General features: G+C 45.3%; 3 protein-coding genes across 4 annotated transcripts in view; 1 reads left to right on the top strand and 2 right to left on the bottom strand.

Moving 5' to 3' along the window:
- The window catches only part of TOB2 (transducer of ERBB2, 2), an 11595-nt gene extending 9965 nt beyond the window's left edge, over positions 1 to 1630 (top strand). The window contains exon 2 of the mRNA XM_048500552.1: positions 1 to 1630. This exon is cut by the window's left edge and continues 2758 nt beyond it. The gene's annotated coding sequence lies outside the window, so the exon portion shown is untranslated.
- A 33982-nt stretch (positions 1631 to 35612) lies between these two features.
- TEF (TEF transcription factor, PAR bZIP family member) lies at positions 35613 to 70206 on the bottom strand. 2 transcript variants are annotated; one of them, XM_048499363.1, is made up of 5 exons: positions 69910 to 70206; positions 43411 to 43734; positions 40951 to 41171; positions 39646 to 39857; positions 35613 to 37693 (listed from the first exon to the last, which is right to left on the bottom strand). In XM_048499363.1, exons 1-5 carry the CDS (start codon positions 70010 to 70012, stop codon positions 37672 to 37674), a joined length of 882 nt encoding a protein of 293 aa, XP_048355320.1. In that variant the 5' UTR covers positions 70013 to 70206; the 3' UTR covers positions 35613 to 37671. The 2 variants fall into 2 exon arrangements, with proteins under 2 accessions (XP_048355320.1, XP_048355319.1); XM_048499362.1 differs by lacking the exon at positions 69910 to 70206 and adding an exon at positions 51269 to 51617.
- On the bottom strand, positions 70166 to 143470 carry ZC3H7B (zinc finger CCCH-type containing 7B). Its single transcript, XM_048501537.1, has 24 exons — positions 143214 to 143470; positions 139282 to 139342; positions 138399 to 138432; positions 136817 to 137014; positions 135335 to 135493; positions 133028 to 133108; positions 129554 to 129613; positions 126679 to 126721; positions 125862 to 126121; positions 124453 to 124801; positions 123679 to 123737; positions 122836 to 122998; positions 122597 to 122758; positions 119773 to 119978; positions 118874 to 118974; positions 116825 to 117006; positions 115699 to 115784; positions 106024 to 106157; positions 104702 to 104807; positions 99797 to 99905; positions 98282 to 98412; positions 96481 to 96687; positions 85254 to 85397; positions 70166 to 70390 (listed from the first exon to the last, which is right to left on the bottom strand). Exons 2-24 carry the CDS (start codon positions 139332 to 139334, stop codon positions 70166 to 70168), a joined length of 3252 nt encoding a protein of 1083 aa, XP_048357494.1. The 5' UTR covers positions 139335 to 139342; positions 143214 to 143470.
- Between the last annotated feature and the right edge of the window lie 709 nt (positions 143471 to 144179).

The raw sequence follows: 144179 nt of genomic DNA, 5'->3' as shown, positions 1-144179 counted from the left end.
TTACATAAGCTACAATTTGTTCTTCTAGAGGATCTTCATTTATTCGGGCAGAGACTGACTTCCGAATCTCTCCAAAAGCTAAATTGAAGATGCCCTACAGGACTGTATAAGCCTTAAGCATCTCTCTTCCTGTGAAGGATGCTCTAGCCTTGAAGCACTAAAGACGGTGGGCATATGATTCATGGAGAAGGTCTGCTGCTAAAGCCCTGTTGATGTGAATAGAAATGGTAAAGACTGGGGCTTGTGCAGCAGATGTTCTCAAGGTGCCTCCAACCTGATTCCCTTTGTTTCCCTGGACCCCTTTTTACTTCTCACCCATCCTCTGCTGGGCTGAGGAAAAGGACACTAAGAATGGTCATCTGTTTTTCTGTTACCCACTGAGTGGTTGAAGAGGGAATACACTGTCAGCCAGTAGTGTGATGGGGAAGTTTCCAGGAGCTTAAGGTCCAAACCCTGAACAAGACGCTTGAGACCTGTTCAGCAAAAAGCAATTGTTGTCTGCCTTTCCCCTTAACATTACCACTGCCGCCCACTTCTCCCTCTGGAATGTACTGTAGACTGCCAAGCTATTACACTGGACTTGAACTCCATCTCCCTTACTAGGAGAGCTGCTGGCTTCCTATCCCCCCTGGTATAATCTCCTTTGGTAACTTCTGCAGCAAAGAGCTGCAACGAGCCACTGCCTGGGTGGGATCCTGTGCTCTTCTAAGGCTTTAACGCATTGAAGGGGGAGGGGGAACCTCACTAGCACCCGCAACGTGTGATGTTTGACCTTGCTTTATCCTGCTAACTGCTTGTGGAAAAGAAGTCTGCATACACAAGGAGGGAAAGGGGAGGGACCAACATCCATCTCCTAACGGAAATCCCGATGTGCTTCAGAAGTATTTCCAGTGCTGGCGGCAATGAAGGTCACGGCCTCTTTTTTGGTCTTCTTGTCTCAAGAGTTAGATGTTCAGCTTCGATTTTATTTTTAAAACCTGCACTAATTTACCTGGTTTCTTAGGAAGAAAAAAAAAGAGATTTTTTTTAACTTTTATTTTTATGGGTTTGTGTTAATTTTTTTTGTTGTCCGTTTATATTGAATAATTTGCTACATTTGTAAAATGTAAGAGGTATATATAATATATGTATATTTCTAACGTAAAAAAATTGAAAATTTTTCTTTTCAAGATTTTTTCTTAGAGGAGAGTAAAAATATTTTTTCAGGAAAATTTTAAAAAAGAAGCAGTGAAAGCTCCTTTCTCCCCTCGCCTCCCTCCTTCCTGACCCTTTTTGAAGAGTGAATCAACAACATGTGATCTTAGAGAATGGATGAGCGCAAAGAAGACAGAATTATGTGTGTTTTTTAATGCAGAGGTCCATGCTGTTTCTCTTGTTTGTTTTTCTTTTCTTTTTTTTAACAGTCAGGGGGCCATTGAGTAGGGATCCAGAGGGGGTGTTTTCTTTTTTCTTTTCTCTAGCGAAGGAGGAATACAATCAGAGTTTTGTATTCAGAAAGTTGTGCAATATTTTGGAACAGGACATTGGCGTGTCTAGAGATTTAGTTAAAAACAACAAAGGTTGATCAAATCTGTACAGTTTCTATTGTTCCAGATTTTTTAAGTTTGTATTAAAAGCATGATATATAATAGCCTCTTGTCCCCGTGATTTGTAAGAGGGCATCATATCTATTTCCTGTCTTCTGCTGGCTGTGGCTTATGTACCTGGAAGGTGCTCTAGCGTGCACTGGGAGAAAGGGCTTTCTAGAGGCACAGCCCATGGAGAGCACAGGATGTAGTTGTGGAAATGGCATGACCGTACTTTGTGTACAAGCCAGACAATACTGCTGGGGATTGCAACATCAAATTGGCTGCCATGACAGCTGCACTTCTAACAGCCTGATTATATACCTGTTCACACGGAAACAGGTCCCACTGAATTCATAGAACTGTCTCCCCACAGGATTATAGCCTTAGTCAGTTAACTATATTTCCACAAAGCATAGAATATACAAACATTTAGTAGATTGGCAGTACAGTTCTGTGCAGAGTTACTCTAACTGGTTGAAAGAAATAGACTTTGATTGGAGTAGCTGCATAGGATTACACTGTGTAATGCAATGTTTTGGGAGAATAAGTCCCATTTAATTCAGTGAGACTTCCTCCCAAAGACCGAAATCAGGGCCTTGCTTCATTAGAATCTACTTCCTACTTGGTCTGAAAACCATATAGGCGCCATTGATTTTTGTGTGTGTTCAGTCTTCCAGTTCCCTAAAGCAGCATGAGGTTCACACCACCCTACACTATTTACTTGTGGAATGTTTTTGTGGTTCATCTGTAATACATGTTTCAGGTACATCTACCATTAGCTGAGCAAGTTTGTTCAGTTAAACATTGAGTGCCTAGTCATATTTTTTGGTACAAGAACTTGTATAAACTTTTGCTGGCGAGGGCCATCTGAAGAGGCATTCCCTCTAAATGTGAAAGAGAATGGCAAAGGCCTGGAAGATAATGTCAGCTGAGTAATGTGTGCATTTCATTTATAATCTGCCTTTCTCCCCAAAATGGCTAACCTTGTGGATGTGTCATTTGAAGAGTAGTCTTTTTCTTTAATCCTATTTTCTTTTTGCAAGTTTGATCATGAGTGCAGGAACAAACTGCAGCTACAGGAATACCAGATAAACAGTAATTAGCACAAAATCATGTAAGTTCATGGTACAGACAAAATCCAAATAAAAGAAGCATCAGAATACTTGATGCAAAAGTAAGTACAACATTGTGACACGGGGTTGGGTGTGTGACTTCCAAAAATTAGGTATGGTAAAAATCATGCTTTCAAGTATACCTAAAAAAGGTAAAAAATTGTTTTACAAGGGCTGGAAACTTTGCAGCCCATTTATACACTAAATGTGAAATAAGAGCAACATGCGTATGCAGCCATGACCTCAGTGAAAAGGGTTTCAGTTCATGAGAATTTGTTATAACAGGTAGTAGCCATGCTGTTCTTTAGCATGCGTTCAGCGCAGTCACAGAACTAAAAAGCTAGTTTTCAATGTCCTTTCCTTTGGAAAGATGTCTTAAAACGTGGCAGGGTGGTAATGGTCAATGATAGTCCAAGCAGTCCCAAGTTAATTCAGCTAGATAAAAGTGCTATGACAATATTGCAGCCCTTGTTTGTATGACTAAGAAAAATGTTCTTTTCCATACTGGAAGGGCTGGACTCTGGAAGCGTAAAAGGCTCAAGAGTGTTAACTGCTATATAGTGCAGGGGCAGGCACACATCGACACGTGTGCCAAGGGATGGCAGACAAGCCTCTGTTGCTATGCCCCAGAAGGGCTGTAGTCAGCTGGGAAAGGCTCAGCCAGGAGGCAAAATGACAGGCTCAATGCCAGCAGTATCCAGAGGAAGGACTGCCTTTCTTCAGAGCAGCAACAATTTGAAATTAAAATTTGAAGCCAATGATGCCCTTGTGCCGCACGAGGAACCCTAGTTCACAAAACATCTTTTTCAGATCAGACATTTTCACCCATTGAATCACATTCCCAAGTGTGTGCATCACAAACAAAACAATGGTATTTCATACTGACCTTTATAATGGTAACCTTATTTAAGATCCTTACCGGTGTGTAAGGAGGGACCACGTAGATTTATGTGGGTGTGGCCAACTACAACCCTAATTTTTTTCCTTCCCTCTTCCCCAACACACAGTCATTGCCTCTTGTTCTTGGGCCACAATGATTGTCTAGCCTTGATACTGTACAAGCTAGACTGCTATCTCACAGTCTACTAGGCATTGCATTCTCTTGACTAGAAATCTCCCTTTCTCACCCTCCTCTTGCTCAGGGTGGTGCAAGAATGTTCCAGAAGTACCTATTCTTGCAACATATTTCTGTGTTCCATTGGCCCATACAACTTGGGTGGATTTAGGGAACCACGGCCATCCTGACTGTAGAGGTCCCTGCTCCCATGCTGCAACGCAATCTTTTGGCTCATGTGCATGGACAAAACTTATTCAATCTAGAATTTTAAATGGTGATAAGTTTGCTAGTTAATAGTGTATAAAATAAAGAATCAAACTAGAAAAACAATGGTGCAGCGGAACTATTTAGTGAACAATAAGAAAACCAACTACTCTAAAGCTAAGGCAAAAAATGCAAAAAATAAATATTTCATGTGGAAACAGAAAAAGCAAAAGAATGTCAAAGCATATCAACTAGTATAACACAAACACATAGCAAACCATGGCAAAGTGTACGAGCAAAATGCAGAAACGTCTCTTAAATGAGAGGACAATCTGGATCCTAATGAGTGTCCCAAAAATCGGGTATTTGAAGGTGACCAGTGAGTCACATGCGGTAGAAAAAGATCCTCTTCGTATCAGTCACAAAATCATAAGAATATGGGGAATTCTGGATAAGCCACCCATTTCATCCTAGAAATGACAGGCTTGTTCACTTGCACAGAGACTACTGCGTGTCGAATCTTGGGAGACGATAAATCGGCTTAGTAAACGTTACAGCCTTTCTATGTTCCCATTCATATCATTTGACTGTGCATTAAGAATACTATTTATGCTATGCATTAAGAACACAATCTAGCAATTTATATTTTCTATTCTTAATGCATAGTTGGATATGAATTTTGATATGAATGGGAACACAGAAAGGCTATAATATTTAGCCTTGGTGTGGTAATTTTTATTGTTCCCTAGAATACAGAATCAATACATTCTGTTGTCCCTTTTATTACTAGTGATATTCTGTTCCTGTTAGAAGTCCTGCACTTAGGCAAAAGATTTACACAGCTGTTTATAATTCAGAGAAAAATCAACATCCTATTCCTGTTTTTGAAATAGGTAGGGAAGGCCACAAATTTGTAGTAATCAGCATCAAACTCTGCAGGGCATGGAAACTGGCCCCTTAAGGTCAACATTGTGCCGAAAATAATGTAAAAACAAGGCTGATCAAAGTATACAGTGCTCTCAGAACCCAGCAAGACAAGTTCTAACATGTCTTCAGAAACTATCTATCTTTATCCAAGAGATTTTGTGTGGGTGAGGGTGTGGTGGGGGGCATAATCTTGAGACATTTATCCCGGAAGACTTGGCTACTAAAGGGAATTGGAGCCTGAGTCATTGGATCCCACCTCAACAGCCTCAATAGTAGATGCAAGTAGTTTTTGGTGCAGCCTTTTCCTCTTTCAGGGCAGTGTAATTTCTGGCATGAGTCAGCTGTGAAGGGAGGAGAATCCCTGCGCACTCTTGTGAAAAGGAGACTGATGTTGCCGTGCTTGGAATGTTGTGGAGACGGCCAGCAGGCTGAGAGACAGTGCATTGAAAGCTATGACTGTGCTGAAACCTTTCAATTATTGAGATAACTGGATTCAAAGGGCAGGAGTAGAAAGCTGTAGACAGCCCACATACAACTCAAGGTGAACAGTCTTAACTTAAGAAGAAAGAGTTTAAATGAGCTGGCACAAGCCTAGACTTTGTTAAATAATCTAATGTAGCAATTCTATATTTCTGACAAGCAGTCTGATTGGTTTTGTTTTTGTGCTTGGAACCTGGGCAGCTAATTCAGCAGGGCTGGACGTAGTTATCAGTGAGTCCTGGAAGTTTCTTAAAATTTGAGCAGTTCCCAAAGGCTCAGGGTACTTTATGTAATTTAATAACTAAAAAATTACTAGGTCTCTCCATTAGTTTTCAATGAGCTGCCTTTAACTCACAGTTTCAATTAAATAATTTGAATAATACCAGTAATTTCAATAGAAGGGCTTTTTAGAGAAGATTATTGAAAGAAAAGCAGAGGTGGTCCAGAGTCCAAAATGACAGCAGCATTTTCCCAGTCAGCAGAAGGCAGCTCAAGTGAAAAGAATTAATTTCATAAATTAATTACATTTCTATGTTGCTATTTCACCAAGGAGATTCCGGCAGTGTATGTACCCCTCCTTGTTTTTAGCCTCACAACCACATTGTGAGATAAATTGGGATGTGAGTAACTGACCCAAGGTCACCAGATAGGGTTCATGATGGAGTGATTTGATTCTGAGTCTCCCTGGACCTACTGAAAGAGGTTTTGATGGGTTTCTAGAATTGTAGACACCTACCGAGAATGCCTTCTTAGCTTGACCTATTTCAGACATACAATTTGTGAAATAATAGTGAAGGAAAGACAAGGCATCTAAACTTGTGTGGAGAGCCTTCACCTTACTGCTGGACGGCAGTAGCCAGGCCTTATGTATCTGTGGTTGTGGCTTTTAAGTAAGAGTTAATGATGGCCTCTATCTGGTTAGAAATGTTCCTTCTCCAGTTTTTTTTTACTAGCCTTTGTGGAGGTGGAGGAGGGAGCTGAACAAAACACAGGGAAGAAGTAAGGATGCCAGCCTCCAGGTGACTTGGGGATCCCTCAGAATTACACTTCATCTCCAGATGACAGAGATGAATTCCCCTGGAGAAAATGGATGCTTTGAAGGGTGAACTGTGTGGTATTCTACCCCAATGAGGTTGCTGTCCTTTCCTGGCTCCATCCCCAAATCTCCAGGACTTTCCCAACCTGAATCTGGTAACCTTACCCTGTCATCCCTATCCAGTGGCCAGGGGATGGGGGAAACCTGGCAACTCAAGGAAGAAGATGGTTTCCTAAGTACATCAGGCCCAAACACTTCAGCCAATATGCTAGAGCATTGAGGTGATATTCCTGCCTGTCCCGTGTGACCAGTCCTACTTGGTGGTTGGCTTTGGCTTGCTTCTGAATGCTGTCACCTTCCACAGGTGGGATGTAGGATGACTGGCACAACTAAGATCCTCCAGGGGCAGAAGATAAGAGATGCATTAATCTCTCTCTTTTCCTAGTCCCACTACTGCTCATGGAAATAGTGCTGGGACTCTCTGCTAGGTTTGTGTGCATACACATATAGAGATGGCATTTTCATATACTAAATATTTTGCAACACACATATACCGGTAATGAAATACTCTTCCCCTATTCTTCTTTTGCTGCCTTTCTGGATATTCCTCCACTCCTCCTTCCACTCGTTTTTCAGATTCATGCTGTTAACCATTGTTTCCTCATCTGCAAGTTCATTTGTTCCTATTTCTGCTCACAAACACATGAAGCAGTGAAATAGTGGCCAAGAATAATCGGGTATAAAATCTTGCACAATGCCCGAGTTTGCTGCTGTACCTCAGCCTTCTTGGCTGACTTCCAGCTTAAACAGCAAACGGAACACATTCACCCTGACCCCTTCGTCAGCACACTGTGAGAGGGTCACACCCCTCAGGCCTCCCCTTCTCCCTGCCCCTGCTGTGATGACTGTGGCACATTCACCTCACAAAACCTTTTGTGCTTTGAAGACCAATGCCCTCCGTTAAGATAAAGGAGAAAACTAATTTGCTCTTCTAATGAATGGCTAGGATTATTTAATATTTCATTTCTTACCAGTAGAAACAAAATGGGGGTTGTTTATCAGACAGAAATAGCTGTTTCTACAGGAAAGGGACACATTTGAATGTGCGTTAGGGTAGGGTTGTTTTTTTAATGCTGATTTCCATTTTCAAAGGTGCCAAATCACCTGCAGGGCTCACTGACTCTGAAAAGATGGGGAGAGTTCAGCATTTTTTAAAATCAGGCCAAAGTGTTCCTTTGCTGGGAGGGTCCAATGGATTTCAGCTTTACATTCCAAGAAAACTGAAAGCAACACAAGGAATGTGTAACAGTATCATTACTGTAAGAAGTTAAAGTATCCTGTCCTAAACAAGTACTGAACAATGTATAGTCGAAGGCTTTCATGGACGGATTCAACTGGTTGTGGTGGGTTTTCTGGGCTATGTGGCCGTGGTCTGGTGGATCTTGTTCCTAACGTTTCGCCTGCATCTGTGGCTGGCATCTTCAGAGGTATATCACAGAGGGAAGTCTGTTACACATCTTTAATATTACAGAAATGTACAACACTCCTCAAAAATTACCAGCCAAATTGCTAAACTTTTCACAGCATTGTAAGCCCCACTGCACAAGTGTAACCTGGGGGAAGCTCAGCTAGCATTTTTATTAAATCTATCTTTAGCCCACGCAATAGCACTGTCTAAGTTAGCAACACTGGATTCAGGCAAATGCTGTGGATAGTATTGCATTTAGCACAGTACCCTCAGGACCAGTGACTGAAAATATATTTGTGTTATTGGGAGCATCTGCAAACTGGTATGTAGTATAGGAGGGAAGTTGAGCAAGAATAGGCTTGGGATTGGTTTGCTTCTGGAGGGGGGGTAGTTTTGGATTGGGGAAGGTAATGATGATGAGAGTGGAAAGCAAGTGCATTTTCTCCAAACAGTGACCCTACTCCCTTCGTACTTCTTTCCTGCTGCTATTTCATAGGGAAGAGCCATAGTTCAGTATTAGAGCATTTGCTGGGCATGCAAGAGATCCCAGGTTTAATCCCTGGCATCTCCATTTAAAAGGCTCATGTAACATGTGATGTGAAAGATCTCTGCCTAAGACCCTGGAGAGCTTCTGCCAGTCAGAGGAGAAATACTGACCTTGGTAGACCAGTGGTCTGAGTTAGCATAAGGCAGCTTCCATGTGTTCATGTACAGAAGACATTTTTTCCCAGTGACCTGCCAAGGACAGAAAGCCTTCCCTCCAAAGTACAAATGCTGTGAAAAGTTTAGCAATAACAAGCTAGTCAGGGTTCAGCAACTTGAGTTTCACAAACAGTGGCACAAGGACTACATCCTGAAGAAAGAGACATTCACTAACAAATAAGGGCAATTTACACAAACTCAGATTCCACTCACGGCTGAATTGCATGTTATAAAGAACAGGACATCATTCCCCAAAGGGTCAGCCCCATGCTGAGTTGCCTCATTACATTCAATTTATCCATGATGTGATGTTGTTACAGGGTATGTTTCTTGCCCCCAGTCATGAAGTGCAGAGCCAGGGGAAACTCGTACAATGACAGTTGGATGAAAGAAGCTGAACTGTATGTTAGGAGAGGGGGAATTCCACAGCTTTGGGTGTCAGCCCTGAATTCTGTCACATGCCATTCAACTTTGATCATGCACTGCAGAGGGGGCAGCTGCCAATCATGGGTCTCAGATAAGATACCCATATGATTTATCCACTTGCACACGTTTGTTGCATTCATACAGTATATTTCTGGATGTCCCCCCAAGTTGGTGTTACAAATCTCTGCAGAGATGATGACCTTCCAGTAATGAATGTGAGCAAGGACAGCAAATGCTCCTTTCCTGTCAAATGCTGTTATTCTCTCTTAGTGGAAATGGAGAATACCAAACATCTCTGTGCTTTATATATAGAAAGAGTAGACAATGACTACAGCAGAGAAGAGATGCCTTTGTCCTGCTGCCCAAAAGAATGGAAGAACCATGCTTCTCAATTGTTATACACATTCCAGTAGCCAAAAGAATAGACAATGTAGCTGAAAGCAGAAACAAAAGCCATCTAATACCTTTTATTAAACAACACAAAACACCATGCCACAAAGCAGCATGCAAGCTTTTGAATTCTCCACAACTCTTCGTTAGGCTGTATATAACGGGGAGGGGGAGGAAAATCTCTCAGGCCACAGATTTAAAGCCTCTTTGTTATATACCACAGGATGCTTGTAAGATGCTTAACTGTCCTCGGTAGCTGTCATCAGATGCTAGGTTTGCCAACCTGAGGTTGGGAAATTCCTAGAGATTTGTAAAGGGGGGATGGTTGAGAGATCTCAGTGGAGTATAATGCCAAAGAGTCCACCTTCCAAAGCAGACTTTTTCAGGGGAACCAACCACTGTAGTCTGGGGATCAGTTATAATTCTGGGGGATCTCCAGGACAGGTTCCAGGTTCTGGGAGATCTCCAGGACAGGGTTGGTAACCCAATATTGCAGTCTGGTATGCCAGGAAGAAGCTTAAAAACAGAAATATCTCATTGCGCAAACAAAACCAGCAGCTGGTCACCATAGCTGAGTAACCCATTCCTAACACTGACTATACCAGTAAACTAATCCTTTCAGCCAGGTGGACCAATTGCTTTGCCAACATGACTTCACAAAAATGCCATTATTATTAGCTTTGCACAGTTGTCAGTACCTATGTTTAAACCTTAGAAAGGCAGAGGTGTTTCTTGGGTACTCAGTCAACTGAGTTTGGCTTTTGCGCAAATCCCATAACTGTCAATTTGGGGCAGAAAGTATTCCTGATGGATTTTGCCCCATTTTTAAGTTGAACTGACAGTGATTTGTTGGAGCTATGAGGCTAACATGCCAAAGGCCTGTAGGTCTCACCCAAAGGATGTTTTTCCAAAGCCCTGGGATGGAAAAATGCCTCTGTGCCTATGCAGACTACATACTACATGACTGCAAGCTCCATCACATTTGAGATCAGAGACAAAGGCTTTCAGATCAAGTAATGTCATTTCCAGACCGTACCAAGCCCAGGTCCTGTTCACAGAAATTAAGCATGGAAAACCTGAGAAAGGTAAAAATAAAACCAACAGTTCAACCACACCTGATGATAGGGAAGCTCCAGGCTTCAGAAGTACACAACTTGTTTTAAAAACAAAAGGGAAACAGACTCATTAGTCAGCATTGCTATTATTAAAGTATTGTGGATTTTAGCCTGGTTTTAAAATATCAACTCAGAAGGTTCTTTAATATAGTCTCTCTCAACAAAATTGCAATAGAAAGCTCTAAATTAAAAGAAAGTGCTAAATACTAAGAGATAAAACTACAAAGGGTAGGAGAAATTTAAAACTTATCTTTAAAAGGTGGAGGAGCTCAACGAAGAGCGACCGCTCGGCCACCTGAGAAAGGTGATAGTATCTACCATGTACAGGAATAATAAATAGCCCAGAAAAGGGCATGAGAATATGAAAACCATCAAGGGGAAAAGGGTCATATGATGATGGGCAATCAAGGGCTGAATACATGCAAGCATAGCCCATGGAAATGATTCTCCACTCTCTCTCTCTCTCTCTCTCTCTCTTCCCCTTCACGTAAGCCACAGTGTTACTAGTGGGGCAGTTGCCTACACTGTAAAAAAGAGAAACAACCCTGCAAGTACAAGCAAACAAAAAATCCTCTCTGTCTGTGCTTCTCCCATTCCTTCTGGAACAAGCCTATAAATAGAGTCTTCTATTCTGGCCTTCTTGACGTCAGACTCCCAGCTCCTTAACTCTCTGCTGGCCTCCAGGAGCCATGAGGCATACAGAGAGAGAGAGAGAGGGAGAGAGAGAGAGAGAGACCCGTCTGCTGCGCAGTTAAGAATTTCATTTGTCCTCTGCTCACCAGAGTTATGCCTTCTAGTCACATGGCTTAAAGCTCTGGATACATCTGCTCAGTGGTTTTGATTTGACTTTAGCCATTTTACCCAAAAATTGATTAGTTTTTTTCCTTTCATTTGGCACACTGTGACAGCACTGATGGAAACAATAAGACAGAAGAAGGTAGAAACCCTAAGAGCCAGCATAGTATAGTGGTTAAGAGCAGTGGACTGTAATCTGGGGAACTCAGTTTGATTCCCTGCTCCTCCTGAGTGGCAAACTCTTATCTAGTGAACAGGAGTATTTCCTCGCTCTTCCACATTAAGTCTGCTGGGTGACCGTGGGCTAGTCACAGTTCTCTCAGACCTCTCTCAGTTCCACCTACCTCAGAAGGTGTCTGTGGTGGGGAAAGGAAGGGAAGGAGTTTGTAAACTGCTTTGAAACTCCTTAAGGTTGAGAGAAGGGGGGTATAAATCCAAACTCTTCTAGTTTGAGTGTGGGACTAGGATGTGAGAAGCCAAAGTTCAAGTCACCACTCTGCCATGGAACCCGAGGCCAGTCACACACTCTTGCTCTAACCTACTTCACAGAGTGAAATAGAATAAAACAGAGGAGAACAGTGGAAGTCATTCTGGGTCTTCACTCGGGAGAAAGTAAAATAATAAATAAATAGTGCTGCTTCTGTATCCATCCCCTCAAAAGTTCTTTCAATGTGATTGTGAATTGTGTGCTGACACTTTCTCAACAGAAGTGTGTCAAGTAACAGAAATAGAACCACGCTTCCAAAATACTGGGCATCTGCCCTTGAATTTTTCAACCCAAAAAACTTTTGCGGCACACAATAAATACTTGTGTCCTGCTTGAAGTGGCAGCAAGCAACAATGCCCAGTTGTTGCAGATTTTAACTTTAAATTGCTATTTAGGATGTTTTCATCAGTACGCTTGAGAGCATGCTGTGTAAATCTGCAAACATGCTAACTCACAGCTTGTAGCCTTGAAGGATAGCTGATGAAGGCATGATGTGGTATAAAGCATAAATCCATGAACAAACTGAAACAGAGTTTGTGTTTATATATATATCCGTTTGGTTACATATATATATTGGTTACATCTTGGTATCTATCTGCTGTCTCGTGCTCAAGGGGATGGTGGTGCTGGTATCATGTCTGCTCAAACAAAGAAACAGAGTTAAGTTTGTAATGTTGTGGGGTTTCTGGGCTGTATGGCCGTGTTCCAGTAGCACTTTCTCCTGACGTTTCACCTGCATCTGTGGCTGGCATCTTCAGAGGATCTAATGGTAATAAAGCAAGTAGAATATATATACCTGTAGGATGTCCAGGGTGGGAGAAAGAACCATTTCTCCCACCCTGGACATTCTACAGGTATATATATTCTACTTGCTTTATTACCATCAGATCCTCTGAAGATGCCAGCCACAGATGCAGGTGAAACGTCAGGAGAAAGTGCTACTGGAACATGGCCATACAGCCCAGAAACCCCACAACACTCCAGTGATTCCGGCTGTGAAAGCCTTTGACAATACAGAGTTAACTTTATAACTTCAGATGTATGTGCTCATTAACATATAAGCAATGGCTATCTGACTGACCAATAGCTAATCAATAGATCAGGTCATAAACATAAACAGTGACTTCAGCAACTTGTTTACATACAAACAGTTAACCCTTTTATAACTGAGTTGTGACAAAAACTTGCAAAATCCCAGCAGTTTGCAACAATTGTTATTTGGCATGCTCAGAGATGTATTACATCATGCCTTTAGATATCATGGATCAGAAGCTTTAATAAAGTCATATGTTAGCCTATATAATAGCATCTAGAATTGGCCATGCTGGTAGGGGCTGATGGGAATTGTAGTTCCTGAACATCTGGAGAGCTGCAGGTTCCCTACCCCTGATCTAGAATAACTGGTCCCACCCTATAACCTCTGAATCTCTCAGATTTGGAATTCTGTGAAATCTCCTATCCCCATTTTCAACAAAGCTCTGAGTAAGATGCTTTCAAAGTTAACCTTTTTTCAACTAAGGCAGACTGGGAATTACATGTATGTTTATATAGGATTTATTTCAGTGGAGTGTGCCAGTGTCCTGTGTATCCATTTAATGTTTTGTTTAATCGGATCTAGAATTATCAGATTGTTTGAAATAAAAGTGTCTATTAATACTTGGACTGTTTATTGGCTGGGAAACTCAGGATTTCACTTAGAACTTGGAACTCACAAATAAACAAACCTTAGAGAATATGGGTTATACCCTTAAATTGTTTTAAGGGAGCATTCAGTTATCAAGCACTAGCAGTGATGTGATTTAGTGGTTAATGCTTTGCTTTGATTCAGTTAAAGAAGTTTTACTCTCCATGTGAATGTTTAAAATTCTGCCCCCCTCAGAGGCAACTGCAACACTATAACCCGCTCCTAAGTGCGGTACAGCAAGGTGTCAAACTAGGCTTTGGTGGGAAATAGTTGCTCAGAGTAGTGATTAAATCAGCACTTGAGGTGACATAATAGGCTCTAACTAGGGCTTTGAAGCCTGGGCACACCTTTTGGCCAGGGGGAAATGTCAGCTGTGAACCCTTTTCCTTCCCAGGCTTTTGAAAACAAAGCAGAAACCACAAATTTATTTGAAGGGCTTCCATTTTGCCAGATCTCAGAATCTAAGCAAGGCTGGTCCTGGCTGGTCCTTGGATGGGAGACCACAAAAGAATACCAAAATTGCTATGCAGAGGAAGGCAATGGCAAACCACACCTGTTAGTCTCTTGACTTGAAAACCCTACTGGGTTGTCATAAATCAGCTGTGACTTGATGACACTTTACACAAACACCTCAAAGTGAGTCATCTGGACACCCTAAATGAGGCACGTGCTTTTTATATGTGTGGGGGAATCCTCCTGGAATGCTAAACAGTGACAGCTCACCAGATGTGTGCTAGATTCTTGTTCATTTATACTAGATCACATGAAAAACTGATGATACACACCTAAAGTATGGGCTTGTGGGGATGTGTTGTGCATACTTGCAAGAACTCATTCCTGGCTTCTGTCATCTGCTTTGTAATTCTGCCATTACCTGGTTATCCCTGCCCAGAGGCAGCTCAGCATACTTGGAAAACTGGATAGACTCGTCCAACTGGGGGAACTGAAGATCACAGCACCGCACCAGCAAGCAAAGACACATGTCTAGAAGTACGGCCTGTGCTAACCACAGCTCTACTTTTTCCTTGTCCTTCCTTTGTCCCTTATTGTTTTGCAAGTAGATGGCATGCCCAGAGCACCTTGCAGCCATCTGCCTGTGGCAGGTTACATAGTCTGTCTCATGTACTTCATTTTGCATAGCAGTGATTGACAGAAGTCTTACAGCTAATTCACTGGATCATGTGAAGGTTGATATTTGTCAAGTACAGCTCCTGTGCCTTTACGACTAGCATAACAGCCAGAGAGAGAGAGAGAGAGAGAGAGAGAGAGTACTATTAGACTCCGACTTCTGCTCATGTCAGCTGAAAGCTAGCCAGAGGGTCTACTGCTGACCTTCCTGACCATTCAAAGGAGGTGTCTTGAGGCCAAGTTACATGGAACTCTCAAATTGTATTTTTAAAATAAATCAGAATAATGATTACCACATTTAGTAGCGAATGGCAATATTTTGGCAAATGACTGCAGCATGCTCCTTACCTCCAGCTAAATGGGAAAATCATCTCTTCCAGCCCTGGTTCAGGAGCAGGTTGGAGAGGAACAAACCACTCTGGGGAAGGGTCCCGCCCCCCGCCTGTCCTCCCTGCGCCACCAAAAGGAGGGAGGGAGACCGTGCCTGGAAAAGTTGCTGGGCCAGCCAGACATCGGTCTTGCTGTGGTGAGGCCAGTGTCAACCTTTCAGGGGTAGGGCGGTCTATTAAATTGAATAAACAAACAAAAAACAAACAAATAAATAAATAAATAAATGACAACAACAACAACAACAACCTTGCACAGGACAGCGCGAGTCCAAGCTGGGCACCTCCTTTTCTGCAGCTCTGGGGTGGCCCCAGTGGGGGGTAGTGCCCAGACTGGACTGCCTATGGCAAATTCCATCACAGTTTCCTTTGTTATGTAGTGACCAGGGACTAAATATATAGGATAGAACTGTTCACAAATTTGACACTGTTTTTTTCTCCATGTTATGTATTCACTAAACCATGGATATTAAAATAATTTCCTTACATTTAATAGGAAAAATGGAGATGCTTTTCTAAACACTGAACCTTCTCATTGCTGAGAAAAGGTTCAGACGTTGAATTTCTAGCTGTAATGTAGCTGATCACAGTACCCTTGCTGCCCAAAGGAAAAGAAAGGAGTGGGCAATTTTATATCATGAGGAGCTGAAAAGAAACATTCAGGTAGATTATTGGGCCTGACATACCAGTGGAAGATTTATTAACCTCTGCTCTGGAGTCATTCTGGTGACTGCATTGTGGGTGTATCCACCTGCCGCACCACTCCTGTGTGATCCAAGGCTTGACTACATCTCATGCCATATCCTGGAATTCTCTTTGGATTAAATCAAGGGTCACCCCTCATTTTGTCAGCTCTGTGACTACCTGCATGCGCGTGTGAAGTGCTGTCAAGTGACACTCAACTTATGGCGATCCCAGCATGTGGCTTTCATGGCAAGTGGGAAGCAGAGGTGGTTTGCCAGTGCCTTCCTCTGCAGAGTCTCACCTTGCTTAGATCAGGTGCTCAGATCTGACGAGCAGTGGCATAACTAGGCAAACTGGAGCCCTGGGCAAAACCTGAGTTTGATGCCCCCCCAATGCGCACCCCCCTTCCCCCTTGTAGCTACGCCCAGTGGCGTATCTAGGCAAACTGGAGTTTGCCCCCCCCCCCCAATGGGCAGCCGCCCTCCCCCACCGTGACCATGCAGTGATTTTTCTACACCAGGTCATTTCAAAGTCACCATCACATTATAGAACATGCCCCAACTCACAAATCTGAACACAGCAATAGGCCATGCCACACAGCAGAAATAATTTTTTGAAAACATTCTCAAAATGCTTTCAAAATGTTTTATTACTGCTATGAAAACATTTTATGGTGTTTATCCAGTTCCCACCAATTGGGGGAAACAGCATCACTTTCAATGTTATTTAAACTGGGAACCCCAGATTCCCCCTTTAAGGTGGATTTAAAAGGAGAATCTGGGCTCCCTAGTTTGGAACCCACCCCCAAACAGCATCATTTCAATGGTGTTTAAACTAGGGAACCCTGATTCTCCTTTTAAATCCACCTTAAAGGGAGAATCTGGGGTTTAAACAACACTGAAAGTGATGCTATTTTGGGGTTGATTCTCCCCCACCCTGAAACAGCATCACATCCAATGTTTAAACTGGGGACCTCAGATTCTCCCTTTAAATCCATGCCAAAGGGGAGGGGGTTTAAAAGGAAAATCTGGGGAAATTTGGGGGGTGCCCGCTGTCAGGGGTGCAATTGTTAAGCTAGCAGCACCAAACTTTCAGGGTATCTTTAGGAGACTCTCATAATGATACCACCCAGGTTTGGTGAAGTTTGATTCAGGGGGTCCAAAGTTGTGGACCCTCAAAGGTGTAGCCCCCATCTTCTATTAGCTCCCATTGGAAATAATGGGGGATGGGGCCTCCCCTTTGGGAGTCCATAGCTTTGGACTCCCTGGACTAACCTTCACAAAACTTGGGTGGTATCAGTAAGAGACTCTCCTGATGATACCTCCCAGGTTTGGTGAAGTTTGGTTCAGGGGGTCCAAAGTTATGGGCCCTCAAAAGTATAGCCCCCATCTCCTATTAGCTCCCATTGGAAATAATGGGGGATGGGGCACCCCTTTTGGGAGTCCATAACTTTGGACCCCCTGAACCAAACCTCACCAAAACTGGGTGATAGCATCAGGAGAGTCTCCTGAAACATCCCGGAAATTTTGGTGCCGCTAGCCTAAAAACTGCGCCCCCTGCAGGCCAAAAACGGAAAACACACTAAAATACCAAAAAAACCCCACAAACGAACCCTGCATTTTTGGCGCCCACCACAAGGGGGCGCCCTGGGCAACTGCCTACTGCTGACAAGCGACTATAACATGACATCTTCCCTCCCTTCTATGTCCATATGTTCTAAGCTAAAATCAGAAAATGAGAGAGAGATCCTGAAATTTCAAAATAGATGGGAAAGAATTAAACAAAAGAATAGAGAAGGAATGTCTGCAGAGGCAGAAGAAACCTTCAAGAACAAACTCCCCCCAGCCACAATGTTGCTTCATGGAAATCTTTGTTTTTCTTGGCAGTGCTGAACAAACAATTAACACCAATCCTATTGAGCATATTATTTTAAAATTCAGTGAGGCAATGATATTCCAGAGGGACGAGCAATTCCATATCACCCACCTTCTTCCTCTTGGGCCTCATCAATGCCTTCTCTGAGGTGATAGTTACTTTAAAGCAAGCAGTTGCCTGCAATTTAACCTGTTGAGGAAAAATAAGTTTCTATAGACCATGTGACCACTCTCGGATTCCTCTCCACTTCTGGTGGTCAGTAGGAATGGGGCTGAAGAAAAAGGGACCGTAAAATAGACGACCAAAGGGTTATTTGACTGCCTCAACACAGTCGGGACATGAAAGGGGGGCAGGGCCTTACTGAATCATGCCATTTCAGAAGTTTTATAAAGGCTATGTTTGCCATTCTAATCCAGTTATTTTTAATTATTCCCATTTATGTCAGTGGAAATACTCTAGATTATGTTTATAAATGTGAATGTATTGTTTGCCACTCTGAGCCTAACTTGGCTGGGAAAGAGTGGGTTATAAATAAAACAAACAGATAAATAAATCAACATACACTTTCCCCAGTGCAGTCTTTCAGTATATCTTTTCTGATCGGTATCTTGTTTTCAAACTTTATGATAAACTCATTGAAACAAGATGGTCAAAACTATTTGGAACTATAGGGCTTTGTTTTCTGTCCTTCTCTATCTACCATCCAAAATGAAACCGATCGCAACCTAAGAAAGGGACTTCTCAGACATGGCACCAACCTATGGAGTTCCCTGCCCAGGGAGATTCATCTGTCCCTCTCGATCATCATCTTCCCCACTCCCTGTTTATGTTTTTTTTTTAATTTCATTGTGTGCTTTTTAATTTATATGTATGTATGTGTGGTGTATTTGTGTATATTTGGTTTTAACATTTTTTTTATTGCTCTCTCCCCTGGGGCCCTAAGTTGGGTGGCAACGGTGAAAATGCTTTAAATGCCTAATAAAACCTTTGGAAGACCTTCATAAATTCCTTGCTTTTCAGTGCCACTAATATGTTGACGACACCTGGCTCACTCTCTCCACTAGGGTTACCAACTCTGGCCTGGGAAATTTCTGGAGATTTTGGGGTGGTGACTTGGGAGGGAGGAGTTTGAAGAATTTGGGATTTGATGCCATAAAGTCTGCCCTCCAAGCAGCCATTTCCTCTTGGGGAACTGATTTCTTGTAGTATGGAAATCAGTGGCAATGCCAGCAGAACTCCAGGCCCCACTTGAAGGTTGGTAACCTTACTTTAGGACTGTCAGCCTCCAGGTGTGGGCTGGAATTTAATCTCCCAGAATTACAACTGATCTCCACACTACAGTTATCAGTTCCCTATTAAGGCAATGGCTGCTTTGGAGGGTGGATTCTATGGCATACTGTCCTGCTGAGATCACTCCCCTCCCAAACCCTGTCATCCCTAGGCTCCACCTCCAAATCTCCAGGAATGTACCAATCCAGATTTGGCAATCCCTATCTCCACCCCCAGAACTTTCTTCTGCCATTCAAACTCATGTCTTCATTTGCAGAGTTGCTACCCTTCAGGTGATGCTTGGAGATCTCCTGGGATTACTACTGATCCCCAGATGACAAAGATCAGGTTTGGAAGGTGGACTCTATGACATTATACCCCATTGAAGTGCCTCCCCTCCTGCCCTAAACTCTGCCCTCCCTCAGGCCCCACCCCCAGATATTTCTCCAGATATTTCCTAACCCAGAGATGGCAATCCTATTCATCTGCCTGTCTAGTATTTCCTTTGGGGGCATTCTGTCACTGTCTCAAATGCTGTACATCTAAGATGGAATTTCACATGTTTCCTATGTCTACCCTTTTCATATTTGGACCACATAATTATACCCATTTATCCAGTGGTGGGATCCAAAAATTTTAATAACAGGTTCCGATGGTGGTGAGATTCAAACAGTGGCGCTGCCGCACACACGCACCTCCAGTCCCTATTGGGCAGGGAGGTTGCTTTAGTAGCCTCTTCTCGGCACTCAGAAAAATTAGTAACCACTTCTAGAGAAGTGGTGAGAACTGGTTGGATCCCACCTCTGCATTTATCCTTACCTACAATATCCTCTGCTGCCTTCAGCACGGAAATTAACTATGTTTTCTGGTGATGGAACATACTCTCAGTAAGAGGAAGGGGGATTTTCACCAGTTTCCCTCTACCATGGCAAATCCCCATTTTACTTCCCAAGCTGTCACTAGGAGTCTTGAAACTCCGGGGGCACTATTTCAGGAGAGTAGCAAGTGGGAGTGGATATCACCTGTGTGAATACCGATTTGCTCATGACAACTAAAAGCCAAGCCTCCTATATCAAATTTTAGTTAGATTTAGAAAGCTACTGTAGTATAGTGATTAGAGTTTCTAGGAGACTCAGGTTCAGATCACCACAGTGCCATGGGAACTGATTGTATGACCCTGGGCCAGACACACCTTAGCCCAATCTACCTGACAGGGCTGTTGTGAGGATGAAATGGAGGAGGGGAGGATGATTAAAGCTACTTTGGGTCCAGTTGGGGAGAAAAGCATGAGATAAACAAACATACAAACAAACAAACAGTATTGCTCCCATCTTCCTACTCTCATAATGCCATTCACTGTATGTGAGACATACACTGGCACTTTCCCACCTAAAGTGTTTCAAGTAACATAAGGGAGACATTTACAAATGTTGGATTTCTGCCCTTGGATTTCTCAGTTCAAAGACACACACAAAAATTATTGTTTCCCACTTGAAATGCCAGCCAGCTAAAATGCCCAATAACATAACTCAAAGGAACTGAAGACATCTTTAATGTGATGAAAACCCAGAGCTCATAGCACTGTAGTGAACAGGCCAAATGCTGTTTCTGTGGCAGGTCACTACTGAGCCTGTTCAACACCTGTGTAACCCAAGCAAATGCTTGGGTCTCCAAACAAAACAAAATGAGATGAACTGTAAGCTTCCTAGAAAAGGGGCATCTCCTTTTTGTCACTCTAAAACATTTTGTTAATGAATAACACTATTTAAGTAAAGTAATAATAATAAATGGACTCATCCGATAGCCAGGGATTTGTTGCCCTTATTAAGGCCTGCTCCCAGTGGAACAAGGACATCTGCAGTCAAGTTAAGTTTGCCTGGAGAAAATACTCAGCATCTGGCCTTTTGGTTGTCTTCCCCAAGGCCCTACTGTTTTTTTCCCCCTGAGCCACTTGTATTGATCTGATTCCACAGATATTGCTTAAACACAAGCTTGTTAAATAAAAATAATAGTGATATAATGAGTCATCACTGAAACAAAGACTGGCTGCTAGCAAAAGCAAGAGGAATGATGCTGAAAGAAATGACCTTCAGTTGGGAGCAGGCACTGAACAGGGCATGAATTAGTTCAATGCAAAGATCTCCAGATAGTCATAAGAAGCTGCCCTACATCTAATTAGACCAGAGGTGCATCAAGGTCGGTACTGTTTATTTGTACTGGCAGTGGCTTTCCAGGGTCTCCAGGTGAGGTTTTTCATATCACCTTCTACCTCATAAAGAATAAACCAGGGGCTTTCTACATGCCAAGCAGATGCTGTGCCACTCAGCTGTGGCCCTGTGCAATTATATGGCAGGGTGTTTTAGGCCCTTAACTCACATCTACCCCTTTCCTGCTTCTCAGCATTCCTTTAGATAATTTGGTCCCTGTTTGATTGAGTCCAGAATATTCTTCATAGGATCTGGCTCAAGGCAGTTTTCTAGCAAAGCAGCATGGTAGAAGGAACCTTTTAGTGAATAACCCTGGTCCCTGATAGCAACTTTGGCTGAGTTGGCACTCGGAGCCAGCAGCCGTCAAAATCTAACTGAATTGTAGAACCTTTTCTTCTAGCGAAAATAGCTATTGGAGTCTGCCGCTGAAGAAGTGTGCCAGTGGAAAAGTATATGTGAGAAGATATATACTACTGGGCCTGTCAGAGTTGGGATGTCTCTATGAATGTACCTAGCTTGGTGTGCAAACACAAATGCTTGGTGTGATCCACCATCTTACTTAAATCTTGCCTAGTGGATTCTCAACTTGGACAAGGCTTCCCATCTCTACTGATTTATTTACTGGCTTCACTTATAGCCCACCGTTCTCACTAAGACTCAATCAGAATTACAAAATATAAAAAGCAACTCTATTAGACAGCAGAAGGTACCCAATAAACAATGCAACAAGACTACAATGCAATACAGAACTACCAAACTGTGCAAACCAAAAGCAGTCTAAGGTATAACATACCATAACGCAGAAAGAGGACTATAAAGGCAGGTGATGATGCAATATACGGAAGGTGGTACCCATAATCCTTTTTTTTCCTTATGAAAGCATCCTCCTGAGCTGTTTGTAGTACAGTTCTAATCTGTTTATAGAAATGCCTTCCTGAACATTTCTGTTTGGTACATGCTATAAAATGATATAATTGTGGATATCTTCCTGATGTCCCTGGGTAAGTGTGAAGCTACCACAGAGAATATGTGTGTACCACCACTGTCAGTCTTTCCCATTTGCAGGTGACAGCCTCAGAACGTTTTGCCCACATGAGCAAAGCTGTTGCAGTTAGGGTTGCCAGCTCCAGGTTGGATATTCCTGGAGATTTTGGGGTGGAGCCTGGGGAGGAAAAGGACCTCAGCAGAGTATAATGACGTAAAGTCCACCCTCCAAAGCAGCCATTTATCCAGGCAAACTGATCTCTGTCTTTTGGAAATCAGTTGTAACAGCATGAGATCTCCTGGAAGATGACAACCCTAGTTTCAGTAGTATGGAGTAGGAGAGCTAGTCCCACGGTTATGTGAGTCTGAGGCTGTGAAGGGCATTGTATGTCATAGCCAGTTCCTTGAACCTGGAAATTGACTGGTAACCAATGGAGTGACAACAGAGCGGCTGTGCCTCGCATGCTCCACTTAGCTCCCAATAGTTTTCTCTTGTCCTCCAGTTTACAATATCAGTAGTATTTTGTGAAGCCTTCCTACAAGAGCAAATACCTCTGCTTTGGCCCCCCTTCAGACTCTAGAACTTTTCTGAAGCCTGCAGCTGTTAGTTCCCCATAACAGCTAGAAAACTACTTGTTCATGTAAAGCAACCTCATGCTGATCCCTTCATCGAGGCCTACCCTTTTCACCACAGCCATTCCTAAAGGAGCCTTGCCCTGCAGTTCCTTTTCATCCCATCCATTCTTCTTCAGGGCTTTGCTCAGTGTTCACCCATCCCTAGAAGCAGGAAGGAAACTGCTTATTTCCGCTATTAATGCCACTCCGGGTGTCAGCTCAACTCAGCATTTGCAGGGTTTGGAGAGGAGCCCAGCTAGAGAAACAGACTGGAAACTCAAGCCGTGTAAATGTCATGTCACTCTTTTTCTTGTCTGAGGCCAAAGTGATGCTGGAGTGTCTCCCATTACGTAACTCACAGAGTACATGGGAACCCGGATGCCATCGGAGGATCACAGGGACTGAGTGGAACAGCCATAGAAATCAGACAAAAGCTATTTTTATAGTTCACCTCCTCCTTCTTGCTGCCTCTAGCTGTTTATTTCCCCCCTCTGTGCTCTTTGTCGCTTGTGCTGAGCAGAGACATAAGGTATTGCAAGCTTTTGTCAAATCTGGGACAAGAAGGATTTCTTTACTTTTCAGCTGCAGCTCTTCACGCTGCCTTCAAGGCATTCAGGAAATTTGAAATAATGTTTTTCAGACATGGAAATTCTGATCTCCAGATTGAATGCAAGGAGCCTGTGGGATAGTACCCGGACAAGAGGACACACTGGGGGAAATTCAATTGCATATGCCTAATCATTGTAGTAGTAAGCACGACAAACAAGCAGAAAAGTATGCTGGTGGAAAACATGTTTTTGTTTATCCTAACCCTCACCACCCCTTCAGTTGTGCATCTTCCCATTTTCACAACCTTCCCCCCATCCTTCCCTGCTATCTTTTCTTAATCCCTATCCATGCCCCCTGCAGTACTGGCAATCCCATCTCATTCGCTGTAATATTAGAAAGGTCACTCCTGTCATTTCCCATCCAGAAGCAGAGCAGGAAAGGCTGCAAGGAGGAAAAGCTGCACTATCATTTGGGAACCTGACACTCGAGAACTGCACCATCAGCTAAACTAAGATGGAGAAACAGATGGCCTAAAGCACAAGAACTCTTTGCTTAACATGGTGACGTGACCAACTGTCTCTTGAAAACCTTGCACAGATGCCACTTCAGAGACAAGCTTTGTGGAATCCACCAACATCAAGGCAGATGATGAGAGGATCTGCCACTGTCTGCAGAGGATGGATAGGGTCTTTGCAGGGTACAATTTTGGGGTGATAACTGCATAAACCAATGGAGGGCATTTAATTTCCCCAGTGCTCAAGTGCAATAGTACAAGTGCAAAAAAGGAAAAAAAGAACAATTAAAATGCCAAAAATGGAACAGTCTATGCATTAAAAGAAGAATTTTCCACATACAGGCAATGTGAAATGACTGCCACAATCACACTACCATGGGAAGTACATCCAGAGGCCAGGAAAAGACACCATAATAAACAATAATCTGGACCAGATTTCTTGCATATGTTTTTAAATCTTTTTAGCATTTATTGTTTTACTGTATTCCCTTTTTTATTTATAATCTTACCAATCAAAATTTGATTTGGAAAAAAAAGAAAAAGTCAAATTATGATTTTCATCTCTATTCTGGAAATTCAGCTTTTGTGTGATTTTGGTCTTTTTGTATTTGTATAAGCAACTCTGAACATTCTTCCAGGCCCTTTCTTGCTCCTTCTCAGCCATCTCTACTACCAAGTTCTTTCCCACCCAGGGGGAAGATTGTTTAGAATGTGGGTTAGGTCAGGGTCTTTGGAGTTGTGGCCCCTTTACCTGGTTATGTGCAAACAATAAAAATGCCAGATGAAGATTCATGTTGAATTCTGAAAAGTGGTCTTAACTAACGTAAGAGTTCCACGGAAGATGGCTGGGAATGAGGAATTCAATGGTCACTAGGTCTGCTTTGGGCAAATTATATCTTTCCTAAACCAAAGGGTTTTTCTGTTCATATTTTCATATATGCCCCATTCTGTCTTTCTTCCCCCAAAAATATACAGCATTCTATTCTCAAGAATATTAAGCCCATGTTTTATTTAAAATAAGGGCTATCACTTTGGTCTCTGTGATCTGGGTATGGCAGGGTCCTCTATAAATAGCTGTGAAGAAAGAAAAAATGGCCAGGAAGAAAGTTTCTGTAGCAGAGGAAGGGGCATCTTTGAGCCAATTTTAAAACAAGGGTTATAAGAACATTACTGGAGTTCACTGGTTGAAACTTAGATAAACATGGCCATGCCTGAGGAGGAGCAGAAGAGCACTTACATTTCTGTCCCTGTGTGTTGTCTGTGCAAGTTCTAACACTTATTAGACAGAGTAAATGAAACCAGGCAAAAGAAACTGCTTACAGGAAGGAATTTTTTTCCTGAAGATCTTATCTTGCCCCCTACAACAGACTTTATACTCCCTGATCCAACCTGGCAACTCCCAGATTTTCAGGGCTTTTCATTTTCAAAGTGCTTTTCAAAGTCTTTTTTGGTCATTTTTCAGTTGTTAATCCTTCAAGCTGTGGTCCAGATACAACTAATTCTAGAAGAAACAGACAAGAAGTATAGAACTTGGACCTCAGCCTGACCATTCATCATGTTGGTTCAGTGGTTGAGTAGGAAAAGTAAACACGATGACGGGCTAATGGGAGCAAACATCCTGTGCCCTTAACCACCACAGTCGCGGCTGAGTTTAGACTGGATTAATGTCAGCAAATGCAATTTGCTTTTTCCTCTTCAGTTCCATCCCAACAACCTTTCATTTCAGGTTTCCATTTAAAGAGACAAGGTCACAGCATTTGCTGTGCTGCAACAGAGCCATCTGGTGGTCAGATGGTTGGGAAATGGGCCTGGATCTTCCTTAACCAAAGTAGAAAACTGGACTAGTAAGACTGAGCTAGATGTGTTTGGAGCAGGTATGTGTTTGTATCCATGTATCTGTCCCATTTATACGTCAAATGGAGCGGTAGAGTATTTAGATGAAAAAAAGCACATGGAGGAGACGACCTGACCCCTCCCCATTACCACTTTCCTCTCACCCCAACTGTCCTCTGCTTTTGGTACTTAGCAGGGAGAATGGGGAGATAGATGGGGGGGGGGTTAGTTCTTCCCCAGGTGCACTCCCCCTTTCAGATAAAAGTTAGACCACACTTCTTTATACATGAATGAGGCAGATAGTTGACCATGGCTGCCTTCATTGTGTCCTGTTTGGTCTGAAGGAGGTTAAAAGGACAGACCACTTGCTACAAAGCGAAGTGAGTGAACTGTGCATGTTCATGGAGAAAGAACAGGGTGACAGTTGTTTGTTGTGCGGTGGCAACCTCTTTACCATGACCACCACAGTGCTAAGATAGAAACAGGCACTTTGGATGTCAGCAATAAATTATTAAAGAATTAGGGCCATTATCAAAATAGGACAAAGTCCATAGATGTCTGCTTAGCAAAAAGAGTAATCTAGTACCATACAAAAGAAAAATCCACTTATAATCTATTGGAATGCTACATGATCAGCTACAATCCAGTGACTTTAAGCTGCTGAAACAATGGCAGATATTCTGCCATTCACCCCACAACATTTGAAGGCAGAGGAAGAATCCTGAAGCGTGAGGAAAATTTCTGAGACTGGAGGAGGGTTTCAAACTTTGCTGAGTGGAGTGGTAGGATACAGGTCACTATACTCTGTCTTGGCATGAAAAGCTGCTGCCAGTAAAAAAATAAACAAACCCTACATTTAAATAATGAATAGCAATTTCAGAAGAGAATTACTGAATTGGATCTGAAATGGCAGATGAGTGTGAAAATTTTCACACATCAGTTTTTTGGGAAGTGTAAGGTTTGTACAAGATATTTAGATACCATGGAAACAAAGAGGGCTACAGCAGGCCATCATGTCCAACTCCCTCACAAAAAAAACAAAGGAGAAAAGCAAAGTTGTTCATTCACCCTGAACTTTGCTCATTCTATGGGAGTGGGAAGGTGTTCGGGGGACTAACAGCTAAGACTGTTTGCTATGCTCTCCTTCCCTGAGGCAAAGTTCAAAGCCAGAAAATCACAGAACCAAGTCAGACAAGTTCATTCCATGTAAATCATATATAAAGGCCACCTATTGCTATACCTGGAGTACTGCCAATATCTCTCCACCTTTACCCTGAAGCTGATAAGTCCTAGTTGCCCACTACATTCAACCAATCTTAGCTCTTTCTGTGTCACTCCCCCTTTATAGTAGGTAATCGTTTTACTGCATGTAGTTCTTTCATTCAACTAAACGCTCTCTATGACATCCTCTTTTCTGAAGAAGAGGCTTCCAAATCTGGCCCTGCTGTAGTACAGTAATGCAACCAAGCTCACCTGGGTGTGTAACTACTTGAGTAACACACACACTAAAGCAAAAATAAAGCTTTATTAAAGAAAGAAGGTATTTTTTAAAAGGCCATACAGTTCAATGGCAGTGAATTGCAAGAATTAATAAAGCTGCTTAGCTATCTTACTTACTGGATACTCCTAACACAGTGCAGTTGGTTCTTAAGGCAAATAGTTCCCACAGCATAAGTCTCTTCCTGATAGAAAGGAGAGGCGAGGGGGGTGGAAGTAAAGGATTGGTGAATTCTTCTTACTAGATACATTTACAGGACAAAAAAACTGACCACAGCCTCCTAATCTCTTTAACCAACCATGAGGTTGTACTTATGGAACCTTCCGTGTGAGAGTGACCCCCCCTCCCTGCCCCCAGCAGATGCACAGCTGAAGTGCACGAGCAAATTTAGCTGGCCTGGGAACCTGTCCTTGGAAAGAGGCTGTTGTGTGGAAGGGCACCTAGCACCTGCAAAGAACTAGGGGAAAAAAACTTTAAGCTATAAAATTTCTCCAAGTTGGTTTCCTTCTTGATAGAGGCAAAAAAGTATCAGAATTCTAAAGGCTTATCGTTGCATCAACATGCCTCTTAGCCAAACACCAGAAGAACGAAAGGACAGAAATCAATTACCCCAAGGCCTGAGGCAGATAATAATGTGTTATCAAGTCAAAAGTAGTTGGAAGTACTGCTTGCCATGACATATGTAAGATTTGTTTTGTCCCCTTTCTTCTATTTTTGAAAACAGCGAACTTTTAAAATTACATTCAGCTCTCCAAAAATAAGCACTCCGTCTCCAGTCCAAGTCAGTCTTGTTTCTCTGAGGCCCTTTCTGCACGGGCCTCTATGCGCCCTCACACCGGCAAGAATTCTGCCGGCGTGGGGGTGGAGGCCGTTCGCACACAAGCGTGCAAGCGGCCCCAGCAGAGGCCGGCGCAGGAGAGGCGGCTCCGCACGGAACCGCCTCTTCCCCGTCCCTCTCCCACTTACCTCGTTGCTGTCGTCGCCCTGCTGGCCTCATAAGCACCGCCCACGCTGCCCTCCGACCTCCAGGGGTCGGAGGACAGCGAGGGAGGGTCTTAGGAGGACAGCAGGGCGACAACAGCGACGAAGTAAGTGGGAGAGGGACGGGGAAACAGCGTGTTCCCAGTGGTGCTGTTCGCACTGCGCTGCCGGGCACACGCTGTTTGCTCAAAAACTACCCTTTAAACGGGTGTTTTTGAGGGCGGCCTGATGCCGCCCTGAGGGAGGGGAAGGGGAGCCAGGTCAGCGCTGCTGCGTTTCAGCAGCGCCGCCTGTGCGAACGGCGGCCTGGGGACGGCGTTTTTGGCCCGTGCGGAAAGGGCCTAAATTTCCTTTGTAACATATAGATGACTCTGGCTACTATGAAGGCAATTACCGGTATGTGATTTTTCTTTTTGAAAGAAAAAAGGGGCACATATTCCAGCAGCTAGTCTTTAATTCAATAACGAAACAGTTGGCATATATGATAAGTGGACTCAGCCCGAAATGTTGGCATTGTGGGGATAAAAATGCAATTTACACCCATATGTGATTAGAATGTCCAGAGGTAAAACACCTGTGGGAAAATGCTACAATGTATATGGAAAAATATGTGAATGTAAAAATAAAGATAAACATAGATCTATTATTTATAGGCATACTGGATTATGCAATAATAGAATAAAGAATGAGAATGCTATTTAAACTTATGATCAGAGCGGCCCATGCAGTAATAGCATTGGGTGGAAGGACAAAAGAATCTGGACAATACAGAAATGGTTGGAATATATATGGGAACAAATACAATTAGAAATTTTTGACATAATGTCAAGAAACCAAATATGGCAAGAATAACAAAAAGATATGAAGTGGATCTGGACTGAATTCAAAGACTGGTTAAACGAAATTGGAATCACAGAAGAAAACTGGAAAAGATTAGAAAGAATGGACCTGCTGCTGCACATTTAAAGAAGAAAAGAAGGGAGGAGGGTGGGGAAAGGATATGGAGGTTGAAACATAAAGATGTTTAACATAAATCTGTAACAATCCAAAATATCAATTAAAAATTTATTTTAAAAAATGATTTCACAACTTTTGTACGGTGCCCCATATTGATTTCTGCTGTAAACAACCCTATAGAGTGCAGTCCTTCGAGCAATTGGATCCCCAGGTGCATTTAATCATCAGCCCTTGGTTATGAGTTTGGACTTTGCTCAATAGAAGCTTGTGTCTGGGTAGACACCTGTAAATTCTAGGTTTGTCTATTCTTTGAGGTCCTGGAGGGAAGCGTGGCAAGTTTAACCCTCATGGATTCTTATAAGGCTTCCTGGCTCCAGCTTTTTGAGCACAAGTTATCACTTGTAAATTTAAACACAAGTTATCACTTGTAAGCCTTTTTCCTTTTTCTACAGTTCAGTGTAAAAACATGTAGCCAGGTTGATCTATGCTAGAGACAAGTTGCACTCACTTTGATCCTAGGAGGACATGCTCTTCACTTGCCTTGGGCCTTCTATCTAAGGGTAATCTTCCTTCCTATTTGGATTCTCTGATTAGTTATGTAGAACCTTTACGCACTCAAGACTTAATTGCACTTTTCCAGTGGTTTTGCTGGGTTGCCTGCTAAGGATCCCTTTTTTAGACAGGCTACGTCCTTGCCCCCTTCTATCAGTGGACTCCTGGGTACATATTCTTTTGCAATGCCCTTACATGTCCCAGCCAAGGCTAAAATGGATTGTACAATGTTTTAATAAATGGTCCATTTTCTTGAGTAACATTACAGCAAAAGGTTTAGTTCCTCTTGGAGGAACATTTTAATGGTTTTATTATTCAAGACATTGATCTAAGAACAGGGGGTTTGAAAGAAAGACGAAATTGATGACATTGCCAAAGAAGTGGTAAGAAGATCCAGTTGAACTCTGGAATTCTATGGATTCAGTTAGACCTTTAGCCTTTTCTCTTTGCATATGTGGATTTCACTAAATTACATGACTGGCATTTAATCTCAGACTTTACCCTCTAGAAGAAAATTTCACCTATCTTTTCAGCAACATTTCTGGTGCTTACGATTATTCTACCAGGGATTAAAGGCAAGTTTGAGACAGTCAGTACCAGTGGCAGCAATGCAGTTTAATTCTTAAAAGATTCTGGTATGTTCTTTTTTAATGTGGCTCTGAATACTACTTGTGATAAGCCTGTATATGCACAAGCCTGAGGAGAACGTTACGATTCCTCAAAAAAAAAATCTCAAAAATGTGGTCTTTTACTTTTATATTGTTCATACATGTTTAAGTTGAGAAGTATGTACTCGAGTTCAGATAAGTTATGACAGCCTAAGAACATAATATCCTTGAGCAACATTTCTGAGAATTTGTTTCAGTAGATCTTTACAATATAACCAAGAGAAAAGGAGTATGTGTGTTCACATTTATGTGCCAGAACCAAAGAACAGCAGGCAATGTAGAGTCAAAATCCATTTCTGAATATACTTGGCTCCAGAAAACTCCTACTGAAAGACATCTATGAGAGCTGAAGACTCCATTCCATAATTCTGCAGTCAAAGTATGTATGCACAGTGTCTAGGTAATCACTACATCTTTAGCAGAATGTACACTTTATTTTTAAAGGAAAAATACTAACATAATTCAATACAATCAAAACTTTACAATTTTTAAAAACAACAGCATTTTTTAAAAGAATGTTTACGAGAAGAGAGGTTTTAATATATCCAGAAAATCCAGTTTTCACAACCAGATAGTTTATATCTACTATTTTGTCATTTGAAAGAATAGTGTAAGAAGGGGAAACACAAAATGAATACCAGGTAGACATTTGAGAATGGAAACACCATTTCCCTGCCAGGACCACCATATAAACCTTTTCACCAACCACGTGCCAAGCATTTGTACATTAAAATAAGAACAGGGGTGTGGCAAGATATTTTCACAAACATAATTACATAATTAATTATCCTACTTCACTATAATGCTTTTTATTGCAGGACACAAAAGCATTTACAAACTGATCTACAAAACTTATATACAGGAATAACTTTGCCCACCATGGATTCAGCACATCTAAGAGGTGAAATGCAGCAAATCTTAATATCATACAGCAAACACAAAGTTTCATTTTTATAAAAATGGATGTTTTGTAGTACAGTCAATTTTTATCTGCATTGACAAACAGAACTTAAAACTTTACTTTGTTACTCAAAATTAAAAGGGCAGACACATTAATTCAAATTGAATGGACCAAAGATAAACACCTTATGGGATTCTTAAGTTGAGAGGTCTAAAAAGTGAACAGCTGCACTGGATGTCTTTCATATAGTTATATACTGCTGGTATGTGTCTATTTAGGAACATAAATTTTAAGAAGTATTCGCACATTCATCTACTTAACAATGGAAAAACTGGTTTGCTTTTAATTTTGACACCATGCTAATGATGACAAGTTGCATCAGCAGCAAATAACATCACTAAACCAGAACTATATCAAGGAATGTTTACTGCATGAAATATAGTTATATAGTTGATAGGAAAATGAAAATTATTTCTTAATTCATGCAGCATAATTTCTGCCAGTTCTATAAAACATCTAATTGGCCAATGATGATTCACTTTAGACCGACAAAGGTAGCACAAATGCTGTACTTAAGACAAAACACAGAGCATTTAGTGGCTCTGGAATAACCATGCACTTTTTTGTCACATGAAAGTCATGTGTGAGATCCCAAAAACTAGCAGACTGGCTATCTGCAAATAAAATGGTTGAGTACTGTTGTTCATAAACTCAGTGATCACGGAAATATCTTCAATGCGGACTCCAATTTTCTTTGCTGTTGTCGTTTAATAAACATTTTGTAAACAAAAAGCATCACAACTGGAACTCTACAACACCAACTTAATTATCTGATTTCTATAGTTTTCTAAGTTAAATTCTCAAGCCATGCACAAGTTACAATGGAAGCACTTATTACTCCCTACGGACTGAGATTAATATTAAAGTGTATTTACATATTCTTTGTTATACAAAATACAGTATTCCAATAATAATTTTAATCACCATATTTTTAACACACAAATGTAAAACAAAGTATTTTTGCAGCCCTGGACTGTCTCAGTTGATGCTTCAAAGCACATTAATTTGTTATCCAAGACAATTTAATAAAAGCATATATTCATAATAACAGTGAAATTATACTTTTGTTCAACAAAAAAAAATTATGCGTAGTCGTGCGTGCTCTGGCGGAAGTCGGAGCAGCATGCACCCGCACTGTAAAGTAGTCCGATTCTTTGAGAGAATTAAAAAACCTTACTGAAGTACCTCCTCCATTGAAGCAATTATTATCTGTATCGGGAAACAAAGCACTTTGATAAAATAGCATTTATATAGCTCTGGACACCTGTTATTGAGACTTCCTTTTTTGTAAAGTTGTGCCCATCATTTTCTGTTCCTGCCACAGGAAAGAAAATGGTGGGTGCAACTTTACAAGCAGGAAAGTCTCGATAACAGGCATCTGGAGCTATATAAATGCTATTTTATCAAAGTGCTTTGTTTCCCAATACAAATAACTATAATAGTTTCTATGGAAGAGGTCCTTCGTTAAGGTTTTAAAATACTCCCAGAGAATCAGAAGGGGGGGGGGGCAGACACCAGGACCCAGTGGAGCATTCAACATAAAGAAGATCCAGGAAGATGTGATGAATTCATTTATATATCTTCTGAGTTCTTTATGTTGAAAAGGGTATAATATATTCCGCCCATATAATACTTTTGTATTATATTATTAAGAGTTCAAAAATATATAATTTTTCTCCTGAGACTTAGATTCTTCTTGCAGCCATTTTATATCATGGGGTCATCAAAACATGCCCAAGATATTAAGGTTTCACATCAAAATAATGTGCATTATAAATGAGCCCTGCTAATTGAGGTCTGTGGAGAAGAATTCACAATGAGAGAATTTAGAATCATTGGGAAAGTCAGGGCAGTGTCTTGTCATAGTTTTTCCATTGATTTCATTCTACTCTTTAACCTCTTCGTGGTGCTCCATTTAGCTGTGACATTACTAATGTCTGTAAATTGCAGAAGAAAACAGTACTGCAAAATGGAGTGGGGAAATATGCTTGATGTACCTTTATTACCAGGCATACAATCATGTTCACACAAGCATTCTCTGACAAATGTTACCAGAAGTGGTAGCTTAACAAAAACTGTAGATCAAGAAACTGGTAACACAGTAAGCACTTATAACACCTTTCTCAGCCACAGAGCGAGCCTCATCTCTTGCTTTGCAACCTAAATGATGGACTTAACTGGTAAATAATTTAATTCTGGCACATCAGTCAATCTTGTTTCTTCTTTGATAAACTTCAGGGTATCTATCTGCCCTTAAACGAAAGTATCATCATCTTGTTTTTTAAAAATAACATTGTACATGTTTTGCTTCAGAGACAGGTCATCTTGCAGATATAACAGGTGATGCCAATCAATGCCACACACAGCTGACTTTGGTTGCAAATCTATAAAACTAAGGTGAGGGGTTTTCTTTCTATTTTTTTTTTTGAGAACTCAACTGTGGAACAAAACAGATCTGCTGAAAAGTAGTTACTTTTTTAAGTTATCTGTGTTACAACTGCAAGTACATAAACCAGAAATGTTATACATTTAGCAGAGATAAAGCTGGGTTTGTAAAAGAGAGCAAGCGAGACCACTGGTAGCACGAATTTAATTTTGGGCCTATATGAGGTTTGTGAACACTTATAAGTGAAGCTAAGCTGATGTGGATCTGATGAATCCCTTGGATGGGAGACCCCACCTATGAGAAGGACATAGGTATAATAGACATTTGTTTAAAAGTGCATTGCACAGATATGTGTATAGTAAATATTTGTTTGTCACATTCACACATTAAGATTTTCACCTAAAAATGTGCAAGATCATCCTGTAACTAAAGAGTTGTAGAAGTTTAACAAATTAGGTCTAAATGTTTATCTGGGAAATTAGAGGTGCCTACAGAATAAGCACAACAATGCATTTGGGTGTCCCAGAGGGCCACAGTGGCTGCCCACCAGTGTTTTTGCCCCTTCGCCTGGGTAAGTGCCTTGGGGAGGGCGAACCCGCTGACATGGACCTGCACCACCCGCACAAGGCGATTCCCCCTACATATGGATTGGGCCAAAACTCAGTTAAAATACAGAATAAAATATCCAATTGGTCATGAGATAACTTTCAAAAGTTAAACCACACTAATTTTCTACTATAAGACTACTGACTTAATGTGAAATTTTATTGGTCTAATATTTAGAACAAATTATTTTAAAGTTGTTACTGTCTATGTCTTGACTGCTCACAACTTACAGTTGCTCACAAACTGTTCCTAAAAACAGTAGTCATGCAGACTGCACAGTAGTTTTCCATTAGAAGTCATATAACTATACAATGAAATACTAAACAAAGCCTACACAATTAATGTATTGTACATGGCTTTCACGGCTGGAATCAAACTGGCTGTTGTAGGTTTTCCAGGCTGTGTGGCTGTGGTCTAGTTGCTCCTAATATTTCGCCCATATCTATAGATAGCATCTTCAGAGCCATGTCACAGTAAGATATGATTCTCTCTGTAGCCATGGACAGAAACTCAGCATAAAATGACATGTTTCTGAAGATGCCAACCCTAGATGCAGATGAATTATTAGGAGCAAAACCAACCATTCCACAGCCACATGGGCTGGAAATCCCACAATAGGCAGTTTACACAATTACTTCCTGAATTTGCACTACTGCGTTGGGCAATGGGTTTAGATACTAGTCCAGGGGTAGGGAACCTGCGGCTCTCCAGATGTTCAGGAACTACAATTCCCATCAGCCTTTGTCAGCATGGCCAATTGGCCATGCTGGTAGGGGCTGATGGGAATTGTAGTTCCTGAACATCTGGAGAGCCGCAGGTTCCCTACCCCTGTACTAGTCCAAACATCATGAGCTGGATAGCCCAAGCTAGCCTGATTTCATCAGATCTCAGAAGCTAAGAAGGGTTGGCCCTGGTCAGTATTTGGAAGGGAGACCACCAAGGAATACCAAGCTCATGATGTCAAGGCAGGCAATGTGAAACCACCTCTGAATGTCTCTTGCCTTGAAAACCCCACTGGGGTCATCCTAAGTCAGCTGTGACTTGATGGCAAAAAATTAAAGAACACTGATGTCCTGCTGTCCTCAGCAAAAACTGGTTACCAAAATCAATAGGTGGCAAAAGGAAAACAGCAGACCTAATTATGCTACTACATAATTTGTATCCTGCAGCAAAAGTAGAGAACAGATACAAAGTTCATAAAGATAATGAAGAGTTCAGACTTTTCCATCAGAAAGGAGTGAAGCTGCTTTTCTACACAAAGATGCAGGTACACTCATACATGTTACCTTTTTTAGCCAAGTCTAACTTGCGCTTTGAATGCAAATCCTCCCAGCATCTAATTTATGTGAATAAGTGTGGGAACTTCTTTTTAAGAGTGTATTGCTTGAGATTTTACACATGGAGGTCACCAGGAACACTTCCACTATTACAGCTTTTTCAATGAGCAAAAGTTATAGAACAAAGCAAAAATGCTCAGATGCTTTTGCTAACACAGAATAACATGAAAATTAATGAAACACAGACTTTATTACATTACTGTTCATTTATACCATGTTCCCAAAACTATGGCAGAAGAACATTAAGCAGTTACACATCACTGAAAGCTACATGTGCAATACAGAAACAATCAGCTACTGAAATTTTACATCTGCACGCATGATATAGAAGTTGCATCATTTTTCTTCCTAATTATGTCATATATTTAAGACTTTTATTAACAGTCCAGAGTTAAAAACATTTTATACAATATGCATATTATCTTATAAATTTTTAAAAAATTAAATTTGTGATTTCTCAAGATTTTGTTGGAATAGAACATTGAATACAGCTGGCAAGATCAGGATTATACAAAATAAGATCGAGTAGAATAGCTCTGTTAAAACTTGCCTGCCAGTTCCAACTCCTGAATCCAGCAACCCCTTAAGCCCCTTGTGCTCCACTGTCCCCAGCATCCAGTGATGGAAATTTATTGATCCAGCTGTAAGGCTCCTATAATCTGGGAACCACCTGGCTAAGTATCTGGAAAAACATATATCCACTCAAAAGATTATTTGTCCCAACTGATATTAATAAATATATCCATATATTTGTTATCCCCTTTTCTGCTAGTTTTACTGCAGTGAATAAAATTTTGTCCATAAATATTTTACTAGAAATATTTCATATATTTTGACACTATAAAATTTTATGCAGATCATGCTCAGGATGTAACTTCTACAGGACTGGTAAGATACACTACATAGGAAATCCTTTCACACCGCCTACTTCTCTCTCTCCAGGCCACTCTCTGGGGGATGTGTATATCTGAAAGGGGTTTCACTGTGCCCTGTGCCACGGCCCACCACAACAATGTTTATCATACTTAGTTAGGCACTCAGTGAACTTTAAAACACGCTTCGAAGGGAATCACTGGGGTGTGTGTGTGTGTTAAAGTTGAGGTGTTGTGTGATTTCTGGGCTGTATGGTTGTGTTCTAGTAGCATTTGCTACCATACAGCCTGGAAACTACAAAACACCCCAGTGATTCCGGCTGTGAAATCCTTCGACAATACAACATAAAAGTTACTACCGCTGCTCCTGAACAGAGCCAGATAGAGGTGGAAATCACCATTACATATTGTATGCAGTTGACACAATTAGAAGGAGCCTCTCTCATTCTGACAAGATTCAATACAATTTGTTTCAATAAGAAAGGATGGATAACACATGCCCCCCTTCCCAAAGGTAGGTGACAGCAGGAAGAATGAAACTGAACGATGGAGGTTTTTTTCCTTTTCTTTTGCAGTGTATGAAAATAAAGAAATATATATTTTTAATTATAGTGAAAAGAAAACTGAAAACATATCTTCTTACTATCACAGTTCTTTTAGTATATTATTGTCAGAAGTCAGCAAGCATTAGAGAATACTAACTTTAGCAAACTTATGTCAGTTTTTACCAACTGAAAAACTAAGATCCATTTTACTTTTTTATGTTAAGATACAAACTATCTTGGGGGTGCTTGTTATTTCCATTATTTCAATTTCAATCACTACATGGGCTGTACTTTGATTATATTAAAACATAGTCTACTTTCTGTATATGCTGTTTTTGCTGCAAGACAGAAAGATATAGCAGTTTAACAGAATCTAGTGGCAATATTAATATTCATTCTAAAGTACAGAAATGAGAATACATAAAATTATTGAAGAATTATTGTTGTTTAGGCTTTTTTTGTCAATTAAGACTTGCCATTTTCACCCATCACCTCCCTAAACGCCACTTATTTGCTATCAAGCTGAACTCAAGGACATGAGCACCAAGTGTGACTGAAAAGAGTTAATTAACTGTACTGCAGGTTGTGGGTCCAAAGAAAAACAGCAGTACAAAAATAAGTGTAGTATTAGAGAGCTTAGCCTTTTCATCATGCTCAGTCCTTAGGTAGTTCAGATGAGGTACTTGCAGGGAAGCAGGGTCATCATCAGTTGTTTGTGTAGATACCTCACATCTGTTACTGTTCATTCTGACGACAGGTGGTTTCATGTGTAGTTTTAATTTCTTTGTGATTTTAAAAGTCTTTAAAGTTGCATCACTCGGAATCGGATAAGTCACTTTAAACAAAGCAAAGCAAGAATATGACTATATTTTTTTAATAGCAGCATTTTATTACATTGCACTCTCTGGGATGTCACCAATTCCTCATTAAAAAAGGAAAGCTATTTGGGGAACAGTAAACTAGCACTGACAATAAAGCCAGTTTAAATGAGACAAATGTAATCATGAAAGGCAACAATAATCTTAGTGGATGTGTGCTAATTACACAGGATTAGAGGAGACGGCTTCCTGTTCCCATAAAAAGCTACTGTTTTAATTGATAATCCATCCTCAGTCCTGGTGACTTTTATGAAACTGATTTGACCTCCCTATAGAGAAGAAAAGACTAAACCCTGTAAGAAAGGCTCTTGGTATTGCTAAGCGATCCTGTCCTAGAATAACAGTAGTGTCTCCGCTGCCACTTATTTAGGGACAGAAACATAATCTTCACAATGAAATCATATGTTGGAATAAATGTTGTTGATCTTAAGGAGTCACTGAACACTTGCATTATTTTCCATTTTCAACAGCCAATTCAAACATTCAGACGATTTCCTCTCCTTGATGGATTAAGTTTTTCACATGCAGAGAGATTGTGACATAGCAGGTGCTTCAGAATAGGTAATTCTGATTATCACATGCATTCTAATTCATGAATCTGAACATACTAATTGGTTCCAAGACTAAATTTAGGCATCCGTTTATTTCTCTCTTAGGCCCTTTCCGCACGGGCGGAATATGGCGGCTTGGGGACAGCAAAAAAGCCGTCCCCAGGCCGCCATTCGCACAGGGGGCGCAGCTGCAGCGCCGGCACGAAGCCGGCGTTCCCAAACCACGCTTCCCCAGCGTGGTTTTTTGGGAACGCCGGCTTGGAGCCGCTGCCGTGCGAACGGCAGTGCCTTCCAAGCGCCTCCCCCCCCCCGGGCGACTTACCAGTCCCACGGCCCTCCGGCGCGTCGCCGAGGCCTGGGGACACGCCCCCTTTGCCCTGCAACCCTGGAGCGGCCGCGCAGGGCAGGGGGGCGTGTCCCCTGGCCTCGGCAACGTGCCGGAGGGCCGCGGGCCTGGTGAGTCGCCTGGACGACGGCGCAGCTCTGCACCGTCATCTCAGCTGGTTCCGGGACCGTCCATGCGGACGGTCCCAGAGTCGTCGGGTCGGTGTGCGGAAGGGGCCTCTGTGAAGTTTTTGTTCATCCTTCCAGTTGATGCACTTCTTATGCAGGGTGAAGTTCAGTAACATAAATCAAACTGGCCTAGTAATTTGACTGAATCACATGTTCATTATTCACACAAATTCTTCTGTTCAACACAAATGGTTCAGAGGAAGATGTGATAATCTGTAGGTCAATCAGTTAAAAGAGAAGTCTTTGTGTTTACGATAAGTAAAGATATTTAATTTTGTGAAGAGACATAGTCCCAGAGTATAGTTTACATGAATGCATATTTGCTTCTCGTATTGCTGTCCCCACAGAATCAGAATTCCCAGGACTGAAAAAGGATGCTTACCTACTGTCAATGTAACAATTTGCAATAATTCTATTTTTTAAGCAATTTCACTCAAGGAATTATTTTATGATTACTCCCAGTGCCATTTCTTCCACACTATACCACTAGTTTGAATACAAAAGGGAATGTTTGGACATCATTTTCCTTCTGTTCTAAACAAAGATCAGAACAGCAAAAGCTCTTCCAGTCCTTCACCCTAGACAAATTAAACAGTATTTCTCCAGTAACCAAAGAAGTTGTTTTTAAGTTAGCAATGCCAAATGCTGTCAATGTGCTACACTGTACAAAATTCTGGCATGTATTAAGACAAATATTAGAAAATATTCTGAGCAAGTAGCATCAGCCGAGGTAAACTCTGTTAGGGAAACACAATACCAAACGCTCCACTAACATTATTTCTGGAAGCCACTACAAAAAGCAGAGAGATCCAAAGGGACAAAATAAGGGAAGATGGTTTGCTTACAAGGATCCATATCTGCTCTCATATTTAGAGACAATGTTCTTGCACTTTCCCACTTCTTTCCGCAGCTCTGCCACCTCTGTCCTCAGAGCAGTATTCTCTTTCTCCAGAAAGGCAGCTCGGATTGTGATCTGGTTCTCTTTAAGTCGCCGAGCATCACGGGATCGTTTGGCTGCCACATTATTCTTCTTCCGCCTCGACCAATACTTTTCATCCTAGAGAGAAGATATCAGTTTGATAGTTATCTAAAATCCACAAAATAATTATCATCTTCCTCCTAAAACATTTTTACACAAACTTGAAACAGACATAAGTTCAATCTTCAAAAACTAAACAATGCAAAATTTTTATCATCCTGAGAAGCTTATCAGGCTATTTTCAACAACAAATCAAAGCATAATCTACCTCCTTTTAGACATGGTTTCTTAATAGCGGAATTTACAGAGATAAAAGATTTTTTCCCAATTATTTCAAACTATGATAGACTAATTGATAACTGATGTGTTAAGACGGTAAACTGTCAGTGCTGGGAGCCAGAACCAGGGATGAATTAAATATAATAAAAGATGCTTACATTGCTACTGGCTATGTACCAACAAAAATGGGCCAGGCAGCCCCATCCAAAGCCTTTGGCAGCAGGATGTGGCACTGCCCTGCTGCCTTCAAGAGGGCCTTCTGGGCTATCAAAAGGTGGTGTGAGTCTGAGGACCACATCAGCTCCGCCCCTGGGAATGCTCAGCCCCCCCCCCCCCCCACTAGCATCTGATCGAGATGCCAGTGCAGCCCCAACGTGACCCAAACTTCCGGTTTTGCTGCAGTGGAGCTGGGGGTGGGTGGCCGCTGAGGGAGTGGCCTCATCCACTGGGTTAAGTGCCCCTGAGAGGGCAAACACGCAACCTCCCACTAGATGGGGCTGCAAAAAGTTAAAAATCTAACTATGGAAAACTCTAGTACTGTAAACAAAAGCAACATAGCTTAATGCATCAAACTGCCTTGGTCTGTTAGGGTTACTCTGACTGGTAGCAGCTCCTAGGAGCTTAGGCAGATATTCTTTACTTTCACATTTTACATAAATATTTTAATTGGGGATTTTGGGGACTGAACTTGGGACCTTCTGAATGCAAAGTGAATATTCAACCACTGAGTGGTGGCTCCTCCACATTGAACAGTTACTTTTGTAGTGAGGAAATCAGCTTTGAAAACATATTTTGAACATTACCTTCCAATAAATAACATTTTAAAGACAAATGGAAGAAGAATTTAAGCCAGCACACACATCTTACCACTATGATAAGGTAAGCCTATTACCTTTTGATTGTCTGGGACAAAGACTTTTTTGGCTTTTTTAATCATGGGCTGTGGTTTCAGGTCCTCTTCAGCAAATTTGTGCTTTCTAGGGTTGAAGAGTTCACCTCCAGGTACACTAGAGAGCACTAAATCAGCAGGATCAGGGTTGAAATTCACATCAACTTCAACACAGTCTGGATCAATGGGGCTTGGAGTCAATCTCTCATCATCTGGCAAGGATTCTGGCAAAGGCAGGAGACAATGCAACAGCTCGTCAGTATGAGTATAAAAGCAACAGAGAAATAAGAGGTCACAATGGGGCCAATTGTGGGAAAGATTATCTTACTATTGACTTTAAAACATACTCTGTCTTTAGGCTAATTTAAGTCCCCAAAGCACCTAATAAAAAGGGGCAGGGACTTTAAGACAGTAAAAGTTAAAATACAATTATCAAACAATGCTTTTTTAATGGCTGCAAGTAACTTAACAGACACATTAAATCCAGAAGAGATGAGCAGGATTGAATAAAAAAATTATGCCATTTTTGTAAGGAGATCAAATGTCTTCTAAAAAACCCGTTTTTATCTAATGACAAAATATCCTAACAGAAGACTCAATGCAAGTTTTGCTGGGTAAGGCATTCCATAATTTTGGGTCACTGTTCAAACCTTCCACTGAAAAGTGGCAGGGGTAAGATCAAGATAGGCTCATATTGAAGCAGCGTGCACTTTAAAATTACATAGGCATTCAACATTTCATACCTTATTCTGGGAAGCTGGCTTGAATTAATACCTCATACAAGCAGCATACTTCTGTTCTTCAGATAACCCCTCTGAGCAACCATTTATAGCACATGAAGCACACATCAAGATGTAGGGTTTTGCCACAGCATATATATTCAAAGGCATAATCTGGTTTGGCAGGAGACTAACAGTTCAAATCTAAGCAGTTAAATCCTCCAAAACTCATTGATTTCAGCAGACTTAAAAGTGCAGCCTTCACAGTGCAATCCTAAGTAAAGTTATACCTTTCCATTGGAATGCTGGGCATTTTCTATAGACTCCTGAAGCATAATTACTGCAATTATAGGGTAATTTCCAGCATTTCCCCTTACAGGATGCCAGAAAACACTCCCATTATAAGATTTAGCTATTGAAAAGACTTGTGGCTATATATTTAAATCAGACACCAACTGATTCATAGTAGACTCAGAAGCAACTCTGTGAGGCAAACTGTGAAAACCAGATTTTGGATTGATACTACTGGCATGTTAAGGGGCTCCAGAGAAGATCCAAAGGATAATCAAACAATAGCTCTTACGGTAGCTATGGTTTACCACCGCTGCTTTGGAAAGCACATTATTATGTGCCACAGGAGAATTATCAACTGTAGGCATCTTATAAATGATAAAGGATAAGCATTCTTTGGAGTTTAGCCATTGTCAGAAAAAATAACCCTTCAGAAGAAATTCTTCAAGACAGAAGGAAAGGAAGACAAGCTAAAATGAGTCCAACATTAGGGAGCAGACTTCACTGATATGGAGGAAAATCCTGAGCCGAAAAAGAGAAAAAAAAAATCTAATATTATTTGATCAGACACCAATTTATGGCAACAGAAAGCTATGAGGGCAGCTTTAAACACTGGAAAAAATACGTCCTCCAGACACCTGGGTTTGTTAATCATAATAGTTGAGGCTGGCTGTCTAGATATTTGGGGGAAATATCTATTGCTTTTGGACTCTTTGATCATTTAATTGTTATTTATCTCAAAAACTGAACAATTAAGAACCAATTTTTCACTCTGGATCTGAAATTCAAAGGCTAATGACTATACTCTGTAGTAGAGATTACAAAACTTGGAGCAAAGCTTTTGCACAGAAGACAAGGATTTTCAAGTAGAATTCCAAAGTCTTAGGGCCATGTCATAGACCAGTGGTTCTCAACCTGGAGTCACAACCCCTTTGGGGGTCGAACAACCCTTTCACAGGGGTTGCCTAAGACTCTCTGCATCAGTGTTCTCCATCTGTAAAATGGATAAATGTTAGGGTTGGGGGTCACCACAACATGAGGAACTGTATTAAAGGGTTGCGGCATTAGGAAGGTTGAGAACCACTGTCATAGACCCAGGGAGGGGGCAGGGGACAACAAAAAGATGGAAGTGACAGTAAGATGCAAGTACAGAATGAAAAATGTGTCATTGCTAATGGACACATGAGGGCAAATTATAGGAACAAATCAAGCTGACTTCTACTCACCTGTCTTGATTATACATACATTCTTACATTCAATTACAACTCATTAGGAAGCAATAGGGAAACATATCAAGTTGATTTTTTACTAAAGAAAATATGAAGTAGCAGAAATGGAAAGGTAAATGAAAAATGGATACTGCAGTCTAAATCTGTAACATCTAGCTCAGTAACAGAACACATCTCAAAACAGTATCATATGACATTTCTTGCCCCTACTGAGTTACACCTACCTTCACCAGCAGTAGATTCTGATGGCTGGAAAACCACTGTGGAAGATGGTGAGGCTGGGGATGCAGTAGAAGCACTGGCAGATTCTTTTCCTTCCAGCTCAGTCACAGGCAGGAGTGGATTCTGATTCAGGTCCAAATGATTAGGACTGGAGGGGATCCCATTCTCCAAAAGGAACTCATCCAAATCCATATACTCCAGATGAAAAGACTCTCCATCATAAGGAATGGTTTTGTCCCAGATTGGAGGCATGAGGGAGGCAGAGACTGCCATTGTACTAGCAGCAGCTGCTTCATCTTCCTCAAGCTTTTCCTTTTTCTCTTTATCTAAAAAGCAAGAACAAATAAGTATCTTTAACAATTAGTTTTATTAGTATTAGTTCACATATCACTTTATTACTCAGCAACACCACAGTCCAATATAGCCTAACAACTAATGCAGCAGTAGCGTTGCAAAAGCTAAGCAAGTCTACGAACTCTTACAGGTTGTTTGCCCTGGCTCGGATGGTGTTGAAAAGAGTTTTTTCCTGCCAAAACAGTGAGGGGGTTTTGAGTGCCTCCAGGGTATTCCCCATCTTTTTCATGAACTTTCCAAAATGTGATCTGTTGTGCTGTTTTGCAACAGGCTGCAGCAAAACCAGGCTCGAATCCTGTGAATGAGAACATCTGAATCTTCTTGGACTCTCCCACATCAGAATCACGTTCCGGGACCCACCCACCCACCCACCCATCCACACACACACCCACACACACACCCCGGCAATTGGCATATTATTATAACAATAGGCCACCGCCCCTAGCCATGCCCCCTGCATCTGTGCTTTTAAAAGCATGTAGCTGAAGGCTGACAACTGCTCTCCCCGGGCTCTGGAAAGAGCAGCAGCCAGGCTGCAGGGAACCTGAAGGGGGTTGGGGCTTTGGGGCAGGACAACACTCCCTGAGCCCCACGCCTGTGTACGGGGGGGGGGGGGTGGTACACCCGGAGACAGAGTTGTCTCCAGGTGCCATTTTTCCTCCGTACGCCTCTGGTAATCACTACCAACTTAGATAAGTTTTAAATGGAAGTTCCAAAGGCAATGTGCCACCACTGAAAACCTTGTCTCTGGTTGACGCCCACCCCACTTTTATAGGCAGGGCAAAGACAACAGGGCTTATACAGAGTATCTCAGCTAGTGCAGGGGTAGGGAACCTGCGGCTCTCCAGATGTTCAGGAACTACAATTCCCATCAGCCTCTGTCAGCATGGCCAATTGGCCATGCTGGTAGGGGCTGATGGGAATTGTAGTTCCTGAACATCTGGAGAGCCGCAGGTTCCTGAGCTAGTGGATTGGAAAAGTATGGGAGGAGGCGGTCCTTCAAGTACCACGGGCCCAACTCATTTATGGCTGCAAAGTGAAAACCAGCACCCTGAATTGTGCCTGGAAACAGATGGATAGCCAAGGTAGATCTTTCAGTATAGGCAGCTAGATCCAACGACTTCTCTCTTTTCTACTGAACTGCTTCCGGAGCATTTCAGGTACAAGTTCCCAATATGTTTTGTGCAGTACCTGCCAATTCTAGTGAGACTATAGGTGTTTTGCCTGATGTTGATTTACAAAATTTTCCACTCTCTGGTCCAGTTACAATAACAGAAAAAGCTAATTGGCCAATTAAAGTTAGGGAAAGCTCCAGTGTATGACATGATTCCTCTAGGGCTGAAAAAAACAAATGTTGAATGGCAGGAGCCAGTGCTGGTCGTGCTTTCTACAACAATTGACCAGACCAGCATGGATCCCACTGATTGGAGTCTAGCCAATACTGTCCTAATATGTAAAAGGGGGAGAAATATAACCCCTTTAATTATCACACAATTAGCTAGTTCAGTGTAGGTAAGCTTTATGCTAGACACTTGTGCTGGAAATCTTGGGACTAGTTAGATAAAGAGGAACAAGTGTTTACATTCACTTGAACTTAATAATGCAAATCTGTATTTTACATGGTCTTTAAACTCTTCAGGAATATTGCTTAGATTGCACTTGGCCCAATGAACATGCTATTGTTTTTCATCAGCTTTAATTTTCAATATTAACAATTCATGGTCTGTAGCACAGTTGGCCCCTGGACTTATGTTAGCAGAGGGAATAGAGGTTTTCCACCTTCTACTTCCAATTATTTAATCAATTTTATTCCCATATTACTAGTGTGGTATTGACCATGTATACAATGTTCTGTTTGGTTGCCTGAAACATGTTTGCAATGAACAAATTGTTGTCCTCACAAAATACTATGGGTTGCTCTCCTGCTTCATTTTGTGCTCTTAGCACAAATCTGCCAACAATATTTTATTCTGCTTTGTTTCCTACTTTTGTGTTCCAGTCACCTATGATTATCAACACACCATGATTAGGTGTGTAATCAATTTCTTCCTGGACACTTGCACAAAAGCTTTCAATATCTACCTCATCAGCATCTGCAGCTGGGATATAAACTTGACTGATGGTTATGTTGATAGGCTCTCCCTGAAGCTTGACTGGCATTATTCAGTCAGACATCACATTGTAGCTTCTGAGTGCCTGTGCTACACACATACATCTAACTTCATACATGCATGCCAGTTGATTCAAATATTATTGACATTTTAGGTTTTATTTTATTGCTGCATTGTTTAAGCTGCAAATAAATTGAGATCAGTCCACAAATACAACTTATTGCCAAGGTTATGTGTTTCTTTCCTCCCTTCTTGCACAGAAAGCAATCAACAATTCCGGATTTTTAAAAAAAACACCTCTGGTTTCCCATGGCACCTGGATGCAGGTGCCGAAATGAATCAGAGTTTGCTTACTTGTCACAAGCCAGGATTCTTTTTGCTCCACGTGATAAAGAGATCAGATAGATGCAAACATTAGCACTGCAATAAGCTTTGTTCATAGACACCACTGAAGCTGGTTCTAACATATGAATGCACATACATGGTCATTTTATGCTCATATTTTTGAAGGGGTTGTTTTGTTATAAAGAAATTCAAACTTTTAAAAAATTTCCATGTTCAAATAGTAGCAGTAAAACAGAAATGATTAGAAAAAACAAAATACATAATTCATATATCCAGACTTCTCAGTTATTCACCATAACTACTCTGTGATGTAGACGACCAAAACTTATGGAGCGACTCAAGGTCACCCAATAATATTTATAGCTGAGCAAGGATCAAGTCATTGCAAACAAACATTTAACAAGCCCACAGCTGCCCTCCACTTCTTATTTTCCAGCCAAAAAAAATTATCATTACACTTCTTATGGCTTCTCTTACTAGCAATGTAAGGGGGAGGCCTTTGACTTAACTCAACCATTCACCATTCTGCTGATGATAATATTTTACTGCAATACAAAAACTTGTTAAATACTGAGCTATCCAAATGAAATATGGTGTGTCCAGCACATAACTGTATGCTTCAAGTTCAAATAGTTTGGTCCCTGTGCCCATTTTTAGCCAAGGGGTGAGGGGGGGAAATGAAATTAGACAATGCAAAAAATTAGAACAATAGTTCTCACAGACATTTATTATTTTGCATTTCAAGGATGAAACTTAGTTTAGCACTTTCAAGAGAGCCAGGAAATGGTGCAAGGTAAAAGTGAGGAGAGGCGGTGCCTCATTTGCTGAGTGTGTGCTTTGTAAGGAGAAAGACCAGGGTTCAATTACTGCCTTCACTTAAGGCACAGGTGTCAAACCCGCAGCCCTCCAGATGTGATGGACTACAGTTCCCATCATCCCCTGCCAGCATCATGCTGGCAGGGGATGATGGGAACTGTAATCCATCACATCTGGAGGGCCGCGAGTTTGACACCTATGACTTAAGGGGAAAAAGGATCATGTAGTAAAAAATGTGAAAAATATCTATGTGAAATTTTGGCGAACTACTGCAAGTTTCTGTAGGTGATAGCGACTGGATACACCAATAGTAGAATATAAACCAGTTTCACATGAAATATGTACAAGACAGTGTAACAAGTAGCTGCCTCAAACTTTAAGAAATCTGACTGTAAATGTTCAGTAGACCACTCAAGGGTAAAAATCAAAAGCCGACCTGGACACCCACAAATGTTTTCAAGGGTTCCGGCAAATATATAAGAAACGATGCAATCTGGTATCTGCCTTGAAAATGAAGATATTGAAATTAAAGAAGTTCTCACTGTTGAGGACTCAATTTTACCCTTTATATTTAAAACTATACTATTCGCAAGCACCTCAGAAATAATGAGTTTTGCTAGTCTAGTATGCCTTCACCAAGGTGACTGCCTTGTCTTTCTTTACTACTGTTACATCAAATGGGCTCAGAAATGAGAAATTGTAGACTGAAGAGGCAAAACTGGAAATGACCCTTCCAAGGTTGAGGCAGCTCTGTATACAGCGTGTTTCCAGAGCTCTTGAGTCCCATACACCATATGAGGAGTGTGATGATTCTCGTTCATTCAAACAATGAGTAGGATTTAGTAGATAAGCACAGCTGGTACAGTTTTTTATTTAAAAAATAGAACTGCATGATATAGCTCAAAATCAGCTGTGGCAGAAGCTGTCCGTGGAATGCAACCTTGTAATCACTAACTAAAATTGTAAAAAATAAATTTGGAAATTAAAAAATCATTAGGGAAAACATTGCCAAAATTCAGATTAAAAATGAAAGTCATTCATAGATATTTTAAACTGATTGATAACTATTACACCAATATCAACATGTTTCTGTGGTAGGTAAGTACCGCAGTTCTGCAGTACTGAATTATTAAAGGAAACATGCATTTTTAGTAAACCATCAGTCCTTTATTATCTTGTTTGATCATCTATGTTTTAATCTTGGTGGCCCTTGTGAAGGCAGAACAGTAGAATATATGTTTTATAAATGTGTAGCACCAAGCTCATGGATGCTAGTTACTTAGGTTTTATTTTAGTTCAGTTATAGTTAGTTTAGAGTTATCTTAGAGTTTAGAGTTGGGATATGGACCTGAACTGGACCTGAACACTTGGGTCCAGGAAGGAGAGAAAATCTCTCTCAAAGAAGTCACCCTCCAGGTTTCACATGTCTCCACCAGTCATGGTTTCAGGGCAGTGTAGCAATATTGATAAGTGATTCCACCCCCTTCAGAACAACCCCATTCCAACTATCTCCAGTATTGAGGGTGTGGGCCTAGTGGGGGAAGTGGCTGAGAGGTTGGCTATCTTCCTGGCATACTAGTCACCTGGTATACCAGGGAATAGCCTGCAACAGCTACTGAAGGCAGTGCAGAGTGGTTTAATCCATCTAAGATGGAGGTCTTCTGGCTGGGTCATGGTGAGAAGCCAGTGGACTTCTGGCTGCCACTGCTAGAGGGAATGGCATGACAGCCTATACCTGTTGCCCACAGTCTTGGGGTGCTTCTGGATGCCTCTCTTTCTATGGAGGCCCAGATCTCCCATACTGTGTGCACGGCGTTTTTCCATCTTTGCCAAGCTTGGCAGCTGACTCTGTACCTTCCCAAACTGATCTATCCACTGTGAACCATGCAACCTCCAGGTTAGATCACTGTAATTCTCTCTACACTGGCCTGCCCTTAGCTCTGAACCTGGTACAAAATATGGCTGTGAGGCTACTTGTTGGGGCATCGGTGAGGGAGCATATGACCGCCATTCTCCATGAACTGCATTGGTTACCAGTGGAATTCCAGATCAGGTTTAAGGAATTGGTTTCGACCTTTAAGCTATGAGTGGTCTGGGACCTGCATACTCCAAAACCGCATTACCCCATATTTCCCCCAGAGAAGTTTGAGGTCAACAGATGCAAACCTCCTGGAGGTCCCCGGCTGTTCTACTGTTAGATTGGCCTCAACCAGGGCCAGGGCTTTTTCGGCCCTGGCCCATACCTGGTGGAATGCTCTGCCACCTAACATCAGGGCTCTGTAGGATTTGATGCAATTCTGCAAGGCCTGTAAGTCAGAGTTGTTCCACAAGGCCTTTGGTTGAAGCCTATACAATTACATCTGTTGCCAGCCCTAATCCTGGTTTTAAGCTTTAAGTTGATTCTGTTGCATTTTAATTAGTTTTGGACTAGATTTTAATTATTAGCAGCAGTTTTAATTGTTTACTAAATTGAGTTTTACTATGTTATGTTTTATTATTGTAAGCCGCCCTGAGCCCTTTCTGGGAGGACAGCTTATAAATTCAACCAAATAATTAAATAAAATAAAATTTTTGAATAAACATTGTTAGATGCACAGTGGCATCCACTGAGAAGCCCTGATTATCCAGTGCATGCCCTTTTTACACTTGCCATGTTTACTGATGGCAAGGGCATGACAAACAGGACTGTCATATAAACTGACCAGAAAGAAACAGTACCAGATCTATTTAGTGTTAACAAGATTTGGCAGCCAAACATTGATACAGAGCCCTCCGGGGACGGGGCGGTATATAAGCCTAAAGTATAAATAAAAATAAATAAATAAATACATTACAGTAGCTGTAATATTAGTAAAGACCACTTTGCCACAACATCTTCCATGTGTTAAAACATGGATATCAACAATACAACTGCTATTCTACCAGACTCCGACTCCTCCTTCCTTGGTTTTTAGGACCTTAGAGACATTTCATTCTGGGAGGTGGGGATGAAACATTCCCTCAGCCACAAGAACTAATGTTGGGAATGGAGGCAAAAAGGCAGAGATAATTTATTCACTTCATTGTAAATGGCTTTAAGCAACAATAAAAAACTATACAGGAAGACAGTAAATGAAATGCACAACTTGTTTCTTTAAAATCAACAGGCATATGCTTCTTCAAATCTGTCTAGAATTAGAGCCTTTGCATCAACTGAAGCTACACTTATGTATTCTTGCAATGTACATATTACCTGATTTCAACATCAAAAATGTCTTCTTTACATTTCAAACACATAAAGTACCTAACCAGCCATAAAGCTTCACAGAAAAAAATAAAAAGAACCACAAATCACTTCAAATATTTAGTTCTTGCCTCAAACATTAATTTCATATCCAACAACAAAGTATAAAATTATTGTAAGGTCCTAGATGCAGCAGCTTTACATTCTTCAATCAATTAACACACTCATATTTTCTTTTGAAGTAAACAGTGTCCAACCTACAACTCTGTGTACACTTGAGCTCCCTACTATGCACATAGGCCATGAAGAACTGAAGAACACAAGGCACAACATTCACCTAATCGAATAAACAGATAACTTGCAGGGCAGTGAACAGATAATCACTGAGTGATTCCATCATCTCCAATGGAACATATCAATGGAAATGTATCTTCACATCTGTCTTGCCACATGGATGGGAAAATGTGTGCCATGGGGGACAGTCCTTTCAGAGCACATTCCTTGGGAACATCTCACCTCCGTTTTTTAATGAAGTGACCAAAAGTCGTCTTTTTTGCAGGTCACTTTCATTATGGGCCAAAGCAGACCTTTGAACCTGGCCACTCCAACGGGAATCTTACTCCCTCCCCCCCCCCCTCAAAACCTGAAATGGCGCCCCGATTACATCCCCAACCGCAATTAGGGTGGGGGGAGGCTTTTCCTTGGATTCAGAGTGCGCGCGCGCGCGCGCCTTCTCCGTGAGAGATTTGACAGGTGCACCACCTGGAAACTTAGATCAATTAGGTTCCTGGCATTGCAGGGCGCCTTTTTTCCTTCCACTGAGGACGCACTTGGTAGGCACCGAGCCCCACAGCGCTTCTCCTTCCTCTCGCCCACGGGATAGCAACGAAGGGCAAACTAGGGCAGCGACCCGCCCTAGTGAAGAGCGCCAGCGCAGGCCTGCCTCGCTCGCTCCCCTGCAATCCAGCCCGCTCGTTCACCCCGCGACAGTCGCGCCCCCGCCGCCCTCACCGAGGCGCGCGTCCCTCGGGGGATTCTCCATCAGCTTCTTCAGCACCAGCGGGAAAGCGCCCGTTAGGCCCCGCTCTCGCGGAGCAGCTCCCGCAGTCCCTGCCGCTGCCTCCTGGTGGTGCGCGGCCCGGCTGGACATGCTGTACCCGGTCCGCGGGGGGGCTGGCAGAACCCGAGACTCCCCCCAAGGCTATAGGAGGGAAAGCCGAGGCGACAGACAACAGGCTCCCACTAAGGGGGGGAAAAAAGACGCCGCCACCCGATACTACCAATTGCGCATGCGTCCCCTTCACAGTGTGGCTCCTTCCAGGGCTCCAGCTATTTACTATTCATGAGTCCAACTTTGCCACCCACTCACTCTATGCCCTGTCATTGGCTAAGCCTCAGAAAAGGCGGGTCCGGTCGATCCACTTTAATACTGCGACCACTAGAGACTACCAAAGACCGTCCCCTTAACGCAGATCCGGCACGTGCGGTGAAGGGTGAGCAAATTATTAGCATGGTGGCCCCACCCACTCGACGCCCCAGGCGTTGGCGTTAGTGTTGAGGCCCCGACAGTTTTTACGTTTTACGCACGCGCAAGATGTTCTTCGCCCCTCGCAAAGGGTGCCAGCAGCATTAGGAGGCGCGCGTGAGTTTGTCAAAGCAGCCAATAGGAGACGGGGGCGGAGTCGGTCCCTTCTCTACCTGCGCGTAGAGATGGGGGAGGCAGGAAGGATGACGTAAGTGGGGCCAAATCAAGGTACGGAGCTAACAGCAGACAAGGCTCGACAAGTTCTTCATGGGTCCGAAATGGCAGAAATCAACCAGTAGGGAAGGACACGGCCCATCAGCAAGGAGCAGGCGATTACACGCTGGAAGCAAATGCACGGAGCTTGTATGCCTACGATCAAGCGCACAACAGAACAAATGCACCTTAAGGTGTCAAAAAGCACACGCACATGAACAAGGACCCCTAACATGTTCCTATTTTTATTCATTTAGCAAAGTATTAAATATAAATTAAGCATCCCTATTTGTAGATAGAAGGATATGTTTGATCGTAATAATCCAGTTCCCATAAGAAAACAGATTCATAATAAAAAAAATGTTCCATTCTGACACCGTTGGACTAAAAGATCACTCCCCTATAAGGTCAGATTCTTCTGAAAACGTGGGCTCCAGCCTATGAAAGCTTATGCTCGAATAAGGTGCCACAAGACTCATTTTCAAAAACCAACCCGCCCGCCCCCCACGAAACAGAAAAAAACTACAAAATGTACAAGAGGTGCCACTACAACTATAAGATCGTCATATACTGGGAAGAGGCTTTTCAGCAACAGCACCATTGATATTCAACTTTATATTGTCAAGAAGTTGCAGCTTGTTATGGCTCTGAGTGAAAGCCTGCTGATTTTTAAAATATAGTTCTGCATTTGTGTCCTTTTATTCTTTCTATTTCTGTTATTGTAAGCAGCTCTAGGAATCTTTTGACAGGATATGTTTAAATAATAAAAATAAAAATATTCCAATACATTTCCCATAGGCTCTTTAGAAACAGTATGGAGCAGCAGAAGAAAATCTATTTGTCTTATAGATTACAACAAAGCTTTTGATTATGTGGATCAAGAAAAACTATTAATGGTTTTCAAAGATATTGGTGTATCACAACATTTGATTGTTTTGCTGCACAACCACTACTCTGGGCATGCCTGCTATTAGGATACAATATGAAGAAACAGAATGGTCTCCAACTGGCAAAGGTGTCATATGTCTTTGTCTTGTCTCCCTATCTGTTCAGTCTATGTGCAGAATATATCATAAGGAATGCTTGATTAGATTTAATGAGGGTGGAGTGAAAATTGGTGTAAGGAATGTTAACAATCAGGGATATGCAGATGATACCACACAATTGGCAGAAAATAGTAAAGTGGCAATGACTACTGATTAAGATCAAAAGAAAAAGTACCAAAACAGGATTACAGCTGAACATCAAGAAGAAAAAAGCAATGCTATGGAGAAATTACACAATTTCAGGGATGTTAAAGCTATACTGCATAACAAATTATACTAAAACCCGTCATTATTTTTACAAATGGTGCCCTTAAAATAACAATAGGAAACCAGTGAAATAAGGGGGAAAGGGGGAAGAGAAGAAGGAGCAGAAGGAATGCACAAAAGGCAAGGGATGAAGTCGAAGAGTTGGATTTATAGCCCCCCTTTCTCTCCTGTAAGGAGACTCAAAGGGGCTTACAAACTCCTTTCCCTTCTCCCCTCACAGCAAACACCAAAAGTTGATCAAAATTAGTACTGTCTCCTGTAACAGGCAGTGCTTCTGTAGGGTCTTAAGTAGAGCTCTTTCACATGGGCTACTTCAGTGATGGCGAACCTTTTTGAGACCGAGTGCCCAAATTCCAACCCAAACCCCACTTATTTATCGCAAAGTGCCAACCTGGCAATTTAACCTGAATGCTGAGGTTTTAGTTTAGAAAAAAACGGTTGGCTTCCTCTTCCTCCGTCCCACCTGCTCGAGCAGGGGCCAGCCTGCTTTAGCCTCCAGCAAGTTCTGCATGCACTACTCTGTGCCGCTCTAGCATCTCTGCCTCCTCTGCGCCCCGCCCTTGGGCAGCAGCCACCCGGAGCACAGGCACCAGACTCCACTCAGGCCGAAGTCCCTCCCTAAGCTCATCCGGAGAAAAAAGGCACATCGTGCTCAGTGGCTCAGGCCAGCCTAGATGTGTGTGTGCGTGCCCACAGAGAGGGCTCCGAGTGCCACCTCTGGCACCCGTGCCATAGGTTCGCCATCACTGGTCTACTTATATACATGGTCCTTTTAAAGAAAGATGCCAGCGTGCTCTGCTACTGATCAATAGCCCATCCCTGGGGATTATATTGTTTTATTATACATTCCACATTGAGGGCTAAATATCAGGTTAACTGGGCAGAGTATGAATGAATAAATTAAAAAAAAAGATAAAGGGAACAAAATTATCCAGAACAAACCAATAAAAGTAGGTAGAACGGCCAAGATATTAAATTACTTTGGGAAAGAGGGCACAAGACAATAGAAGTTGCACTATTACTCAAAAGAGAAAGGAATGCAGACTTTTCAGATGGAAAGTGGAGACAAAGGAACCAGAAATATTATTAATTTGGTTCAAAATTAATTTACAATACAATATTATTTGTATGCCTGGTAGAAATAAAACATTCTCATCTGTAGCTCAAACCAAAACAGTCTGGTTTGCATTGGTTTTATTTGTTATATTTTTATCCCAGCCTTCCTCTAAGGGGCTACAGAGTTCTTCCCTTAGCCTGGGAATCTGGCTGGGCTTCAGTGCTTGCCCCAGACACCATTTTCTGCATCTACACCCCTGGATTGTTTCCAAACATCAGCAAAGTATTTTTCAGTACCAGTTCTCTTTCTTACAATTCTTTGACATCTGCTTGTCTGATTCATATGGACTTTTCATCTTGAGGATCCTGAGAATGTGGCCAAGATCTCTGGACAGTTGAGACCTATCACCTGTGTTCTCAACACTTGCCCTTCCTGGTCTGATAAAAGCTGTCAGTGAGGGACTGGCTGAGCTGGTAAGGGGAGCAGTAAATGCTTCCTTGCAAGCAGAAGTTGTGTCACCCATGCTCTGTCACAGAGTTGAATTTACGCAAGAGAAAGCCTGCTACAGAGGCCAGCAAGGTGCGGCTAAGCACTGGCTGAGCACAGCTGAAAGCAATTACCACTGCACACAGAAGTTTAACTGTGAGGAAAAACTTTATCACCAGTGCAGATATTTACAGTGCATACAGGAACTCCAACAGCAAACGGGCAGCATGCCTTGCAGCAACAGGTAAACCCTAAGAGCTAGTGCTGGTAAGCAAGCACTGCTTTTATATAACAAGTAACCAATCATAACCAAGAACAGCTGACTGGTTTCAGCTGGTTCTGACAAAGTGCTGGGAGGAGCAGCTGTCAGATTAGATCAGTTTGATCTACTTGTCTGCTCTCAAGATGTGACAGGTATTTTGGATACTGTAACATGCTCAAGGGGACAATGATCAGAACTGTTTTTGGAAAAAAAAAGTCATTGAGCTTTATATGTTAGAAAATTTCCAGCCAGTCTCCAGTCTTCCATTTTTAAGCAAGGTGCTAGAACAGGTTGTGGCTTATCAGCACCAGAAGTTCTGGGAAGAGACTGATTTTCTGAACCAGTTTGAATCTAGCTTTAGGGCAGGATTTGGAACAGAAACTGCTTTGATAGACTTGCTTGATGACCTCTGTTGAGAGCCATACTGCGGAAATGTGACTCCGTTAGTTCTGTTGGATCGGAATACTTTCAAAATATCCAACTAAGCTGCCTCTCTGTACTAGAACTAAGGGGCTCTGTACTACTGTGGTATGAGTCTTATCTAGGGGACTGCTCTGAAAAGGTGATTTGGAAGATTCTTGTTCCACCTCTTTGCCACTGACCTTTGGGAGTTGCAAGGTTTCGTTTAATCCCCCCCCCCCCCCCATGATAGTTAATATCTATATGAAGCCACTGGGAGATAAGGGCTGCAATATCACTAATAGGCAGACTACCCAGCTCTACCTTTCTTTGCCACCACATTCCGAGGATCTTGTTAATGTTCTGAACTTGTGCTTGGAGTCAATAATGGGCTGGGTGATGGTGAACAAACTGAAAATCCTGTCAAGACAGAGGTTCTTTGGGTTCCTAGAAAGACAGACTTCAGATGTCCCCTTTCTTGGATGGAGTTATGCTCCCCTTGAAAAGCCAGGTTAGCATCTTGGGAGTGCTGTTTGACACAGAAGTTACCTTAGAAAACTAGGTGACTGCTGAGGCTCTGAGTGCATTTTATTTTATAATTCATCTTTTAGACCACCCTCCCCCGAAGGGCTCAGGGTGGTGAACAACAAAGGGGAAGACAATGCATCAGTCATATTAAAACCGATCATAAAAACAATAACGAAATATATATTATAAAGCAGGAACTATATCAGATGGAGATAAAAACCCACCCCCCTACTGTGCCCACAGGAGGCCTAGATGTAATGGGATTACACGATCAACCTGGCTGGCCAAATGCCTGGCGGAACAGGTCCATTTTGCAGGCCCTGTGGAAACTCTGCAAGTCCCGCAGGGCCCTGGTCCCTCTAGGAAGCTGTAAAAGCCCTGGCCCTTGTAGAGGTCAGCCAGATGTCTTTCAGGCCAGGGACCTCCAATAGGTTCTCCTTCGAGGAGGGACCTAGTGGGGCAATACGGGGAGACATGGTCCCTAAGATATGCAGGTCCAAGGCTGCTTGCGGCCTTGAAAGTTAAAACCAACATTTTGAACATGATCCAGAACTCAATGGGCAGCCAGTGGAGATGATACAGGACTGGAGTAATTCGCTCCCGGCGAGATGCCCCGGTAAGGAGCCTGGCTGCCGCATGTTGTACAAGTTTAAGTTTCCAGATCACAGTCAAAGGCAGGCCAGTGTAAAGCGAGTTACGGTAATCAAGTCTTTGCCCAGTTCCGGCTGGTGCATCAACTGCATCTGTTCCTGGATCAGTCAGAACTAGCCACAGTGATTCTAGCCTTAGTTACATGTAGAATGGACTACTGCAACCAGGGGCGGAGCAAGGGGAAACTGCGGCCAGGGCATGCCTGCGTCCTGCGCCCCTGTCACACCCACACATCAGCACGCACCCAGTGCATTGCACCCCAGCCTGCTCTCTTGGCGCAACATCACTGACTGCAACATGCTTTATTTGGGACAACCCTTGAAGAGGGTTTCAAAGCTGCAGTCAGTGCAAAATGCTTTGGCTAGACTGCTAGTTGGGACCAGCTGTCAAAAGTTTATGTCCCAATATTACCGCAATTACACTGGCTATTGATCTGCTCTTGAACCCAATTCAAAGTGTTGATTTTGTCATTTAAAGCTGTATATGGCTTGTGACAAGGATATCTGAGGGACTTCTCCCATGCATTACAGCCCAATAATAATAATAATAATAATAATAATAATAATAATAATAATAATAATAATAATAATAATAATAATAATAATAATAATAATAATAATATACTCAGCTCCTGCAAAAAGATTGTGCAGACTGACTACAAACTCCGCCACAACAGTGTGGCCAAAATGGTCCACTGGAACATTTGCAAAAATTATGACTTGCCCACCTCTAACAACTGGTGGGAACATCAAACTGAAAAAGTCCTCAAAAATCAGCAAGTCAAGATACTGTGGGACTTTTGTATACAAACAGACAAAGTCCTGCAGCACAACACTGTCGAACCAGAACACAGCACAACAACGTCAAACCAGAAAAAGTGTGGATCATTGATATCGCGATACCCAATGACAGTAGGGTCAACGAAAAAAAAAAAGATCGCAAAATACCTGGATCTAAAGATGGAGATCCAGCGTCTTTGGCACAAACCAGCAGCAGTGGTGCCAGTGGTCATCGGCGCACAGAGTGCTGTCCCAAAAGATCTGGGGCAGCACTTGAAACAAATTAACATTGACAAAATCAACATCTGCCAACTTCAAAAAGCTGCGCTGCTGGCCTTCGCAAACATCCTTTGCCGATACATCACAACATCCTAGGCCCCTGGCTGGGGCTCGATGGTGACATAGACCACCGACAGTGATACCTGGCTGCCGTGTATTTTGTAGTATAATAATAATAATAATAATAATAATAATAATAATAATAATAATAATAATAATAATAATAATAATAATAATAATAATAATAATAATGACCCAAAGTGCCGTCTCTGCAAAGAGGGTGATGAAACTGTGGAGCACATCATCTGTTGTTGTAAGAAAATAGCCCAAACTGACTATCTTGAACGTCACAATAGGCTAGCAGCAATGGTGCACTTGAACCTTTGCAAAAAGTACAGCCTGCCCTGTAGCAAGACCTTGGTAATGGTGCAGTTTCAAGCCAGAGAAGAAAGAACCACAGAAAAAATGAAGAAGCAAAAATACTCTGGGACTTTTCTTTAGGAATACAACAGATAGACACCTGGCATACACACAACACCCCAGACATAACAGTGCGATAGAGAAAAACATGTTTGGATCATATGATGCTGGTTGCTGTGCCAGTTGCTGACAGCAGGGTAGGAGGACAAAGAGCTGGAAAAGATCACAAAATACAAGGACCTACAAATTGAAGTTGAACGATTGTGGCAAAAAAGAACAACAGTAATCCCACTAGTAGTCGGTGCTCTAGGAGGAATCCCAAGAAATCTTGAAAAACATCTGGAAAGTTTCCTAAACTTGGACAGAACATCAGTCCACATGCTGCAGAAAGCAGCACTTCTAGGAACTGCACACATTCTACGCAAATACCTCTAATATCCTAGGTCCTTGGGAAGGACTCGATATTCAGAGATGAATTCCAGACACTTGTGCTGTGTTGTTATGTGTATAATAATAATAATAATAATAATAATAATAATAATAATAATAATAATAATAATTGCTGATCAAATCCAAGATTACTTGGAGGCAAATAACATCTTGCCAGTAGAACAAAAAGGTAATAAAAGAAGAAGTAGGGGCACCAAAGATCAGCTTCTGATTGATAAAATGATACTGGAGAACTGCAAAAGCCGCGAAAACAAACCTTGTATACAACGCGGGATTGATTGAAGCAAAAAAAGCATTCGACCTTCACTGCCACACAGTTGATCATCAAATGTCTGGATGTCATTGGGGTTTCAGTGAAAATATTAGCAAGTTTACTCAAAATGCAATGAAACACTGGAAAAACTGAGTTGTTCTGGTAAGCAACCAAAGCTAATGGAACTGTCAACATCAAGAGAGGAATAATTTTCCAGGGTGACTCCACTGTCACTCATTGTTGTTCATCATTGCAATGATCCCACTGTCAACAATCACCCTACAAAAAACAAACCTGGGCTATCAAACTGCAAGAGGGCTTCACCAAAAAATCTTCCCACTTGCTGTACATGGATGATCTAAAGCTTTATGGAGTAAATCAGGAAACTGAAATTCAGTCATTGACCAACACAGTCAGAATCTTCAGCAATGACATATTAGTATGGAGTTCGGCTTGGACAAATGCTTCACAGTGGCATTGAAGCAAAGGAAAATTACTGACAGTAAGGGCATAGAGATGCCTAATGGAAAACCATAAAGTGCAATCAACCTGAATCCTATAAATACCTGGGAATACTACAGCTGGACAACATCAAGCATGGACATGTGAAAAATGTGGTCAGCAGAGAATATGTCCAAAGGGTCAGAAAAATTTTGAAGAGCAAATTAAACGGCGGAATAATGATCAAGGCTATCAACACCTGGGCCATACCCTTCATCAGATACACTGCTGGAATTGTGAACTGGACACAAGCAGAGCTGGATGATCTGGACGGAAAAACAAGAAAACTGATGACAATCCACTACTCATTACACCCACGAGGATGTTGACAGACTTTACCTACCCAGAAAATCAGGAGGTAGAGGGCTTCTGCAAGTGAAACAAACGGTGGAAGAAGAGAAACATGCACTGGCAGATTATGTGAAAACAGTGAAGAACCAACATTGATGGAAGTCAACAGCAGAAAACTGCTCAAAGTGCAAAAGACAAAGAGTGAATACCGTAGGTAAAATACACTGCAAAGCAGAAGAGAAAACTGGCAAAAGAAGGTTCTCCATGGACAAAGTTCCCAGAAAAAAATTGGAGAAGCAAAATTGACAAGGAAAAAAACCTGGCTGTGGCTCTCACAAATGGAACTTTGAAAAAGGAGACTGAGAGCTTGATTCTTGCAGCCCAAGAACAAGCAATTCGAACAAACGCCATCAAAGCCAGAATTGAAAAGTCAACTACAGATCCCAAGGCGCAAGACTCTTGCAAGGAAGCAGATCTAAAACAATAGATCACATACTTAGCTGCTGCAAGAAGATCACGCGAGGACGGATCTCACAAGCAGAGAGGTGCATAATACTGTTGCTCAGATGATTCACTTGGAACTTGTGCCACAACTACCATCTGCTCTGTGACAAAGAACTGGTGGAATCATTAAAGTCCCTGAAAAAAGGTCACTGTAAAATGAACACGTAAAACTACTCTGGGACCACCCAATTCAGACTGACGAAAGTTTTGGAACACAATAATTCTGGACCTCACGATTGTGGAAAAAAAGGAAGTGTGGATGAAGCTTTGATGTTGCAATTCCTGGTGACAGAAGGATTGATGAGAAGCTAACTGGAAAAAAAAACTTATTAACGATAACGAGGATTTCTAAGTTGATTTGAATCTACAAAAGACTCTGGTAATAAAACCAGTAAAGGTGGTCCCAGTGGTGATCGGCACATTGGGTGCAGTGCCTAAAGATTTCCTTGAACGGCACTTTAAAAACAATTGGTGCTGACAAAATCACCATATGTCAGCTGCAAAAGGCCACCCTACTCGGCTCTGCACGCATTATTCGTAGATACATCACACAGTCCTAGATGCTTGGGAAGTGTCCGTACGGTGATGTAATACAAAATCCAGCATATTGATCTTGTTTGCTGTGTATAACTGTTTTGAATAATAATAATAATAATAATAATAATAATAATAATAATAATAATAATAATCCGCACGAATACTACGCCGATACATTACAACTTCCTAGGCCTCTGGGTGAGGCTCGAATTGTAATGAAGGCCAACAACCAGCTAAAGATCTGGCAGCTGTAAAATCTACAACAACAACAACAACAACAACAACAACAACAACAACAACAACAACAACTCGACTTAATAAACCGCTCTTCCCCAAAGGCTCAGAGCAGTATACGGGCAATAAATATCAAAATACAAAAAACATTGAATAATATCATTAAAATACATAAATCAATAAAAACAGTAGCAGCAATACAATCCACAATTTGGATTTTATTATTTTTAATGTGTTATTTATAGTCTAAACTGTCTTGCGTCCTGCAGGGGGAAAAGACAGCTAATAAATATTTTAAATAAATAAATAAATCTCCTCCAATGAAGATCAAGATTGATTATGATGAAGACAACATCTGTGTTTCCAATGTCCAGCTTGAAACCTTTGCACAATGCCCTGCTAAGCCCTTCTTAATACTACTTTGCTGTCAAGACAAAACTGTCCCTCCTTCAAGTCCTTATATTCTGTTGTGCATGCTGAACAACAAACTTTGCTCATGAGGAGTCTTCTATTATTATGTGGTGTGAAACTTAAGGGAAATAATCAGAACCAATGTTCTTAAAAGGTTCCACTTGTTTACAAACGCACCTTTAATGATCTAACACTGGGCTTTTGGACCTTACTGAATTATGATTTGTTCTGCTATTGAACGCTACCTAACAGAGGCGTGGGGAGGGGGGGTAGAGAATGGTGCCCGGGGCAAAATGGCGCCCCACCCTGCCCTCTTCCCCTCTACGTACCTTAGTTTAAAAGCAGTCTTTAAAAGCAGCCTGGTGGGAACTACACTTCCCAGGAGACCTTGCAAGCCCCAACTTCTGCAGAGATTTTCCACCCCCACTGGTGTGCACCCTGGGCAAGACACCCTCCTTCCCCCTTCTAGTTACGCCTCTGCTACCTAACACAACAGGGAAAACTTCCTTCAAGGTAGTGCGTGCTGTGATGTGTATGCCTCAGGATAATAAATTAAAACAGTTACATCCATTAAAGAGAAGCCTTTCTTTGCCACCAAGTTTTCAACTTCTAAATCATCTCTCTAAACAGTTTTTGGTCCATGGCGGAAAAGGAATGTGTATTTGTCTCAGACCCTGAGTCAAAAGCTTCTTGAGAGAGTTGATTGGGACAACTAGCAAAAAGTTGGAAAAGTAGCAGAAAGTTTACTGCTTCCCATCTCCCTCTTTTCCACATATGTTTTATTCCCCAGTGAAGACTGAATGGCAGTGGCGGGGGGGAGGGGGGCGGCGGGAGAGAAGGAGGAATAGACAATTAATATGTCCACTGAGTCTTAATTTGGACCTATGTAACCATGACTTCATCTGAACTCTTTTTGTTTTTATATCACTAACATTTCAATCATAGACAACTTGTGTTGATGTGAAAAGCCACTCTAGCAAGAGAGAGGCTTGATTCCAAGGCTGGTGAGACCTTTGTTTCCTCTTTTCATCACACATTGTTGTCCCTTCTTTCTTTGTGCACCTCGAGTACCCTCCCATTTCCTTGTTTTTCTGCTTCTAGGGCTCCTGGACATCTTTTAGTCATCTAACTCTTTCTCACTTTTAATGCCCCACAGCACCATTATCTCTCAGTTTTCCTTCCAAATTATCTCTTTTCCTTCCAAATTTTCTCCAATTCTGCTATGCCAGCTGTTTTACCTCTAGGTCCCTGCTTTTGGTAATAGCACACAATGGCTTCTTCTATTTAATTATTGAATTATTTATTTGGTTGGTTGGTTTTATATACCTCCTTACCCCTGGAGGGCTCTGGGCGGTGCACAACATAACTTTACAACATATCCAGCTAAAACCCATTAAATTAAAACACGGCGGTCAACATAATAAAACAGCGTCCAGCAATAAACCCTTATTAAAACCCTCCCAAACAAGGGGATTAAAAAAAATGTGGGCCTTTAGATGGTAAAGGGATTCCAAACACAGGAGAATAAAGGGGGCACCTCAATCAGCAGCTGGACGCTCCAAACACCCGGTGGAACAACTCAGTCTTACAGGCCCTGCGGAATTCACCAAGATCCTGCAGGGCCTGGACAACTGGAGGAAGAGTGTTCCACCATAAAGGCCCTGACCCAAGGGGAGGCCAGCAATCTATACACTGAGGGAATCTCAAGTACAGGTAGAGGATGCCACAAATCTAAGTGGCTGGAAAAACTGATACCAGCTCCATTGGATAGGACTCTGAACCCTAGGAGAACATGAGAAACATTCTCCCTTGATTATTGTCTGCAGGCATATGACCACAGATTGTTAAGGAGAAGCTCTTAACTCCTAGTTCTCATATTACAGAGACCTGTCTCCTCACATGCCAAGTCCAAAATAATGGCTTGGTTTAACTCCCCTTTGACCACTACTCTCAAAAATTCCATAACTAACACTGAGCTACCTACTTTCAGCATTTCTAGTTATGAACAATTAATCAAAACTTTTATAAATGCCTCCATTTACCAACACTCTGCCATTACTAATCAAGATACGAGCAATCTGCGGGGGAAAAGGGATTGGTTTGACAGAGACTGTATTACTTACAACAACAATATCTGAAAGCCCTATATAGGTATTATCGCTTTACACGGGCTCCAAGGACATTTTGTCTCAAATTGCCACTCTTAAATATGAATTCAAAACCTTAACCAAACAGAAGCACCAAGATTTTGTAATATTGCAATGGAATAAACTATTACAAGCCTCCATTGCCAAGGATGCAAAGTGCTTCTGGGCATTGGTAAATAACACCACAGGCCTGTATAAGCTTTCTACCTCTTCTATCTCCCCAGACAGGTGGTTTTAATTATTTCTCAAACCTCTTTCATGATCAGACATCTAATGAAATTGACTGGCCAGACACTGACCCTAACTCCCTATTTGGCCTCCAGTTACTCCTGCAGAAGTTACCATCTTGATTGATAATATGAAAGAGGGGAAAGCCCCCAGGCCCTGATGCACTTATTTCAGAAATCTTCAAACCAAATTCGAACTGGTGGGCTGAATTGCTAGCAGCGCTTTTTACCCATGTCAACAACTCAGGCCAAATCCCTAAATCTTGGCTTTCTGCCATACTTGTGTCGATATACAAAAAAAGGAGATCCGGCGATTCTACAAATTTCACAATAACTTCCGATTGCTCTCTTTATCAGCGCCTGGAAAGATTTACTCCAAATTCCTGTTGAACAAAAATAGAATCTTGGCTGGTACACAATAAAATTCTTGGAGCTGAGCAAAATTGGCTTCCCAGTAAAGGCAAATCAACTGTAGATCACGCCCTATTTTTTGTTTCTATATCTAGCTTAACAAGTATGTTACCATGGGAAAGTATTTTACCATATGCATCATTCATTGGACCTCAAGGGAGCCTTTGACCCCATCTTTAGAGAACTTCTATGGCAGAAACTCCGGGTTTTAAGAATTGACCCAAGACTCGTTCTCCTGATCCAACAACTCCACTCGAATACATCTTGCTGTGTCAAATGCTCGCAAGAGGGCCTGCTAACAGAAAACATCTAATCACTTAAAGGAGTCTGGCTAAGAAGGCATACTAGCCCCCACACTGTTCAATATCATTTTTTTTGAATCGATTTATTCCATTATCAGAAACCAATAGTCATCCTCCTATTCTGTAAAATGTACTGTCAATACCATTACTGCTATATGCGGATGATGCAGTTTTAATTTCTTAAGATCTAAAGTGGGCCTTCTCCGCTTGATGAAGCGATGGATCCAGTATTGTAAAACCAATAAACTGGAGATTAATTCATAAATAAATCCAAAATTTTAGCTCTTTTTCAACAGACGGCTGAAGGATGCAATAAGTGGGAAGTCAATAATATTACTCTGAAGCAGGTCAAACAATTTAAATACCTAGGAATCACCTTCTCTTATAATCTGTCTTGGCGCCCGCATCGCAATCCTTCCTCAACCATGGCCTCCAATAGCTGCCAGTATAGAGCAGTCTCCCCGTTTCTTTTACAACACTGGTAATAGATATATACCTGCAGCAGTTAAGGCATTTAATGCCAAAAAGTCGGAGCACAGATATTATATCGGTCCCCAATTTGGACCTCTGCAGTTAACAAAACCATTAACACTCTACAATCCAAATTTCTACACGCAATTTTGGCCTACCCAACTGTGTTCCCCTTTGCTGCTATTCTGTCTGGAAACTTTAATAGACCACTTTCTGACCTTGGCTTGGTTTAAGAGCATTCAAATATTGGCCTGCAAAAATACATTATCAACAGGACTCCTCCAGTTTCATTCACTCTTTTCTACAAGATAGCAAACTTCAACGTAATGGTCAAACATTATCAAAAACAAAATTGAAACCATTGGTTTATCCTTGGAATCGCTCAGTGCGTTTTCACCGCTAATTAAGAGGCTTATAACACCCTGAAAGTGAAACTGCTTGATGTGGAATTCCAAACACTGACCAAGGCAGCAAAAAGGACATGCTCACCACTTAATCTAGCAATACCCCCGATCCAAGGCCAAATGGCTAACTATTTAATTACTCTGGTTAACCCAACACATCGGCGAGCCTTGACGCTTGCCAGATTTAATGTTATGCCCTCCGCTTTTTTACGTGGCAGGTTCAATAGTCTTGATAAAACTCAAAGATTATGTTCCTGCAACCAAACGCAGATTGAAACCATAGCCCATTCTCTGTTTCACTGCTCGAGAACCAAGGGAGTCAGAGATCGATATGTAAATTCCATACCACTACTCACCATGGCCCCTGCTGACTTGGTTGCAATTCCAATTCTTCTGAATAATACCAACCCTGAGATTGTGGCAAACTTTCTCCTTGAAATAATTGAATGCAAATAATCCAGCAATGGGTCTAAGTATGTTTAGAGCATAAGTAATTAACTTCTCCCTTCCTTATCACGCCACCTTGCTTTGGTGTTTTGTTGCTATGCTGCAGTTTATTGACCTGGGAGTTTGGCATGTCTCTGTAGCAGCTCTGAGGTGTTTATCTGTGGTGTTAATTTTAGATTTAATATGTGTTTCGGTTTCTGTCTCTTGCTGATAGTAATCGTGACAGGCATGGCCAGTATGATGCAGACAGAGTTTGCTTGTTGTTGGGTGGTTCGGGCCCAGTGGAATGAGAACTGGGGGCCTTCTTTTTGTTGAAGATGTGAACATGGATCGATGTGTCATGTGGGTTTGCATTGGATGTGTTTTGCTGTATTGGTTTGTTTTGTAGCTATTGTGTTTTTTAATATGCCAATAAAGGCTTTCTGTTCTGTTCTGTTCTACAGAGACCTGTCCTAAACAGATTAAAAGAAAAATATAAAGAGATAAGCATAATGTACCAAAATCAAGCAGGAACCCTTTAGTAAAGGAGACTATAATATAATAGAAGTAATAATGACATTTAAGAAACAAACACTTGAAGCCTTCGGTAAAGTGTAACCACAACTGAATTGTGTAACATTTGCAGATTTTAGGGCCTTGTAGCATTGGACCCTAGGTAAGATGCCCATGCAATTTAACCTGACTAATAATATAGAGTATTTTATCCAGCAGAGGGCAGCTGCATCCAAACAGAAAACAATCTTCTGTCATGCCCCATTTTTGAACAGGATGCTGGACAAACGAAAACTAACATGTGGGGCTTTCACACACATTACAACTCATTTAAGCTGGTCCTCAGCTGTTATGCACACAATGTCAGCAGACAGCCTGTTCGTGCCAAAGACCTCTGGCATGCTAATACTGGCAAGGCGATTTGGTTTGTTTTAAACAAGATGACAGATGTGTAGAACTCCACACAGGGAAGGACTTGTTCACCCAGCATCACATGGGTTCACCGAGTGATTTTTTAAAATTTTTGGCACAGCAGAAGTTGTCTCATTTGGTTAACTTCTTGACCGTGATTACATCCATTGTGTTTAACTCCAGGCATATGGTGTTGCTCATAGCAGGGTTTGATGTTCAAAGTGGCAGTACAGTCATTAGGGACAGCAGGTGCTTTCTATGAAGCCTCCCACACAGCAAAAAAAATGCACAAGGATTGATTCTACAGATTTGTTGGACCAGTAATGCTAGAGGTTTTTGTAGGATCTTTTAATTAAGCTTCCTCTGGAATCAAATATTTCAACTGCTGAAGGCAGTGTGTTAAGTCTTGGTGCATCCTTATGGTTTGCTTAGGTCAGCCTGTCAGCTTCTGTTTCTGTTTAGTTTTAACACTAGTCATGAATGGAATGTGAGAGAATACTGGGGAAGGTGAGGATAGTAATTGCTTCACAGTGAAACTTGTGATGGGGTATTTCATTTTATGCTGGACAGCAAGAAGTTCAGCTCCGATGCAACAAGCCAATGTGTACAAAGATTATTGGGTCTTAGGAGAGGATACGGGACTATGTACTTGTTGGGGTTGGAGAGGAATAAATCAGAATTTGCTCTAATTAACTTTTAATATGTTTCTCCTACTTTTCTCCCAATCACAGAAAAGTATTTTATATTTGGGTAAGTAAGCACTCCAGTTCACAAAGCCGTGGAAGGGCGGAAGGCTGTTTGGCTAAGAGATAGGAAGGGCTCTCTCAAGGGTGTTGCCATGGTATCATAATCCAAGAATCTAGCTTCAAAGCAGCCAAAATAAACCATGTCCAACTGAGGCTAATCATTGGCCTCAAAGAGCCCCTTGATTTTCCTTTCTGTACGATTCCACACACACATACAATCCTTCATGTTGGTCTATCATTCAGATCTGAATGCTGGCTTTCAGAGCTACTCACTTGTGTTTCCAATCAGATTTTTATAGTGCCACCAGGGAGCCCCGGGGACAAGACAGTTATCTTCATTTTAGGTAGGCAGATAATTGCCCCAAGACTAAAAAGAATGCAAGGGGGGAGAGGGGATTCCCAACAATGAAAATATGTAAATTATCAAACCACATACTTAGCTGAGATTTGTGGGCATTTCCTTCCCACTGACACAATGACATCCTCCCTGACCTGCCTTTTTCTGTTACATTAACCCAGGGGTGACCAACTCTGGCGCTTCAGATGCTCATGGACTACAATCCCCATCAGACTCTGCTGGCATGGGCAATTGGCCATGACAGCAGGAACTGATGGAAATTGTAGTCCATGAACATCTGAAGTGCCAGAGTTGGACACCCCTGAATTAATCCATTGTGTTGCATAAGTGATTGTGTTGCACAAAGGAGTTGCACATTGTGTTGCACAAAGGAGTTGATAATAAAACTGCAAGGATTGTCATGCCCTTATATAAAGCCGTGGTGCGACCGCACTTGGAGTACTGTGTTCAGTTCTGGTCGCCACATCTCAAAAAGGATGTTGAAGAGATAGAAAAAGTGCAGAGAAGGGCAACGTGGATGATTGAAGGATTGGAGCACCTTCCTTATGAGGAGAGGCTGCAGCGTTTGGGACTCTTTAGCTTGGAGAGGAGACGTCTGAGGGGGGATATGATTGGAGTCTATAAAATTATGCATGGGGTAGAAAATGTTGACAGAGAGAAATTTTTCTCTCTTTCTCACAATACTAGAACCAGGGGGCATTCATTGAAAATGCTGGGGGGAAGAATTAGGACTAATCAAAGGAAACACTTCTTCACACAATGTGTGATTGGTGTTTGGAATATGCTGCCACAGGAGGTGGTGATGGCCACTAACCTGGATAGCTTTAAAAAGGGCTTGGACAGATTTATGGAGAAGTCAATCTATGGCTACCAATCTTGATCCTCCTTGATCTCAGATTGCAAATGCCTTAGCAGACCAGGTGCTCAGGAGCAGCAGCAGCAGAAGGCCATTGCTTTCACATCCTGCATGTGAGCTCCCAAAGGCACCTGGTGGGCCACTGTGAGAAGCAGAATGCTGGACTAGATGAACTCTAGTCTGATCCAGCAGGCTAGTTCTTATGTTCTTATGTGAACATCAACATGGGTAAAATAACCAGGAGTTCTTGACCACAATTATACCCTATCCAGGGAATCCCTAGGAGAGCAACTCAAGAACTTTGCTCTCAGAAGCTGACCTACAAACACTGAAGAACCCTGTAAAGTGTAACTGCAACTAAATTGTGTAACATTTTCAGATTTTAGGGGTTGAGGTTTCTCTTGGAGCACATATTTGCTTCATACCACTTTAGGTCACTCGACCCCACCCAACTCAGTTCTATCCCATTGGGCTGGCAGCAGTCCTCCCAGAAAACAAGTATCAGCAGCACCTGAACCCCAGAATTTTTGAAAGCAAATGATGTATTCTGTCACTGAGGATCTCTTTCCCCTGGTATGATTCTAGCAGATCTAAGGTACATAGTATTTGCAAGTACTCCAAACCAGTGCTCAGGAATTCAAGTAACCAAATAAAAGCATGCAGAAAAGGAGTTTTTCGAATTTCATCACAGTTCCAACTCGTGTACACTTATGCCATACTAGCCTGGGAAGTCCCACTTTGTAAATGTATGATTGTCCCTTCCTTCCCTCTAATAATAGCAGGCTAGAAAAGATCCAAAGGGAAGGAAGCAACTCCTGCCTCCCCCACCTGGTTTCACCACCGGCAGGCTGCAATCCTTGCTTCAGCACAAAACCTCCTCGCTGAACAACTTTCAGCAGTACGAGGAATAAGTGGCCGAGTCGCTCTTAGTAAGATACCCGGGGGGACGGAATAGCGTTTCGCGGGTTATTTTTCAGAACAGACCGACGGCGCGAATCGATCCCCAAGAAGAAAAGGTCCAGAATTTTCTTCGGGTAGAGACATACTGGGGGTGGGATTCATCGCAACTGGTGTCACCAATTTGTCAGGACGATCTTACCCCCGCGGAAGCCACGCGCACAATGCAGAGCCGAGCAGAAATGTGACCCAAAACAGCCCAGACGCGCCATTTCTCCTGACTTTGCTCTGGCAGCGGGACAGTCGCAGGTACCCGAGTCTTCCCAAGAAAGTACAGAAGTGACCACCTTCCTTGCCGTCCCCTTTCCCTTCCGAGGCTTAGGGACATACCTTTCAGATTGCCCGTCCAAGGCAATGAATACTCCAGCAAAGACTTCAGGACCTCTGGGAAATCCATGGCAGCGGGACCCCCTAGCGCGTTGCAGCTGGACATCTAGCAGGGAGGGGGTAGCACGATCCTCTTTGCTTCCCCCGAGGAGGGGCCACGTGGAGCGGCGGGCGTGGGACTGAGCGCCCAAAGCAGGCTGTGTTTTTTCCCTCTCCCTGGAAATCACAAGAGCCGCGGAGCCTCCCCGGGGCCGTATTCCTAATCAAACCCACTCAGTGGCTGGGGAAAGCGGGAAAGGCTGGGCGGGAACCGGCCAATCTGGGGCACAGGGAGCCCGGCCCTCTTGGCCACGCCCCTCCTCTCTAGCCGGCCAATCAGCCGAAGCTGGACCGAGCCGCTCGAAGAAGTTTGCAGCGCCTGTTTCTGCAGCGGGTAGTGGGTCCGGTGGTCTGACTTTGCGGGGGAAATGGCTGTGAGGCAGGCCTTTAATCGAAGAAGGCCGACGGGTTCAGCTAGCTAAAGCTCGCCTGCTAAAGAGATCGGATCAGAGAGGAGTCTGCAGCCGGACTGATTATTACGCAGGGTCTTTTTTTTCTGCTGCATGGCGAGAGTACGGAATGGCTTTGCAAATTGCCATCCCTTTTACGGAAGGATGTGCAGTTTGACATTTGCTACAGACCCTTAGTCGGCATTTGTGATTTGTTTGCCATCTTGAAGAACAGCTGGGCGGCCCCCTCCTTTAAAAAATTAATTGATTTTTATCCATATAAAAGCACACAAACAAAAGAAAATTAATAAGAACATCAAACCATTTAACAAAAAACCCAGTATACATCTATATAAACCAATAGCATGGACCGTGACATTCAATATAATTTAAACAAACTTAGGAGAGAACCTTCCTTCTTACTTATTTTACCTAACATTCTGTTATTCAAATATCACCCACTTGTATATGTCAATTGAACAATTATTTGTAGACTTGACTTCAAACATATCAATAACACTGACACTGTTACTCTGGCTGCTTTTAACAAATACAAACATAATTGTTTAAGTTTCTTTGGAAAATTGGAAGAATTTCGAATAACATTGTGGCAAATGGAAAACTGATCTTCAGTATTTTTTGCATGTGCATCTAACCAGTACTTTTTTACAAGTCCACCATATGTGAAAAAAATGACCCAACTTCTTTCTGAATTTCCAGCAGAGACTGTTGAAATTTTCGCTCATCATCTTCTCTGTCTATTTGCAAACCTCTAATTCCTTAGCCTTGTTTGATCTTTGTCTCCAAAAGTTCAAGTACCAAAATAAATAATAATGGACACAATGATCAATTTGCAGGGGGAAATGGCAAGATGTTCCTTTTCAATTTGCAGTCAATCTGTAAGAGTGCCATTAATTAATATTCTCATTTTTTGTTTAGTATATATTCTCTGCAGTCAACTAAAAAAATCTTAGTCCACATTTTAAATGCTCTATAGTGCTTGTAACATAACAATTTATGGACCTTTATCAAATGCTTTCTATGTGTCCAAAACATGAATAATGTTTTCTTCTTGGGTTTAACAAATTCAATAGTGTTAATTACAAATCAAACATTATCTTCCATATATCTTTTAGGTACAAACCAGTCTGATTTTCATGAATCAAGTTATGTATACATTTTCTCAGTCTGGTCACCATTATTGTCACAAATAGCTCATAATCTATTATATTGATCTGTATGATTGTGGTAATTCTGGATCACTTCCTTCTTTATGAATCAGTGTTACATGTGGTTCTTGCTACAATGGGGGAAATTACCATCCAGACCAGGGGTAGGGAACCTGCGGCTCTCCAGATGTTCAGGAACTACAATTCCCATCAGCCCCTACCAGCATGGCCAATTGGCCATGCTGACAGAGGCTGATGGGAATTGTAGTTCCTGAACATCTGGAGAGCCGCAGTCCCCCCCCCCCCCACCCCCCCCCCCCCCCACCCCCCCCCCCCCCCACCCCCCCCCCCCCCCACCCCCCCCCCCCCCCACCCCCCCCCCCCCCCACCCCCCCCCCCCCCCACCCCCCCCCCCCCCCACCCCCCCCCCCCCCCACCCCCCCCCCCCCCCACCCCCCCCCCCCCCCACCCCCCCCCCCCCCCACCCCCCCCCCCCCCCACCCCCCCCCCCCCCCACCCCCCCCCCCCCCCACCCCCCCCCCCCCCCACCCCCCCCCCCCCCCACCCCCCCCCCCCCCCACCCCCCCCCCCCCCCACCCCCCCCCCCCCCCACCCCCCCCCCCCCCCACCCCCCCCCCCCCCCACCCCCCCCCCCCCCCACCCCCCCCCCCCCCCACCCCCCCCCCCCCCCACCCCCCCCCCCCCCCACCCCCCCCCCCCCCCACCCCCCCCCCCCCCCACCCCCCCCCCCCCCCACCCCCCCCCCCCCCCACCCCCCCCCCCCCCCACCCCCCCCCCCCCCCACCCCCCCCCCCCCCCACCCCCCCCCCCCCCCACCCCCCCCCCCCCCCACCCCCCCCCCCCCCCACCCCCCCCCCCCCCCACCCCCCCCCCCCCCCACCCCCCCCCCCCCCCACCCCCCCCCCCCCCCACCCCCCCCCCCCCCCACCCCCCCCCCCCCCCACCCCCCCCCCCCCCCACCCCCCCCCCCCCCCACCCCCCCCCCCCCCCACCCCCCCCCCCCCCCACCCCCCCCCCCCCCCACCCCCCCCCCCCCCCACCCCCCCCCCCCCCCACCCCCCCCCCCCCCCACCCCCCCCCCCCCCCACCCCCCCCCCCCCCCACCCCCCCCCCCCCCCACCCCCCCCCCCCCCCACCCCCCCCCCCCCCCACCCCCCCCCCCCCCCACCCCCCCCCCCCCCCACCCCCCCCCCCCCCCACCCCCCCCCCCCCCCACCCCCCCCCCCCCCCACCCCCCCCCCCCCCCACCCCCCCCCCCCCCCACCCCCCCCCCCCCCCACCCCCCCCCCCCCCCACCCCCCCCCCCCCCCACCCCCCCCCCCCCCCACCCCCCCCCCCCCCCACCCCCCCCCCCCCCCACCCCCCCCCCCCCCCACCCCCCCCCCCCCCCACCCCCCCCCCCCCCCACCCCCCCCCCCCCCCACCCCCCCCCCCCCCCACCCCCCCCCCCCCCCACCCCCCCCCCCCCCCACCCCCCCCCCCCCCCACCCCCCCCCCCCCCCACCCCCCCCCCCCCCCACCCCCCCCCCCCCCCACCCCCCCCCCCCCCCACCCCCCCCCCCCCCCACCCCCCCCCCCCCCCACCCCCCCCCCCCCCCACCCCCCCCCCCCCCCACCCCCCCCCCCCCCCACCCCCCCCCCCCCCCACCCCCCCCCCCCCCCACCCCCCCCCCCCCCCACCCCCCCCCCCCCCCACCCCCCCCCCCCCCCACCCCCCCCCCCCCCCACCCCCCCCCCCCCCCACCCCCCCCCCCCCCCACCCCCCCCCCCCCCCACCCCCCCCCCCCCCCACCCCCCCCCCCCCCCACCCCCCCCCCCCCCCACCCCCCCCCCCCCCCACCCCCCCCCCCCCCCACCCCCCCCCCCCCCCACCCCCCCCCCCCCCCACCCCCCCCCCCCCCCACCCCCCCCCCCCCCCACCCCCCCCCCCCCCCACCCCCCCCCCCCCCCACCCCCCCCCCCCCCCACCCCCCCCCCCCCCCACCCCCCCCCCCCCCCACCCCCCCCCCCCCCCACCCCCCCCCCCCCCCACCCCCCCCCCCCCCCACCCCCCCCCCCCCCCACCCCCCCCCCCCCCCACCCCCCCCCCCCCCCACCCCCCCCCCCCCCCACCCCCCCCCCCCCCCACCCCCCCCCCCCCCCACCCCCCCCCCCCCCCACCCCCCCCCCCCCCCACCCCCCCCCCCCCCCACCCCCCCCCCCCCCCACCCCCCCCCCCCCCCACCCCCCCCCCCCCCCACCCCCCCCCCCCCCCACCCCCCCCCCCCCCCACCCCCCCCCCCCCCCACCCCCCCCCCCCCCCACCCCCCCCCCCCCCCACCCCCCCCCCCCCCCACCCCCCCCCCCCCCCACCCCCCCCCCCCCCCACCCCCCCCCCCCCCCACCCCCCCCCCCCCCCACCCCCCCCCCCCCCCACCCCCCCCCCCCCCCACCCCCCCCCCCCCCCACCCCCCCCCCCCCCCACCCCCCCCCCCCCCCACCCCCCCCCCCCCCCACCCCCCCCCCCCCCCACCCCCCCCCCCCCCCACCCCCCCCCCCCCCCACCCCCCCCCCCCCCCACCCCCCCCCCCCCCCACCCCCCCCCCCCCCCACCCCCCCCCCCCCCCACCCCCCCCCCCCCCCACCCCCCCCCCCCCCCACCCCCCCCCCCCCCCACCCCCCCCCCCCCCCACCCCCCCCCCCCCCCACCCCCCCCCCCCCCCACCCCCCCCCCCCCCCACCCCCCCCCCCCCCCACCCCCCCCCCCCCCCACCCCCCCCCCCCCCCACCCCCCCCCCCCCCCACCCCCCCCCCCCCCCACCCCCCCCCCCCCCCACCCCCCCCCCCCCCCACCCCCCCCCCCCCCCACCCCCCCCCCCCCCCACCCCCCCCCCCCCCCACCCCCCCCCCCCCCCACCCCCCCCCCCCCCCACCCCCCCCCCCCCCCACCCCCCCCCCCCCCCACCCCCCCCCCCCCCCACCCCCCCCCCCCCCCACCCCCCCCCCCCCCCACCCCCCCCCCCCCCCACCCCCCCCCCCCCCCACCCCCCCCCCCCCCCACCCCCCCCCCCCCCCACCCCCCCCCCCCCCCACCCCCCCCCCCCCCCACCCCCCCCCCCCCCCACCCCCCCCCCCCCCCACCCCCCCCCCCCCCCACCCCCCCCCCCCCCCACCCCCCCCCCCCCCCACCCCCCCCCCCCCCCACCCCCCCCCCCCCCCACCCCCCCCCCCCCCCACCCCCCCCCCCCCCCACCCCCCCCCCCCCCCACCCCCCCCCCCCCCCACCCCCCCCCATTTCATGATCCTGACAACTCTGCCCTGTGCTGGTCTCTCGCACCTTTTATTAGGGTTTCATTGTGGGCGTGTAAAGGAGGTGGGTAGGGAGATGAGCGGGAGACCGGGAGACCTGGAGATCATCATGTGATGCATGATCTCACCTGGCTACGTGCGGAGAGGAGCGTAAGCGTCTGAGCCTAATCCTCACCTGGGGGCAAGACCATTGTCCCTGCGCCCGGTGACTGAGCCAGACAGTTCATGACCCGTGACTCATAGGGGGATGAGGAGTGGGGGTGCGGTGCGACCAGCAAGGCCGTAGGTCCATTGGCGTCCCAACGTTCTACCACGGTGCTGCTGGGTCAGCAGTGCATCACTACATTCTTCTTCTTCCTCTTCCTCCTCCTCCTCCCCCCTTTGCAGCAGGAACTTGAATAACAAAGGCCAGCTGCATTCTCTCAAGAATAAACTGCAGGGTCTTTACCAGTTTTCCTAAAAAACTATTTCATGGGGTGCTGTGTGGTTTTCGGGCTATTTCATGTTTGTTTAGTCAAAAAGTATGTAAGCCATTCAAAGCTTAAAGAATATAGTGAAATATAAATAAAAAGGGAAAGCAGAAGGCAAAGGCTACAGGGTTTATTACAAAACTTCTGCAACCATATTGAATCCTTTTGGAAATGTTCTCAGATTTTTATATATTTATTTCATTGGTCATTCACTCTGAGGTGAGTAGCTGATTGGTTTTGACCCTGTGTTTTAAACCCTATATGGGGGCATTAAACAACAGGTATGTTACCTAACATTGCAAATCGCTGCTTCTAAGCCTCGTTTTTGGAGTAACTGATTTTAATTATTCCATCTTGTAATAGATTTACTCTGATTAGATTTAGCCACCTGGTTGCCATCTGAATGTCCTTTTCCCTCATGTTTTCTGCTTTTTATACTTCAAAGCAACAACATTTAATATCACTTTGTTGTGCTGATCTGGTATTTGAGGATGAGCAAAAAAATACTCTTGTTTTTTAGGTTTTATTCTCGTCCCTTCCACCCAAAAACAGCTGTATTTGAAATATTGGTGTATGATGTGAAATGTGTCCAGTTCAAGACAGCTTATAAGAAAGCCAAGGGATGTATTGGTTTTGGATACAGTAAATGCTAGGAGATCCAGGTTGAAATCCTCATTCAGCCATGAAATGTATTCTGCTTCCTTTCAGCAATGCTATTTTTTCAATTTATCCTATCTGGCAAAAGTTGTTATTTTAAAAAAGAATTATAAAGCACTTTATACACAGTGGAGAGCTATGAATAAAAACAGCACTATTTTTTTTAGCAGCACTGAAATTCTAGTCTGTGCTCTAACCAGAAACATGTGGGAATAGCTGTATATTTACTAAGTAGTTAGGAAATGCACTCTGTACATGCTTGGAGGCATACTGACATTCCTTTGAACATTCCAGGATTTGAAAACTGAAGATAATCCACATAATACCTTTATTGGGACCAGCCCAATGACACATAACAAGGCTTTTGCGTTCCCCAGAAATGTTCATCAAGCCAGATGTTACAAAATAAAAAAGAGGAGAGAAAAACAGATTTGAAGCAATTTAAGTCCTTAATGGAAAACAGATTTCAGGCCCTGAGGCTTAGCTCCAGTGTGACTGACTTGTATAAGTTTATTGTGTTCTTCGTGAATTTCATACTGTTATCACTTATCTATTTATATATTTACAATATCTGCATAAAGTGGTTAATTAAGAGGTTTTCTATTCTTAAAGCTTTGTGTGGCCAGCAGAGAGTTCCAAACTTGTATGTCACAAGACCCCGAGTTTGGGTAAATATTTTGCCATAGATGTGAAGTTTCAGAGTGGGAGAGTGGGCTTCTTGGGGAGGGAGGGGGATTTCCTGGAACTGTCAGTGTCTCCAAGGAAGAATCTTTCAATTGCTTTATATTATAGAAGCTGCTCACAAGGAATGGACACGTGTCAGCTGAACTACAGCAAAGCTAGCTGCCACGTGAACCTGTGGAAGGCTCCGCCTGTTCTCCTGAGTAATTGCCTGTCTTCAGCTTTGACACAAGGTTTAGCACACCCTCAAGCTGAAAAGGGTTTCTTCTTTCCTTTTATCTTTGTGGGGGGCAAGTGATTGGCTTACTTGCACAGAGCTGTTAACCTACAGGTGAGACAAAGTGTACCCTTTAATTGAAAGGTGCTGCAAGACATCATGAAATTACTGATCATTAACATTTATGTGATAACAGAGGTGTTATCACTGACATGGACAGTGATTGTTATGCAGCATGGGTTGAAGTTCCATGTGTTATCCAACACACTGCATTGCATCACTGGTCAAAACATATTAAGCCTTCCTAAAATTATTGAGTTATCAAACATTTAGATTCAGTTTCCCTTGTTTAATCGCTTTCTACACTTGCCTTTCGCTACTTTGTAAGATTAGTAATATTATAAAAGAGTCAGTATTGTACCTGCAAGCTTTTTCTTCTCCCTTTGTCCAATGCTTAGTTACTTATCCATCTCAGGCTTTAGTCACAAGCTGTTATAACAATGGTAAATAATTTGCACCCTGATCTGAGCCCAGGCTAGCTCAGTCTTACCAGATCTTGGAAGCTAAGCAGGGTCAGCACCAAGGGAGACGACCGAGGAATACCAGGGTCATACGGCTGGCCACCTGCCGGGCCTGGCAACAACCTCCCCTCCCCCCCACCATTGCAAACACCAAGCCAGGCTTGCCCGCCTTCTCCTAAAACTCACTGTTCACTTGCCCACCTGCTCATAGTCCCTTGGGACTATTTTCTACTGTGGAAGCATGCACTTCCTTGCACCACTACTGAATGCACTTACATCTTTCTGTGGAAGAGGATATAACTGAAGGACTACATACTGTTTCATAACTCTAGATGTTACCCCTTTGTACATACATTCTTTATAATGAGGCTAAACTGACCATTTAGCATTTTGACAATGGAGTTTATCTTGATCTGCCCATTAATTTCTTTTTAGATTTGCTAGGCGCTATAATGCATAAAATTATTTACATTTAGATTCCAATTTTACTACTGGATTAATAGGTGTAGCCATTAATAATCTGGTGGCACCAAATGCAGTTAATTTACATATGGAGCTAGAGTGTAAGATCATCTTAAACTCCCTTGTCAATCAATTTCATACGAATTTCATAATACAACTTTATTCCCTTTTCAGATAACACTTGGCTTCTAGATTTTTCAAAGTTCTGTTAGTGAACACACTCACAAGTCATAATAATGGAGTACTGTGATTCCTCGGATACGAACAAAATTGATTCCATCATTAGTAAATCAAAGTTCACTTCACCTGAAGATGTGATACTACTTTTTACGCTAAAGCATATTCTACATCTATTCATAAAGATTCCATTCTTCTTCATCATGGCAGCTGTCTTACAAGGCACTTTACTTGTTACCTTTTCATCTAGCCAGCACTTACGACTGAAGAGAAGTTGATGCTGAAAAACTTTCCCCTGAACTCTAGCATGAATAAGGTAATTAACTGTGTAGTCCTAAACAGAGTTATACCCTGCTTAATCCATGGATTTAGAAGGATGTCATTCTGTTTATTAATCTGGAGCAAGAGCCATTCTAACTAACAGAATTAATCCTCTTTCAGATTGCCCTTTAACAACTAGGGCACATCAGTTTTGGTCGCTGGAATGTATTTCACTTTCTTATGATACAGAATTAATTTGGGTTATTTATGAATGTTGGCATCTAGAACAGGCTGTTCCAGGATGCCAGGTTGATCTTTGACAATATAGATTCTGCAACAACTCTTATAATTTCACACATTGATATGTGTGTGTGTGTGTGTGTGTGTGTATGTATATATATATGTGTGTGTGTGTGTCTATGTATACACACACACACACACACACACACACACACACACACACACATATTCTTGCTTGGTCTTTGTCTTCCTTTTCATATGAACAGATGTAACCTGTGCTTTTGCCATAACCAGGAAAAGTTAAATATGTCTAAATAAGGTCCACCATAACAATGAAAGAAAAGTACACCAAGAAGCTGCAATTCAAGATAAATGACAGAATTGTGAAAAATACATTTTGTGAGATAAACACAAGTGATATAAAATCCATTCATTTTCTATTATTTTTATAACAATTTATTAAATTAAGCAGAAGTTAACCAATTTGTCTTGTCTTTAGAATAAATTAGAGCATAGGCTCTAATTTATTACCAACTGTAGTAAAATATGTCTATCCATTTACATTTTATTCTGCTTTGTCTCCCAGGAGCTGTCTTTCTACATCATGAGTTTGATTAACATAACGGTGTGGTTTTTTTTTGAAGAACACTTTATATAGAATACAAGTTTTAGTGGCAGCAATTATTTTGGACGAATTGCCCTTTGATTTCAAGAGGTATTGTAATTTTTGTTTGCCACATCTTTAAGCAGGGACCTAATTTTTAAATGCTTTCCAAGTCCTCCTGCCTCTGGCTTCTTTTGTACATTTAGTTTGATCTACTGCCTAAAGTAGTGAAGTCCACAAGCAACTGATAAATCAGGATGAAGGATTTTTTAAAAGTTTCAAAAATACCCGTACTCTACCCGGGCGTACAAAGCATACAGCATTTAGCAAAAACTATGACCACAAATGAGCCAAAGTTGCCATAGTGGAATTTCCCTTTTGTTTCCTTGAGCTGGAACTTTTTGTCATATGCTTATTACTCAGAAATATACTGAGTTCAGTAAAGTTTACTTATTTAAAAGTGCTGATAAGGATGAATCATAACAATGCTACCCTATGCAGGGCTATATCTTTCTAAGCCCACTGGGTTTAGAAGGGGGTAACTGAGTTTAAGACTGAAAACAAAGAAGCTTGACCCAGGTTAGTACTTGGATAGGAAACCACCAAGGAGGTTCAGGTTTGCTATGCAGAGATAGGCAATGACAAATAACCTCTGTATATCTCGTGCTATAACTTTCCACAAGGTTTCCATAAGTTGACTGTGAGTTGATGGCACGTTCCATCATCACCACCACATATTGAAGGTCAGACTGTAACTGAATTCACTACCCAGATCTATTTTTTAAAAAAATAAACACAACCCCCTCCTACACACACATAAGGAAGCCATTTTGACAAATTGTTTAGAAAGGTTCCTGAAAATCTTGCAACAGATTGTTTGCTCCTCTCATAGGGAAAGAGAACCCAGTTTACAGTATTCATATTTTCTGCACCCACAGATACAGAAGCTTGTTCCAGCAGCATGGTGCATCATTTTCATCCACCAGAAATGACACTGTGTTTGTAAGGAGCAACTGCAGCTCCAGGTGAAATAAAAGTTTTAGTGACTTTTTAAAATTCAGTCTGCAGAAGAGAAATCTTATGCATGAGGTTGCTACTTGCATTTATACATTAGGTAACTACTAGCGTGGAGCTTGACCCACACTTGACCTGAAACAGAATTAGGATGATGGTATTTAGGGCCACCTAAACTGAAACTGACTAAATCCCTTGGGTCATGATCCCTACACCAGAGGCTAGCAGATTAACAGTGCACTCTTAAAACAGTTACACCTTTCCAATTCAGTTTTAATCTATGGGTTTAGAAGAGTGTGACTCTGTTTAGAATTGCACAGTTTAAAAAAAAGGAGTGGGGGTTGAATGAACTTAGTCTGGATCAGGGGTAGGGAACCTGTGGCTCTCCAGATGTTCAGGAACTACAATTCCCATCCCCCCCCCCCCCCACCCCCCCCCCCCCCCACCCCCCCCCCCCCCCACCCCCCCCCCCCCCCACCCCCCCCCCCCCCCACCCCCCCCCCCCCCCACCCCCCCCCCCCCCCACCCCCCCCCCCCCCCACCCCCCCCCCCCCCCACCCCCCCCCCCCCCCACCCCCCCCCCCCCCCACCCCCCCCCCCCCCCACCCCCCCCCCCCCCCACCCCCCCCCCCCCCCACCCCCCCCCCCCCCCACCCCCCCCCCCCCCCACCCCCCCCCCCCCCCACCCCCCCCCCCCCCCACCCCCCCCCCCCCCCACCCCCCCCCCCCCCCACCCCCCCCCCCCCCCACCCCCCCCCCCCCCCACCCCCCCCCCCCCCCACCCCCCCCCCCCCCCACCCCCCCCCCCCCCCACCCCCCCCCCCCCCCACCCCCCCCCCCCCCCACCCCCCCCCCCCCCCACCCCCCCCCCCCCCCACCCCCCCCCCCCCCCACCCCCCCCCCCCCCCACCCCCCCCCCCCCCCACCCCCCCCCCCCCCCACCCCCCCCCCCCCCCACCCCCCCCCCCCCCCACCCCCCCCCCCCCCCACCCCCCCCCCCCCCCACCCCCCCCCCCCCCCACCCCCCCCCCCCCCCACCCCCCCCCCCCCCCACCCCCCCCCCCCCCCACCCCCCCCCCCCCCCACCCCCCCCCCCCCCCACCCCCCCCCCCCCCCACCCCCCCCCCCCCCCACCCCCCCCCCCCCCCACCCCCCCCCCCCCCCACCCCCCCCCCCCCCCACCCCCCCCCCCCCCCACCCCCCCCCCCCCCCACCCCCCCCCCCCCCCACCCCCCCCCCCCCCCACCCCCCCCCCCCCCCACCCCCCCCCCCCCCCACCCCCCCCCCCCCCCACCCCCCCCCCCCCCCACCCCCCCCCCCCCCCACCCCCCCCCCCCCCCACCCCCCCCCCCCCCCACCCCCCCCCCCCCCCACCCCCCCCCCCCCCCACCCCCCCCCCCCCCCACCCCCCCCCCCCCCCACCCCCCCCCCCCCCCACCCCCCCCCCCCCCCACCCCCCCCCCCCCCCACCCCCCCCCCCCCCCACCCCCCCCCCCCCCCACCCCCCCCCCCCCCCACCCCCCCCCCCCCCCACCCCCCCCCCCCCCCACCCCCCCCCCCCCCCACCCCCCCCCCCCCCCACCCCCCCCCCCCCCCACCCCCCCCCCCCCCCACCCCCCCCCCCCCCCACCCCCCCCCCCCCCCACCCCCCCCCCCCCCCACCCCCCCCCCCCCCCACCCCCCCCCCCCCCCACCCCCCCCCCCCCCCACCCCCCCCCCCCCCCACCCCCCCCCCCCCCCACCCCCCCCCCCCCCCACCCCCCCCCCCCCCCACCCCCCCCCCCCCCCACCCCCCCCCCCCCCCACCCCCCCCCCCCCCCACCCCCCCCCCCCCCCACCCCCCCCCCCCCCCACCCCCCCCCCCCCCCACCCCCCCCCCCCCCCACCCCCCCCCCCCCCCACCCCCCCCCCCCCCCACCCCCCCCCCCCCCCACCCCCCCCCCCCCCCACCCCCCCCCCCCCCCACCCCCCCCCCCCCCCACCCCCCCCCCCCCCCACCCCCCCCCCCCCCCACCCCCCCCCCCCCCCACCCCCCCCCCCCCCCACCCCCCCCCCCCCCCACCCCCCCCCCCCCCCACCCCCCCCCCCCCCCACCCCCCCCCCCCCCCACCCCCCCCCCCCCCCACCCCCCCCCCCCCCCACCCCCCCCCCCCCCCACCCCCCCCCCCCCCCACCCCCCCCCCCCCCCACCCCCCCCCCCCCCCACCCCCCCCCCCCCCCACCCCCCCCCCCCCCCACCCCCCCCCCCCCCCACCCCCCCCCCCCCCCACCCCCCCCCCCCCCCACCCCCCCCCCCCCCCACCCCCCCCCCCCCCCACCCCCCCCCCCCCCCACCCCCCCCCCCCCCCACCCCCCCCCCCCCCCACCCCCCCCCCCCCCCACCCCCCCCCCCCCCCACCCCCCCCCCCCCCCACCCCCCCCCCCCCCCACCCCCCCCCCCCCCCACCCCCCCCCCCCCCCACCCCCCCCCCCCCCCACCCCCCCCCCCCCCCACCCCCCCCCCCCCCCACCCCCCCCCCCCCCCACCCCCCCCCCCCCCCACCCCCCCCCCCCCCCACCCCCCCCCCCCCCCACCCCCCCCCCCCCCCACCCCCCCCCCCCCCCACCCCCCCCCCCCCCCACCCCCCCCCCCCCCCACCCCCCCCCCCCCCCACCCCCCCCCCCCCCCACCCCCCCCCCCCCCCACCCCCCCCCCCCCCCACCCCCCCCCCCCCCCACCCCCCCCCCCCCCCACCCCCCCCCCCCCCCACCCCCCCCCCCCCCCACCCCCCCCCCCCCCCACCCCCCCCCCCCCCCACCCCCCCCCCCCCCCACCCCCCCCCCCCCCCACCCCCCCCCCCCCCCACCCCCCCCCCCCCCCACCCCCCCCCCCCCCCACCCCCCCCCCCCCCCACCCCCCCCCCCCCCCACCCCCCCCCCCCCCCACCCCCCCCCCCCCCCACCCCCCCCCCCCCCCACCCCCCCCCCCCCCCACCCCCCCCCCCCCCCACCCCCCCCCCCCCCCACCCCCCCCCCCCCCCACCCCCCCCCCCCCCCACCCCCCCCCCCCCCCACCCCCCCCCCCCCCCACCCCCCCCCCCCCCCACCCCCCCCCCCCCCCACCCCCCCCCCCCCCCACCCCCCCCCCCCCCCACCCCCCCCCCCCCCCACCCCCCCCCCCCCCCACCCCCCCCCCCCCCCCCCCCCCCCCCCCCCCACCCCCCCCCCCCCCCACGCCCCCTCCCCCCCACCCCCCCCCCACCCCACCCCCCCCCCCCCCCACACCCCGGCCCCCCCACCCCCGCCCCCCAACACCCCCCCCCCCCCACCCACCCACCCCCCCCCCCACCCCCCCCCCCCCCCCCCCCCCCCCCCCCCCCCCCCCCCCCCCCAACCCCCCCCTTCCCAACCCCCCCCCCCCCCCCCCCCCCCCATCAGCCCCTGTCAGCATGGTCAATTGGCCATGCTGGCAGGGGCTGATGGGAATTGTAGTCCATAACATCTGGAGTGCCAAAGGTTCGCCACCACTGCCCTAAGATAAAGTATTGCTGATAACCACTAAGACAAAGTTCTTGATTCCAATGTCTTTATGTGCAACTTGCCATGTAACTAAAAGGTGAAAGTACCATGTACACATCAAAAGAAGGATGTATTTGGGTGTTTTCAAGGCTCTTCCCAGCAGAAGGTTTTGTGGATGTTAGATGTGCTGAATTGAGGCACTGGACAGATTACAGTTGGTGATCCCACCTCCTCACTGATTTCTTCTTCAAGCAGGATCGGAATGTTTGGCAGCAGCAATGTTTGGCAGCAGCAACACGCTGCTTAGTCTGTCCTTTCAGGAGCTGTTTTTCCTCTCACTGCTGGAGGCCATGTCTAGAAGCATCTGAGGGACAAGGGAAACCCAAACCATATGTTAAAATGTCTTTTGTTTCTGTGATTCTCTTGGAAGAATAATCCAGAGTACTTTTGAAAGGCATTACTCTTTAGAGAGGTCAGTTATGGAAGATGGCCATTAACCTGGATAGCTTTAAAAGGGGCTTGGACAGATTTATGGAGGAGAAGTCGATCTATGGCTACCAATCTTGATCTGCCTTGATCTCAGATTGCAAATGCCTTAGCAGACCAGGTGCTCAGGAGCAGCAGCAGCAGAAGGCCATTGCTTTCACCTCCTGCATGTGAGCTCCCAAAGGCACCCCGGTGGGCCACTGCGAGTAGCAGAGTGCTGGACTAGATGGACTCTGGTCTGATCCAGCAGGCTAGTTCTTATGTTCTTATGTTCTTAAGATTTTAAGTCTTTTATCATTTGTATCAATTTTGAGATGCTGTAGTGCTTTCATTAAAGTCTATAACTTTTGCAGGCCTCAGAATCTTCCGGTTGCATTACTGAAATTAAAAAATGCAGGCTACCATTACGAAAAAAAACCAAGCAGCGACAGCTAATTGCATGGACATGCTAATTTTTTCCACGTAAAGGTAGCTTCTGCCCCTTTGCTGCTGACTGAGCTTTTGCACCAAGATCAGTGTAGGCCTCTGCCAGTCCATTTCTGAGCAAAGTTGCTCCCTTCCATGAACTGCCTATTTACTCTAATGAATTTGAAACGTGTCACTCTGCTTAGGATTGCACTACTAGAGGCTTTTTCATTTAGCCCAACAACATTTCTGTCTCTCCCTTGCGCCCAGTTTGCTTGTTTGGAAGCTAGTGTAAAGAAGAGTTCTGAAAAACCTGGTTATTTTGTGAAGTTAACCTTAATTAAAGGTATTGTGCTTCTGTTGCTGTTTAGATTTATTATTTTCATGTTGCTTATACAGAATGAGTTGCAACAGTGGTTCCATATTGCTTTTTCGTGGCTGAAGCTATTATGTACTAATAAATGGCCTGGATTGTTGCACTAAAAAGAAATGTTTTCTTCTCTTGTCATCTAGTGAAAATTTCCTGAGTAGTCTACTGTTAGCCAGCACCGTCCAAATAAAACAGAATTGACAGATAGCAGAGAGAGGTTATTTAAGCCTATAGTTCTTTTAAGACATATGTTGTCCTCCTGGCAGATTCCAGAAGACAAAATCCTGCCCTGAAGGGGAGAAATGTTGCTTTGCTCACGGCCAGGATGAGTTGACGGAGTGGCTGGATCGGAGGGAAGTAATGAAGCAGAAGCTGGCCAAAGCCCGCAAGGATATGCTGCTGTGTCCCAGAGATGATGACTTCGGCAAATATAACTTTCTGTTGCGGGACAGCATATAACTGCTGGGGAAGAAAAACAGGCAGGTTGTCAGAGCTGGGGACGGAAGGAGCAGGGCAGTGACAGAGAGGCTAATAACTGTTCCACAGGAACTTTACCTTCTGTTGTAAAATAATCAAGACAATTTAGTGGGGTTGAATGGAATAATGAATTGATCCATCTGTAGCCAATGAACTTCACAATCTTAGATTTTTTTTTGTTTTCTACCTTTTTCTTAATTTTTTTTCACTGCCACCACTGGTCTCTTTATTTTTTCTCACCTTAAAACTACTGTTTTAATGAAGATACACTTATATATAAGAGAAGGAAGAGGGGAGAGAGATTGTTCATTCTGATTCTCTCCATCCTGAATACTTACTTTGGACTTCCTGGCTTTGTTGGGACATTGTAGAGTCATGGAAACAAATATAGAAAAACCAGTGGGCAAGTGAAGAGGAAGTGGGATTTAATTCTGGAGTGGGGAAGAGAACCTGACTGATTACTGTGTGCCTCGTCTTCACAAACATCCAGTCTGCTCTGTAGATAGTCCCTGAAAGAAAGAAAAAATACCAGTGATGTCTTATAAATCTGTGTGGTTTTCAAACATTGAAAATGACTCTGGTAGTTGGTAGATTATGGTGAGAGAAATTATTCTTCTAGCACCAATGCTGTCTATTTCCTATCAAGTGAGGGAAGACAGTGAATTCCTGCCCTGGCCTTTGTTCATTTAGTAAGTTGTCTTTGGCAGGGCAGTGGTTGATTTTCCCCCCCTAAATTATGCAAAAAGTAAATCAGTAATGGTTTATTGAATTAAAGCTAATTATTGTTTTGTTTAAGCACAGCTCTAAAGATCTCCCCCCCACATACACACAGCCACAAAAAGAGGCCACAAAATCAAGATGCTGTCGTCATTGTGCATGGGTACACAAACTTGGTTTAAGAAAAGTGACTAATAGGGGTTTGGAGACTTTGAGGGAGCCTGTTCAATTGTTTTGGAAGTCACTGGCTTTCACCTTTAATGATGCCCTCTGTGAGTAGAAGTATGTACTTGATTATTTGGACACAGAATTTGTCTGCCCAAACATATTGATAGTGGAAATAGACAGAAATAATTTGAAACGGGTTAAAATTACCACACAGTAGTTTAGGGTACAAAAATTGCCACTGAGAAAGCAGCACTGGATAAATCCAATGATATCATTCAAAAGTAAAGAAGCCCGGCACATTATTTCACCAGATTGTGAGAAATGTAATCCCTCTTGAAATCAAAAGTAGAATTGAACAAGGAGCAACCCGCCCCCCCCAGCCCTGTTTCCAGAAGAGAAACTAACTTTTAAAAGTGAATCTGATTCATTGAAATTTCAATGAAGGAAGCAAGATGACTAACTATGGTGTTTCCAAAACTATCCATCTGACACCTAAAAATAACCTCCACTAATAAGAACAGCAACTTTCCATTCCCCTTCTCAGACTGGAGGATAAAAGATCTATTTTATATATTAGTAGTATCTAATATACCTCTGAGGCTGTAATGTGAAGCATCCCTACAAGGAATAAAGTCCCATTGAACTCAGTGGGACTTCCAGGACAGAGCTGTGAAAGCTGCAAAAATGAAAGGAATTGGAGCCTTGGTGGAGTGGCCATTCTGCATGGGATGGTATTAAAAAAAACCTTGTCACTTCAGCATCATGACACTTTTGATAGTGGTGACCATGTATAGTATGGATAAGGGAGTAGATGGTCCAACAAAAATTTTGAATCAAGATGCTTTTGCAAGCTAAAAAGCTGAATGTTCATGTTGAGCATCATGAGTAGCTGCGCTCATATGATCTTCCTTGGATTCTTATGGAGAATTCACTTGTATGTGTATTGCAATTGCTTGATCCACAGTACAGCTGAGATAACAATTTATCTTTTGCAAGATGAAATATGACAATGTAGGATTTAAGGGAGGAGGTTGCATTCTGAGGTCTTTCAGAGATCTGCAGTATTGGTGATTTATTGTTCATTTTTTATATCTTGTCCAGCTGAGATGTTTTGATCTTTCAGTTATTTGTATCCACCTCCACTAGTGAATTAATATGAAAGCGTAAAATAGGCCACCACCCAATCAGATGGAGAGGCCCAAATAGCTGCGGGAAGGATAGGAAATTAAACAAGATGGTGAAGGTGATGTTAGTGGGTCAGGACTCTCTGAAGGTCCCATTTTTATTTCGTCCTGTCTTATTTTGACTGATTATCAGATGCCCCGTTGCTGTCCTGTTTGTGTCAGGAAAGGCCTGACCTTTGCTCCATTCTGAGGTAGCCTGTGTAAACACAGCTACTTTGGTTTATTTCTGTGATATTAAAAGTTGATTTTCTCTGCTTCTTCATGATCTTCTAAGGAAAGGAAGAGCAGAAGGAAGGGTTTTCTCCCCCATAATATGCCAGTGAATATACTCTAATTGCCATCCAATGGAATCCACACATATACTTCATTTGGGAGCTGTGTTGATAGAAGTAGGTATCATATCTCCATCCTGTTGAGTTGATTATTCTGGAAGTTGAAATGAGACCTTTTAGATCATGTTAGGTGCTTACCATTGTCCTTGCTTTGATAAAAGAGGAGTGTGTACTTGTCTCCTGTCTTGCTATTTTAATAGTCTTAATTAATATGATACTAGAGTAAGCAAAGCCACAGGAATCCAACTGCAATGAAATGAACCAAATTACCCCCTTCCCTATACACAGACATTTCGAGTAGTTGCCTGTTGCCTGCTTGAACCATTATGCCTTCAACCTGTTGGATTTACTTCATCCAGAAAGTACCAACAAGAGCAACAGACATTAGCTTCTGGGGCTGAGCTGTTAGCTGTTTCTGGCAGATAGTGGGAAAACACATATAAGAAATGGATGTTTAAAATTCTTAAACTATCTGTATCTAGATATGTAACTGTATATGCTCTGCTATTACTTTCTGATATGTGAATTTATTTTAGATTATGGGGTGGGGTGGTGTTTCCTCTTTAATTAACAAAATTAAACTGCTTTGTGGCCCTTCTCACTCTCGTCAATACTATTTGATGCAGGGAGAAGGGGCCATGGTTTATGGAGGCAGCGCAGGGGGTGGGGAGCACGTATTCTTGGGCATTGCAATGAGAATCAACTTTTGGTTTTTCCTGGTATGATAACCTGATATGTGGTGTTGCAGTATTTTGTCACCAGACTTGTTCTAGTGTGTATATATGTAACTCTTCCATAAAGCATATATACACAGGTATTAAATATATCACTCTATATAATATTATATATGTATGTGGTATTGAAGGCATCTTTTGTTGAGGGTTAAGGAAAAGGACTCTAGCTGTGGAATGCAGCATCTCTCATTGATGTAAAGCTGATGTTTGAAGGGAAGGATATTTCTAGTTGTTGGGTTTTTTTATTCATTGTTGAGAGTGATCATTATTCTGATTAGAATAATGAACTTCCTCTTCATAAAGGCCTTTCAACCTGAATCCACAGGTTAAGTCTAGTTAAGAAGGTTGTTTTTAGAGAGTGTGTTTTGTTTAATTTATTGGGGGGGGAAAGAGACATTGCTAAAGTCTGGAATCTCCATTCTGTCTTCCTGATTTCTCCCCACCTTGCAGGGGTCTGCAACCTGCGGCTCTCCAGATGTTCACTGTCTACAATTCCCATCAGCCCCTGCCAGCATGGCCAATTGACCATGCTGGCAGGGGCTGATGGGTTTTGTAGTCCACGAACATCTGGAGAGTCGCAGGTTGCAGACCCCATAGGCTATGTAAGCTTATTTGATTTTGCCATTCCATCTTGCTCTGTCCACGGTACTATCAGTTCTACAGCAATTGCTGAGAAAATCCCAGCGCTTCAGAGCAGCTGAATGAAACCAGCAAAGGAAAGGTTTCCAGAAAGCACGCACATCTGAGAATAATAACAAAAGTGGGTCACTGTTTGGTTTTTTAAATAATGCAGCTATGTTCCCCAAAAAAATCTTGGCAATGTCTCTTTCTTTACATGAAAGAAAGTAATGATTTCAGTCATCATATAAGATGCTGAAAAGAAGCAGGCCTGACTCCTTTTCCAGGGCTTTACAGAAAAGGATATATGCTAATGAGATTATAGTTAGCCAGGCCATCCTTAAGAAATGTGGTGACAGAACCATACAGAGGAAAGCCAGCAATGAGGGATGCTCTGTTTCTAAGCTGGACTTGTAATAAGTTGGAGAGTCCTTCAAAAATGTCTTTGTATTAATATATTTTAAGAATACCATGCTTTACTATTACAAAGAAATTAATAGTACCTTCACAAGGTCTAGAACCAAGATAATAATGTAGATGTTCTAACAACTTTTCTTGTTCTTAATGGACAAATTTGCTTCTTTTAGCCTTTGTAATAGAAAATAAAAGTGTGCACTTTAAACCCTCTCCATGTTGTTTGTATATCTGTATTCTGTACATTAAAAATGACTCTTTCACGCAAACAATTTGGATAGATGGCTGCTCTGAAGTGTGAGCAAAAGGAGAACAAACTGGCTCAAAAGTGGACGGCATGTCTGTAAGTGTATCTGCTGATCAGGTTCAAATCCAAATGCTGGCACACCTTAGTAAACTAGCCTTTAAACCCCTGAAGCCCATAAACCCAATTAATGACTCCAGAAACTTAAAAATATAGATATTACTTCAACCATAACAGAAATGAAATAAAATAAACAGACATCAATGAAAAAAATTTCTGAAGATAAGTAGGATAAAATAACAGTCTATACCTTATAAAGTTTCCAACAGACTTTACCTAACAAACTCTCTGTCCTGTTGTAAAAGCAAGAAGGCAGAAACACAGCTGATTGGCTTTTTGCTTATTGGGGCTTTTTGCCCCAGCAGAAGTTCCAGAGTTCTCCTGCCAGGAAAGAGCCATATCCCATGTCATCTAGTAACAAGGCTGGAAGCCAAGCCCAAGAGCCCATAGTGCAGTAATGGCGAACCTATGGCACGGGTGCCAGAGGTAGCACTCAGAGCCCTCTCTGTGGGCACGCACAAACAGAGTTCATCGTGTGGGGGGGATCCCCCCCACATCTAGGCTGGCCTGGGCCGCTGGGCTCGATTATTAGTATTAAACCTAAGACCTAGTTTTGGGGAAGCAGTATAGGTAACCCTGTTAAGCACTGTTAAACCCCACTGATTTTCATGCAAAGAACTAAAGTGAGATCCGTTACCTGGGAGAAAGCTCAGTTGCTGGCAATGGGGCTTGCTTCTGAGTAAACCCTCCTAGGGTCGTGATTCACCCGTTTGAAGAGTTTCATGGTTGCTTCAAAGCAAAGCCAACAACTACCATCAAGCTTACTCCTGAGTAACGTACACCTCAGAGCCAACCATTTTTTCTAAACTAAAACCTCAGTATTCGGGTTAAATTGCCGTGTTGGTACTTTGCCATACATAAGTGGGTTTTGGGTTGCAGTTTGGGCACTCGATCTCAAAAAGGTTCGCCATCACTGCCATAGTGGTATCCTGTAGTCTGGCTCTAAATCCAGACTCCAGGTGCAAAGAGTGAACTAAGGTCTCGGATTTTATAGTTTTGTGCATTATCTCATCATCAGCTAATCATGATGAAATCATCTTAAACCTGTATGTAAATCAGGCCAAAGTCTCTTGTCAATCATTTTGCTGAAAGCCTGTCTGCCTTAGCAGAAAAGATAAATGTAGTGAGGTCACGTGTCTGCCGAAGCCTAGCATGTCTGCCCAGCCTAAGGTAATTTTAGGTCAGTTTCCAACTGAAAGCTGAAAGGGGAGGGAACAATATCACATTTGTAGGTCATGTGAGTGACTATACAAGCACCTTGACAAGATCTTGGCAGGCTGACAAGACATCCCTCCCATTAGCTACAAAGACACTCACGATCATGTGACTTTTATAGTGAAGTGAAAAGGTTATAAAAGTTCAAGACAAACTTTCTTATACATTTTTTTAACGGAACTTCTCAATCTAGACATCAAAGTCTAGACCAGGGGTGTCCAACTCTGGCGCTTCAGATGTTCATGGATTACAATTCCCTTCAGCCCCTGCTGGGAATTGTAGTCCATGAACATCTGAAGAGCCAGTTGGACACCCCTGGTCCAGACCGTTCATTCTATCAACATATATCTTAAACATTTATGTTTAAACATTTGTACTTATAAAGCTATACAAAACATAAAGTGTATTTTTCTCAGAATGCCATATCACTTCCAGTTGAACATTTTGCATCATACAAATAATGTTACTGTTCTTGTGGCTTGTATATATGCACTCATTCATTGTTTCTGATCAAAAGCCTTTTGCTCAGTCCTACTAGAATTATTTTGGTTTTGTCATTGCTTTGAAAACCAGGACTTGCCACTGGCACAAGACTGCGTGGGAGAATTAAATGTATAGATGTGTGTATAGTAAGTAACTAATGTGAGGATTCTTTTTGGTAAAAATGCAGCCCGAGGTCCAAATGTATGGTGGATTTGCATTCAAATGGTGTTTGATTTGTGAATTGGGAGGAGGGAAGCAACAGTGGAAAGCCTGAAGGAACTACATCTGATTGCATGGTATAAATTGTATGCATGTATATGGTGTGTGAAGGACAGAAAGGAGATTTTCTTCATTCATATGTGCTGTAGACATAATTTCCATGTAAATACCACTTTTTCTAAGGTTACTGGCAATGCAGTGTAAGTGGCTTACAGTATATATTTTTTTCTTCTGGGTTCTTGTTATAAAGTATAAATGCATGATGCAGAACGCAGCAGTGCTTGAGGCAACCACTTTTAGAATTTATTCACATGGCTCATTTGGCAGACCACGACTGTATTGTAAGTACTCCTGAACTTTACAGCATAGCATACTTAGCTAGCTAGCTCTTCAGCCTTAGAAACATGCATAAAGACATTATCTGAAAGCATGTGGCTTGCTATAGACACATTCATAATCATCTACAGCTGTATATAAGTACCAATAAGAATTAGTCTTGGATGTAGGAAGAACATGAGATAAACATGGTACTGTTTACCTGCTTTCTACAGAAGGAAAACATTATTAACAGTTACAATGTGCATTTTATAGGAATTTCATGAAGAATGTCCAGGCATGCTGTTTTCAGACATGCTTGTCAAATTGTGGTGAGACTTCCTCCATGGCAATTTTGTAGTTTGAGTCTCTTGCTATCGGTGTGCATGTATGAAAGATAACAATGCAGTTTAAATGTGCCTACGTCAGCTTTTCAAACTAACGGTCCTGGCAGAAGGTGAATTTACAGTGGTATTGAAGTCTTCTTGTGTGTTTTGTGTTTCCAATTAATAGGTTCATCCTCTCTGAATTATAGTTTTGGTTTTCCATCTTAGCACTTTTTCTTCACATACACAATTAGGAATGGCTTTTTACCTTCTCTGTGAATCAATCTCTCTTTAATAACTTTTAACAAGCAGAACTCCCATACTTGATTCCTCCTCTTCTGTCTGTCTTGCTTTATAGCCTGTCTTACTAAAACTCAAGGAACATTACAAAATATGAGAAGAAATTCAGACAGCAAACAATTACATGGAACTAGGAATACAGAACTGGAAAACAATGTAATCATACTGTCTAATGCAACAAAGTTGATCTAAGACCTAGATGTTCTAACAAAGAAAAGGGTCAGAGGACATTGAAGTAAAGAAAAGAATATGACCATGGGCATTTTGGGCAGGTGGCCATTTCCTTCACTTCCTTTAGTGAAACCAACAGTCTCAAGGGAAGCTCGATCAATTTCCTGTGGTACTTTTTTAGCTGATGCAATACGAGATTGCTAGAATTATCCATCCAGGTTCATTCAAAAGTGCCACGTTCATATGCTCTTCCATTCGTACAACATGGAGCACTACAATCACGATTGTCACAGATCAGACATTAAACCACATCAAAGCTGAAGGGGGAATGGGAATCCTGTCTGCAGGCCTTGAGTTAGGATCACACAGCAGGTGAACCTCCTGTCTTCCAGCATGTGCTTTGTCTCCTCCCACTGGCATGCCTCTAAGCCAGTGGTGGCGAACCTTTTCCAGACACCCCCCCCCCCCGCCCCCCCCCCCCCCCGCCCCCCGCCCCCCCCCCCCCCCCCCCCCCCCCCCCCCCCCCCCCCCCCCACCCCCCGCCCCCCCCGCCCCCCCCCCCGCCCCCCCCCCCCGCCCCGCCCCCCCCTCCCCCCCCCCCCCCCCCCCGCGCCCCCCCCCCCCCCCCCCCCCCCCCCCCCCCCCCCCCCCCCCCCCCCCCACCCCCCCCCCCCCCCACCCCCCCCCCCCCCCACCCCCCCCCCCCCCCACCCCCCCCCCCCCCCACCCCCCCCCCCCCCCACCCCCCCCCCCCCCCACCCCCCCCCCCCCCCACCCCCCCCCCCCCCCACCCCCCCCCCCCCCCACCCCCCCCCCCCCCCACCCCCCCCCCCCCCCACCCCCCCCCCCCCCCACCCCCCCCCCCCCCCACCCCCCCCCCCCCCCACCCCCCCCCCCCCCCACCCCCCCCCCCCCCCACCCCCCCCCCCCCCCACCCCCCCCCCCCCCCACCCCCCCCCCCCCCCACCCCCCCCCCCCCCCACCCCCCCCCCCCCCCACCCCCCCCCCCCCCCACCCCCCCCCCCCCCCACCCCCCCCCCCCCCCACCCCCCCCCCCCCCCACCCCCCCCCCCCCCCACCCCCCCCCCCCCCCACCCCCCCCCCCCCCCACCCCCCCCCCCCCCCACCCCCCCCCCCCCCCACCCCCCCCCCCCCCCACCCCCCCCCCCCCCCACCCCCCCCCCCCCCCACCCCCCCCCCCCCCCACCCCCCCCCCCCCCCACCCCCCCCCCCCCCCACCCCCCCCCCCCCCCACCCCCCCCCCCCCCCACCCCCCCCCCCCCCCACCCCCCCCCCCCCCCACCCCCCCCCCCCCCCACCCCCCCCCCCCCCCACCCCCCCCCCCCCCCACCCCCCCCCCCCCCCACCCCCCCCCCCCCCCACCCCCCCCCCCCCCCACCCCCCCCCCCCCCCACCCCCCCCCCCCCCCACCCCCCCCCCCCCCCACCCCCCCCCCCCCCCACCCCCCCCCCCCCCCACCCCCCCCCCCCCCCACCCCCCCCCCCCCCCACCCCCCCCCCCCCCCACCCCCCCCCCCCCCCACCCCCCCCCCCCCCCACCCCCCCCCCCCCCCACCCCCCCCCCCCCCCACCCCCCCCCCCCCCCACCCCCCCCCCCCCCCACCCCCCCCCCCCCCCACCCCCCCCCCCCCCCACCCCCCCCCCCCCCCACCCCCCCCCCCCCCCACCCCCCCCCCCCCCCACCCCCCCCCCCCCCCACCCCCCCCCCCCCCCACCCCCCCCCCCCCCCACCCCCCCCCCCCCCCACCCCCCCCCCCCCCCACCCCCCCCCCCCCCCACCCCCCCCCCCCCCCACCCCCCCCCCCCCCCACCCCCCCCCCCCCCCACCCCCCCCCCCCCCCACCCCCCCCCCCCCCCACCCCCCCCCCCCCCCACCCCCCCCCCCCCCCACCCCCCCCCCCCCCCACCCCCCCCCCCCCCCACCCCCCCCCCCCCCCACCCCCCCCCCCCCCCACCCCCCCCCCCCCCCACCCCCCCCCCCCCCCACCCCCCCCCCCCCCCACCCCCCCCCCCCCCCACCCCCCCCCCCCCCCACCCCCCCCCCCCCCCACCCCCCCCCCCCCCCACCCCCCCCCCCCCCCACCCCCCCCCCCCCCCACCCCCCCCCCCCCCCACCCCCCCCCCCCCCCACCCCCCCCCCCCCCCACCCCCCCCCCCCCCCACCCCCCCCCCCCCCCACCCCCCCCCCCCCCCACCCCCCCCCCCCCCCACCCCCCCCCCCCCCCACCCCCCCCCCCCCCCACCCCCCCCCCCCCCCACCCCCCCCCCCCCCCACCCCCCCCCCCCCCCACCCCCCCCCCCCCCCACCCCCCCCCCCCCCCACCCCCCCCCCCCCCCACCCCCCCCCCCCCCCACCCCCCCCCCCCCCCACCCCCCCCCCCCCCCACCCCCCCCCCCCCCCACCCCCCCCCCCCCCCACCCCCCCCCCCCCCCACCCCCCCCCCCCCCCACCCCCCCCCCCCCCCACCCCCCCCCCCCCCCACCCCCCCCCCCCCCCACCCCCCCCCCCCCCCACCCCCCCCCCCCCCCACCCCCCCCCCCCCCCACCCCCCCCCCCCCCCACCCCCCCCCCCCCCCACCCCCCCCCCCCCCCACCCCCCCCCCCCCCCACCCCCCCCCCCCCCCACCCCCCCCCCCCCCCACCCCCCCCCCCCCCCACCCCCCCCCCCCCCCACCCCCCCCCCCCCCCACCCCCCCCCCCCCCCACCCCCCCCCCCCCCCACCCCCCCCCCCCCCCACCCCCCCCCCCCCCCACCCCCCCCCCCCCCCACCCCCCCCCCCCCCCACCCCCCCCCCCCCCCACCCCCCCCCCCCCCCACCCCCCCCCCCCCCCACCCCCCCCCCCCCCCACCCCCCCCCCCCCCCACCCCCCCCCCCCCCCACCCCCCCCCCCCCCCACCCCCCCCCCCCCCCACCCCCCCCCCCCCCCACCCCCCCCCCCCCCCACCCCCCCCCCCCCCCACCCCCCCCCCCCCCCACCCCCCCCCCCCCCCACCCCCCCCCCCCCCCACCCCCCCCCCCCCCCACCCCCCCCCCCCCCCACCCCCCCCCCCCCCCACCCCCCCCCCCCCCCACCCCCCCCCCCCCCCACCCCCCCCCCCCCCCACCCCCCCCCCCCCCCACCCCCCCCCCCCCCCACCCCCCCCCCCCCCCACCCCCCCCCCCCCCCACCCCCCCCCCCCCCCACCCCCCCCCCCCCCCACCCCCCCCCCCCCCCACCCCCCCCCTCCCACACCCCCCCCCCCCCCCTTCCCCCCCCCCCCCCACCCCCCCCCCCCCCCACCCCCCCCCCCCCCCCCCCCCCCCCCCCCCCACCCCCCCCCCCCCCCCCCCCCCCCCCCCCCTCCCCCCCCCCCCCCCCCCCCCCCCCCCCTCCCCCCCCCCCCCCCCCCCCCCCCCCCCCCCTCCCCCCCCCTCCCCCTCCCCCAGATACCTCCATTAAACCTGGAGCAACCTAACTGACCACACCACATGCACTCCTTTCTCACCCGTAACCACCACATGAGGTAAGGAGAGTTTTGCACACTGTACCTTTCACACAGCCGGAACTCGCCCATGGGGAAACGGTAGTTCCAGCAGCTGGAATCATTGTCAGATGTGAAGACTTTCTCCTTATGCTTTTCTGACTGGATGTGCTGCTGCCATTGCTTCTTGCTGTTGCTGTTCTTTCCACAGAGCCAGCAGTGGTAACCCATCTGGCAGTCAGAAAACAAGAAAAGAGCACATGGCCAATTCTAATTCTTCATCTGGCTCCACTGTCCAGCTTCTCTTACATATAAGTTAGAAAGGCCTTTTCCTCCTAATGTTTAAACAAAAATTTACTTTATTGCCATTTTTATAAACGTCATGTTTATAAACATTGTCCTTTACAGCCCCATTTCTTAAAATGACTGGTAGTTGAATTTGGTTCTTTGAAAAGGACAGGAGTGAAAGGGGATAAGGCTGTAGTAAAAAAAGAAGGTGCACTTGCTTAGAATCCATCTGTACCCAACTGTTCAAGAGAGTATACTTTACCATTCCCGCCTAGTGCAATCCACTCAGGATCAATTTTCTTACTTCATAATGGGAGTCACATGTGGCCTGTTGGAAGGCCCAAGCTCTCAAACATTATCCTCACACAACTCCCCAGCTCATGTGGAAAAAAAGCTGAAATGAATGCAGGATAACCCAGCTCCATTCAAACCTCTCAGGAGGTAACTAAAGGAAATCATCATCTTGGAGGGAAAAAAAGATTCTCTGAATGTGAGGAAAGCCCCATGGATCCTGAACAACAGAACTGGCCTAGCCTCATAACGTGTCATCAGGGCTGATTCATACTTTGTGTTTTTTGCTATGCAGAAACCACTTATTTGTAAGAAATAACATAACTCATAATGTGAGCCAGCATACTGCAGCAGGTCTGGGCTTGGAGTGGAGAGATCTAGGTCAGTGACATAGCTATAATGGAGACATCCAAGGACAATTGCCCCAGGCACCCCGCGGTGAGTCGTTGGGGGGGGGGCGCGGAAAATTGCCCCCATGCCCCTTCCCCCCTCAACCTGCACCGCCAGAAGCCTTTCAGCTGGCTGCTCTTTGCAATGGGCTGAACTAAGGTAAGTGGGTGGGGAGCGCAGGGCCACTGGGGGAGGCTGCCCCCACGGCCCTCCCCTGCCAACCCTGTCAGAAGCTTTTTAGCCAGCTGCAAAGAGCAGTCGGCTGAACTAAGGTAAGTGGGGGGGGGGGCAGGGCTCCACAGGGCGCCCCCACACCACTTGCCCCATCAGAAGCTTTTCAGCTGGCTGCTCTTTGCAGCTGGCTGAAAAGCTTCTGCTGGGTCTGGCGGGGGAGGGGGAGAGGTGTGGGGCGCACCCCCCGCAGCCCCCACCCATGTCTAGAAGCTCTTTGCAGTCAGTTGAACTAAGGTAAATGGGAGGAGGCCGGGGGCCATTTCCCCCCCGGGCACCATTTTCCCCCCTACGCCTCTGATCTAGGTTTAAATCTTTGCTCTGCCATGAACTTCACTGATGACCTTGGCCAAGTTATTAGCAATCAGTCTCATGGGGATACCATGTCTGCCTCAAAGGAAGGATGGGACATAAAATATGAAAGATGGCTAAGACATGATATGAACTATGAAAGATGGCTAAGACACTGCACAAGCATGTTCTGGGAATCACAGTCATTTAGTGTTTCTCAAAAAAAAATATACATGAAGTGATACCCTCATCTAAATCCAAAGGGAGTGTGACACCTGAAAAGCCAGAGATGAGGAAAAAAGGGGAGAGGAAGAAGAATCAGGAAAGACAATACCATGTCAGCATAGTCAGTGGGCATCTGGATTTGCTTCTCTCCTTCCCTTGCCGTCAGTGGTGTCCCCTCGCTCGGTTTCCCAGGGTTGTGTTTTTTCAGCCACATGTCATAGGTCTGCTGCATATCCAAAACTGCAAGACAATAATATGTCTGATTATGCAAAGCATCTCCTTCCCATCATTCCAAACCTGCTACCCTGCTAAAGGAGAAAACTTTGTGGAAACTCTGCTCCCAGCTGGAAACAGTATTTAACAGTCTTGGGAGTTACATGAAGGTTTGCCTCCTGACAGAAGTGGGTATTCCTCCCCTGCTCCTCTCAGGTTTCTGTTTCAGACAGGTTTTTGGGGTTTAAAGATATTTGTTTCGAGTGCCCAGAACATTCACTCGGTCCAATGTTTGTTTTTTAAAAAGCCAACTTAAAAAATTGAAACAATGCTATGAGCAGTAAAGGAAAGAAGAAAATAATGGGTTGACTGCCAGTAAGCACTAGGCTGGAAACAGGAAAAAAGTTGTTCCCAAGCTCAACTCTGTTTGGCTGTTTGTACATCTGGCCAACAGGAGTCGGATGCAGATCCATTGAAGTTCACCACCAAAGGAATGCATGTCTTTGTACAGCTTTGGTTAGGATTGTGGTCTGTTCCCCATCAAGTGCACTAAAAGGGGTAAAGGATAACTTGACAAAATGACAAAAATAGGATTTTTCACTCAGCCAGGAAGAAAATCCAGACAGAAAAGTTAGACCATCAGTCTGTTGCTTTCACGTTCCCATCTCTGACGCCACCAATCACATTTTGTCTGTACAGTTGTCTTACTTTTGGCAATGTGTAAAATGGGTGTCTGCCTTTCTAAATCCATCCTGACAATTCAAGAGGAACTGGATTTTAAACAACTGCCCAACAGTCTTTCAGTCATGCATATGATCATGTGATGCTCAGTGTAACGGATCAGGATGCTGTAACAACAGATCTGTGTTTGATGGCTTGGACTGGAACTGATGGATTGGATCACATGGAAGTCAGGTGCAAGATGCAAGTGAAGTCTGGGCACAGCACAAGGGGAAAACGGCGTTTTACTGGCAGAAAAGCGGACAGATTCATGCTTGTGAAACATTTGGGTAACAATCTTGCAGCCCACATCGAAGCTGATTTCGTGTAAACCCCCATTTACAAAATTGAAGCCAACTCATAAATGTTAGGCTTCCACTGACTCCTTGTCCTCTGAGTGATCCCTCTCCACTTCCCAGAATTAACCATGATCTCACATTATACAGGCAATGACACAAGAAACAACTAATGCAGACCAGGTTCCTTTGGAATCCTGCTTTAGCTCAGAGTTTTGCTCTCTGGCTGAAGAGGGGAATATCCCTGGCACACGTAAATGAGACTTTTGAAGGGGCGGGAGAGCTGATCCAGCACATACTTTGCAAACTGGCCTTTAATTCAAACCTTGGTGTGCAGGGAGCCACTGTGACATCTACACTGGGCTTCCATCAGTTCCCCCGCTCCTCTTACTCACTCTTATTTTCTTTCATGAAGGTCCACATGTCTCTCTCCTCTGGGCTGTGAGCAAAGGAGCAGTTTCCAACATACTGACACTTCCTGCCATTTTGGGCATGGATACATAGCTGTGAAGAAAGAGAGAGCCCATCACATATTTCAATCCTGCCTCTGTTCTAGAGAGGAATGAAACAATGGGTTGAAATGAAATGAAGAGTTTTCAGTTAAACATTAGGAAGAGCTTTCTGACAGTCAGAGTAGCTCCTCAGTGGAACAGGCTTCCTCATGAGGTGGCCAGCGTGGTGTAGTGGTTAAGAGCAGGTGGATTCTAATCTGGAAAACCAGGTTTGATTCCCCACTGCTCCACCTGAATGGCAGAGGCATAACTGGTGAACCAGATGTGTTTCCGCGCTCCTATATTCCTGCTGAGTGACCTTGGGCTAGTCAGTTCCCTCTGAACTCTCTCAGCCCCACCTTTCTTACAAGATGCCTGTTGTGGGGAGAGGAAGGGAAAGGAGCTTGTAAGTCTCTCTGAGTCTCCTTACAGGACAGAAAGGTGGGGTATAAATCCAAACTCCTCCTCCTCTTCTATAATGATTTTTAAGTAGGGGCTAGATGGCTGTCTGACAGCAATGCTCATTCTGTGAATCTAGGCAGATCGTAAGAGGGAGGACAGGAAGGGATGAGCCAGTGCTCAGCTCTTGTGGCCTTATGTTACATGCCCAGGGTAAGGTCAGTTGCCACTTTGGGGCCAGGAGTGGAATTTTCCTCTAGGCCAGATTGGCCAGGGATCCTGGAGGTTTTTTGCCTTCCTTTGGACATACAGCAGGGGTGATTGGAGGAGTGGGAGGAAGTGTTGTGAATTTCCTGTGTTGGGCAGGGGGTTGGACTAGAGGTCCCTTCCAGCTCTACGCTTCTGTAAGGAAGGAAAGCAGTAACCAGATCAAAGGCCAGATCAAACAAATTAACTTACACTTTTAACAAGGAGCAAATAGAAGAGCAGTTGTGTATAAGTTCAACATCAGCAACCTCCAGATTTAACCCTTCAGTTTGACAGATGATGGTGCCCTTGAGGAGCTTTGAACCATTTAAAGAGATAAAACACTGGCCTTCCACAGAACATTTTTAGAATAATTTGTGTGCTGCCTCTTCTGCTCTTCTACCTTTAAACATCTCCCATACAAGTCTTTCCCATGGGCTCGCAGATGAAACACTGCTGCAAACAAATTGTTTATCCTGTTATATTTATCTACTTCATTTAAAGCCTACCCTCTGGGACCTTAAGAGGCATACATTGTTCTCCTCTCCTTCATTTTATCATCACAACATCCCTATGAGGTATGTTGGGCTAGATATATGTGACTGGCCCAAGATCACCTAACCCTACAAGCTTCCACAGCACAGGGAGATTCAAATCAGGGACTCCCAGATCCTAGGGAGATTCAAATCAGGGACTCCCAGATCCTAAGTCTGACACTATAATCAGAACACCACACTGGCTCTGCGGATGAGATAAAGAGCAGGGCATTTTCAACAGTGGCCCCACATTATGGAATTGTCTCCCCAAGGAGCTCAACAGGATATCTCTATTTTTAATTTGAAGAAACCAGCAGTGACAAAGGGATCTATTATTAGGAAGTGTAGTCATTCAGTGCCAACATGCTGCATCTAATGTTTTAAACATTTTAATTTCATTTTTGTTAAAAGTGTTCATGTAGTTCAGTTGTTGTTCATGCATGTTGAAAACTATCTTGAGCATTCAACCATATGACAAGAGATAAATCCCATATCCAAGTTAAGTAACAACACAGACTCATAAAGGTGATTTGGTTGCCACTGCAGTTGTCAAGAAGGCATCTACATAGACTGCTATGAAATTATTCCTCTACTTTTTGAGACCAGTCGCTGTAGTATTTCCAGTTAAAGGCTTTTTAGACATCAGACGCATCAAATCCATGCAGGCCACACAGGAGAAACTGTGCGAGATAGTTTTGTAGCCATTACCAGGACTAGTGTACTGAAAAGAACACACAGGTTGTTGTCTATGTTTCTAAACCCATCCTCTCCATCTCCAGTTTAACACTGCAGCACTAAGCCAGACATCTAAGCAAATTTTTCAAGTATCACCATTTTGCCCACCTCCTAATTTTTGAACCCATTTCTGTTCCGAGGGGAAAGGGACTGATTCTGTCTCAGTTCTCCAGCTTTCTAGCACCAAGCCCTCATGCATGCCGCTAAAACGTGCCAGGTTTTCTTGCTCCCCTCAGGAACTGCAGAGAATTCCAGCATGCAGGCCTCACTGTCACTCACATTTTAACCCACCCATTTCCCAAGGACAGCATATGTGGTTTCTTCATTTTATTCCCACAACAACCCTGTGAGATAGAGACAATGACCTTCATGGATGAGTGAGATTTTGAACCCTGAATCTTATCTCCCTCGATCCTAGTCTAACACTATGACCACTGCACCTCTGGTTACATCAAGATCTATTCTAATAAGACAACTGGTAAACTGAGAATAGCTCACACTGTTCCAGTCTGCTGTTTCTCATGCAAGAGAAAAAACAGATCACAGACTCACCTGTTGACCTAGCTGCCTTCTGCCCCAGCAGGAAATTATTCCGAGCCAGAACCCTTCTCTCATTCTGGAAGTGGAGACCAACCTATGTCCAGTTCTTCCATTTTATAAGTGGCTTAGATTTTGCAAAGCCAGCTTTGGCTTAGCTGGTGGCTTAAATCCAGCTTCACACAGCAGTGACCTTAGTTTACTATCACAAGACAGATATGGCCTTTGGCTTCATTGCAGCTTTAAACTAGTTCCATTGGAAGACTGGCAGCTATTTTCCTGTGTTTATGCTGCTTCAAGGCCCCATAAGAGCTCATCTGAAGGAGGTATTTCTACAAATGAAAATAAGGATGTCAGGCGTCCCCTGCCAGATCCCCCAAGCAGCTTTTCATTTGGGCAGTGGAAAGAAAAGAATGTTACATACAGCACCCAAAAAAACACCATACAATTCCAGACCTGGTAACAGGCTCCAAGATCCCGTGAAGTCAGGCTAGCAAATTTGTAACCGTGGACAATCCTAAAACATCAGTGATCTCCACAATTAACTAGCACTAAAGGTCAGCATTTGGGAGGTGGGCATTAATATATATAGGACATAGGAAGAGAATCAAAGAGACACTTCGCTTGCCAAGACATAATGTCCCCCTTTCTCTTTTATGCTCCTTGCATTCTAGAATCCTATAATCTAAGAACTGAAGAGGCTTTGTTTTTAAAGACCACACCCTTAGGCCACATTTCAGTTGGCCATCTATAGCTGAAATAATTCATGGATAATAATTCATGTATAATAGGAAAAGCATGTCCAAAGCAACCTCCCCCTCCCCTTACTCACTCCCACATACAAAGAGAAGGTGTTGGCTTGCCGCTCAAAGGAAACAGATATTCAGATTAGAAACAGATTTAATGAAAGCTTCCCAAAATACAGTCCATTCTCTTAAAAGTCCAGAAAAAGACACAGAAGGCAAACCATCTCCTTGTAGCAACAGTAGGCGAAAAACTATATTTGCCTTCACTGCAGCACATGAAATCTCCTCTTTGCAAAACATGCTGCAATACAGCTTCTCCAAAAGAAGCTTTTGTTTCATGGGGAATGTAGGAAAACTGGAGCATGCATGCATATAGATGTGTGTGAAGATGTGCGCACGTGCGTACACACACTCACAGCACTTGCTTCTTATTTATCAAAGATGTCTAAGTCCCCTCCTCTTCACTCAGGAAATGGGATACCAAAAGAGTGTATACTGTTATTTTTCTACTTTAAATTAAAAGCTCCTTCAAATGCAACCTTCAAGTGAATTCCAAAACTGCTGGAAGCCTTATAAACTTGAGGCTGCATTATACTGAATCGGACACCAGTCCATCAAGGTCAGTACTGTGTACTCCACAGGTGTCAAACTCGCGGCCCTCCAGATGTTATGGACTACAGTTCCCATCATCCGCTGCCAGCATCATGCTGGCAGGGGATGATGGGAACTGTAGTCCATAACATCTGGAGGGCTGCGAGTTTAACACCTATGGCACTGTACTCAGACTGGCAACAGATCTCCAGGGTCTCAGGAAGGGGTCTTTCATATCACCTACTGCCTGGTCCTTTTAACTGGAGATGCTGGAGACTGACCTAGGGAGCTCCTGCATGCAAAGCAGACACTTTCCCACTGAACCCACAACCCCTCAGATGTGCAGATCTGCTGCACCTTTTCTGGTGGTAAAAAAAAACTTGGGAACATCTCAGGCTTCTCTACCTCTGGCCTGAATTAATGAGGGGGGAATCTAAAGTGAAATGTTATATCTGGTTCCCATCTCTAACGCAACTGAGATGTTATTTATTTATTTATTTTATTTATCAGTCTTATAGACCACCCAACCCCCGAAGGGCTCTGGGTGGTGAACAACATAAAATAACAATTACATAATGGACTGTAAATAATTTAAGTTAAAATGCAGCAATTAATAAACGACAAACGACAATGCCCACAACAATTCCTATTAGACTCTCCTAGAAGGGGAGAAAAAGAATGGGCCCATAGATGGTAGTGGGCCCGAAATGTAGGAGGAGGCGGGGGCACTCATATCAGCGGCTGGACACTGGATGTTAAAGACTAATCTGCATGGGCAATTTTCGTAGGCAACAAGTCATCCCAGGACTGTGCAACTACCTAATCTCAGCTTACATCCAATTTGTTTTTTCCCTCCTACCTCCAAAAACTCAGTTTATTTAATTCATTTATATCCCTCTTTTCTCCCCAAAGTGTCTTCCATCGTTCTCCTCTCCTCCATTTTACCACTAGGCTGTTCACCATCTTGCCGCTGAAGTGTAAAAGGCAAGATCAGTGCAATCCAGAACCAAACTACCTACATCATACTGCTGAGGGAAGCTGTGGATAGAAGGCAGCGGCCGGACAGACACCCACTTCTTCTTTGCTTTCGACATCACTAGGAGGACGCGGCGTTCCTTGGTCCAACTGTGTGATGAGGAGGAAACACATCGTAAAGCAAGGATGAATAACAAAGACACAACAAAAAGAGTCTGCCATTACAAAGGAGCATTTACAGTCAATTCATCAATATTAGTAGAGTCAGGGACTCCTGAGATCTGCATAAGAAAAGTTCTGTACTGTAAAGAAAAAACACTTCTACCCTTGGTGTAAGTTATACAAAGCTGCAGAAATACATAAGAAGAAATCCTTACTCAGGCAGACCAACTATCTGTCTAGTCCTGCACCTTGGACAGCAGACAGGTCCATATACATCAGCGGTTCTCAACCTGTGGGTCGTGACCCCTTTGGGGGTCAAATGACCCTTTCACAGGGGTTGCCTAAGACTCTCTGCATCAGTGTTCTCCATCTGTAAAATGGATAAATGTTAGGGTTGGGGGTCACCACAACACCAGGAACTGTATTAAAGGGTCGTGGCATTAGGAAGGTTGAGAGCCACTGACACACATTAAGATACAAATCCCCAAATTGTATAAAAATTATACTAGCTTCCCATGAAAGGGACTGAGGAGTGCCTTGGAAAGGTAAGGCTTAGAATGGATGCACAGGACCTTTCCACTTGTGGACTGCAGGGGGGTAACCCACCCCGCTGCAGTCCACAAGTGGAAAGGTCCTGTGCTGAACTGATCCCTGCCTCTGCCAGTATATGAACACAGGGAGTAAAGATGCACAAGGATTCTCTAATGAGGCCTGTACACAAATGGCAAACACAGGGGAATCACTGGTCAGAAAGTGCAGCAGAGGAGAGGACAGGATTTTTGGCAATGAAATTAGCCGATAGGCCTTCTCAGTGATCTGGAAGCTGTCCAGGGGAAAAATAATCTTTTAGAATGGAAACAGAGATGTAATTTTAATGCGGGGAGAAAAAAGAAAGCACATGTAGAAGTAACATACATTTGGGGGACAATACATTAGAAGCACATTGAGAAGGAGACTGGCACAAATGAGGGCATTTTTAGATGCCCTCATTGTCATCCTTTCCCCAGCATTTTACCCAGCCACATATGCATGGCATTACTTTCTGGCACCATCTCTGTCAACACTAACCGATGCAGGTACAGTCTGCTAAAAATTGAACTCCCAGCAGCTGTTTTAATACCAAGCAGTAACCAACAGAATATGCAACAAAAAGGGTTTCCACATCATGATTAAGGGAAATAGTAAAATAAGTAAGGGTGCCTACCAGTGGCGCGCTTTGGCACTACAATACTTGAGGTCCTTGTCTGGTTCCACCACCTGCCCATTTCTCCAACACTGGCCGCAAACAAATTTCATCTGGAGGTCGAATGTGTTTGATGTGGGAGTCCTGGAAGAAGCCTGATGTTGGGAAGAGTAGAGAAACAAAGACATTGAGGATACATGCAAAGACCTGGCGATGTAGGTTTATTAAGACAATACATACATTTTTACAGCCATGCTATTTTATGAGGATAGCAGAATAATAATGTGCAATGGAAGCATACAACAGAGTAAGAGGAGACAGCGATAATACTTATTCCCAATTTCTACTGAAGCACAAAAAAGCAGATCATACCTGCCAGAGGTTAAAAAGAAAGTTCCACTATAGCGTATATATTACCCAGATGCTGCTATACATTAAGCAACTGATAAAATATCTGTAGTAAACAAGGAAAATTTGAAATGACAGTGCATACATTGCACAGAAAAAATGGTCTTCATCATTCTGCTACTTAACTTACAACTGTGCCATTACAAGGATCTAAATTTCCTTTGCATATAACCAGCATTTATGTTTGGCCCAGCATACTCTGGGTTCACTCGATCAAGTGGACTGGAGGAGGGCTAATGTTATTACCATCTTCAAAAAAGGGTAAAAAAAGAAGACCCAAACAATTACCATCCAGTCAGACTGACATCAATACCAGAAAATATTCTGGAGCAGAGTCTGCCTAACCATGTCCTATCTCCAGTTCTTGCTAAGGACATGTAAGGAATGAGAATTCAGCACATTGCTATTTTAAATGTTAGGTAGTGAGACAGTTCCATCAGACAGCGCTTTCCACATTATGACAAAGATCAAATTTGCCTTGGGGACTGGTACATCAGAAGATTTTACCGATTAAAGCCTCAAAAAGCATCTTCTGCCCAACACTGGCAGTTCCAGGTGGCTCGTTCGAGAACATGAAGCAAACAGAAACTGAATAGGTTTTCTCAGGTGAGTTGCCAAAGGCCCTACATACCTTGCCAAATAACTCCATGTTCACAGAGGGGAAAGGAATTGCAGTGAGCAGCCAAAAGCACCTACCTACACATGACTGTATTTGCAAAGACAAGACACACATACCTGACAGATTGCTAATGAGTCAATATTGTATCAAGGGTTTTCCTAAGCATCCAATGGATTAAACTTGGGCCAACAGGCTTCAGGTAACAGCAGCACCCATTGTTATGGGGCCAACTTTATAAAATAAAGCTGGCAACTCAATCACACCAACCCACACGATTAAAAGCTTTGCAACAGCACTGCTGGGTTTTCTTATTCCAAATAAGGCAATTGGCAAGCTACATGAAAAAAGGTGGGAGGGCAGGATAGGTCAGATGTGACTTCGGTGTGATTTTTGAAAGGCTTTTTAAAAACCTTATCTGCAACCAGCTGTGCCCCTGCCATGCACAATTATTCACACACATTCATTTGCAAAAAAACAAGCAACTGAACCTAGAACTGCACCTTTGGCTGTTGGAGGGAAGCCAGAAACATGGACAATTTGTTCCATGTTAATCCAAAATTGAATGCATTCAGACACTACAAAATTAGCACAAGATAGCTTTGCATTTAATTCACTGGATGGCAAATAAGAGATGATGTGGGAAATCAGCAAGGACTTGTAGGGGGCATCTCATTTCCCCTTCTCTACTATTTCTGCTTTCCTGCAAGCCACCACAGCTCCTTTTCCCTTTTCCTGCTTCCTCCTCTCCTTCCTACCCACCAGTCAATCTAACTTTTTCTGCCCTTGTCTTCAGCATTTCCAGTTATGGGTACTGGGCCAACATAGCAGCAAGGACTAGGGTAGGACACCTCCCTTTACCTGCTATCCTCCTTTGCACACTACTTCTCCTTTCCTTCTTCTTGGCCCTACCCTTTCTTCACGTCTCCTTGCTTTCCTCATTCTGTACCGCCCACAAACCAACCTTTTGCCTGCCTTCCATCTTCTGCTCTTTTTAAAATGTACTTCATTTATACCCTACTTTTCTCCATAATGGAGACCCAAAGCAGCTTTATATCACTCTTGCAATATCATTCTCCTCTCCTCCACTTTATCCTCACAACAATTTTGAGAAGTAGTGTAAGCTGAGAACATGCAACTGGAGCTTCCATGAAAATTAACCTGGGTCTCTCCGTTTGTAGTCTAAAACTGCAACCACAACAGAGCATTGCTTTTGTGGGGCAGCTACTGTTGATCAACAGCAAGCAGCCTGGTCTGGGTGAAAGATGCAAGCTGCGTGGTACCAAGTTGCCCAGAGATTGCTGCTGGGTCTGGCTGTGATTAGACCCCTTTCCAAGTACAAAACAGCCCTGGGCAAGGCCTTCTCCCCTCTCCTCTGGCCTTTCAAGGGATGAGAAACTTATATACCCCATTAATTCTCCCTCTGCTGCATAAGTCCAGGAGGGACATTTTCATAAAGGGAATGGGAACTGTAGTTCTATGGCAGCGAAATGTTTTGTACAGTTCTTTAAAATATATTACTTACTTATTTGATGTATTATACCATTTTCATTAAATCAACAGTCCCCGCAGTGGTGCCAAAGGGTGCCATGGTGCCTGCCTACACATTTTTGATGCTTCTGTCAGTCTGTATAGACCAAGGACCCTCAACGTGATGTCCATGGCCACCCTGGCACCAGTGTACCCCTTTTCTGGTGCCTGCCAAGTGTTTTTAGGAAATAGGTGGGGCCAGTAAGGCTTCTAATTGGCCATGCAGATTTTTTAAACATTGGTTTGGCAGCAGATGGCAGCAAATAACAAAGATCGACACTGTATTAGCTAAGTTGTACCTCCTTCCACATAAAGAAGACAATGAGGTCGTGTGCTCCTCAGTGGAAGCCAAATGTGCGTGCCTCCACATGTAAAAGAAGTCCTGATTCTCTTTTAAGACAAAAGAATCATATTTCCAGCGCCACATTCATCAAAAGCACTTTGATAAAAGAAGCTTTATAGCACTCTGAATGGCTAACAGCAACACTTTCACTTTTCTGCAGTTGTGCCCACCATTCTGTAGGCTCTGTACGACCACAGGAAACAAACTGGCCCCATTCCCCAGTGGGATTTCATGTCTTATCAGGGGCTCCATTTTGGAGGTTGATGGGTAAGGGCACCTCTGGAGCCCTGGAGGGTCCTGCCCTGGCCAGATCTTGTTGGCCCTTTTTTGGTCCAGCACCTGAAACCGAGACGTACGTTGTGTGTGTGTGTGCGCGCGCACACGTGCGTGTGTAGGGGTTTTTTTTTCTCCTTTTCTAGGCATGTTGATATTTTGAAGTGAAGCAAGCTGAAAAGCCCTGGACTGCAGTAACAGGACGATCCAAACTGGAAGGCTCTGCTCTCTAGTCCCCAATAGAGCCTTCAAAAATTTGCATAGCTTTGCCTGTAGCAAGGGGGCATGACCTCACCAGTTTGGATGATGGAGCTCCACTGCAGTAGAAGGCGTGGCCTAATAATCAACAGCACTTAAATAGCACAGGGTCAGGGGCCTATCATATCTTTGACTTTATTTTCTGATCACTGATCAAATCATAATGTATGTTATCTATACTGGGGATATAGTGTCCCACAACAATCCTAAAGCAGCCAAGAGTCAATATAATACAGCATATAGAGCTTTGAACATAGATTGGTGTTTGAAAGTGCCATCAAGTCACAACTGACTTATGGTGACCCCACAGGAGATGATGAGAGGTGGTCTGCCACACCGGCCATCCATAGCAATCCAGAACTTCCTTGGTGGTCTTCAAGTACTAACTAGGGCAGTGGTGGCGAACCTTTGGCACTCCAGATGTTATGGACTACAATTCCCATCAGCCCCTGCCAGCACGGCCAATTGGCCGTGCTGGCAGGGGCTGATGGGAATTGTAGTCCATAACATCTGGAGTGCCAAAGGGCTACCCTCTATGAACTAGGGCCAATACTACTTAGCTTCTGAAATCAGACCAGATAGGGCTAACTTGAACACAGATTAGGGAAACCTATTTTTCCCTCAGTCATACAGTTCCCTGGCTGACCTTGGTTCAGTCATTAGCTCTAAGCCTATCATACCTCATATTGAGGGTAAAATGAGATTAAAAATGTATTAAATGAAATGAAGTTGTATTTGCATGCACAGGCATACACAGATTTTCCCTCTGTCCTTTGTCATTTATTGCTCTAGCTCAGTGATGGCGAACCTTTTAGAGACTGAGTACTCAAACTGTGATCCAAAACCCACTTATTTATCGCAAAGTGCCAACACTTGGCCAGGGGGGCGGTGGGGGGGGGCAAGGGAATTTAAGCCCAAGTGTTGTTTGTGATCTTCAGAATCCTCAATTACTGTTCCTGGTCTTTAGTATTTCCAATAAAGACTAGTATAGTTAATATCTACAGTTTCTTTATTTTGGACTAAAGTTTTACAGCCTCATACAAATCCAGTTGCAAAAGGAGAGTTTTCAGACATCACTGATTGCAAGGGAGAGAAACCACCACACACACACAGAGATAACTCGTTGCAGTCACAGATAACATGGACCCAAACATCAGCCTCTTTAAAACAACCTCCTCCTTCCCAATCTCTGAAAGAGCTTCCCATTTCCTAACAGCATCACTTCAGCCCACAGGAGTTGTTGGGGGTGGAGGAAGAAGGGAAGACTTTCCCCACATTCTTTCTTTCACTTTCCCCAGAAATCTGTGAAGCTGAACCCTTTTCAAATTTGCATGCAGACTGCAAACTGGTAGGGAGGAAGAGCGCACTGCAAAATTGATACCAAAGACTGAATCCAAGCAGATTGTAGAGTAGCAGCATCAGTAGTTGCCATAAAACCACCACCACCACCACGCAGCTGCTAACTTGGACCTGCTGCAATCTGGGCATTGAAAGTTATGCTGCAGAAGAGCGGGGGACCCGGGAATGCTTTTTTAGTGTGTGCAGGGAGGATGCACTTTTTCCGGGGCAGCGCACCGAGGGCAAAGGCATGGCTCTGCTTGCTAGGCAGCCCTGCCCTCTGCCTGTTTGGTTGGCTGCCCCCTCACCTTTCCACTGGCACAGATCAAAGGAAGCCACTGGAGCAAACCCAGCAGACGACTTGCTTTTGCAGGGAGGGCTCCTCCAGGCAAGATCTGGACTTTTTCGCAGGGCAGGAGGTCTCCCTGCAAAACTGAGTTCGTGGATCTTGCTGAGAGCCGCGAGTCTAGGACCTTGCAAGATCTCTCCTCCCCGTCCTGGGCTCCCCGGCACCAAAAGTCCCATTGCTATCTTTCCCAGGGGAGGGGCCCTTAACAAATGGTTCACCCCAATCAGGGTGAGCAGCCTGAATCCCACCACTGTGCCCAGGCTGCTGCTTTTTAACCTACCCCCAAAGTTTTAGTTTGATCCCAAAAGTTACACGCCAAGAAAAGCGTGCCAGCCTCCAGTCTCCCAAGCATTGTGGGGTGGTAGATGGTACTTGCAGCAAATCAGGTTGACTTAAGAGGACCTCCCCTGTGTCTGCCGGCAGCAGCCTCTGGCAGGACGAGGGGAGAAGGGGGAGGGGGAGATGATAGTGTGGGTGCCCACAGAGAGGGCTCTGAGTGCCGCCTCTGGCACCCGTGCCATAGGTTCGCCATGACGGCTCTAGCTCTTATAGTCTATTAAAAAAATACAAGGTTTTGAAAAACCTTGCAAACCGACCTATACAAAAGAAATACGCAATGGTCTTCAAAACATGGGGTAGCAGAATGTAGTGATTAACTACTATGACTTGTACACGGCCAGTTTAAATTTTGCTTCAGGCACCACTGGTGGTTTTAAGGCAGCCATCATTTCCCAACTTCAGTTGAAGATCATAAGATGGAGCAAGAGGAAAGTTCACTTCAAAAAATCATTATTTTAAAAGTATCAATGCCCAGCATATCTTAGCTACAAGACTTCCAAAACATTTATCCAATGCCAAGCGAGTATAAGTCCATTTCTGGCTTTGATCTCTGATAAGGAGCAACAAAAAATCTGGGTCACCCAAGGCCTCTTTCTGCCTCTCTCCAAGAATACACTCTCTACTCTCAGCTAGACCTGCAAGGCCCCTCCCTGGCCAGCCGTTCTTTCAGCTCCAAATATGGCTACATGAGTTCCCTACATCTTCCTAAAAGCACATCCTCTCTCTCACACAGGAATGTTGAAGCTCTTTACCATTTCCAGAGCAACAGAACCATTTTTCCTCAGCTGTTCTAGGAACTGTTGTTAGATTGGCCTTCATTATACCAGTAACCCACCTCTCTGCTTCCACCACTACAAGCGTGTTTCTTTTCTGCCTAGCTAAAGTTTCTTGCACCAGAGTTTCACCACGGAGCCCATCTCCATATATTTCACTGCCAATCTCAGGTTCTTCCTCATCTTAGGTGCAACACTGAAACACAAACATATTATTTCATACAAATATTCAGCCCTCCTGCCAAACCCTGAAGGTTCTTTCTTTGGATGCATTCACTGTCCATCTGGTTCCCACCTAATTCTTTTGTCATTGCAAATTTCAGGATACCAGTGACGTTTCAGCTACATACCACAGTATGGACAGGCACGCAAAGCTCTGACATGACATAGTGGGTGCAGCAATAAAATGGCTGGCACAAAACGGTTGCTGCTGAAGGTGAAGCCAGCCACATAATGATTTCCACAGCTTAACTTCAGCAACACGGTGTAAATCCTTATGGTGGGTGTCAGCTGCTGCCCATACAACATTTAAAATAAACTGCACAGCCAACCAAATCTCCAACAGTCAATCAGAAGCCTTAGTGGGCAAAAGCCCTACTTGGCCCGACCAGCTTTCTAAATACACTTGGTGGGTCCCCATAAAAGGCGCAGGTGGGTGCCAGAGCACCCATGGGCACTACATCAGGGACCTCCAGTCTCCACAGACTAGCAAAAGCATTTCAGGGTCTCAGGCAGAAGTCATCACGTAACCCCAGATTCTTTTAACTGGAGATGGTGAGGTTTGAAACTAGGACCTTTTGTATGCCAGGCAGATGCTCTACTACTGAGGAACGTGCCCTCTCCCCAAGGGGTGCTAATGTAGCAAGGAGAACTTCACTCTGCCCTTGCTGCCCAACTTTTCTGATAAGCCACTCCATGATAAAAACTCAGCTTCCCACAACTGGACATTACTGATGAATTGGTTTTTATGAACAACAGATTAAGCAATCAATGGAGATAAATGATCATGTGTGGCCACTCAACGGGCTGCCGCCATTCACATCTGGTTCCAAATGCCATGTATTTATTCACTTCTTCCTCAGCTGCTTCTTGGTCCTTCCTTAATCATGCCCTCCCTTAAGCAGCAAATGAAAACAGTTGCCAAAAAGCTATCTGAGGCAAGGAATCGAATGCCCCTTTGTTATGGTAGCATCCAGACACATTCTACATATAATATGCATTGGTTAAACCATAGCAATGCTTCCCAGGCTGCAAATGGCTGAAAGAAATAACAAGAGACACTTAGTGACAAGAAGTGGAATTTAATCCACAACATCCAAGCTCCTGGAAACAATGGGTGGAGGTTAGGATTTTCCTTCCATTTTTCTCTTCTTCTCGTCAAGCCACACCTTCTAAAAGTAATTAATGGGCAAATAACTTTGTGGTTGTGTCCAAGAGCTTTTAAAATCTCATTCCAGGGTTGGGCTCTTTTTTGTTACTGATCAGCCAGACACTTTCCCAGTCCTCCAAAAGGCCACCCAGGAGGAGGGCAATCAGTCAGCAAAAACCTACCACTTGGTCTTCAAACAGCCACAGATCAATAGCATTTTCCCCTACCCAGCTCTTCCACTAATCAAGTTTAATTCAACCGAAGGATGTTCCCAGACATTTAACTGTAAATTCTTATAAACGACATGGTCCACAGGTTTCTGCCAGGTTTAATTTTCTTGATGTAAATTGTAGGGTGTTCTTTTTCTTTCCTTTTTTAGGCTTACAAGAAATTAGAAGTAAGGCCAGAACCTCATGAAGAGGAAAGACAATACAGCTGAGCAGTCAATACCACATTGCTTTGTTGTTGATTTTTTTCAATTAAAGAGAATTGTTTACAAACCTTTTTAACCAAAAAAAAATTGGTACAGCTGTATCTAGAAAGTCTTACACTAGGCTTTTGCTGAAGGAAAAAAGGCTTTTGCGTAAAGGAAGAAAAGGAGCCATTTTTCTATAAAATTAGATATAAAGTTCTAATTGTCCAGTCTTTAAAATTATGATATATCTTGAACTTTGTGCATGTAAAAAGAAAAAGAAAACCGATATCCACTATGTAGTGATATTTGTTTATAAATATGCAAACTGTCTACGATTTAATCCAAAATAATGTACAGAGCTTCACACTGAGTACAGTCTGTATTTGTACCTTCTGGATCTATTTTCCAGATTCTTCGCTTTCATATCAGCTCTGGAAGTTTGAAGTTTATATCTTCCTGCAGCAACAGACTTAATTCCATTGCTGTTTCAAGCAAGCCAGTGGTCCAAAAATGATTTCAAGAAGAAAGCTGGTCTTGATTTACCTTGATTTCTGCTGCTAGACCCTTATATATCCTCTTTTGTGACTATGTCTGCAGGTTGTAAAGAAATCTGTGCAATCACGCCCTCCTTTTTCCTTTCCCATACTTACTTCTACAGCTTTAACATGATGGCATCATACATTTTTTGGGAGGGGGGAAACACTTCAAGGTGTGGGACTGGGAGTCCTTCAATGTGATTTTGCCATTTTCTACTTTGTTTGTAGATTGCTTTTTTTGTTAAGGAACTTGGGAGTCAGGCATCCACTGTGGACAGGTGACATCACTTCCCCTTTTAGTGTTTTCTTAAACAAGAAATAAGGATTTGCATCTAATAGCTTCATACTAGATAGCAGAATACATGTTAAGAAAGGGATGGGCAAAGCTGTTTAACACAAGGAACTTAGAAACTATTAACAGTCAATTGAAAAATAAAGTGCTTCAGGCAGTGTACCTCTAGTGAGAAAAACAGAGTCCTTATATACCACCAGAACCTCCATGGGAGCATAAAGAAACATTTGTATATGAACCCTATAAAAATCTTCCTTGGAAGTTACTTCCAGCCAACCCATTCCAGATCCTGACTGGTAATCCAGAGCTAGCTGGCAGAGACAGCAGTGCTTTGGCGCACACCCAGCCCCCTTCCCACCCAGCCCAAAAAGTAAAAAAAAAAACAACCACCAAGAATCCTTCATATGGGACAGTGGAGATACGCCAAGAAAATTCTTATGAATCTCCAAGACTGGCTCTGCCGGCGCAAGGGGGCTGAACGAGCAGTGGAAGCCGACTAAGGTCACCTCCACCCCCAAGAATTCCCCCACCACACCAACGCAGCCCAGGAGCACCGATGCAGAGCTAGGCACTGTGGCCGGACATCCCAGGGCTCTGCAGCAGCTGGGTGCCACAGATCTGCCCCTCCGCTGAGATAAGTGCACACACAAATGGTTACTTTAACAAATATTAACTTCTATATGAAATAATAGTTAAAGCAAGAATAGTAGAGGATTATATACTCCATTTTTTAAAAAGTTAATACAGCAGAGCAGGACCTTTTCCAGCTGTTCTCAACACTGCCTATCTTTGACCAATGAAGTTCATGTGAATACAAGGTCAACAGTCATAGGCTGTGGCTTTTTCAAACTCCTTACCACATTGTTGTTAGCCTTGGTAGCATGTGCCTCCATCTGCTGCCAATACTTTTTAGATTCCTGTACAATATCTTCATGAGTCATTCCTGAAATGACAGAAGACACATGTTAAGAGCTCCCAACCTCTGGAATCTTTTGAGACATCTCTCCGTCTCTTCCAGACATCTCTTCCATCTCTTCTCCTGAGCCAGCCTGCAGGGAGGTGAGGGGTGGGCTTGGTGGCATGCGGCTGGGCCGAAAGGCATGCACCCCATATCCCATATAGGCCATACGCCTCTTGTCGTCAAGTCTTTTTCATATGAGTAACCATTCCGGACTGTTCAATTAATTAATACTGGGAGTACTTATATAGTAATATACATTTAATTTGGGTTTTAATGTGACCTGTTTTTAATTTTAGTTATCGGACGCTGTGTTATATCACAGAATGGTTCAGGGTTAGGGTTAGATTTTATAAAGGAAACAATATTGTACTGTTTCAAAGATTACTGTATGCAGTGCTGTTTGTTTGCTTAAAAGAAGTGGCAACACTCATGTACAAGACTGAATCAATCTCCACCAATCCTCTCTCCCACCAGATTCCCAGTAAGCTATACTTGAGGGTCCAGTCTCCTTTCTCTGGCTGAGATGGGCAGGCTGGCACATTAGGATCAGGACTTGGAAGATCCCCTAGAAAGGGTACCGGTACTCAGTACCAGGGAATACGTTCACAAAAAAAGTCATGTTGGTTTTTTAAACATACTTACGCACACACTAATCAAACCTGACAAGTTATTGCATTATATTCTACTCTTGTAATTCCATTATTAAAATTTTAAAATTTTGTCATATCATGTCTGACACTTTTTTTGCACTGTTTCTCAATTTTGTGATTCAAATTCTACTGCGTTGTTTATTGGATATCTCATGCTATTTGACTGTACTGTTTTACACTGCATAACCTGCCTCATATACAAGGTTGCACAAGGTTGATAACAGTCATCATCAACTGCCCTTACTCAGTGAATCAAATTCTGACTGACAGTTCAATATTTCAGAGGTTGTACGTGAAAACCTGCAAAAACTTTCTGGCAGCCTTGATCTCGTCTTCATCTTGCCTACACATCAAGCTAGGAAGAACACTCACCAGAGTACTGTTGTAGAAGCCAGACTTTAAGTTCTATGAAGCTGTGAGCAAAGTGGCAGCTATCTTCACGCAAGCAGCCGTAGCGCACTTCATGCCGGCACACATCAAACTGAAAGTGCTCCTGGAACTGGCGGATCTTAGAGTATTTCAGGGAGGTGGAACGAACAATGTGAACCAAACACCTACAGTGGATAAAGGAATGTTTACAAATAAATACTGCTTGCAGATGTCAGCAGCACTCATATATACTGTGCTTTCCCCAAATACTCACATGGTTTCTCATATGCATGTTTTCTCAGATTTTGCTCTTAATTTATTTAAAAGCACAGCAGTTTCCTAAAACTCAGGATCAGATGGGAAAGAGCTTGACTGAAGTGGCACCAATGCAGCTTTGCTGATTTTAATCAGATTGTGGTGAGCCTCCTCAATGCCGCCACCCTCAGGGGTCTGGACCGTCTCTCCTATCCCTTCCTGGGTGGTGTTAGACCCGGACTATGCCCCAGAGTCAAGCAGCTGTGATGGTTTCAGAAGCCTTTGGACTCACAGGGTTGCTGAATACCCCCCAGCTGACTTCCACCTTATTTCTTCCGCACCTGCTCTTCTGCACAGAGTCCCTTTTTCTGTACCTCTTTCTCTACTTGCTTCTTCCCTCCACCTGGTTCTACCTCCACCAGGCTCTCTCCTCCTTCCACCCTACAAACACTGTCCTCCTGCATGTCTCTCTCTTCTTCCGCTTGCTCTTCACCCTCCACCCTCTTCCGCACCTCCTACTTCACCACCACCTCCCCGCATTCTTCTTCCTGCTGCCTTTTATCAATTCCACCTCTCCCTTCCACCAATCTCACCACCTTCAGCCAGTCTACATGTGGTGCCCTCCGTCCCAGTAGAGCCCTGCTGGCTCCTTGATTGGCCTCTTGGTCTTTGGCCCCTCCTCCCGGGCGGGGGCTTGGTGTCAGGTTCCCTCATCCCCGCAACTCCGATCAGGACTTCCCCAATCGGCTGGGCCCTTCCTGGGGCTTCTCCCAGTGTCCCGGGGTGACAGCAGTGCCTCCCAAGGCCAGCGGCTCAGACATAGTGCCCTCTGCCCTTGAGGCTGCCGCGTTGCCTCAGCCCTGGGCCCCGCTGCAGCCGTGAGCCTCTGTGGGACTCCTGGGGGCCAGCCGGACTTCCCTTGCCTTGGCTGCAGTCGGGACGCGCACACACACCCCATGAGGTGAGTCCAGCGGGGCACGTGGGCCCAAGTCAGGGCCATAGGGGAGTCCAGGGAGGCGCCTCCTGCCCGACCCCGGACACAGATTCAGATTAAATTTTCCACTCACACAAGATGCTACTGTTAGAAGAACACCACTCTCCTGTCTGCCACCTCTTGCTACAGCCCAAATTTCCCCAAAATGCTTTCTCTAGGACAACAGACTGCATGAAAATCTGGAGTTTGAGGCAGGTAGGGGGAATTGGTAAGAATTAACCCATCTTCTTCTGTTGGCAGAAAATTTAATCTGGAACCAACCCATTACCCACATGCAGCTTCTTAGACAGAAGGCTATTCATATGGGTCTAATTTCCATAGATTATTACTCTGTTATAATGATGTGAATCTAGAATCAGTAGACCTTTACAGTAAACTTGTAAAATACTGCCTCATATTACAGATCAAGACCCAGGAGATAAAGTCAAGAAATCCTCTCTTAATGGCACCCAGGGACTTTCTGACTCAACTAGGGACACTGCTCATAATACACTTAAATAATCGATGCATTTAATTCCAAAAGCTCCAGGTCTGTAATGGTGCATAGAGAGGAAGAAAAACAGGACAATGTAAGAAGTAGCCTTGAACCAAGCTAAACTTTGCCGGCCAACACTGAAAGGTAGAAGATTTTCCTCACCTTGCTATTAAGAGAACTTTTCAGTTGATGATGCCAAGGACTGTATTTGCTCTACAGCTAAGATCTGCCCCACCCTTGCAAAAAATTGATAATTTATTTACTGTAGGCCAATGAAAACAAACACAGACCATGAAGGTTGATGTATTGTAAAGCAAGTCTGGCTTACTTGTTATCATAAAAGCTATGTTTTGCAGCAAGATTGGAGCATACTGCTGGAGAGTCCTTGGTCCCTTTACTGATTATCCGGGGTTTGCTGTCAAAGCAGATCTACATAACACAAAAAGAAATAAATGATCAGATCCTTCTTACATTTAAAAATTATTATTTTAAATAATTTCTACAGCAATTTCAGCATATTCCACTCAACAGGTCTATAAGAACATAAAAAGAGCCATGCTGGATCAGACCAAAGGCCCATCTAATCCAACATTTTGTTCATACAGTGGCCGATCAGCAACCTCTAGGAAGTCCACAGCCGGGAGTTCAGGTGTCCCAGGATGAAGCACAATATTCTTCCCACTAGAATACAATGATTCTCAATGTAGTCACTTAAGAGAGAACAGGATCTTTCTCCTCCTCAAGTGCAAATCTATTAGGGTGATTTATATTCCCACAAAAAATGATGGGGCACATAAATTGGCCTAATGGATTGACATTCAAATGCATCTGAAGAAGTGAGCTCTGAATCATGTAAGATGATGCTGGAATAGGTTTTGTTAGTCTTTAAAATGCCACTGGATTCCAGTTTCATTCTGCTGCCAGAGTCTAAGTTACTTGTCTGGAAATGTGTGACAAGTGACAGACAGGGATGGCTTTCCTTTAGGGTTGTCAATACCATAGACTGATTCTGGAAGCTGATTAGGGGCAGTAGCAGACTGAGAACTATATTCCGGAGGGGTATAAGTCCATAACAAAGAGTGTACACTTTTACTTCAAGTCCAAGTCAGGTCTGAGGAAAGCAATGGTTGGATTCTAGGTATGACAGACCAGAGTCCCAAGTGCACAGTTTGAATGGACAAGTCAAAGAAAGCAGTGGAGTTACATCTTATGACGCCTCCTGCATACCTCACAGAGAAAAGTGAATATGCCCTGATGTTCCTTCAAGATCTTGGCAATGGTCAGACTGCCCCGCTTGACTCCACCCAAGGGGTCAAACAGGAGATCACGATTGAGCGTTCCCTTCCGTTCCTCTGTCCACACGTCGATCTCCTCCTGGTGGTACGCGAAGGTGCAGTTATCCCCGTACTTACAGTCCTGCTTGTTAAGCATATCTACAAAGCAATAAACATCACACCACCACACACGGAGTGGAGGCTGGGATCAGAAACAAAGCTCTCTTGCTGTCCCTCATTCTGTTTCCTTCTCTCTCCCACCACCCTGAATTTCAAAGGCAATTAAAAAGGAACCAAAAAGCTCTTTTGTAGACTTTGCTTTTGACTTAGCTATTCAACTTTTATCCATGACCAATTTAGTCAGATTTGGCTGACTAACCAGGACTATACCAAACCAGAGCAATAAAAATTTGGATTTATTTAATTTGTTGACAGCCTTTTGACTAAAGCTGATCATAGCAGCACAAAACATAGCAACATAGTATCAGAGACCTTAAAGTCAAGAGATAAGCCAGTTTCTCCTAAGCTGTAGAGGAAAGTGGAAATTGAAGCTGACTTATGGTGAGCCCATAAGGTTTGCAAGGCAAGAGACATTCAGAATTGGTTTTGCCATTGCCTGCCTCCCCATGGGTTCAGAGTTCTGAGAGAACTGTGACTGGCCCAAGGTCATCCAATAGGCTTCATGTGGGGAAGTCAAGAATCAAACCCAGTTCTCCAGATTAGAATCCACCGCCCTTAACTACAATACCACACTGGTTCTTTTCCCAAGGTATATCAACTAATATAGATCCCTATAGCAGCTCCTCATCAAAGATGCTCCAGAATAGGGAATTAATTCCATTAATATGGAAAAAACACCAGGGATGCGATAACCACCTTAGGGAATGCTCTCTGTACAATGGGATGCAACAGAAAAGGTCTTCCCTCAGCCAAATGAGTAAGGAAGGTTCCCTTGGCCATATTCACAAGCCCAGGATAGAAAAACATGGGTGCTTGGGGCTCAAGCTTTTTCGGATTTTTTAGTTTGCCCCAGTGACTCTACAGTATCCTAAAGGTGGCCAGGTTTGCATCTACCTTTGCTGCAAGTTGTAGCTCTGGAAAAATTACCAGTTTATTGGTCACCCTCGATAGAAACTTTGGCACCAAGTGAGGAAGTGATCAGCAACAGTGAATCAGGCAGGCTATTCGCTCCCCAGTAACTAGTAAGTTCAGGGATGGACCTTTTGACTACAGAATAAACTGCTGGCTGAATGTTTGCAAACTTGACGTACACAGACAGATGCCAGTTATCCATGTTGTCTGGATAACAAAGTGCCAGTTTTTACTGGATTTGGTCCTTGCATTGATTCTAACCATAGTTCAAAGAAAAGCAGAAAAACTTGCTTAGCTCTGATAATATTTCCAGTGGGAGATTTCTAAGGTTTTCCAACATCCATGTTGGACAGGGGACTAAACCTGTTGCTTGTGGAAATAATTACTGGGGTAAAAAACAGCTTAGACATCCATCTCTCAAGCTTTCTTCTAAAAATGCAATCGAACAAAAAAATATTTATTGTCGAAGGCTTTCATGGCCGGAATCACTGGGGTGCTGTATGGTTTCTGGGCTGTATGGCCGTGTTCTAGCAGCATTCTCTCCTGACGTTCCGCCTGCATCTGTGGCTGGCATCTTCAGAGGATCTGATCCTCTGAAGATGCCAGTCACACATGCAGGCAAAACATTACGAGAGAATGCTGCTAGAACACGGCCATACAGCCCGGAAACCACACGGCACCCCAAAAATATATTTAACACTGATACACTCCCCTTCTGGAAAACTATTTAACAAGCATACACTAACCTTGCTCAAAAGTACAAATACTAATATATGGGAATTGATTCCATCAAGGATATTTATTAATACTTTGAGAGATCCTCTGGCAGTTATCAAGGAAAGAACTCTAGTGTTATGCTCTGAAACTCTTGGTAGCAAAGCATTTGGTCAGGAGTCTGTAGGTCTCTCAGAAGATTTGGTGAATTGGGAGAAACCCATTGTTAACACAGAGTCCACACATTAATTTACATTAACTAAGGATGAGGATGACTTGATACAGACAGAAAAGCAAATATCAACAAATTAATGGAGACAAGACCTCTTTTTCATTACCACTCAAAGAACTGGCACAGATGTACATGGACATTTAAGTCAAACACAGGTCTTTCACAAGTACTTCTGTGTTTAAGGGCACTTCCGTCCTTCTCAAAGATTCTCCCTTTCTTTAACAGTTATTTTCAAACTTTCTAGATGCTCCTTCATATCTGTCACAATTGTGGGGAGTGTTCTAGCAAACAAACCTACAAATGGTTCTAGATGACCCTATTGAGCTTCACTATCAACCCTCATGAGCCAAGAGTGTGACCCACAACACATTCAACAATCTTCTGCAGCCACATTTAGTGGATGGGAGAAGGAAATCATCTTTAAGCTTCAAATTGAGAAAACTTCCATAAGCTTATGAGGAATCCAGACTTCCCTAGAGTATAGTTAGAAATCGACTTGTTTAATGCCATAGAAGAATTCTGCTAAATATTGTTGCTGGAGTTTTCTGCCTCCTGACCTTCAGAGCTTTTTTCATGAAGGAGAAGGTACACAGGAAAAAGGCAGGTGTCAAACAACAAGAAGTTATTTTGACAGAAAGCATTCTCCCCCTCCTTTACTATTCCCCAACATCAGCATAGATTACATGGGACTCTTTCCCTGCTTGAAAGGGTCGCTATTCCACTGTGTCTTTCTCCTTACCTTTGCACAAATAATAAGATCCCACAAAGTTGGCCTTGGTTGGGCGTGACCGGATTCTCTTCCAGGTTTTATCTTCTGAGTTACGGCGTCTGCCTAGCAGTATGTCCCGCTTACACTTGTGTTCCAGACCCTCTCGATAGGTATAATCACCAGCCTTGGGTCCTACAAAGGGAGGATAAAATTAACAAGAGCCCAGGTTTGCCAGTATAATTAGGCCCAAGTCACCAAAAAAAGATAACCTGTTTTAGGATAGCAGATCCGACATGCTTGTTTGAAGATGTGAGTGGATGCCAATGGATTCTTCACAAGCAGGGCTGTGTTCGACAGCACTGATTCAGGCTGAGACATGAGCAATTCTACCACTTTCGGTACAGCTGTGTGACTTGTCCCGCTGTGGTTGGTCTGAGGGGAGAACAAAGTTCATTTTAAATCTCAGAGACCTGGATATACACTTCTCCTAAGGTTCTTTCATTCCCCATCTAACAGAAGTGCTAGAAGTAAGCAATTTAAGAAAAGGCCACTATTTTATTTTCAGCATTATACAGCAGATAGTAAAGGCAGCATTCTTGGCTTGATAGTATATTCAACAAAGCAAATATCTCTCCTCTAATAACAAAATTTGTCTTTTTCCTTCTGTTGTGTTCACAGATTTACTCAGAAAGTGAGCTGAAGACCTGACAATTCTAAATAAAGTCACTTCCAAACAAGTTGAACGTGTGTGTAAGAAAGAGTGAAAGAAAAATCAAAAAGTCAGTCCACATTTCAGATTGAAACTAAAGTCTTCTGAAATGAAGACTCTGCAGACTGGCAGAACTGCTACAGGGAAAAATCTCAAAGGTCTGAGAACAACCTGAAGACATTTCAAAATACAATCCACTGAACACTCCAACTAACCCTAAGCCAGCAGGAAAGAAAAGCTGGCTCAATGCTGTGTTTACTGTGCCACTCCAGCAGAACAGGTTGGATGGTACCTAGATACCCATGCATGGGAACCACAATTAACTAACTGAAGATCTTGGAAGAAGGCAATGGAAGATTTACTCCCTCCCCTCTCTCAAATCACAGGTAGTTAACTAACTCACCACAGGTGGTGGCTTCTGGATACTAGCAGGCTGCTGTGGCTCTTGGGTACTTGTTTCCTCTACACAGAGGGAGAAAAACACAAGGAGAAAATCTAATGTAACTTTCTGCCACAAAACCCTAGTGCCAGCAATAGGAGCATTGCCATAAACAAAAATGAAGGATGCTCTCACAAACCAATATTTTCTTCAGCATGCACAGAAAATACTTAACACCCAAATAAATATTTTCAAAAATAAAAAATATTACTGTGGAGCTTTTTACAGGAACCACTAATTTCAATGCACTTTTTTTCAGTGCATTTTGCCCACAGTCTTCATCTTAAGTTACTCCAAAGAGGGAATTTTATGAATCGGGGGAAAATGATGATCTAGTCCACTAAATCCTATTGTTAGGAGAGGATTTTCTGATACTGATCTTCCTAAATCATCCTGAAACTTCTTCAATTCCTTCAGTGTTAAATACTTATGCTTAGTCCACTCCTGTAACCCATTCATTATAGTGTTCATCTCTAATTCTTCACAATCTTTCACCCAAAGACCATGGATGCAATAGCCTACTACTACATCAACAATATAATTGCCAACTCTCACTGCTTGTTTACAGTCTAAAATAGACAATAATGGGTTTGGGGAAGAGACTGGGGACTATTACATGTGCAGTGGGGGAAAGAGAGAGAGAGATTCAGATGGCAGCGAAGAAGCTCCCAGAACCAAAATATTGAATTTCAGAGTGGTGTTACAAAGGAATATGATTTCCATGAGCCATACACCCACCAACAGCAAAGGAATCCAGCGCATCCAGTGACCCCCTGCTAGTTCCAAAAGCATCCAGCACATCAAGCCGAGATTCTGTGTATGGGAGAAGATCTAGTGAATCCAATGAGTCCAATGGGTAGCTGCCATCACCACCTGCTGGGGGTTCAAAAGCGTCCAGAACAGATGAGGAGGAGAGCTGTTTTGTGGCATCCATGACCAGGCCAAAGGAGGCTGGAGGGAGTGGTGTGGAGACTGGAATGTTGGCTGTCACCACAGGGGGGAGCAGTGGAGTACCACCTGGAAAGACGGGGATCAGCTGCGGCATCTCACTAGGCAGGTTGGCAGGGATGGCACCTTGGACCAGAGACTTCGACACGCAAAATAAAAACCATGTTCCAGTTAGAGCAGAGAAATAAAATATGGCAGACACAGATTTAAAAAGCACTATGAAGCTGGCGTCCAAATAACAGATTACAGATTTCTCCGTACGAGATCACTATCAGCTTGTAAACGAGCGCATGCATGCACTCAAACACAGCCTACCATTCAATCTGGAGAACACAACATTGACAGTAATGGTTAATCACAGTTATATCTATCAGGGGAAAGTCAGGGCACTGGAAGCACAATTGTACAAGGAGGAGTCAGGCAATAACTCAACCTACAGGTTACAGAAGAGAGTTCTAGGAGGTCAATGCAAAGTAAGACAATTTAATGGCACAAAAACCCCTTGACTTTAGGTCTCTCTGCAGGAGAGACATCCTGTCACTCAGTTATGAAGATCCCAATTCCTAAAACGAGATTCCATCTTAACTGGGATTGGAAACAGAGGAAATTTTGCTCATCTTGGCCTTGGGCTGGTGCCTATGTAACAGTTAACCATGGTCAAGCTAGGTCAAATGAAATGTGTACTCTAGAAGGTGGGATCTGAGAAGATGCATGTAGTTCTGCAACCTACTTCCTCATACTTAACTGTGGCCATGCAATTGCAAGCATTACAACTGCACAAGCCTTCCATTTACTAAAAAAAAAGTATATGCCTCCTGTCTGCTCTCATCAGGACAAGTCATCGAATGGATTAAAAACCATACATTCTAAAAACACATCTAAAAAACTTTTTAAAAACGAACAAAAACACATCATTCAAATAATTAAAACAAAATTGAAATATACATACAGCATACATACATAAAAATGTTTGAGAAAATAAATGGTGCCACATGGCAGCACATAGTCTTTTAACTGCTTAGTTCATGTGCTCAGATGGAGCTCTTTTAATATTTATAACTCCAAAACTGAAAAGAAACACCAAATACCCAAAATACTCTTTTCCCCAAAAAACATGATTATAAGGAGTAAAACAAGAGCCTAAAGTAGTAACTGAGAGCAGAGGAACAGACAGATGGATCTAGGAAATCTATTCTTACTAGTGGGTACTGCGACCCCTCTGCAATAGAATCCAGGATGGAGTCCAACTCATCCCCAAGAACTTCTCCTTCAGTGAAGTCATCCACACTGTCAGAGCCTGGCACAGATACAGTGTCTGCAGAAGGGAGCAGGGCAGTAGCAGGGAGGGAAGATGGGGTGCCTTTTGTTTCCAAGTCAGAAGATGTAAAAGCAGAGCCCTCGCTCACAGGGACACAAGTGGCATTGGGCGTACTGATGCATGGAAGGTGCACAGAGCTGTCTGCAAAGTGAATTAACGGATCAGTGAGAACACATACATAACCCAATCAAGTGATAAAATCCAATACTCAAAAGAACTGTGGTCTCTGAAGTCTCTCCTCTCAGATTCCAAATATAACTGCTTGTTTTTCACTGAATGGTTCACTGGCCAGCAGTCTACATTCTAAAGTTGCATTTCTAATAGCTCCTTCCTGATGTGTGCGTGGCTCACTTGTAACCCCCAACTTTTAGAACATTCCTCAACGGTATGTATTTTGGGAACAAATGTGTTCAGTTCCATGGATTCCACCACAATAGTGCACCTGCATGAGGAGCTTCCTTCTGTGCTAATTCTTCTGCCCCTTCTTACAGTTGAGGGGTATGATTCAAGAAGGACCATAGATCTCCCCTTACCCCTTTGCCTGGGACTATGGCTTCCAGTTGCAGCTGTGTGCTTTAGTGGCAAACGAGGGGTATACACCCAGCTCCTCTGCAGGTTCTGTTTCTCAGCTTTCCCAAAGTCAAAACTGTTCAAGTCATCAAGGGCAACAAAAATTGTCCCAAACATAAAGCTCTCACCTGTTTCAATGTCATCTACAGAACCCAAGCCATTGGAAACATCCTGTGGGGTAGAAGAAAATATTATAGTCAATCCCATTTTGAAAAGATCTGACACCTAACATTCAACGTGCTTCTCTGATTTTCTCAAAATGTTAACCCTAGGATTTTTTAAGTGACAACAACTAGTTGCTTAGCTTATGTATTAGTAAGCAAGGCTGTTAGGTGTGAAATGGGGCGCCTACATTTTTAATAAATGGGAATTTTGGCACCATCCTGATTACTGTTCCTCCTTTTCTCATCTATTCAGGGAACTTGTGATTATCCCATCTTCAAGCCAGCAAATCATACTAATGGGACTATCTTTACAGAAAAATAACTATTAGAAGCACAAACAGAAATAATTTTAGAATTACACTGCAACAAAAATAGGATTTTTTAAGCAGTTGAAATTTACAAAAGGCAATTTTAAAAAAATTCCCACAAATTAATTTAAAAACTACAGCACAAGTACAAAGAAACAGAAGGCTCAACAAACACATTTATTACCCAAAAAAATAACAAATAGAGATGAGGCCCAGAAATCTGCCCCCAGTTTTTTTTCAAACAAAAAACCTGGAAATTTGGTGGTGGTGGTGGTGGTGGAGAACTCCTGTGAAACATTTTGTATGGAAACGAGGAAAATGCTCTTTAAAATGTGACCTTACTCGCTCAAAATGCATAATATGCACCTTTTTACGTACAGCAATCTGTAGCATTAGATAATGGAAAGCAGGAGACCAGACAGACATGCAGGGAGAAGGGAATCCCATCTCCTCTGACTGTTTGCCTGCCTGCCAAGCCAAGCAGCCCACTCCACCTCTTCCATTTGCAGCACTGACAAAGTGGCAGAAGTTCCTGCTCCCCCTCACCTGCCAATCATGATGCTACGAGCGTCTGCACCTTACAGATTCATGTATCAGTGGCTACTATCCCCTTCTTGTCTCCCTGTCATGGCAGTGGGGAAAGGAACAGTGGAAGGGTGGTGGCGGTTTCTGCCCTGAACGCAGTCCGGCCCTGAATGGCTGGTTCAGATAGTGGAGGGGGAGAGCAAGGAGTGGAAGCAGCTCCCATGTCTTTGCAGCTGCTCCTCCCTTCTTTAAAATGGCATCTGAGATCTCAAAACACACCATCACAACAGTTTATCATTCATCAAAATATTTAATTTTTGTCCAGATTTTTCTGCACATCTGTAGAAAAGTGATTCCCTCGAATCTGTAGAAAAGAGTTTGATGTGTGCGCCTGGTCCCATTCACTCAGTTTTGTCATGAAGTCTGAAGACATGTACTTTGATGATTCTTAGCAAAAGAATAAATGTAGAAAATCATGAATGAACCCTACGCATTGATGCAGACAAATCCCAAAGTAGCTAAAATAGTCATAACTGAATGGTTCTTATATTAGCCATTATCAGCTTTGGCCACAGGACTGAATAGCACTTCAGCATGACTAGCAATCTGGATTTGGGCCTAGTGCTTGGAGGACTGGTATCTCACAACAGTGAGAACGCCCATTCTATTCATTAGCCTGAATGATTCTACTTTGTACTGCGTGCATACGAAGAATTATCTTGCCCAGGACATTTAACCAGAGCAAATGGCTTGGATCTTACGCAGACCTGCGCTGCATAAACAGGGACTTTTCTGAATATTCTTTTATGCTCATATTTCCTGCAATGAGAATTTTTTTTAAAATGAAAAGAAAATCATGAATTTTAAAAAACCTGTTATCAATGGGCTTTTGTTACACATTAAGGCTAATAATCTATGCATGTTCATTTCAAATTACTTTTTTTGCATTAGATTATACAGTAGTACAAATTTAGCTTCATTTTCAAACCAGAAATGTTTCAATGCATTAACATTCATACACACAATGTTTAGGCTTCAAGCCAAGCTCTATCAAATTATTTTAGCAATATAATACACTCATCACGTGTTCTCATTTAAACTACCACATCAGAAATTACATCTGAAGGTTTTTTCTTTAACTATAATAATGTAATATTCCACTAATGTATACATTTGCATTTATTATTAAAGGGGGAAAATACATTTTCAAAACTCTGTCTGCAACATTATGTTCATCTTTTATGTCGTAACAGGGATCCAAATAGAACAAGAGGAAAAAATCCACCACATACAGCAACAGAATGCAGACAAACTATACCTTGGCTACTCAGTGGTGCCTGGACTGAGCAATGCTGGGAAACGATTCCCAATTTTGACCTCTAAATGGAAAACAGTTTATGGGCTCATCCAGATTGGGGGGTGCAGGGGAAATCATCCTGTGGTGACAGGATTTGCCCTCCCAGGGGCACTTACCCTGACAGAGGGGTAAACATGCCAGCAGGCAGCTGTCATGGCCCTCCTGGATGCCAGGATGTGGCATCCATGCACTGCCACAGCCCCGTTGGCACAGTGGGGGCATGCTGGAGGTGTTCCTGGGGGGTGCAACTGACATTAGTCAGTTTCCACCCCAGGCTTGCAGGCAGGCACATAATGCCACTCTCTCCATTGAGCCCTATGGAGGACTTTCCAGCGTTGGGGAAGTTCTTCTGTATTTTCTGCTTCCCCACGCTGCTGTAAAGCCCTCTGAGGTGGTGAAGTGGCATGGCAGTGGTGCTGTCCTTGGTCGCCTCAGACTGTGAACTGCGGTGTCTGAATCCTTGTCCAAAAATCTAACTGTAACGTGTTAAAACAATATTTCAAGTTCAACTGCACAGTAATTCACATTCTTGAAAAAAAACCAATAGAGTAAGAAATCACTAAATTGGTTTCAATTTCTTAGAAGTAGTTATTTGCACTTGAGAAATGCACCTAGAGACCAGCAGCTATGGTCTAGACACACTGCCTACCTGATCTGGTAATGTGGAAGACATGCCATTACTGAGTAGAGAGAACGTTTCCAATTCCTGCTGCAAGGAAGAGAGACAAAGCAGCAGACACTTAACAGAACAGTAAGACATGATTAAATTCCCACACAGTCACTGTTTTGTAAAAAAATAGCAGGCAAACTAAGATAGTTCTGTTTGACTCAATATATTGCATTACGTGCTGTTGTATATACTTTCATGTTGTCTGAACTGAAGCTGTTCCTAGCCTCTCAGTGTTATACGTGTAGGACAGTGGTGGCGAACTTTTGGCACTCCAGTTGTTATGGACTACAATTCCCATCAGCCCCTGCCAGCATGGCCAATTGGCCATGCTGGCAGTAGGGCCATGAGAATGCTAGTCCATCTTATCTGGAGTGCTCAAGGTTCACTCCCTACACAGAATGTAGATCAACTATATGTATATGCAAGAATCAAACGTGACAATCCATTCACTTCTACTTTGGAATTTCGCCCTGTCTGAAGTAACTTGCTCCTATTACCCACATTTAGTCATTAGTAAACACAACCTCTTCAATCCATCCCCCTTCACTTTTTATGAATATCTAAAATCAGCACAAAATAAATGTATCAACATCACAGTGCACCAAAGAATACAGTGTAATACAAATTATTACCAAATTTTAAAGTGAAAATGCTAACATATTTTCAAGAATTATATCCAGTGGCGTTCCTGCCTAGGGACAGGGGGTACCCTATGTCCCCGGGCACTTCCATTTGGTCGCATTAGGTAGCCAACATTTCAATTCGTTTGTGTGTTTTTAAATTTTTTAAGTGTTTTTTCACGTTCTGGCCTGCAGGGGGCGCATTTTTAAGGCTATCGGCACCAAAATTTCAGGGTATCATCCAGATACTGTCCTGATGATACCACCCAAATTTGGTGATGTTTGGTTTAGGGGGTGCAAAGTTATGGACCCCCCAAATGGGGTGCCCCATCCCCATTGTTTTCAATGGAAGCCCCAACGGGGAGATGGGGTCTACCCATTTGAGGGACCATAACTTTGGTTTCCCTGAACATAACTTCACCAAATTTGGGTGGCATCCTAAGAATAGTTACCAGATGATACCCGGAAATTTTGGTGTCACTAGCTTTACAAAAATACACCCCTTCCAGGCTTACCTCTAAGAAATTTGCCCAAGATTCTTTTGTTTTGCAGATGACTTTTTTTGCTCCATTTGTGAGCCAATGGGGAATTTCTGAGTGTGGCCAGGCAGGCTGCACACATTTTTTTTTTTTTTGAAGAGATAGAGGCACCAGACTTTCCAGGGTGGCTTCCCAGGAAGGCCTCCTGGTAATAGCATCCAGGTTTGGGAGACCTTTGCTTCTGGAGGTTCAATTTTATGGAGCCCCCCAAAGGCTTATATACTTTGTTTCCCCGCCCTAGCCATGAGAAGCCTGTGGGCTGAGTTCTCTCAGAACTCTCTCAACTCCCCCCCCCCACCCAGAAGCAAAAGCTCACCAAGATTGGATGCTTATTACTCAAGGCCTTCTTGGAGTCACCTTGAGAAAGTCTGGCACCTCTATCTTCAAAAATGTGCAGCCTGCCTCAGGAAATTCCTCATTTAGCTAAGCAATGGAGCAAAGTCACTTGCAAAACAAAGAATCTTGGGCAAATTTTGGGGTGCCTGAAGAGATCTGTACTTTTAGAAGCTAGTGACCTCAAAATTTCAGGGTATCATCTGGTAGCTTCTCTTATGATGCTCACCCAAGTTTGGTGAAGTTATGTTCAGAGGAAACTAGTTATGGTCCCTCAGAAATGGGCCAACCCCATCTCCTGTTAGCTCTACCGAAAAAAACAGTGGGGATGGGGTAAAGCATTCCATTTGGGGGGTCCAAGTAACTTTGCTGCCTCCTGAACCAAACACATTGCCAAACTCAGTGTGATATCATCAGGGCAGTCTCTGGATGATGCCCTGAAATCACATAAGGTGCCAATAGCTTTAAAAATGCGCCTCCTGCAGGCTGGGAAAAACACCAAAAATAATCCCCCCCTAAAAACTTAAATACTTTGCATTCGCATTTGGTAATTTTTGGGCAGGACATTAATCAGACAATTTTTGTCTGAATGTTGCCTAAATTTGTCCAGATTCCAGCCGAATCTGCTATTTGCTTCATCTTGAATCTCCAACCCTCAAAAAGTGATGCTGTTTCAGGGTGGGGAGAATCCACTCCCAAAAGCATCACTTTCAATTCTTGTTTTAACCCGGGGGACCCTAGATTCTCCCTTTAAGGTAGATTTAAAAGAAGAATCTGAGCTCCCTAGTTTAAACAATTCAATGAAAGTGGATTCCCACTGGAGGTGTTCTTTGTGAGAGATGATGCTGACATTTGTTTGGTAAATGTTTTTTGCTGGGGGTGATTTGTGAGAGATTTCCATGCTTAATACCCACTTGCACTAGCTTGGAATTGTTTCTCAGGCTAACAACCTACCTCATGGCAGGGTCGTTGTGATTAGGAAATTAGGAAAAGAAGGTTGAGGGTGGGTAGAGAGCCAAAAGTGTATGTGTTTGATGGGAGTGGGAGGTGATTTGTGAGCTGGTACAAAAATGGTATTTGGCATGGTGGGAGGTGGCAGCCCTTACACCGGGCAGGCTGTCAAACTCAGGGTTTTGATACGAGCCAGTTTGCCTAGAGTGCAGCTGTTGATGGGAGTGGAGGTGATTTGTGAGCTGGTGCACAAACAAAAAAATAATTGTTTGGTCATGGTGGGGGAGGGTGGCCGCCCATACACCGGGCGCCAAACTCAGGTTTTGTCCCCGGGCTAGGCTTTGCTCTAGGGTACTCTGTTGATGGGGAGTGCGGGAGGTGATTGGTGAGCTTCGGTACAAAAATAATTGTTTGGTCATGGTGGGAGGGTGTACTCTACACCGGAAGTCGGGGCCTAAACCTGTGGTTTATCCCTCTGGCTTCAGCTCTGGTTTGTGGGGTAATGCATTCCTGATTATATCTACAGTACATCAACCACAATAAATAAATAAAACCTTAATAAATACCTTAATAAAAGGTATTCAATACAACTGAAAGGAATTGTTATAAAATTTATCAACTTTCAAACGAGCAGTATAGTCTATAAGCTTTCTTTCATAACCATACGCAACATATACATTCAGGAACACATAACATACTGCCACTGGGAACCATCTAGTGTAGAGGCTAGAGCAGACCTATTTATCTGAAATCAACTGATTTAGACCACTAGGAAAGTATGGCACACCATCAAGAGCCCAATACTCTTTCTGGTGCCTATCAAGACTCCAGAAACATTATTATCAAGCAAGCGAGTAAGCTATTTTAGCTTGGTGGTTCATGTGTTATATAAAGGCCTTGGATAGTGAAACCCAAGCAGTTTAATCTATTTTACAGGAAGTATTGTGAAGATAAAATGTCATAACGTTGTGAAGGCTGCCCTGAGCTCACCGGAAGTACAAATGCCATACCTGAGGCCTCTTGTATGCTTTCCGGACCCTTAGTCCCAGTTTCTGCGCAAGTTCCTGTCCAAGTTGTGCCACACTTTCATCCTTTAAAAGAGAACACTATTAGGGACATTATCTTCTTCAAAGATACTATGCCATTTAATTTTTCACAATTAGCATAATTCCAGCTACAGATAAAGTGTTAAGCCTTGCATTTTCTTGAACTACAGGACACCAGGTCTACTGGTTCTCCTTAACAGTGGGAAGACCAGTACTCTGGAGAAAGCAATGAGTAGACCTGGCCACCAGAGAGCTGGTCTACCAATATGGGTAATAACTGTTGGAGTTTGTTGGGGTGAGAGGTGCAATTTCAGAGTTTGCCCTGGGCGACATTTTCTATGCCCTAGCCATAGGGTGATGATGCTACATTATCATCTCATTGAAAAAGGGTGCACAGGAGTTTCCAGTGATTTTCATCCTGAGATGAAATATATTCAGAGATGAAATATATATCCTGAGATGAAATATATTCAGTCCTGATGCACAGCAACTATAGGTTTCTGTGGGTTTGTATACATGATTTCACAACTTGTTTCAAAAGTTCAGCATCTAATCTGCACAACTAAGGGGTTAAGTGAAAGCAAACAAAGAGAAATAATCTTTGGCTATGTCAAGGCTCTTGAGTGCTTGCTTATATTATTCTAGATATCAAGAGCAGGAAGGACTTGTATGGAGACAAAGAGAACAATCCTAAGCAGGCCTACTCAGAATCCTATGTAGATGAATTCAACGGTATTCCCAGGTAACTGTTCTCAGAACTGCACTGTAAAGGAACAACCTTGCTTGAAAGTGAGTTACTTACTCCTCTTGGGCATCATGATGGACATTTCATGTATTCATGTATAAAGTGGAAGTATGGAAAAGTGGAAGTATGGAGAAAGGGTAATTTGAACTGGGAATCTTTGAAACACACAATATAAAGCTTGAATATTAAGCAGTTGCCAGAGGAGATCCAGCAGAGGAATTCTGAAAAACAATATAACTGAACTAATCAACAAGAAAGGGAAACCATTTTAGTAGCCATATTGCTTTTAGTATGGCAGTAGGCAAAAAAATCCCACTTCCACTTGCAGAATCATGGCACACTAGCAGTAAAGCCCATTGAACAAACGGCAGGGTATTAACGCAATCAATCAATGCAAAGGGCTCTAGAAAACTGTTGAGGGGTTTATGGCACCAACTGAGGATGCCAACCCCTTCTGCATTTCCTCCCCACTTGGCCTCACAATTTACCACATATAACGAAAACCTAGCCCAATTATGCATTGGGGAAAAAACTTACTTACAGATTCCACCCCACTCCCACCATACACAAACACACAGGCTCCCCTAACTTCGCAAATGGGCTTTCCTTTCTCAGATCTCCCACACACAGAGACAGACTCCCCTAACTTTACAAATGGCTCTTCCACCTCTGCTGCGGCTTGACAGAGTTTGTCCCATATTCCCAGGAAAGAAGCTCTTCAATTATATAGCAAGAGTATTTAAACTGCTATCCATTTATTTGGGATTAATTACTCTGTTTCTAGGTTGCCAAAGGTTTTGATGGGTTGAATTTTTTTTTTACTTGGATCAGTAATGTTGTAGGCAAGGTATGAACAAAACAGTGGAAAGATACAAAGACCAGGACAGGAAGGAAGTGGCTGCAGGGGATTAGGGGAAACTAAGTCACTAAAAAGAGGGCTAGTAATCTCTACCAGATGCTGCCACATATTTGCCAATTTTGGTTTGCAATAATGAAAGCCAGTGACCATTATAACTTCTTATTTAATGCTACGAGTTGGAATCTGTATTATAGTTGGATCAAGATTTGTGGCCATTCTAACAACAGTTTGTTTGATTTACTTGGCATCTGGAATTTGAATATTTGTGCAAGTCCCACCTTGAGGAGGGAGGGGATCTACATGAGCATATTCACATTTCAATTTCTAAAGGGGTGAAGAGTTCCTTTAAAAAGAACCAACAAAATCTAACCCACAGGTAAAGATAGCCAAGCACTGACCCACACACTTTGTCCCCTTGTGCTCCAATGCTGGAAGGGGTTTCTCCAAGATTAATCCTGATAATAAAGGTGTGCCCCAGCTAGGCATAAAGTGCTGAAAGCACAACTATGTCAGGCAAGGGGAGGGGTGGAGTTTAGCTCCCCTTACACTCCATTTTGGGTTAAAAATAACCTTCTCTCCCTGCATCACATGCGAACAGGAGGGCACATGAATAAATATATGTGGATACTCCATGTCATGACCAGTTCAAACCTTAACTACAACTTACATGTGGTAAAGAGAGCAAACAACAGCTGTTACATTCATACGCTTCTTTGTGCCTCCCCAGCTCATTCAAGCAGCGGGCTTTCCGGAACAGCGCACGGATGCTCTCCTTGTTGAATCCCAAAGCCTTGTCACTGTCTTCCAAAGCCTTCTCATACAGGCCCTTCAAGGGAAAAATACCAATAAATAATACTCCATGAGAAACCTTCCCCAATTAATATACTGCTCATAGACACTGTTGCTTATGAGGGAGAAGGGGAGAGAAAAGGAAAGGAAAAACACGAGGGAGACAGGAGTAAGAACTACAGATTATAAGAGGCAGCCAATCTGGAGGCGGAATAGATATTAGCAATTATACATTGTTAATATCTGAGTAACAGTAGGTTCAAAGTTTCAAGTGTTCCGTGCGCATTATCTTCTCACAACCCCTTAACCCCCCTGTAAGATAGATCTTATTATCTCTGCACTGTGGCAGGGGAGTTGAGATTGAGAGTGAAGCTTCTTCAGATCAACTACTATGTTTAGAGAAAATGTAAAGTTTTTAGTTCGTCTGCCGCTACTCTCTACCCACTCACATGGTAGCAAACACATGGTTTCCAGTGGAAGAGGGAGAACACCAGCAACCTACCTGAAGCACTGCCAAATCCTCATCCCAGTAGGGGACTAGGAAAATAGATAAAAGTCTTGGAAGTAGTTGAGGAAACAGGCAATTCTGCGCTTTTCCCCAATTAGGCCCATGATCCATGAGGCAGCTGACAATATGCCAAGTGTGGTAGCTAACTGCTACACTTGAGATCAGACAAGATTGGGCATGATCAGAATTGCAGATCAGGTACATTTAGGCCTCATGTTGAACAGAAATGGGCAGACTCTTTTCAACATCAGCCATGTTTTTCCATCTACAACCAATTACATGTCTAGATCTAGAACAATTACACATGGACCTGGTTGCTTCTTAGATACCTGACCACTATTTCTGACATCAGCTCACCTAACTTGGGGAAAAAATGTACCCCAGCATCTCATAAAAGCATTTAAAAGAAATGACTATTTATTTTACATGTCTAGCGATTCCCCTGGAATTTGATACTCCTTGGGAAGGACAGCCTCACATTTTGAGAAGCCAAATACAGCAGTTCACTTTGCCAATTCTTAAAAAAAAGTCTCCACAGTCCAGAGCTGTGCCCTCATTCGTATCAACTCAGTGTCCAAGATTAGCACCTTGAAAAACACGCTTTCTTTCTCATTCTTTCCTTGACATGGTATGTGTTTAGTTTGCTCCAAAGAAGGGTTAAGTGCTGTTCAACAGATGCAAGAGCAACACACAATTATTGCAATATCAAGTGATGACTTGCATATGCATCATAACAAATCTAATATCATAGAAGTTTCACATCACTCAACAGCATCTCTGTCCAATATGGAGTCCATTCACCCATTTAGACACAAGTTATAAGGTGTTGAGTATCCAAATGCACATACTCACCATAGTAAAATAGCAGGCAGCCCGATTGACATGCAACTTGCACAATAGATCCACTGGAATAGTCACCTCATCTGAAGCTGCATATTCAGCCACATTCAGACCTTCTACATACTGCACCAGTGCCAGTTTGAAATCTTTCTCTCTGAACAAGTCATTGCCCTCTGCAAACAGGTTCCGCACCAGCTTTTGCAAAAAGGCCTGCCAGAAGAATACAAATGAAAACAGGACACAGGAAATGAGAGACTGAAATTTCTGCCTGCCCTCGCTATATGCTATTGCACTGTATCGCTGCTACAAAGATACAGAAGCATCACCCAGTTTCCCACACATTAAAATTAGTAGACCATGGATATGGGTAACTACTGCCTATACATTTGTCACCCCACAACAGAGGGAAATGGACATTCCTTAACCAGAAGGCCACATGCCTTTTCTCTCCTGGCATTTATTTAGTTTATTTATGGGTTTGAAATATTTCAATGCCATCTCTTCAGGATCTGACTTGAGGTAGCTTACCATAAAAAATCACAATATAAAAATGCCATTAGAAGCAAGAAGAATAAAAACTACCCACCAAACAGAAGCAGATCATTAAAAACTGATGATAAAACTCCTAATTAAAAGCATAGTTAGATTTTTTAGCTTGGTGCCAAAAAAAAAATACACACCAGGTGAGTCTCAAGGGGGAAGGCATTCCAAAGGCAAGGAGCCATCCTAGAAACACACTGTCCTTAGTCACCAACTGTCTCATCTCTGAAGGCAGGGGCACAGAGAACAGGGCGTGAGAGGCAGATTTTAACAGATGGGCTTGAAAGTATAGGAAGAGGTGGTCCTCTAAGCACCCTGGCCCCAAGCTGTTTAGGGCCTTCAAGGTAGGAACCAGCACTCTGAATTGTGCCCAGAGCAGACAGGCAACCAGTGACTATCTGTCAACACAGGGGTGATACATTCTTTGTAAGCCCCTGACAGTAGCCTGGCAGCTGCATTTTGGACCAAGTAAAATTTCCAAACGGTTCTCAAAGGCAGCCTCACACAGAGTGCAATGGAGTGATCTAATTTAGAATTGATCAGATCAGCACTCACTGTGGCCAGATGTTACATTACTATAATTTGTTATAGCCCTTCCCATGCAACAGTGTGCTATGGCAAAATGCTTGAAAACCCTCCTTCTAGGATATTCCTTAGACTTATGGTTAAAGGCCAGACTGCAGCCACTGGCAAGGAGTCCCAAGAGCAAGGCAATGGCTCACTACATGAGCTGATCGAGACAATTTAAACTCCTGATCAAGTTTCTCATTACAAAACTCATACATTTGCTTTGAACACTAAAAACTGGTTCATAGAACAAGCAAAAGGTCTGCAGCTAAATAAAGACTCATTGATTTTGACCAGAGCACAATAAGGCTAATGCTGAGAATGTATGCAGGCTCTTCCACATGAAGATACACCAGTGCAGATATGACAGGAAATTATTTCCCTTTCCACCCAAGCACCAATCAATATTAACCATCTAGCCTAAACAACAGCACATATTGGCGATATAATGTCACTTGGTACTTTCACAGAACAAATGTTAAATTACCTCATAATCTTCCTGGCTGAGGGGTAGTGTGGACCTAGAGAAAGATGAAGAGTTTTAGGGAAAAAAACAGAATTATGCAGATACATGAGTCTCACTCTAAGGATGCTCACTGTAGGATGAACAATATACATAAGGGTGCAACTCCAGAATGCATACTATAATCTGAAAACCTCCCTCAGAGCTTGCTGGACTGCTACTACACAGTGTCCAGATACTTGCTTCTAGAAATGAGCTCCTAGAAGACATTAGCAGCTTCACTAGTTACCTTTGCATGGTGTTATGAATTGCCTCTTTGGTTACTTGCTACTGTTGTGGATCGAAGAGGTATTCTCATAGTAATACAGACACTAAGCTTAGATTTATACATACACCAGAATATTACCGTTCTATATGAATTCACATTATTGATTGATTGATTGATTGATTGATTGATTGATTGATTGACTGATTGATTGTATTTATAAACCGCCCTCCCCCAAAGGGCTCAGGGCAGCGAACAGATTATGTGGCTTGTTTCTTTTAACTTTTAAACAGTGAGCGCAGCAGTTAGCCTGATTTTAACCACAGTACAGTAAAAGTCCTCCATCTAGCCACATAGCTGATACAACTAGTTACAGGTTACTGAACATATCACTCCCATCCCCTCTAAATTATTAGAACTTAAGCAGAAAGAAAAAATGACTCAGAATGGTTGAATTCTTTTGTCACTATGACTGTCTTCTAGAGAAGACAATCAGAGAACAGTGTTCACATACAGAGGTCAGCATCACATTAACACACTTCTAAACATAGCTAATGGAGCATTTTGACTTTCTCAAGTGTATGTTTGATTTCATGCATTAACTAAAACAGTAACATCCATTCTCAAAGAAGGTTCACTTACTGGATAAACTGAAGCCCCTTCTCTATTTCTTCTTTTCTTTTTTGCCTCTCCATTATAGCCACTGTAGTGGGAGAAAAATATATTACATTTTTGCAATATGGTGAGAATGCAATCAGCTGTGACAACATTTGACCCAGCTTCTGGATGTAGGCTCCACCTTTAACAGCAACCTGTGACACTTTTTTAAAAACATGTTCATCTTTCTCCATTTCACTCTCCCTCCTCTGAAAGATGGCCAAAGCAGCAAACAAGAACCACTTGTAATACAGCCTGTGCAACCCTCCTTAGATTAGGATGAGATCCAAATAACTTTTTTACTGCCTTTTTATTCCACCCTTCCTCCTCCAAGGATTGGGGTAACTGGCTCCTCACACCCATTTTGCCTCAATAACAGCTCCATGCAGTAGGTCACACTAGAAAAAAATGACTGGTCCAAGATTGCCCAAAAACTGTCAGTCGGCCAGTGGGCTGGTAAGCTTGGAGTTAAGGGCTGATCTAACTAGTACAGGGGTAGGGAACCTGCGGCTCTCCAGATGTTCAGGAACTACAATTCCCATCAGCCTCTGTCAGCATGGCCAATTGGCCATGCTGGTAGGGGCTGATGGGAATTGTAGTTCCTGAACAACTGGAGAGCCGCAGGTTCCCTACCCCTGAACTAGTACATAGGAAATCATGATTGGGATCTCACAAATTATTTTTAACATTAAAAAACAGGCAGGGGCTTGACTAGATTACAATCACAATGTACAGTCATGTAGTATTTGTCCTAAGTTCCCCTATCAGGAGTAATCAGACATATCTACTATAAGCCAAACACATCAGACTAGGTCAAGAGCAACTGTAATATAAAAGAACCATAATTCAATATCCCCTTCTATTTGTACTACAAATAAGGACCATCTCATAAATGAGATCCCTGATAGTCAACTAGGAAAATACCTTCACATCTTTATGAAGACTTATGAGAGACAGACATACTTGAGTAAGTCGTGGTGAGTTCAATGAGTGTGCATAAATTACAGCTGTTAAGTGAAGTTCCTTGGGCAAAGAGCACTTTTCAAAAAGTCACCTGCATGAAGTCCCTCCTTTCATGCCTTGACCAATTCCACTTAGCACCTAAGTCCTCACATCATGTCTGGTTCTGAATGGGCCTAGAAAGCAGATATCTACCTCACTGAGGAAGTCAAATATCAGTGCAGCAAATAGCAATTCCCCAAGGTATTCAGAGCATTTGTTTTATCAGAAGAATGTAAAGCCCACAATCTCATTTTGGGAGAAAACATTTTTTACTCTACCAGCCATTAGGGATTTAACTAGAAGAATTTTTCAACCAATGTGTTGTTTTTGAATTGTTTTATTTAAAAGTGTTTTATAATGTTGTATGTATGAAAACTTTGAATCATTTTATTGCATATAGATTATTTTGGAAACATCTGTGTGTATAAGTCAGCAAAAACATGCTAAATAAGAAAATCAATCAGAACAGGTTTGAGATTTTCTATGTAGGAGACAGTTGTTTTTTAACCTCATTTATATACTAGCACCAGCTGCCTTCTACTGTGCACAAAAGTGATTTCCTTCAACACAGGCTTAACATTTCCAGAATCAGGCTTAGCTTGGCAACTGAAATTATGGTATATGGTTACTGGACAGATCCTATTCACTCTAGTTATCCATACCACATGTTATCATATGAAATGCACCCCAGAAAACTAGGAAAGCAAAACAGTCATGTATACCTTTGTTGTACCTTTTAAGTCTACACCTGCCCTGGCCTTATTCCTAGCAACTACAGGACATGGCACATTTTTGCCAATTGGTGACAAGTGGGGCCACAAGATATTTTAAGATTTTTATTTTGAAACAAAAACATTAATTGTGAAATGCCTGAGATAAATTGAAAAGAATGCAGACTCCTTGTTCATAATCCTTTAGCAGTTTTGCCATTATCTTAACATCTTCAACCCATCATGACTAAAAACTTAATTGTATTACATGAAGCAAGGTTTCAATAAGAACCCACAGGCTGTTAAAATTACTTTGGCAGGTCACAGGATACCTATCTCCTGATGCTAGAACCTATATTTATAAATTATTAAAGCATATTAATTGCTTTACACAAAATGTTTTTCAAAATAAGAAAATTAAAAGTCTCCCAGTAATGGAGAATAGGTTATATCACAACCCCCCCCCCCTTCTGGAAACACAACACTGGACCATTAGCCATCATTACCTGCATCTAACAACTGCACTAATAAGGGATCTTTCCAATACAGACCCTCCTAACTACCATCACCATCTTCTGCATCTTTCTGTTCTAGTTTGTGTACAACCAACTACTTCTATAACAGCTCTTTCCACAAACCTTCCTGTTACACAATTCTTCCTTTTCTGCATAATCCTCAGCATTCCATGCCTGCAAAATCTTTTATTTTACCAAAATCACACCAACCAATGTCAGGTACAAATGCTGCCAACCTGACTCTCATACTGAATTCCATTCAGCAAAAGGATCGTCAAAACACAGGAAGGCAAATCATCTTAAGAGGCTACAAAAATTCTACAAATCTCAGGCTATCCCAGAATCACAGCTTGAAACTGCAATGGTAAAGAATTCTATGAGTTTAGAATGCATAGTAGAAGAACAAAGAAGATATATCTATTATTACTGACTCAAATTTCACAATGTGCATGCTAATTATGAGATATGAATCATGAGATATAAAGATATCCTATGTATAAACGGGATTAGTACAATAAATCATCTGGATGTAAGCCAGCAGTGGCTACGAGGAAAGCAGACTCTCTTCCCAGCCGTTTACAAATGGAAGCACGGAAACACAACACGGTTGTGCTCATTTGCTTTGCATAAATATGAACTGTACACAACCGTCCAGCTCACGTGTTAGTAGTGCAACCTTAAACTGCAAACCTTTAACATTAGTTTTAATGGCACTCGTCTACTCGAATATTTATAAGCATGGTCAAGATCCCTGCAAGATGCAGTGACAAGGGAACAGATGAGCTTTTTCCAGCAGCGGCTTAACGACTTGCCATTTTCCTGCTCTTCCTTTTTTCTTCATTATGTGCTGGTTTAACGTACAGGCACACAGCATAACCGTAGTCCGTTTACACGCGTTGTGGGTTATTTTGTTCTTTTTACAATTCTGCCCTGTCCCATTATAATGTTCCGCTTACCTTGCCCCTATTAACGTCCTAAAAGAAACAGTTTCCGTTTTAATTTGATGAGAGCAAAATCGACTCCTCTCCCATCATCTCGAGGCCTCCAAATCCCCGCCCTCGCTTAGCAGAGGCCATCGGCATCAGAAACACTGCGATGGCGGAAACAGGCAGGAAAGAGCCGGCTGCCTCTGGAAGCCACAATTTCCCCACGTACCCCGAGTTACCCCCGCATTAAACTGTCAAGGGGACTTCCAGGCAGAAATAATTCCACAAAAAGCTTCTTCTTTTTTAAAGATCGTTTTACCATATTTGTATCATGACTTTTACAAGCGCGATTATAAAAGGACAGCAATGAGATCCTTTCCTCCTCCGAGATAAGTGCTCGTGAAAATACTTTTTCATAGCAACTACACATAGTAAAAAGGGAGGGGGAAATATCAAAACCAGAGACGCTACATAAATGTCGTCCCCTGCACGCAGATGAGGACCACTGATCGACATTAACCGCTAAATTCCTGCCCCATTAACCACTCCGTGCCCATCAAAGATCATCTTTACGAATCTTTACAAACTACACCAAGGACGTTTCTGGAACAGGTCTATCATATTTATTGTAAGCCGGAGTTAGTAACTCCGCCTAGGACATTCTTCTGCTCTTCTGCAAACCCATGCAACATTCCTTCTGGGGTATTTTTCAAATCTCCATCCGCCCTTTTACAGAAAAATAACAAAAATTATAACCGACTCACCTCCAATTAGGTATTCTCCCTACCCTATAATCAATTCTCCTTGATAAATGGTATGATATTACTAAAGATATTATTAGAGTATTATTACTGATAGTAATAATACTAATAATTGTTATTTAATTACAAAAGGTAACATTCTGTTGCTAGAGCTGCTACCTCTGCAGCTCCCTCCATGTGCCTCTTGGTCTTTTTTACTTTCATTTCCAGGTCTCTGTAGCTCTGCTTCACCCGCCAGGCAATATGCTTCCTTGCGATCCCTCCAGGTCCTAACGCCCATTTATTTCTCTCAACACCCCCACCCCCAACTATGCCTCTAATATTACACACTGGAAAAGGATTACATCACAATTCTATTACAATATGACGAGTATATGGAAGGCATATTCCCAGTCTGATCAACATAATATTTACTTCCACAGCCCCAAAATCCATCTTTAATTTGTGAAATCTTGTGCTGCAATCTCACGCACAATTATCTGAGAATAAAACCCACTGAGCTTTGTGGGATTTACTTCTGCACATGTCTGTTGTGCCACATAGGACCAGAGCACTAACATGTTTCCTTTGCAAATACACATACAGAAAGTTAATCCCACCTTCACTGTGTGATATTCTCCCCTCGTTTGTTTCACTAATTATTATTACAAGCAGAGGACCTGCAAAGACTTGTGGAGGACACCTCATTTTCCCCTCACTATTTCCTCTTTCCCTTTCCTAAGAACAAAATAGCTTTTTCCCTTTTCCTACTTCCTTCTCTTCTTCCCAGCCATTAGCCAGACACTTTTATGTACCCCTGCCTTCATCAGAACACTCCTTCCCCTGCCAACCTCTATCTGGGAAAACTATGGCCCAATTGAGTAGCATTGTCCACAGGGCCGGGGCTAGAATCAATTCAGTGGTGGGATCCAAAAATTTTAGTAACAGGTTCCCATGGTGGTGGGATTCAAACTGTGGCGTCACGCTAAT

Source organism: Sphaerodactylus townsendi, linkage group LG06 (genome assembly GCF_021028975.2).
Source record: "Sphaerodactylus townsendi isolate TG3544 linkage group LG06, MPM_Stown_v2.3, whole genome shotgun sequence".
NCBI classification, from domain to species: domain Eukaryota; kingdom Metazoa; phylum Chordata; class Lepidosauria; order Squamata; family Sphaerodactylidae; genus Sphaerodactylus; species Sphaerodactylus townsendi.
This window is presented reverse-complemented; position numbering and strand designations above follow the sequence as displayed.

What these genes read in the sequence shown, in the direction of transcription:
- TEF (XM_048499362.1), bottom strand. Translation starts at nt 51,407, where the DNA reads ATGTCCAGCCGGGCCGCGCACCACCAGGAGGCAGCGGCAGGGACTGCG. An exon ending in CCCGAGGGACGCGCGCCTCG is followed by an intron (nt 43,735 to 51,268) that starts GTGAGGGCGGCG and finishes CTTGCTTTTTAG; the next exon opens with ATAAAGAGAAAAAGGAAAAG. An exon ending in GAGAGCAGATATGGATCCTT is followed by an intron (nt 37,694 to 39,645) that starts GTAAGCAAACCA and finishes CTTTGTTTAAAG; the next exon opens with TGACTTATCCGATTCCGAGT.
- ZC3H7B (XM_048501537.1), bottom strand. Translation starts at nt 139,334, where the DNA reads ATGGAGAGGCAAAAAAGAAAAGAAGAAATAGAGAAGGGGCTTCAGTTT. An exon ending in CATAGCTTTTATGATAACAA is followed by an intron (nt 117,007 to 118,873) that starts GTAAGCCAGACT and finishes TATCCACTGTAG; the next exon opens with GTGTTTGGTTCACATTGTTC. An exon ending in CTTCATGAAAGAAAATAAGA is followed by an intron (nt 98,413 to 99,796) that starts GTGAGTAAGAGG and finishes ATTGTCTTGCAG; the next exon opens with TTTTGGATATGCAGCAGACC.